Source organism: Oryctolagus cuniculus, chromosome 5 (assembly GCF_964237555.1).
Source record: "Oryctolagus cuniculus chromosome 5, mOryCun1.1, whole genome shotgun sequence".
In the NCBI taxonomy this organism is placed as follows: domain Eukaryota; kingdom Metazoa; phylum Chordata; class Mammalia; order Lagomorpha; family Leporidae; genus Oryctolagus; species Oryctolagus cuniculus.
The window spans coordinates 29,043,085-29,187,263 of NC_091436.1; the positions used below are offsets into that span (position 1 = coordinate 29,043,085).

The 144,179-nt window shown below is 39.6% G+C and overlaps 1 long non-coding RNA gene across 1 annotated transcript; it reads right to left on the reverse strand.

Annotated features, from left to right (window-relative positions):
* Nucleotides 1-10,867: 10,867 nt before the first annotated feature.
* LOC127492952 (uncharacterized) lies at nt 10,868-95,023 on the reverse strand. Its single transcript, XR_007922799.2, has 3 exons — nt 94,605-95,023; nt 32,403-32,464; nt 10,868-11,264 (listed from the first exon to the last, which is right to left on the reverse strand). It is a non-coding gene; the product is annotated as an uncharacterized lncRNA (long non-coding RNA).
* Between the last annotated feature and the right edge of the window lie 49,156 nt (nt 95,024-144,179).

The window sequence follows — 144,179 nt, forward strand, 5'->3', positions numbered from 1 at the left end:
ATATTTTGCTCATCTGAAGAAACAAAAAATAATTGAGTCTAATTGACTTCAACTCTTTACTCTTTTTGAACTGTTAGTACAGTAATAATATTGAGAAATTTGTCTTTTTGAATATCATCAAAGCACAAAAGCTTACTTTATTTGTTTGAATTCTATAGAGCTCTTATTCAAATGTATCTATTCTTCCACGTGTTAGAGTGGAAAAATTGCACTTTGTAATCAGAGAGATGTAGAATTGAATCCCAGCCCTAAGTGACTGACAAATGCTTCCCTGAGTCTCATTCCCCCTTTTATAACATGAAACTGATTCAGGGAGTTGCTGATGGAAACAGTGAGCCACAAAGGTTGCTGTACAGCGAATTTGTAGCACTGAGCACCTGCTTCATATTGGGGTTCAATTTATCTTTGCTCTCTACCTAGCTTGGTCCAAAAATTCATTTTTGGCCCACTTGAATCCATTTCAATAACTCACAATATGCTATGAAGCAATTTATAATCCAATTATACCATACTGTTAGAACTCTACGTTATTAAAATGTGTTTGCTAGCAAATAGGAGGAATCCAATACTAGTCGTGAAGTTGATAACCCATCACCAGGGCACCCTGTGTACTCAATAGAGTTTAAAGTCAGACTTATGGGGTGAAGGTAGACACCAACTTGCTTTCGTAGTTACCTCTTTTTAAATTGTATTTGTTTATTTGAGAGGCAGGGAGAGACAGTAAGAAGAGCTTCCATCCACTGGTTCACTCCCCTAAATGTACTCAATGGCTAAGCTGCACTAAGGCTGGGCAGGGGCTGCCTCCAGGAGCTTGGAATGATCTAGGTCTTCCATGTGGCTGGAAAGAATCTAAGTACTTGAGCTGTCACCTGCGCCTTCCCAGGATCTGCATTGGTAGGAAGCTAGAGTCAGGAGCTGGAGCCAGGAAGCAAACCCAGATCCTTCAGTGTGGGAAGCAGGCATCCTAACTGCATCCTAATGCAGTTAGCTAAGTAATACTCCTCACTGATACCTCTTTGAAATCACTCTCTTATATAGCTGATTGGGGCATGGTCTGCATAAATCCCTAGAAACAAAACTCCAAGTTAACAGCTGAGAATCAAGCATACATAGGCAAACTCACATTTCCTAGCACCTAAGTGGTGATAATGGGGCTCCTGAGACAAAAAATAAGTCTTTCAAAAGAAAGATGGCATAACAAATTCATTTCTGTGATTGGCTCTGAAGTTTTGCGGAAGAATGAAAATTACAAGGCTAGAGTGTCCCTTTAACCCATACCAACCCAGGCTAGTTTACCTACCCTAGTTCACCAAGAGGACACAAAAGCAAACTACACAATTTTCTCAAAAAGCAAAGATCAAAGCCACCTGGCTACTGGACAACACTCGGTGAATATAACACCAAGGGCTTTTACTGATGGCAAAGGATGGGAGAACAGTCACACCCAACTTATTTTATGATTTTTTTTCTGAGATAATGTATTTTAATTTACATTATAGTCAAAAGCTGAATGGCTTCACTAAATAAAGATTTCAACAAATGAAAAGTAAAACCACCATAGTTTGGCGGAAAAATAGGCAAGGACTATAAACAATCATCAAAGAAAAAGATGTTCATGTTCACTCATATGAGCTTTTAGAGGGTTTTGTTTCTCAGCTTTACCTCCTCAAGGTTCACCGTGGCTTCTAGGCTTCCCGGTTCTTCTCTCCTCTGACTCAGATGAAGAAAATCCCATGGAAAGCCTCTGATTGGCTGCTTCCAGTCACATTCTCACTTCCTGAACCAATCTTCAGACTATGAGATGCAGTTCTAAGATTGCCCCTGCAGAGATCACGAATCTACCCCTTTGCCAGTCACTTACTAACAGTGCAGCATGGATGGTGGAACTCCCATCTGGACTCACGCCTGGTGACATGGGGAGCCACTGAGGTTAAAAGACTGAAGTTCCTGGAAAAGGGGAAGGAAACACACAGATAGAGCCATCAGGGATCCCTGATTACAGCCTCTTCAGTCCTGTGCTGCACCAGGTCTGTGTCAAGGATAGTCAACGCCCCTGCTCATCACAGCAGAGTAATTTATAATCTGATAATGAGGAATACCAGCTTCATGGCTAATATCACGGTAAAGATGACAAGTGTAGAACGTCTACTGCCTAGAGTGGTAATCTCTGTGACTGTAATCTTGCTTGATCTCTGTAATGAAACCTGATCATACAGCCATTCAACACAAACATGCAAAGAGATGTCTACACTTACTCAGATAAACTTACATTACATAAAGGGGATTAAATAGAAAAATAACATTACAGTGATAGTTGCTGCTCATAATATTGATTCTCTGATGCTCATCTGTGTGTATTTAGTGGTCTATAAATTCTGTTCATGAGAACTGGGGACCTGCCTTCAATAAAAAACAGGTCAACATTAATGTGTGACGAAGGAGGAGGAGGAGGAAGAGGAAGAGGAAGAAGAAGAAGAAGATGATGATGAAGAAGAAGAAGGAGGAGGAGGAGAAATAATTAACAAGAAAAGAGTTTCTAAGCTCAGGCAGGGAAAGAGCAGGTGTCACTCGCTCCGCAGGCTCGCGGAGGGGCGGCAACGGATTTGCTGTTGTTTCTTTCCCCGGTCCTCCCTGGATTAGCTGCTGCCCCCCAACCTCCGCGGAGGGGCGGCACCCCCGCCGCTTCCCCCACTTCCGCGGAGGAGTGGCACACCGCCGGCTGGCTCTCTCAGGGGTTCCTCAGATGTTCTTCTTGCATGTTGTCTCTCTCCTCCTTTATAGTCCTCTTCCACCAATCCCAACTCTGCTGGCGCTCTCTCCCCACATGCTGAGCACGCTGCTCTCCTCCAATCAGGGGCAGGATCAGCTCCTGCAGCTTGTTAGTCGAATTGGTGAGGCAGCTGTGTGGAAGTTGTTTACTCCCTCTCAGTGCCATATGGTGGGAGATCAGATGCATAGAGTTAGTCTTAGCAGTTCCAGTAGTTTAGTCTAGTCTCGGTAATCTCAGTATTTGTCCTCAGTATTTATTTGTCCACAGTCTTAGTCCTTATTTGTCTCCCAGGCGATGGGCCCTGCCATGTTACGGGAGACAGGCCCTACTCCCCACAAGCAGGGGTGCCCCAAATCCTTCTTTGTGTGAAGGAATTGTGCTTTGTGACTGTTCAGGTTCAGCTTAGAAAAGGTTCTACGAAGTCTGAGCTTCAGCCAAGGTGTAACTCATCCCTATGTTCTCTTCTTCTCTCTACTCTTAGCTCAGAAAACTAATGCATAAACATTTTCAACAAGATTCATTTCTTAATGGCTCAAACGTCTTTCTTTCTTGTTTTCTTCTGATACTCTCTAAATTCTTCTTAGCATATTTTTCTCTAATCCTCTTTATTTTTAGTTTCAATGGCTTAATTTTCTCCTACTTAGTGATTAATTCCTACTAATCCTTACTTTTATCTATTTTTACATTTAAAATTTTTATCTTTCAGATTTAAGCACTTTATCTTATTCTTTAGTCATCTATAGTTTTATAATTCTAATGATTCAAGCTTTTATCATTTATTTTAAATCTCATTTGTTTAATCTTATTTTCAAACTCAACATTTTATTCTATTGGAATTTTAATTATCTCACATCCATGTTTGTGAACTTTTAATTTTCTTTTATAAAGCTCTATTGCCTTTACATTTTCTTCATCTTCCTTCCTTCTTTAGTTCTTTATAAAATATATTTTACAATGGTTAACAACATGAGAGTCAAAGTGGTGATAATGATGATGATAAAATTGATAATACAGAGGCAGGCACTGTGGTGTAGCAGGTAAAGCTGCCGTCTGCAGTGCCGACATCACATGTGGGTGCCAGTTCTAGTCCCAGGTGCTCTACTTCCAATCCAGCCCTGTGCTATGGCCTGGGAAAGCAGTAGAAGATAGCCCAAGCCCTTGGGCTCCTCTACCCACATGGTAGACCTGGAAGAAGCTCCTGGCTCTTGGCTTCAGATTGGTGCAGCTCCTGCCATTGCAGCCAGCTGGGGAGTGAACCGGCGGATGGAAGACCTCTCTTTCTTTCTCTGCCTCTCCTTCTCTCTCTGTGTAACTTTGACTTCCAAATAAAATAAATAAGATAAATCTTTAAAAAATGTATAATACAAGTTTAGTATACTTTATGGAAAATGCTTGAGACGAGAAGTGTTTCTGAGATCTGATTTTTTTTCAGATTTTGAATATCTGCCTGTACATAATGACATATTTTGGGTATGAGACCCAAGGTGTAGAGTCAATATTCATTTGCATCTCATATATACCTTATACACCCAACCCAAAGGTAATTTTATAAAATATTTTTAATGCAACAGTGATCTGCCATGTGAAATCAGGTATAGAATTTTCACTTGTGGCTTCATGGTGGCACTCAAAACATTTTGCGTTTCGGAGTCTTTCAGATTTTGTAATTTCAGATTAGGGTTGCTCAACCCATAACAACAGTAGCGGATAGAAGTTGAAATCGTTTATATTCTACATGACTTTTTAGGCCTCTGCTATCTCCTCCAGATAAATTCTTAAACCCCTTTCAAGGCTAGCTTTCCCTTCTTCCCTCCTCAGCACCCCACTCCCACTCCTGCCAAAATCTCACTTTAGAATATCTACAAAAATCCCAAACCACTATCCTCAAAATTCCTATTTTCTCTACACAGAAAGAACAGTTCATTTGACTTTTAAAAAGATTTACTTATTTATTTATTTGAAAGGCAGAGTGACAGAAAGGGAGAAACAGAGAGATCTTCCATCCACTGGTTCACTCCCCAAAAGTCTGTAATGGTTGGGAGCTAAGAGCCCAGAATTCCATCCAGGTCTACCAGGTGGGTGGCAAGGAACGAAGCACTTCTGCCACCTTCTGCTGCTTTCCTAGGCCCATTAGCAGGGAGCTGCAGCAGAAGTGGAACAGGTGAGACTTGAACTATCACTCTGATATGGTACGCCAGAGTCACAAATTGCTATTTAATCCACTGTGCCGCAATACAAGCCACAAGAACAAATCTGCGATCTTATAACATGTTGGTTTTCATAATGTCAGAATGCTGCCAGGAATTGGCAGACAGGAGGGAAGGGCTAGGGAAGAATCTTGCATGACATACATTCAGAATGCAATGACCCTGAGTGAGGTTCTTACCAACAGCTGTTCAGCACTGACCTTCAGATCGAAAGACACTCAGTGGATAATCCGCAGTGGTTTCTGCCTCTGCTTGACTCACAGCCTACCCTCAGAAATAGCAGTGCCTATCTCGTACTTTTATGAGGATGAAATGCGCTGATGTTTGTAAAATATTTAGGACTATGCCTGGCATATGGTAACTGCTATATCTCAATTAAATTTAAAATGTGTGCATTTCTCCTATTAAAAAATCATTTCTTTGAAAGGCAGAGTTACAGAGAGAGAGAGAGGAAGGAAAAGAAGGAGAGAGGGAGGGAGGGGAAGAGAGAAGGAGAATCTTCTATCTGCTGGTTCATGCCCCAAATCACCGAAACAGCCAGGGCTGGGCCAGGCTAAAGCCAGAAGCAAACAGCTTCATCCTGGTCTCCCACATGGGTGCAGAGGCCCAACCACTCTGGCCATCTTGTGCTGCTTTCCCAGGCACATTAGCAGGAAGCTGGATCAGATGTGAAGCAGCCAGGTCTTGACCTGGCACCCCTAGGGGATGCTGGCATCACATCACCAGCGGCTTTACCTGCTGCACCACAAAGCTAGTCCTTAAAATGTGTGCATTTCTTAGTTGATCGCTTATATTTATTGGTGTCATGGAAGATTCTTCTTATGGTTCAGTGAACCCAAGGCATTTTCCTCAAGGCAAGATTGTTCAAAAGAAGTTGTTTCTTTTGTCTTTTTTTTTTTTTTGCTAGGGTCTTTTGGCTTCTCTGTAACTTTCTAGAGCCCATATTCTTTAAACATGACAGTTCTGTGTCTTCATTCTTCTTTCTCTGGGAATAGGTAAATGCCTGAGAATGTTTCCATTAAGGGTCTTAAAGACCTTTCTATTTCCTTAAGGGACAGGTAATTGGGGAAAGTTGGTCAATATGAAGAAAGAGCTAATAACCACAAATCTACCTCATAGGAATGGTGACCGGTAAAACCGAGCTGTTTGCATTCCTACTTCATGACAGTTTCTCCTCCCAGAGCTTGGGATGGGAATTCTTGCACTGCCGTATTCCAAAGGAATTCTTCCTCCATAAATCGTTTTCCCCTTACTAAGAGATGCCTTTCTGGCCAACCTTCAGGAATTGATATCTCTGCCCTTATCTATATGAAAGACTAGACCCTCAGGTCTTCCTCAATCACTGCCCGACCCGCAGAGAAAACAAATCATCTTCTCTGGGCTGATTCACCAAAACTCCATCTCTGGATGAAAGTGTGGAGTTGGGGCTGACGCTGTGGTGTAGCAGGGAAAGCCATTGTCTGCAGTGCAGGCATCCCATATGGGCGCCAGTTCTAGTCCTGGCTGCTCTACTTCCGATCCAGCTCTCTGCTATGGCCTGGGAAAGCAGTAGAAGATGGCTCAAGTCCTTGGCCCCTGCACCCACGTGGGAGACCGGAAGAAGCTCCTGGCTCCTGGCTTTGGATCGGCACAGCTCCAGCCGTTGCAGCCATCTGGGAAGTGAACCAGCGGATGGAAGACCTCTTTCTCTCTCTGCCTCTCCTTCTCTCTGTGTAACTCTGACTTTCAAATAAATGAGTAAATCTTAAAAAAAAAAAAAAAAAAAGGAAAATGTGTAGAGTGCCCACTTCCAGAAGGCCCTTCTCTGCATATGTGGCATGTCAGGCCAAGGTAAACTGACTCCAATGAGGAAGGTGGTTTTAACTCGTGATAATAAACCTAGAAATATTCACAGCTATGTTTCGTTAGGTGCAGTAAGCTTGCCTGAAATTTTTCTCTCAAGCCAAAGGTTTTTGTTGGGATTTTTTATTTTTATTTTTATTTTTATTTTTATTTTTTTATCCTCCAAGTAGTCAACACCTGGGATCTCACAGACTGGTCTTTTGTGGTGAAACTGTTTCGTTGAAAGAAAATGGAATTTTAAAACATCCATCATATGCATCCATATGCACAGTTTATAGATTTTTTTTTCTGGTGGCTTTTTCTTAACAGTTGTAACCGTGTTGGTATAAAATTCCCTAATCAAGGTTCACTTTGTGTGGACACAGTGTGGCTGTTTAACATCATTTACTCAACATATCTATGGCAGAGTCATTCTTGGACGTAAACACCAAGATTTCTCATTCCTCATCTAAGGGTCATTGGATTGTTTCTCCACTGACCACCTTCTCAAGGCCAATGTATTTATGGAAATAGCTCAAAAATCACAAAAGTTATTTATGAGCAGCATATGAACGGTGCTGAGTGGTAATACCTGTAATAAAACTTGAGTGTTTGACCCGTGTTTACCACCTCAGTGAGGGCCTTGGATGTCAGTGAGATGAAGACATGGCTTGTTGCCTTCTCTTGGACACCTATTTTGAACATGTTAAAAGTGTGATAATATCCCCACTTTGTAACTTCCCAGAGCGGCTCCTGTGCAACGTGTTTGCCACTCTGGTTGACCTGGAGGAAATAAAGACACTGGAAAGTGAAAACTTTACAGACAAGCAATTGCTTTCCACACAATGTTTAAACTATACATTGATATCATACGTAATTCCTTCTTACCTAACAACTTCAAAATAACAGAAGTGAAAAAAAAAAAACTTTTTTCCCTACTGCCATAATGACTCATAACGAAGTGATTATCTTTGATTAAAAAAAAATTAACCTATCATTTATTTTAAAGATTGATTTATATATATTAATTGAAAGTCAGAGTTAGAGAGAGAGAATCTACTTTCTGCTGATTCACTTCCCAAATGGCCAACCCAAAGCCAGGAGCCAGGAGCTTCTCTGGGTCTCCCACATGGGTGCAGGGTCCCGAGGACTTGGGGCCATCTCCTACTGCTTTCCCAGGCACATTAAGGGGAGCTAGATTGGAAGTGGAAACAGAAAAACTCTTGGGATTACATAGCGGCTCGTTTCAAACATCTGCTACCATCCAATCTTCATGAGGGCAGGGGTCTTTACCAATCTCCAAGAAATGTTAACAGTGCCTGCCATAACGTAGACACTTAATGCATTTTTGGTGGTTTTTTTTTTTTTTTTTGCAAATAATGAATGAATAAGTAAGAGTTTTTCATGCTCAACTTGGTATAACCTATTTTTGGAGTGTGAATTCTTCCCAATCCACACACAAAAAAGTATTAGCCAAATTTCTTTCTTTCCTTTTTTTTTTTTTTTTTTTTTGACAGGCAGAGTGGACAGTGAGAGAGAGAGACAGAGAGAAAGGTCTTCCTTTGCCATTGGTTCACCCTCCAATGGCCACCGTGGCCGGCGCACCGTGCTGATCCGAAGCCAGGAGCCAGGTGCTTCTCCCGGTCTCCCATGCAGGTGCAGAGCCCAAGGACTTGGGCCATCCTCCACTGCCTTCCCGGGCCACAGCAGAGAGCTGGACAGGAAGAGGAGCAACCAGGACAGAATCCGGTGCCCCGACAGGATCCAGAACCAGGGGTGCTGGTGCCGCAGGCAGAGGATTAATCTGTTGAGCCGGGGCGCCGGCCCTAAATTTCTTATATCCACAAATTTCTTTATGAGTTGAGGAACTTCTGAGGCAATGGAGACTGAGCTCATGTTTAACAAAATGCCACAGAACATACAGCACGTGTGGGAGAGTAGGATGATCCCTTAACTGAACTCACCCACCCAGGGAGGTCAGAAACACTCAGCCTCAGGTAATGGGGAGAAAGGAAGGCCCAGTGCCTGTGCAAAGAAAGAGGCTACAGTGGACTTCCAGAACGGGGCTTCTAGCTCATCACTAGATCTTAAGAGACCTGGATTCCTATCCGATATCCAAGTTCCATCCATGGATGAGCCACCCCACCCCACGTGAAACTGTGCTTCCATGTTCTAGAACAAGATTCTAAAATTAAATGATGACAAGAAAACATTCACACACACACACACACACAGAGAGAGAGAGAGAGAGAGAGAGAGAGAGATAAAATTCTGATAAGGTTAGTGCGGAGCTAAGTGAAAGTTCTAGAAATTGAAAACACTGCCTTTAAGTGACACGGGTGCAATGAAAACACATTTTAACATTTTTAAGGTTTAGGAAAAAAGAAGGTGGGGGTTGAGGAGCTGAGGCCTGGAGTCGTGACCAAGTGGAGGAGCAGACGGTGACCACGGCACGTATGTTCTCGACTGTTGAGTCCTGGCTCTGGTTCCACGTTGCTCACCTGTGTTGATATTGCCACATATGTAGGCAGCACAACGCTGCTGACACTGTGTTTGTCTATGGGTTGCTGTTCACAGTGTTGCAAAATAACCCAAAGCCTACTAACTCCATCCAGCCCATAGGTCACTGACCTATTTATAATTCATCCATGACCTCCAACTCCCCTACTGGGAGTGGAGTGTTAAGTCCCTGCTGTCACTGCCCAGAGCTCTTAGTTTATCCCACTGTCTCTGACACTGACCTCTCCAGATGAAGGGGAAAAGTCACACTGTTATTATGGGTTGTCCTTCAGAAGAGATAGCACAAGACCAAAGAATCCACTGTGCCCCAAGTAGATGGTTCAAATTTATCATTCAGAAAACTGACTTGAAGTCTAGTTTTACAAAGCCTTAATGTTTTCTATAGATCCTTTTCTCCAAGAGCACAAATAATTTCCTTCTCAAGGGCCACAGGTAGGAGAAACTGAGGCTAGATATTTCTCTTAATATTCAATTTATTTGGAATTAGAGCATTTCCAAACATAGTTCACATAAAACACAAACTGTACTTCATCCCATCCCAAATTCATCTCATGTTTATATCTCCATTTGCCTTGTGTTTTTCCCCTAACAACTTATTTCCCATTTATGTGATCCGGCAGTACTAAATACATTTTCAAGTGTTCCTCAGTTACTTCTAGAACAAGGTGGTGGGGAATTAAACAAACACGTGCACACAGGAACAGTGCCACGGAAACACTAGGGAACTTCAGAGCACCAGCTGTGTTCCACTTTGACCACAGCTTCGTCCTCTGGTCTACACTAACTTGCTTCCCCCTTTGTTTTTGTTTCCTACGGCATCAAGGAGTAGCACAGCAGTTAACCCATCTCTGGGGTGCGTTCAGGTTTAATGAATGAATGAGTCTAATGCCTTCACAGGGCCTCACCCGAGCTGTGCTGTAACTGCACGTTATTAGTGCTGCTCTGACAGCACCACCTCGGGACCCTCGGCCCTTAAGCTGGCTTGAGATAGGAGGGCTCAGGAATAATAACAGCCCTTTTCCCGGTGTGCCTCTCCCCCCGGACCCTCAGAGAACGTAATGGCATTACCTTATTAATGCGAAACTCAGCACGGGATGGATGAGGATGGCTACTACTTCCTGCTTCCACGTGCTCACCTGTGATGTGAGCACAAACAATATGGGGCACCTCAGACATGGGCCCCTCTCCCTTCTGTCACCACAGAGGCATGGAACTAGGCAATGCAGCTGGGAAGAGTGGGTTCTAGTTTGGTATCACGTATATGTCTCCAGAGAGTAGTAAGAGAAGGAAGCCACACTAATGTATGAAGAAGCCTGATGGGGATGCTATTTTTTTTGTTTAGCCATCCTTTGGTCACACTCGTTAAATAAAGAAAGCATCCAATTTTTCTTTCTTAATTTGAGAATTTTGGTTTTTCTTTTCCTACACTGATCTCAACTAAATACATAAGAAGTATATAGGTTATTGGTTCATTTTAAATGGCTGACCCACTAGAGCCTAATGTATACCATTTCATGGACAAAATATTTCACATTATAAGAGACTTTTTTAAAGATTTATTTTATTTATATGAAAGAGTTACAGAGAGAGAGAGAGAGAGAGAGAGAGAGAGAGAGAGAATGAGTGTGTGTCTTCCATCTGCTGATTCACTCCCCAGATGGCCACAATGATCAGGCTTAGGCAAGGCCAAAGCCAGGGGGCCAGGAGCTTCTTCTAGGACTCCCATATGGGTGCAGGGACCCAAGAGCAGGAGCTTCTTCTAGGACTCCCATGTGGGTGCAGGGGCCCAAGAACTCAAGCCATCCACTGCTTCTTTCCTGGGCACATTAGCAGGGAGCTGTGTCAGGAGTGGAGCAGCTGAGATTCAGATGGGTGCCCATGTGGGATGCCAGCATCACAGACGGTGGCTGAACCCAGTACACCACAGTGCCGGCTCCTGTAAGAGACTTTTAACAAATAAGAAATTATTGGGCAAGAATCATTGTGTGATTGCTTAGAGCTCCGTTTGAAGGGTAAGGAATTTGTTGGCCAAAAAAATTATGACACGAGCCAGCTTAAAAATATTTCAGCTACACTTCTTGAAACTATTCCATAAACCAGACAGCCCTTTCCTAACACTGGTCTGGACTCAGAAGCAGTAATTCTAGGGTATTCAGCCTCAGTCGTCCGCTGTCGTGGGTGCACCCTGATGAGTGTGTAATCATGCTCTTGGGCCCTTCCATAACGCAGTCTCTTTGAATTGAGCTCCAAATGGACCTGGTTCTACCAGAGGCTTTAAGAGTATAATTCCTATTACGCGTGTTGCTTGCAATGTTGAATCTTTTCCACCGTAAAATTCCTCCAACATTTTTATAAGTGACTTTTAAGTAAACTCCATAATTCCACTGCAGAGACCTGGCATTAAGTGCTGAGATGATGGGGATCATACTGAGTTGTCTACTCACAAAAATATTAGAAATAGAACGAGCCCCTGGGCTCTCTGTAACTTGGTTAAACCTCAGGCGTTTAGCTGACATCATTCATTGGCATCCGTGTTTCTTGCCTCACTCTTTTACCAATGGGTAATGGAAATACAGTTGTCAGCGTCAAATTATCCAAATGTGAGCAAACTAACTCTTTTTAACATTCTGCCTTCCCGAACCCCACATGGCCCTACCCACTTCTCTTCTTTTCCTAATGGGAGAGGAGCCCAATCTCCATGTCAGACATTGCATTCGGTCTTGGGCCATTCACAGTGACCGATTCTTCAAGCAGCACATCAAGACAGTAATTGGCCTGGGCTGCTTCACAATGATGTATGTAATGGAAACATTCCTCCTGGACACCTGCAACAACTAGCTTGAGCTTTGAAGCATGAGATTTGCTTTCTCCCTTTTAGCATGCAGACTTACAAATATTGTTATTGATCATAAAATCATCCAGTCCTTTTAAAATACAGCTACACTGTTTGATGAAAGGACTTTCTACTGCCATAAATTTCACACTGACTCTCCTCAGCGCAGAATTTTCTTTCCACTTGTTTTTTTTTATGTGTCTGCCATTAATTTCTGTGAGAATTCGTTAGCCCCATGTCAGTGGATGACTTACAAAGGAGGAATTGGCAGGTTCATTTTACTCTCTGCTTAACAGGATGCTAAACTGTCTCCTCTAGGAAAACATTGCTCCCTAACTTTCAGGAGAAAAGTGTGTCCTCCTCTCTCCTGGGCCAGGAAGTCAGAATTAAGAGAAGAAAAGCAGGTTGTGATACAGATTTTGATCTCCTTACTCATTTGTGTGTTGACATTTCTCACCTCCTTCTGAGTTCTTAAAACTTCCTTCACCCAAGTCAAAGAATCAGTTGACCCAACCAGGCCACCAGTTGTCTGCACACACCAAAATCATGGCTTGCTGTAAGCCAACCAGGCTGGTGTATTGCAGAATTCAGGCTGCTGTATTGCAGAATGGACTTTGAATTTCCCGTTCGCCACTGAGCACAACAGAGCACTCCGGACTATTTTTAAGAACAGTTTTCTTTTTGAAACAGTTAGGACAATTGGCTAGCAATTCAAGTCCAGAGATATGACTTCCTTGGGAATATCTTGATGTTTTTAGCATCAATTATTGGGGTAAATCATAATTTGTTTTTCACTTTGCAAGTCTAGATTTGGCTTTAGGAAATCCTTTGGAAACTTGCCCTCAAAAAGCCTCACTTGGAGCACGCCAGCCACCAGCGGCTCAGGATACCCGAAAGACCAAGAGAGAACAACTTCTCTCCTTATGGGAGCCTGTGTCCTTGCTGACAGCAGTTGCCACTTACGTGAGATCTGGTAACAGTGTTTATCCCTCCCATGTGTTGAACACAGAAAAGTGGCCTTTGATTTGTGGCTACAGATCTCATCAGATGGACTGTGTATTGCTTTTGACGAAAAAAGGAGGAGTTAGTAAAAAATGATCATAATTTAAAACCCCAGTGTTTTTACTCTTCCTAGAGATCAATATCTCTCTAAGGGGCACTCCCTTCCATGATAGACAGGTTGACGAAACTCTGATCATCATCTTAGCTGTCTCCATTTCTCAGCACCAATGATTAAATAACTTCAGCGTGTATGAATTTGTTTGGGGTGTTTTAAAGTAGGCTAATTCTGTTCCAGTTGAATGTCCTTGATTATATGGTACTCAGACAGAAGGAGATTACAAAACACTAGAAACTATTCAAATGTCTTTGTGTTAATTAAATTGCCAGAAATTTTATCATCAGGCTATAATGATTGCAAAGCCCTGGCAGGATGTGCGTCCCCTCAAAGGAGCAGCAGGCTGGAAAGACAGCCTCCCTCTGCTGACTTAGCAGGCCTGCCGGGCCCCGCGAACTGGGCAAAGCAGCCTTGTGGTACTAAGTGGATGGCTGGAGGTTTTGCAAGATTTAAAGAAACGCGTGCACTCTATCAGATCTTGAATCTGCTCAGATCAGGACAAGCTTTTCTGCCTTTTTTATTTCAAAGCCCGAGCACTGCCATTAGAACTTGGGCATGTGAGTTTTCCCTGCAGCTTCACGGCCTGTTAGAACTCATTTCATGAACAATATTTTAGGGATTTTTTCCTCTCGATTCTTATCATTGTACTTCCTTTTCCATTCTTCGGAACCTGATAGGAAATGTCCCATGCATGCTTCTCTCTCATGTGAACTTTGAAAATCCCTCTGGGAGAATATTTTCTGCCTAGCTTGGCTTTGAATGTGGGAACCTCATAATACAATGTGATAATGAACAATGTGAGACTGTTAGTTCGGTGATAGCAGCCAGGTCTATTGAGAACTCCTGCGTGTTCGGAAAGACACTGGATGGTTGCTCTGCGATGTGTCCCCCTCGGGGCTTTATTCTCAGTCAATTGTCTCTTCCCATGCATTACTCAAAGTAAGAAATTTGGAATTTTGTCCATATCGCAAACAGCTTTCCTGCTTGGACTACTGAAACTGTTTGCACTCGAAACTGGAAGCCAGGTGAAATCTGCACGTTTCTTTAGGAATCTGACACTACCCAGTTTACCAAGAGATTTGCCACGATTTGATGAACCTTTCTATGAACCTCGGGAAATTTCATGCGAAGGCTGAAACCGGAAAGGAGGCCCATTTCAGCAGGTGTCAGATTTCCTTCAGACCAGCTCCCCGCCACGGCCTCTCCTCCAGGTTGTATTAATTATTTCCTGCCTTGAGATGAGGGAGGAAGATTAACTGGCCGCACACACTACCAACTAACGCATTTCCAAGGAAAAAGGAGCCCCAGCCTACATGGATCTGAAGAAGTCAGCCTCATGGAATCTTGTCCCTCCCATCTGGAGTCACAAGTTGACCAGTAGCTTTGTTGAAACACAGCTAGCGCTCTGGGAAAAAGGGAAACCCCAGTGAAGATGGAAATCATGTCTTGACTGTCTAATAATGAAAACAACAAGACCGACATTGAAAGCTGCAGAGGGAGGAGAAGGGGGGATTGAAGATGTTTAAGGAGATGTTTAAGGAGATATTTTTGGATGAACAATTTTCGCGTTGTGTTCATTGATTCAATAATGAGCTCTTGATGGCGAAGAGGGAATTTGAAGACAAACATGCAGTTTATAAAACATTGCAATCCTAGTACAAGGAAGCAAGTGATGTGGTATGATTCTCTATCCTTCTTTTCAAATGAGTGAGGCCCTTGCATGTGTAAACACATACTATTTCTTTTGTAAATGTTTGCCTGAACCAGGCATTCCTCACTTCAGCACTGTGCATATTTGGAGCGGGAGGTGTCTTTGTTGTTGAGGGCTCAAGCCCTGTGCATTCTTGTTTCTTTCACAGCAGTCCTGTCCTCTGTCCAGGAGACACCTCCTGCTCCGAGTCGCCACGATCAAAATACAACCTCTCAGCATTTCAAAATACACCTCTCGACATTGTCACATGTCTCCTTTGAGCAAAAATCACCCCTAGTAAAGAACCATTTGTTTACCTCCTGTGTGAACTATGTCTCCAAATTCTGCAATTTACATGTCAGTTTGTTTTTTTTTCCATGAGTTCTGAGAGCTTTATATATATATATATATATATATATATATATATATATTAAGACAACATTTGCTAAACAATTTGAAGGAACATCTAGAAACCATTGCAAAATCTATGAGTTGGAAAGAGTCTTTGAAAAATGACAGGATTCTAACAACAGCAACAGCCGCAGTAACACAAAATAAATTCTAAAATGCAATCCTATTAGTGGGGAAACAAAAGGTATCCCACAAAGAAAATACGACTATCAGTTTCTTTTAAATTTTTGAAAAGCCCACATGTGAAAATGATTACTGTCTTATTCTGAAAAAAATGCCAGAGTTACATTCTCCAACAGAGTAGACACTATCCATATGTGATTATTTAAGTTTAAATTTAAATTAAAGAAAATTAAATAACATTTAAAATTCAGTACCTTAAGTCACTAGTGTTTAAAGCCACCTGTAGCTATTGGCTACCATATTGGACAGTGCAGATGTAGAATATTTTCAACATGGAAAAAAGTTCTACTGGTTGGTACTGCTTAGAAAAGCAATAGGTAAAAGTTACAGTAGGATAATGTATAACTGAAAATGGAAAAAAACATAAAAATTTTAGGGCTTCTCTAATAAAATTTTAATAGATACCAAGAAAGAATTTTTCCTGGGTAAATGCTACCCTAGATGAACAAAATCCTCTAACCCAGACTCAAAATGGTCTGTAGAGATAAGCTTTTATAGCATTTTATGTAGTGGAGTTTTCATAATTTCTAAACAAAACCGTACAAAATTGGAAAAAAACATTCATATTTTAAAATCAGGGCATTTCAAATATTACATAACTTCCAGATCAAAAACAATATTTTCAAAATGAAGACTACTTATTTAGCCGGCGCCGTGGCTCAATAGGCTAATCCTCCACCTTGCGGCGCCGGCACACCGGGTTCTAGTCCCGGTCGGGGCGCCGGATTCTGTCCCGGTTGCCCCTCTTCCAGGCCAGCCCTCTGCTGTGGCCAGGGAGTGCAGTGGAGGATGGCCCAGGTGCTTGGGCCCTGCACCCCATGGGAGACCAGGAAAAGCACCTGGCTCCTGGCTCCTGCCAGGATCAGCGCGGTGCGCCGGCTGCAGCGGCGGCCATTGGAGGGTGAACCAGCGGCAAAGGAAGACCTTTCTCTCTCTGTCTCTCTCTCTCACTGTCCACTCTGCCTGTAAAAAAAAAAAAAAAAAAAAAAAAAAAAAAAAAAAAAAATGAAGACTACTTATTTAAAATTTTCCTCAGTGGTAAGGTCTGCATATAACTTATCCATCTTCAAAAAATGTTTATATTCTTATGTCGATATTCTCAAATGAATTTCAGCTACTTATGAAATATGAACCTTGGTCATATGCCATTTGAGTTCACATAATATCCACATTTGAGATTTAGTCTTGCATTGTTGGGAATGAAAAACAAGGGCCTACCATGCTTGGAACACGAGAAAGTAATCAGAGAGAAAACACCATAGCATCTTGACAGGAAAGATATTACTCTAATATGTGTAGCAAAACAACTTCTGGTTAAAGGAAAGGGCACTCTGGGAGGCACTTGGAATTCAGGTTATAGTTGAGGATAAACTATCCTCAAAACAAACAAAACAGAATATGCCAAACTGCTTATACTCCTTTCTTATCTGTGACCTCTTTTTCCCAAAGTCTGAAACTCTTTCATTAAGTGTACACACACACACACACACAACTTCACAAATCTAATCACTTAGTGTCAACTAGTATTTACTGAGAGTTCAGTTTTATTTATGATCTCTATTGTACTTTGTACTATGCATAAAACACAAACAGGCCTCGTCCCTGCCTTCTAGGAAGCTTGATGTAGGTGGATTACAGTGATACCCAAATATAGTGAGAGAATGATGGGGTATAATATTAACCACAAGGGCAATGAATGTGCACACAGCAAAAAGACTGCTGCAGCTCCAGCAGTCATCAGAGGCTTCCCGGCGGGCAGGACAAGTGTAGGGTTTAGATGAATGGATGAAGAAGTGAAAAGCAAACTGGTTGGAAAGTGCAAAGTGCAAAAGCAAAGCAATATTCTGATACAGACAAACAAGAGATCTGCAAATGTGGCTGGAAGTATGACAGGGAAATGAGGGCTGAATAATGTAGCAAGGTCCGACTGTGGGTGGCCCGAAATGCTAGGCATAGGATCAAAGGCCTGATGTGTTGGGAGACTAAACGTCTTCTACACATTCGTGTTCGGTGCAGTGGCTCAGTGAAATCATGCCTCTGGAAGATCACTGGGCGTAGACCATAGAATGAATTGGAGAGTGGACAGGAGGAGAGTAATTACGGAGGAGACCTAGTCAGAAGGCTGTTACAAGGATCTAGTCATGAAATGATGAGTTCTAGAAACTTTTGTGTTTGTTTAAGATTTATTTATTTTAGTTGAAAGGCAGAGTGACGGGGAGAGACGAAAAGACAGAAAGGGACAGAGAGAGATCTTCCATCTGCTGATTCATTCCACAAATGCCCACAACATCTGGGACTGGATCTAGCCAAAGTCAGCAGCCAAGAACTGAATCAGACCTCATGCGTGGGTGGCAGGCACCAAGAACCTAAGACATCAGCCAGCAGCCTCCCAGGTGTATTAGCGCAAGCTCGATCAGAAGCACAGAGTACCTGGGACTTGAACCAGGCACTCGATACGTGATGTGGGCATCCCAAGCAGTGCCTTACCCCCAATGTACCACGACACCTATCCCAGAGTTCTGAAATTTCTTTGTGAATTATGGGAAGGGGTGAGGAAGAATATTCTAGCAGTTTTTAGAATGTTAAACACCATTATGGATTCTTTTCAGGAAACTGAAATCTCTGTGGGATAATCTCACAGGCAGACTCCCCCAAAGAGAGGATAGGAAGCTGCTGGTTTCTCAGAGACTCTGTCAGCCCCATGCTGCTCTGATCTTCAGCAAAGGACAATCACCGAGAACTTGGGTCATTCCCTTTCCTGATTTCTATTCAGCTGGTCCTTGCTGAGTCGCTGGAGTGTTGGGGCAGATCACATACTTTCTCTGTGCCTCTGTTTTAGTATATATGAAATATAAGTTGGCTGTTACCCATATCACAGCAATTCTGCAGACTTTGTAAAATACTGGACTGAAGGAAAGAAAATATTCAGCATTTGGGAGAAAAAAAAAAGTTGTGATAAATAGTAGACAGAGACCATCTAGAATTAACTATAGACACCCACTTTTGAGAGCTGTCTATTTGTTGTCCTACAGGTACCCAAACTCCATAACGGGCAAATACATTCACGCATACTCATAAACTCAACATTATAGAATATTAAAGTCTACCATTCCAGATTTGTAATAGAGTTATAAAAGTAAATACTTTTAAAAACTCTGGTCAAGCTAAGTGACTTTTCTGTGAGATGAATGTTAAGACGCAATGAAGGATATTCCTGAGCTGTTAGGAGGTGAAAAGAAGTAAATCATTCTCTTGTAATCAACACCACTAGAAAGCCAATCACCACATCCTGCTCGTCAAGCACATGACTCCCAATCTAGCAGAAGACTACCGTGGTATAAAAAGCCACACAGGAAATATCTCATTTGTGGTTGTAATAAGCTAATTTTGAAATAGGAAAAATTCTCGGGAAACTACTAGTTCAACCCCCTCTCTTCGAGTGATGGAAGAATGCGATGCTCAGGATGACTAAGTGATGGTCTAAGGTCACAGGGTAACGAGTGCAGGAGACAGAACTGGAACCCTCATTCCAGGAACACTTGCTCCCATTCTGTGGGTCCGATTTTGTCTTGGTGCCTTGTGGAGTAATCACGGGTGTGCCAAGCCTGGGCGGCAGAGATACAATTGCTCTCTCGGAAGTCCCAACCTCGCCAGAAGACCAAAAGCCAAAGATGACAGCAAATGTATGGAACAACAGGAGTGAGAAACAGATGTGATGCATTCAGATCAAAGGTCCCCTGTGAGGAGGCCTGGTTTGTCTCCACTGCTCGTCCTCACCACGGAAACCTAAAGATCCAAAGGAAGGGAAAGATGGAGCTACTTTATAGCCTGGGTTAAAATCAAATATCTGTTAAAGATAAAAACACTGGAGGAGGCTGGCACCGTGGCTCACTAGGCTAATCCTCCACCTTGCGGCGCCGGCACACCAGGTTCTAGTCCCCGTCGGGGCGCCGGATTCTGTCCCGGTTGCTCCTCTTCCAGGCCAGCTCTGCTATGGCCAGGGAGTGCAGTGGAGGATGGCCCAAGTGCTTGGTCCCTGCACCCCATGGGAGACCAGGAGAAGCACCTGGCTCCTACCTTCGGATCAGCGCAGTGCGCCGGCCGCGGCGGCCATTGGAGGGTGAACCAACGGCAAAGGAAGACCTTTCTCTCCCTCTCTCTCTGTCCACTCTGCCTGTCAAAAAAACCAAAACCAAAAAAACAAACAAACAAACAAAAAACACCACTGGAGGAGAGAGTCTCCTTTTTTTGATGTATTAGGAACTGGGGGGGGGGGGGGTTTGCTACTGGGAAGACATCAAGACCAAAACAGTGAACTAAAAGGAGTGAACTTCGTGTTAAAACTTCGGAGAATAGAATAATGTAATAATGTGACAGAAAGAGCAGGACAAATGACATCATTGGATCAATGTATTGGGCATGAAGAACTTTCCAAATAAGATGAGTCAGGGCCTTCTTAAAAAAAAAAAGTTGCTGGCTTCCCAGAATACTACAAAGGTTTACACGTTAAGGATATCCCTGAAGTGACATGAAATGTGTCCATTGCCTAATAGTGATCGGTGACTCGGACAAGGAGTTCATAGTTGCTCGTGAGTTGACAGATCAATAATATGGAAGAACAAAATGTGCAGCATCTGAGGGCAAATTTGCTGACACAACAGTCCCCTCCTCATCTATCATTTCACTTTCCATGGGTTCAGCTACCTGTGGTGAGCTACAGTGTGAAAATGTTACATGGGATATTCCAGACATAAACGATCCCTAGGTTTTAAGTGCATGCCACTCGGAGTAGTGTGAGGAAATCTCATGCTGTCCCTCTCCATTCAGCCGGAGACACAGGTCATCCCTTTGCCCAGCGTATCCATGCAATATATTCTACATGCCTGTTAGGCGCTTAGGAGCCTTCTTGGTTATCAGATTAAATGTTGGAATGCTCTGTTTAAGCAATTATTTCGTTTTTTTTTTAAATTTATTTATTTGAAAGACAGAGTTAGAGAGAGATGAAGAGAGATCTTCCATATGCTGTTTCACTCCCTCAAAGGGCTACAATAGCCAGGGCTGGGCCATGCTGGGGCTGGGCTGGGATGAAGCCAGGAACCAAGAGCCTGGATATCCATCTGGGTCTCCCATGTGAGTGACAGGGACCCAGGTACTTGGGTGACTGTCTGCTGCTTTCCCAGGCACATTAGCAGGGAAGTGGGTCAGAAGTGGAGCAGTCAGGACTTGTTTGTTTGTTTGTAAAGATTTATTTTTTTTTTATTTGAAAGAGTTACATAGAAACAGGGAGAAAGAGAGATCCTCTGTCAACTGGTTCACTGCTTTGATGTCTGCAATGGTCAGGGCTGAGCAAGGCTGAAGCCAGGAGAGAAAGTATTTAGAGATGTTATTCATGTTAGAGTTATTCAACATAACTATCTTTTTTTAATTAACATAAACATAGACAAAGGACAGGGTGAGTGATATAATTATTTGTAAGTTCAATGACTTCATCGAATAATTTTTAAATTTCAATTTTAATGTGAAATAGGAAAAGATATAATTATACAGAAAAACTGATAAAGCTGGGAATAATCTAAAGCAGCAGATGACATATATGGAAAACATTTAAATGTTTTTAAATTTATTATTTGAGAGACAGAGAGTAGCCCAAATACCTGCCAGAGCTACAACTGGGCCAAGGTCAAAGCCACGAACCAGGAATTCATGTAGGAGTCCAACATGGGTGGCAGGAGCCCAGCTACTTGAGCCATTACCTGCTGCTTTCCGGGGTCTACACTGGCAATAAGCCAGAGTCAGGAGCGACAGCCCAACTCATCAGAGTCCCTGGTACTGGAATGTGCAGTGCAGTCGTCTTAACTGCTAGGACAAAAACTGACTCCTGTGAAAAGTATGAACCCAGGATAAAAGGAATGGCGCATGGAATAGCACTAGGGCAATATCAATAGCCTCAGACTATGATAGTCCATTATAGAGAAAAGCTACAGTAAAGCAAGCTTGAAATTTTTGTGAATGTGAGCACCTAAGCTTTGTGTGCTATTGAGAGTTTCAATAGAGCAATGGACACTGTGCTTACCAAAAGTCAATCTATTAGGAGTGTGAAGAGTATTACACAATAAAACAAGACATAAGCAGTTGCACAAAATTCCATCAACTACCAGGGTATGCTAGACAACAGGCCATTTAGGTGAAAATTTTGAGAGACAGACAACTTAACAGAATGGAAGGACACTTTTGATTTAAAACGACTGCTTGTCCTTGTTTGCCTTAATAATCTCATTTTGTGTCTGTTTTCCAAGGTATAATCACCACTAGAATATCTTCCACCTTCAAAAGTATCCTGGTGTGGCTGGTGCTGTGGTGTAGTGGGTAAAGCCACCGCCTGCAGTGCCGGCATCCCATATCAGCACCTGTTCAAGTCCCAGCTGCTCCACTTCCTTTTTTTTTTTTTTTTTTTAAGCAAGAACTCATTTATTGGGCACGTAGCAAAACCTTTTAAAGCACAAAACTGCAGAGTCATTGGGGCAGGACATAAGGACCAATCAAATACTTAAAAGGTCATTTTATGGCGCGATTTTTTACAGGACCAGCCACATGTCTGTACATTCCGTCATCAGTTGTCACCTCCCCTGGTGCTGTGTGGCCAATCAGCTTTGGTGGTAAATAACTTTGGATACCGCCCACCTTACTTCCTTTGGGCGCCATCTTTGAATTGCCTTGTGTGCCTAATTGCTGGCTCCAAGAGCTAGCCGCCTGGGGCATCTGGGGTCCTGCATGCCCTGGGGCGTGTGAGTGGCAGACCAAGCCCAGTGCAGCCAGGCCTGGTGTCTTCTGACTGCGGGCCTTTCCTAATTTCCCCATAGTTTAGCGCTATGACATGGCTGAGGAAAATAAGAATGCCACCTTAAGCCCAGTTAACAGAAGTCTAGGTCACTGCAAATAACAATTCTACCATACACTGTGCTAACCAGACCTTACCTGTGCCCACTTCAAGGCGCAGTTTTTTATAACATGAAGGGGGGGAAGATGCATAAGTCATAGTTACAGCTGAATTAATTTTCACATGTAACTGCAAGGGTGATTAACTGTTCCAGTTTCTTTCTTCTCCAGGGTGGTCCTGGTTTTAGCACTGAAAATATTGCATCCTGGAAAATCGCTCTGTTCTGGGCAAACAAGACAGTTGGTGACACTAGCCCACCAAGTTATTTCTTAATAGGAAACTACCAGGCCAGCGCTGTAGCATAGCAGTTTAGGCTGCTGCCTGCCGTGCCAGCATCCCACATGGGCGCCAGTTTGAGACCTGGCTGCTCCACCTCTGATCCAGCTCTCCGCTATGGCCCGGGAAAGCAGCGAAAGATGGCTCAAGTCCTTGGGCCCCCGCATCCATGTGGGAAGACCCGGAGGAAGCACCTGGCTCCGGGCTCCAGACCGGCCCAGCTCTGGGCATCGTGGCCATCTGGAAAGTGAACCAGCAGACGGAAGACCTCTCTGTCTCTCTCTCTCCCTCTCTCTCTGTAATTCTAACTTTCAAATAAATAAGTAAATCTTTTTTAAAAAAAATTCATGACATGAGATTCTGGCAGCTGCTCCACTTCCAATCCAGCTCTCAGCCATGGCCTGGGAAACACTGGAAGATGGCCCAAGTCCTTGGGACCCTGCACCTGTGTGGGAGACTCAGAAGAAGCTCCTGGCTCCTGGCTTTGGATTGGCACGGCTCCGGCCGTTGCAGTCATTCGGGGAGTGAACCAGCAGATGGAAGACCTCTCTCTCTCTCCTCTCTCTCTCTCTGCCTTTCTATAACTCTGCCTTTCAAATAAATAAATGAATCTTTTTTTTTTTTTTTAAAGTGTGCTGGTTCATAGTTGAAGGTAAATACAGACTAAATAGATTATATTTATAAATGCACAGTGTGCTGACTTTTAAAAATATTATGGTCAAACCTGTTTCCTACACATTGTTTTAAATGAAAAAGTGGAGTGACCTATATTAGTAAAGAGAATTCTATCATAAGAGAATCAATTTAAGAAGTTAAACAAGAAAAGACTGAAGTCTGGTATGATAATATCTTCATTCTCTTAATAGATGCTTTATGGAAGACTGATGATTCAGCTCATTTTCAACATTGTAGTAGGAAGAACTATGATTAATGGGTAGAATTTATGGGAAGGCAGATTTCATTGAATTGTAAGCGAGCTCTTTCTAATAGCTAAAGCTGTTTTTGAAAGGAATGAACTACTCTGACAAGGTCTGAGCATCCTGTCTTTTGTTGGGTTCAACTGGGTCCTGGATTTCTGCCAGTCTTGGATAACAGAGCAGGAAATACTGCTTTCCTGGGAGTCTGGACTCCAGTACTCTCAGGATTCTGTGTAGCCACAACCGAAGTCTTCAGCAAATGGATAATGTACTTCTCCTTTGATCTCTATCTCGGTGAAGGCAAATGGCCAGGATCCATCTAGAAATATAGAGTCATAAATAAATAATATTTATTGTCTATAAATTGATAAGCAAATAATATTTATTAAGTATGCACTTTATAACAGAGTCTTTCACATGTAGTAGCAGACTTAATCTTTCTAATAACCCCATGGGAAAACCGCTCTTCCTAATGGAAGGAAGACGGGCTTCCAAAGACTTTTCACGTATGCAGAATTACTCAGTTCAAAGCCTGGAGAATGGGGGCCGACCAACATTTAGTACAGTGGCTAAGACACCCATGGGACTCCTGCATCCCAAATCAGAGTACCTGGGTTTGATTTCCAGCTCTGGCTCCCAACTACACTTCCTTCTAATGTGCACCCTGAGGGGTAGTGGTGATGGCTTAAGTGGTTGGGTCCTTGCCACACACAGGGGAGACCCAAATTGAGTTCTAAGCTCCTGACTTCAGCCTGGCCCAGTCCCTACTGTTGCAAGCATTTGGGGAATGAATTGGTGGGAGGCCTCTGTCTCTATGTCTCTTTGTCTTTCAAATAAATAAAATTAATTAATTAATTAATTAAAAACAAACTGGGAGAACTGAGATGCTAATAAATATAATGAAACCAACTCACTGGAGCTGGTTTTATTTTGTATCTCTAGTGCTCCAGCAGTACCTACCCTCCTGGGAGGAGGGCTCAAATGCTGTGTTGTTTCACTTCTTTCTGCATTGCCCTTCAAATCAGTACAGCACGGCTCCTTGCTGCAGAAAATTAAACACCAGATGATACTGGGGGAATGTGCTCTAGAATGCCTTTCTCTCTCCCTCTGAGTGTGTGACCTCTTTTGGGTGATGTACCTCCCTTCTGGCTCTTAGAGATAAACTAACACCAGTGGAATATGTTTGCCTCAAAGTACATAGTCTCTTCATGTAACACAACTAGGTTTAGAGAGCAACTGATTAATAAGGGAACACAGATATAGTGTTCCCTTTCTGGTAGGCGACACATGGTACCAGCACGGGAAAGAAGAGGAAGAAGAGTTTAGAACATCAGGTGAGATGAGAGGGAAGTAAGGGGCAGATGGATGAGGCCAGGGAAGTGTCTGAAAGTGACATGCACGCGGACAGCAATCCAGAACCAGCAATGATGTGGCTATGAGATCATTTGCCCTAGAATCACATCAAATTCATAAATAACATCAAACTGCATGTGTGTGCAACATTTATGCTTTACAGAACAAGTTCCCTTGCATCATCTCATTGAGTTGTCACGACACTTGTGGAAGAGAGGTGCAATCGTTCCTCATTTTACCAAAGAGGGAACTGGGCTCCGAGACATGAGTCATCAACAGCCATACGATAGGACTAGTCCAGTAATACTGTTTTTCCACTACATTCCTTTTATTTCACAAAGACAGTATCTGCTTTGAAGACCATTGTGTCAGCTTGATAAAAAATTGCATGTAAAAATGAGTTCTGACTCATCGTAGAAATTCTAAGCCCAAAGATGTTTATAAAAAGACCTACGTGTCATCTCTATTTTTACACTCCATGCATTTTTTGAGTTGATGTTTCTTTTTTCCTATGTATGATTATTCTCAATAAATAATTCCATTTGATGATTTCAGACTAAAATCTTAAGGGTTTTACAATGAAAAAAATCTGACTGGAAGTGGAGGATTATCTTCTAGTCAGGCTCTTGAAGCCACTCATCCCAAGGTGATCTATCTCCAGGCTGTCAAATCAATCTTTACTGGTTTTGATTTTTGCTATTGAACCAGGTCATCTGAAGTATTCCACACCAGGGATCAATGCAAGTCACACTTCCCTTGTCAAGATCAGCTTTACAGAGCAGAAAGGCAGCTGGACTGCTTTTACAACCAACAAATAATTTCTCTGCCAGGTAGAATGATTCAATGACTTGAGCTGTATTTTTTCCAGAAATACTTTTTTTCAGGATTTTTTTTATCCTTGAAGCATCTTGTATTATCAACAATAACACTACATACATGCTAGAGCTGATAGAAATTTTAACTGTTCCTTTCAAAAGGAAGAAAAAATGGATTCATTGGTCTACATATTGACAAGGAGCATAAAGGACTTTGAGAGAGTTGTTTCCCTTCAAAGGAAATGAGTAGAGCCAAATTAGAAGCAGTTTTGGTGTATTTTCATTTTTCTGAGTTTATTGTGTCATGTGTAGCATCTTCTCATATTCTTCATACGGAATCATCCGAGAATCAACAGAGCTTACAAACTGACTTACGTTATTAGAATTGGAGCTCTGGAAGCATTAATTTGCTTTATGAGAGCTTCCAGAGGACACTGGGGATGGGGATGAGAGACGCAGCTTCAGCCTGGCATAATCCTGTAATGGCCTTTCCACGTGCACGAATGTCTTAGAAGCCCACACAAAAACGCTCCTCACATAATACTGATTTGGAGATCATGGAGGAAACTGCAAATGGCCCATGGAAATATATCTTCCCCTTCTTCCATAAAGCCACGGCTGCATTGCTGTGCTATGTTCCTCAGCCTCCCATGCAGTTGGCTATGGCCATGAGATATATTTCTTACCAATGGACTGGGAGGAGAAGTGATGTATGTCATTTCCAGGACTAAATTTTTAAAATTCAGTGTGACGTCTCTATCCTTTCTTTCTTCTATATGCTTCTGGAACTCAGGACCTGGTGCCACCTTGGATTCAACCATGAAGGCATTAAAATGCCCAGATGATGGCAGATCCATCTCTCCAGCCTAAACTTGTCACATTTTATTTGAAAGAAAAATGGATTTCTATCTTGTTCAGACCACTGAATTTCAGGCTAATCTGTTACAGCAATGTAATCTTTATTATAATAAAAATTGGCCGACTAAAAGTTCTCCGGTTGTTTATTAATATCTCCAATAGGGGAAAAGGTACAAGTTACATAAAGGTAAAGCTTTTGATCACCAGTACAGCTCCAGCTGTATTAGAATTCAAGCAGAGGGGGCCAGTGCTGTGGCTTAGTGGGGAAGGACACTGCCTGCAGTGCCAGCATCCACTATGGGCACCGATTCGAGTCCTGGCTGCTCCCTTCCAATCCAGCTCTCTGGTATAGCCTGGGGAAGTGGTAGAAGATGGCCCAAGTCCTTGGACCCCTGAACCCACATGGGAGACCCAGAAAAGTTCCTGGTTCCTGGCTTCAGATCGGCACAGCTCCGGCCATTGTGGCTATCTGGGGAGTGAATTAGCTGATGAAGGACCTCTCTCTCTCTCTCTCTCTCTCTCTCTCTCTCTCTCCCTCATTTTCTCTTTCTTTTTCCCTCTCTCTCTCTGCCTCTCTGTAACTCTGCCTTTCAAATAAATAAATCAATCAAAAAAGAATTCAAAGAGAACTCAGTCTTCAAGGTAGTAGACGAAGAGGGATCTTGACAGAATTCGTGTTCCTTTCCTTTCTGCCCACTAAAACTGCAGCCACCTTGAAACACAGAGCGTACGGTGTGCTTTACCCCTCCATTCCTGGGAAGGCAGCGGCCCTCTGGTTGTGATGGTGTGCTGTATTTTGTCAGGGACTAGAACAGTATCATGACCCAGTCTTCTGTGGAGACATTAACTAAATTGAAGGCAATGGCACAGAACATCATTTTCTAATGAAATTTCTTTAAATAAGTATGTGCCAGTTATTATTATTTATTATTATTATTATTTTAGCAAAAGCAGAAGAACATCCTGGAGTTAGAGAAGTGGCTCTATTACTGAAGTGTTACATCTGACAGATCACTCCTCGTGCTCTAAATTGCATCAGACAAGCTAATTCAACAGTTTTCAGTCATCTACTAAGTGTTGGGCTCACAGGGATATTGTGGATGAATAAAACACAGACCGCAACTTAAAGAATTTATGTACATTACAATTTATCCACAGCAGAACCATATGTCAATCACCATTCCCAACTGTAATATCAAAATCTGAGCCCTGTTGCCCTAGTCTACTTTTTCATTCTCCGTAGCACTTTTTGCTTTTTAACACATTGCAGGATGTAATTTACCTATTACATTCGTTGTGTTGTCTCTTCCCCACCATCATCGCTATAAATTAACCTCTAACAGGGCAGACTTTTTGTTCACTGAGATATTTCAAGAAGCTGAAAGAGTGTCTGACGCAGAGTAGGTCCTCAATAAGTATCTGTGGAATAAATGTCCCCCAGAAGGGGGACAGGTTCCAGCACGAGTGCCACACAGGACAGATTGAGTATTCATGGGGAGGAAAATTACAGAGCAGTACTGGAGTGCAGGCATCTGAACTCAGGGACCCTGCAGCTTTCTTGAGTCATGAATGCTCCTATGCCTCACAGCTAACACGGGAACAGAGAGGGGGCCCCACCCATAACACATCTGTGTAGCAATGGAAGCTCCCTTGCTGAAGGAGTAGCCATGCTAGATAAGGGTGTCTGCTGAGCCTGCGACTGGGATCCTGTTCTCCTGGTAAATCTAACTTAAGCTGTTGATTCAACTCTTGGCTACCCTAGCAAAAGAGGAGAAGAGATGATCCTACAGAGCCATCCCGCTCTTCCTCTCATTAATGAATATCAAATCAATTATAAATCACAGAATACATTTGGTCCCCATATTAAATATATCCGTTTCCTGACCCCATAGTGAAAAGCTGCTGCCATTTCTACCATCATGGACTAACTGGCTGTTTTTGTGGAAATTGGCTTAATTCACTGCCAGTGTACTACGCTCCCCATATTTAATGCTGTCTTGGGGAACCAGCAAAATGTAGATGTTGTTGTGATACTTTTTCTTATTCCATTCTAGGGACTTCCGTGATTTGCAAATATATCAAGAAAGGTAGCAGTGACTTTATTTGAAGGTGTTATGACATCTGATCAAAGAAAAATTATGACCTAGGGAGAAATAAGATCAAAAGGAATGAACTTCATTTTGATTTCCAGGAATCAAGGATTAAAATATACACTGAAGGGGCTGGCACTGTGGTGTAGCAGGTAAAGCTGCCACTTGTAGCACTGACATCCCATATGGGCGCCAGTTCGAGTCCCAGCTGCTCCACCAGCAATACATCCCCCTGCTAATGTACCTGGGAAAGCAGTGGAAGATGGCCCAAGTCCTTGGGACCAGAACCCATGTGGGAGACCTGGATGAAGCTCCTGGCTCCTGCCTTTGGCCTGGCCCAGCTTTGACCATTGCAGCCATTTAGAGAGTGAATCAACAGATGGAAGAACTCTCTCTCTCTTTCTCTCTCTCTCTCTGCTTCTGCTCTTCCTTCTCTACAACTCTGACTTTCAAATATACATATACATATATGTATAAATATATATATACACATACACACATATATATACACACACATATATACATATACATAAACATATATTGAAGCCCATTATGATTTTCATTGAGTTTAGAAGCAATGCTCAGCATACAGGTCAAAAATTATATCCATTTTTGTATTAATATCAAATCTTTATTTTATATTCTTCCCAATTTTATGGTTTCCCATTGAAATCTGCATCATTAAATTTTTCCATGTTGACCACACTATGAAGAGCAAAGTGGTTTATATTACAAAAACTCCTGGAGGATTAGGAGGGTATAATTTGTATTTTGTATGCAAAAGGAAGGTTTCTTGTCTTTTTTCAAAAATAATCCCATAAATCTACTTCGGTGCAAATACTGGACACCCAACCCGCACCCTCAATCCCCAAGACATGATCCAAAAGCAGATTGTAAAGCAATGAGATAGCCAAGTTGGGAAATCAAGTTCCTGTTGGCAGCTCAGGAGACAGAATAAGGGGCACAGCAACAATAAGAGACTCCGGAGTGATCAATACCAACAGCACAGTGGAGGTGGCAGCCGATGGAGAAATGTGACCAGTGTGAAAAATTCCCATGATGAGAGATGCTTGGTATATCTATATAACACTCACGTAAGACATCACATTTGAAATTAATTTGTTTCATTGATTAAATTACCCCACTGACCAAAAAACTCTAGTTAATAATATTCTTTATACCAAGAGACTTGTATTAGCATTAAATCATTTTCTTCTCTGTTCTATACTTATCTTCTACTATCTTCAAATTTGCAGAAAAGATTCTTTGATGCCCACATGTTAAGTTAGTGATATATAAAAGTAAGGAAAGAAGAGAAGGGGTGAATAGGGAAAGCCAATGCTGAGAGGGGTCAGCTAAGTGTGAAACAGACTACAAAAGGGTCTGACCAGAATAACATAGAAACTGAAGTTTTCCACAGAAATGTTATCCATCTTGTTGGATATGAAAGTAAAGGGTGGAGCCAGCTTTGTGGCATAGCAGGTAAAGCTGCTGCCTGCATCACCAGCATCTTATATGGGTGTCAGTTCATGTCCTGGTTGCTCCACTGCTTACCCAGGTCTCTGCTAATGGCCTGGTAAAAGCAGCCGAGGATGGCCCAAGTGCTTGGCCTCCCGGTACCTATGTGAGAGACTCTGGAAGAAGCTCCTGGCTCCTGGCTCAGCCCTAGTTGTTATGGCCATCTGGGGAGTGAACAAGAAACTAATGGAAGATTGTTCTCTCTCTCTCTCTCTCTCTCTCTCTCTCTCTTTCTCTCTAACTCTTTCAATAAATAAGTGAACCTTAAAAAAAAAAAAAGAAATAAAAAAGAACCTCCGAGGGTCAGAGGTTCTACAGGGATTCTGAGCTACATCTCCCCTGGAATGGTGAGAAGGTCTGGTGTATACTCATCAACATCCTTAACCCATCAACACCCAAGATCTGAACCAAAAGTGCATCCTCACCATGGTTACAGGTGGTAGCTGTGCCATGGCAAGCTGTCACACAGCAATCGGGATGACAGCAGCAGCCCCCTTGCCTGCCATTACTATAACCAGTATTAGGTTACAGTTCTAGGAGTTTTTCCTGGAAGTTTAGCATCCCAACTCCAGTCTTGCCAATGATTCTCTGAGCAAAGGTTCCTTTAAGACGATGCGGAGTGGATTCTGTTGTTTCTAGCCAGGAATCTTAACAAGTATAATGCCACAGCCTGGAACTTGTTACATGAGATAAATCTCCCTTTTGTTAAGGCCTGGTCATGAGGCAATGAGTATGAGCAGCAGCTCTGATCATTGCATTTCTACTATCACAGACACTGTGGGCTATCACCAAGATTCACATGAACAAATTTTAAAATTCTGTGCTAAAGAGAGAAGACTTCCTGACATGATATGGTTAGAGCAAGTCCTATACCGGCCTTATTTTCCTCCAACAAGTTTACCATATTTAGAGAGTCCATTTAAAAAACATTATAAAATATGAACTCTAAGCCATTTTAAATACATATTTTAATTCCCAGATATTCTCTCCTCTCTGCTTTTATTGGCTGTTCAGGATTAGTTCAATGTTTAAATAGATTCACTCCTCACCATGGCTCCATTTATCTTGACTTCTAAGTTCATATTTTGATTGGCTGAAGTCTGCCTCTCATAGTTTTTACAAGAATGTTTATGGTAACAATATTTTTTGATTTCTTCTATGTTTCAAAATATTTTTCCTTGGCTTTTATTATTGCACAGTGGTATATCTGGATGTAAAATAAGATGATATTCTTTTCTATTAAAACTTTGTAGACATTGCTACACGTTGCCAGCACTGGATTCTGGAGAAGTTTGAATCCAGATTTAGTGTTTTTCTTCCCAAGACATCAAGGATTTTTCCCTTTGCCTGGAGGCTCACAGGGGTGTTCTGATATGGCTGCATCCAGTAACTTTTCTAAGGAAAGACTTGTGGTTGATCAATCAGGATCAGTGTTTCCTGCAGCATTTTCTGCTTGCAATTGTTATAATAGCTTCCATTACTCCAGGAACTGTTTCTTTGAACATATTGGCTGAAATTTTGTCTTTTTACATGAGCTTTCCATCTTATGATGCTTTACAGTTTTTTATATTTTTTCTCTAACCCTTTGAAATGTTATTTTTTCTACTTAATTTTACCAAATTCCTATTGTCTTGATGGCATTTTTAGTGTCATCTGTACATCTGCTTTGAAAGTACACTTTGTTTACATGGTGATTATATTTTCTTCTATTTGTGTTTTAGTGGTGACTTTGATTTTTATATTTACTTTTGAATGGTTTATACATGAATAGTGTTCAAAACTTAAGCAGTAAAGGGCTTATACTCCTAAACTTCAATTTTGGTGTATCTCCATACATACAGTGAATGCTCTTTATATTTTCTCAGATGTATAAGCAAAGATAATATTGACTATGTGTATATATAGCATATATGCATATATACATACTATACATACATAGACTACATATGTGTATATATAGTCTCTATATACCATTCATTTTGTTTTGCACTTTAAATGTAACTTGAGGATACTTTCATACTAATATATAAAGGATTTCTTTTCCCCTCCCTCCTTCCTTCCTTCCTTGCTTTCTCGTAGTTCTTACCATTCACAGTTCTGTGGGCAGAGGATTTGAAGAGACATTTCTCCAAAAGAGATACAAATGGCCTGTAAGTACATTAAAAGAGGGAAAGCAAATCAAAACCACAATGGGGCACTGCTTTTGGAGAATGTAAAAATAGCTTATTTGCTTTGGGAGACAGTTTGGCAGTTCCTGAAAAATTTAAAACAGAGTTACCATAAGACTGCTAGATACATATACAACAGAATTTAAAATGTACTCATGCGAAAACACGTGCTTGGATGCTCATTTCAGCATTATTCACAATAACAAAACAGTCGAAACCACCCAAATGTCCACTGGCTGATGAACAGAATATTAAAATATGACATAACCATGGAAATTAATATTATTTTGTCATAACAAATGAAGATTACATATATGCTATAACATGGACGAACTCTGAAAACATGCTAAGTGAACTAATCCAGGATCCAAAGATCATATATTGTATAATTTAATGAATACAAAATGTCCAGAATAGGCAAATTCATAGAGATAGAAAATAGACTGATAGTCATTAGGAGTGGCTCCTAAGGGGTCTGAGTTTCTTTTCGGTGACAAAAATATAGTAAAATCAGAGAGTGGTGATGATAGCACAATTTTATGAATACATTAAAAACACTGAATTACATGCTTTAAAAAGGTCACTTGATAATAAATGAAATAAATTGAACCAGGAGGAGAACGGAAGGGCTGCTGCTTAGAGAACTGTGTATTGGGCCGTCTTTGCCCAGATCCTCAAAGGCTGCTGTGTTGTGACGCCACTTCCTGTGCTCTTCCTCTGGCCCACATCTTACTGCGCTTAGCTCTCCTTCTTCTGCTTTGCTTCATAACTTTAGGTGTTCCAAAATGTTGCTGAATATGTGAACTCCATTTTTGTTTCTCATTCTTCGTGTCACTTTTCAATTGATTTTTGAGGAAAAAGCATTCAGACCACCTTCTGCTGGTTTCCCAGGGGCATTAGCAGAGAGCTAGACTGGAAGTGGAGTAGCCAGGAGTTGAACCGGCATTCATATGGGATTTTGGTGTCATGCGTGGTGCCTTCATCTGCTGCATCACAACCCTGGCCCCTCAAAGAATTTTTTTATGTATTTTATATGCTATGGTCATTAACACTGGAAATGAAAACTGAGAATGTAGCAAAAAATCTTAACTTTTAAAAAAGCTATAAAAATAAATTAACTTTTAGGATGTTTTTATTTAAAAATAGTGAGAAACGTGTTGTTTTACATTTCTACAAATATCTGTATCTAAATGATCATATCTGCTTCTGCATTCAGTCTGCTGTGACATCAAACATCTTATCAGCACTGGAAAATTTCACCAACCACTTGTTAGAGAATTGATGAAAGGCGTTGATAATATTTTAGTGCTTGTATGAAAATAATTTTGACATCATAGACTCAAAAATGGTCCTGAGAACTTTCTAACCCATTTTTGTGCCACTTTAACAGATTGGCTAATTTCTTTTTTTTTTTTTCTTTTTTTTTTTTTTTTGACAGGCAGAGTGGACAGTGAGAGAGAGAGACAAAGAGAAAGGTCTTCCTTTTGCCGTTGGTTCACCCTCCAATGGCCACCGCGGCCAGCGCACTGCGGCCGGCGCACCACACGGATCCGATGGCAGGAGCCAGGTGCTTTTCCTGGTCTCCCATGGGGTGCAGGGCCCAAGTACTTGGGCCATCCTCCACTGCACTCCCTGGCCACAGCAGAGAGCTGGCCTGGAAGAGGGGCAACCGGGACAGAATCCGGCACCCCGACCGGGACTAGAACCTGGTGTGCCAGCGCCGCAAGGCGGAGGATTAGCCTGTTGAGCCACGGCGCCGGCCAGATTGGTTAATTTCTAATGAACAGAAACGTCTTGACTCACAGTTCTAAAAGACAGAAAATCCAGTGTTAATGTGTGGGCATCTGGTGAGGGCCTTCAGGCTGTATCATCCCTTGATGGAAGGCAAGAGGGTAGGTACAGGAGCAGAGAGGGAGAAAGAGAGATGGAAAGAAAAAAAAATGGGATGCCAAGCTTGCCTTTCTATAATAAACTCATTCGCACCACACCAAACCCACCTCCGTGTTAACACCATTAATCCCTTCACGAGAGCACAGCCTTCTCAGCTCAGTCACCTCTCAGAGGTCCCACTTCCAAACACTGTCACAATAGCCACCATCAAATTGCCAGAGTGACCTTAGAAAAGATCCCAGTAGTCTCCAGCCCACACTTTGAGAACTAATGATCCAGGCTGCATTTATTACACAAAAGACTCTTTCTAAATCCATACAGTTCTATCCTCAAAATTTAAGGAGTCTGCATTTCACTTTCTGACTCGCTGTGTTATGTCTTTGCCTATCTCCTTAACCAACATAAATGCAGAAGAGACACCTCTCCAGGGTGCAATTCTCATGGTGTAATCAATCCTGCTAGCAGAAGACATTTTGTCCCCTGTGCAAATCTTAAGTTAGAGATAATTTTGGCATAACAGGAACCTGAATTACCTTCAAGACCTCCCAGGAAGAAGCATCCTCTCACATTGGTTGGCTTTGCACCCTTGCCAGCTCCTGAGATAATATTCTAGAGTATACCATTTGGTATAACTCCAGGCATAGCCTCCACAAAACATTTGGAAACAGCAATGTAAAAGAAAAAGATATCAGCTGGCATTTAATATGGTTTTCTGCAATCTTTCCCCAAATATGCAGTAGCTTATACTTTTCCAGTCCTCTCCACCCCACCATGAATTCAACCACAGTCTGACCATCTCTGCTGGAAGAAGAGGAGAACCTCCCTGTTTGGGATCATAGTTCCTGGTTCATCCTACCCATGGCACCATATACTGCCCTTTGCCTTATACTTCACTCCCAGACCTTCTCTGCCTTTCGATCCTGCCTTGGTTTTTGATTAATCTCTCTCTTCTTACATAGCATGTAGTCCAAATCATCTTCCAGACCTACAACTTTTCTCAAACATATCCTATGCTGTAATGTTTTTGAGTCTACTCTATTACTATTTGCTGTTTCCCCCTCCTGGAGCCTCTTCTTCACCCAGAAATATTGGGAGGAAAAATAAACAGAACGCCTGCCTCAGAACATATTTCTTCTCTCCAAGTTCACTTTGCTCGTTGCTTCTCTTTCTAGGCAAAATAGATCTGATATAAAATACTCTGTATATCTTCTAGGCATCCTTTCAGAAAACTATAGTGAGGGAAGAGAAACCCGCATGTGCCTCAGCCCTACTGTTAGCACTGGCTGTGAGAATCCAAAGGCATAGCTAGTGCTGCTGTGTCTCAGCACCTAGGACAGCATTTTGTACATGACATTCCCTCACTGAGCGTTTGTTGACTGACTAAGTGAATGAATGGGAATTTCCCGGCATGAAAATCAGATCCAGGTCCCCAGTACAGGGTCATAGCTCTCTGGATTTTCTCTCTAGTTGCTCTACAACATCCCTATGAGTTATTCTTCCTTTCTAATTGTTAGTAAAAAACACAGCATGGATTTCTGTGGGGGAAAGGGGCTCCTTGAATGGAGTTTCATGGAGATAATACCTCTACTCCATGAAAACAAAGTTTCATGATGAGGACAGAAGTCACGTAAGTTGCAAAGGTAATTCTGGAAGGGAAAGTTATTTCTTGTGCCTCATAAATAACATACAGAAAAAAAAAACACCTAGTCCACCTCTGGTTAAAACTCTCACAGTCTAATCCTACGCCTGGGGAAATCTGACAGTTTCCTTTTCACATCTATTTTCCTCCCAACTCTTGTGGATTGCAGGTCAAAGGCTCTTCTGTGACATTTTTCTTTAAACACTATCTCTCCCCGTTTTAATTTTCCTATCAGGGCATCCTGGCCAGCCCAAGACTCAGGGGCTGATATTCCCTATGCCTGAGCTATTGTATATAAATACTTTGTTTTCATAACTCAGAGAATGTTTTACCTTGTCATAGAACATTTTAGGTGTTAAGTAGTTCAAAGTCTACCAGCACTGTCTTTTGGTCTTTTTATTTACAAAAGATAAACTAATAATGACAACTTCAATTTATAACTATCACACGTAGGTGCACCTGTGCTCGATTTTGATAATTATTATGTTTATATTCAGAAGTAATGAAATGTGGTAGAAACAGTACCAGGACCTTGAGTTAGAGACCTGAGTTTCATCTTGGGTCTATGTTAGCAGGTCTGCAAATTTAGGAATTGCAAATTTAGCACTCCTGATTCTCAACTTCCTCATTTATAAAATGAATATGATGATAATAATAACACTGTCTCACAGGAATAATGAAGGTTTGAAGGTGATTAAAAATGTGAATATGCCATATACGCTCTAATGTACCTTAGGGATACAAGATATTAATGTCTAACCTTTCTCTTAGCACTGTGGCTCCTGACCTGCTGCTGCTCCACTGGAAAAGGGTGACGTTGCTATACACAATACAATTCCACGTTCAGGTTTCCGTGTTGGGCAAAACTGCATGGGAACCTTTGCTCTGCCATTTACTTCAGTACTCTAGGCCTTCATCACACATCTAAACCATAGAGGAACTGATAATGCCTAATTCCTAAGTCTTTATGATAAATTAATAATGCTTACAAAAAGACAGTGATTTGCATATAATAATGACCAATAGAGATTTTGTTACTACATTAATTCCAAGCACACTATCTGTATATCCTCCCATTTTCTCCTACTAACAAAATACACACACACATATACACACACCCCAAAGAAGTGGGAAAAAGTTTTTCATATATCTTTAAATCCACACTGATTTATTTATTTCATCTTTTAATTATCAGTTTCAAATTTGGCACATTATTCGTTGATAAACATTACTTCCAATTCATCTTTTGATCAACTTCTACACACTAGAGGATCTGTGAGCAGTCCGTAGTCTTCAAGTTGTATGTCCCTGACTGATTAAAACGCTGTGGGTTTACAGAAATATGCTCTAAATTTTATCTGCACACTCAATAAATATAAATAAATATAAATAAATGGGATTTCACCATGATTTAACATTGAGCATGGTTTAACATTAAAATATAAACAGCAATGAGAAGCAATACCTTTCAGAAAATTTCCAAATGACTGAAACCATAACCAATTAATTTATGTTATCAAAACCCTAATACAGCTGTAGGCATGGGGAATTGATAATCAGTATTGCTTGATGACGGTTTGATGGAACAAGGTGAGATGAGAACATGGAAATTAGAGGTGATGAAATCTGACCTAGATGTCTTTCCAGGTAAGTTTTATACATCTCTAAAATTTTAAGTTCTTGATGGAAATGGCTTCCTCCTAAAGTGCTCCTGGTTAGAATTATAATTATGTGGTCAAGGTCCTGGTAAGGGATCAGTGGCCAGATGCTTAGCTGAATACATATTTTCATTATAGTACATTATGATACATACGAAACAGTCAAAAGGCAGTCTGGAGATGATAAGTAGATAATCAGATGAGTACTACATTTATGCAAACATGTTTGCTTACATGTAGTTAGAAAGGGGGATCAAGAAAAGTGTCCTGAGAGAATTTTTCCACATGCCTAATAATTGGTTAGACTAAATTTTGCTTTATTTCTTCTTTGTTCAAATCAATTGTCTATATATCAATTAGTAAGCTTCAGAACAATTTCTCTCTCTCTCTCTCTCTCTCTGTGTGTGTGTGTGTGTGTGTGTGTGTGTGTCTCTCTCTTCCTCCATCTCTTCCTCCTTCCAGACCTGGGTGTGTGTGAGAGAGTCCTATTGGGGACTTCAAACTTGCTGGAGCTTGTGGACCTGGACACATGACAGAGTCAGCCCAAGAGAAGTTGTAGGACAGTAAGTGGGAAACTAAAAGCAGAGGGGTGAGCTGAATGAAGAGCATATATGCTGTGCAAACCAGCTCCTATTCAACAGTTGAATTTCTGATGCTTAACCAGCTGTTGTTTTCTGGAGTCAAAAACATTGAATGTTGGCCAGAACTGTATCCGATTCTGAAGCAACAGAACCAAGCTCTCTCCATCTCTGTCAAAAATTTTTCATTTTGCCAAATAAGAACAGATTGAAAACGTCACCAAAACACAATATTTTCCTTTTGTCAGCCCACTTAACATAGAGATTATCTCATATAAGGCTCACGACAACATTGTGAAGTAGGGATTAATATTATCTCCATCTTACACATAAAGAAGCCAAAACCCAAAATGCCTGAATCAAATATTTCACAAGCTTCAGAACCAAGATTTGAACCTTGACAAGCCCGTTTTCACTTCATCATTGTCTGTACACCTTCCAAGAAGAAAGGGCTGAACAACAGGCACACGCACGCTTGTGTCTGGAACTCTAATTTGCATTACTTCTTATCAGGAGGAGGTGAAAGTTCCTTTTTTCTCCTCTTTTTCTCAATGTGATTGACTCACCTCCACAATAAATAAAGAGCCCTATGAAGAATCAGAGGGAAAAGCAATGCAGGTTAAGTGCAGAAGTGATGTTAACTCAAGGCTAGGAGCTGGGGGTCAGAGCTTGGCCCCCCACCTACTGTATATACTTTCAGATAACAGCGTGGATGAAGTTGGTTGGTTAAAATGACTGGCAAAATCTGGAAGATCACACCAAATCAATGGCTGATATTATAAACTGTAATACAATTTACTTATTGTAATATTCACTTGAGTAGCAAAGAAAAAAGTCAATCTGAGCCTTAGAGAAGGAGTCTTTCTATCATCAATGGAATATAAGCTGAAATTGACAGAAGTGGGTACAATTAAGAAAGGCAGAGAAAAATGAAGGTGAGAACTCAAAGCACTATCTCAGGAAAGCCTAGTGAGCATAATTAGCACCATACAAGTATGTTCACAGACAGTGAGAGGAAACCATGAACTGTACTAGAGTATTTGGGGAATTATGTTGTCTAGGAGTAGAACATTAAGTTATGAAATGTTGGTTAGAGTTGAATTAATATCAAATATACCAATTTAAAATTTTGGCTCTCTCTTTTGTAAGCCTATGTAGGCAATGAATGCTATTTAATGCAAAACAAATCGATGAGGGCAAAAACTAGAGTAGAAATCCAGTTGCAAAATACATAAAAAGACATGCGATAAGAAAGGGCTGGAATGCAGCATTGGCAATGGATAGTGGGAGAGTAAGGCAGGTGTGAATATATTTTTTTTTAAATTTGCAGAACCTTTTAGCATATCATACATGAACAGAGAAGAAATGTAAGGATTTAAAAATAACTAGAAAGCTGAAAGCCTGAATACTTGGTAAAATATAATAATGCCTTTAGCAGATCCTAGAAAAAAGGAAAAAGTGTTGGATTGGGACAAAGATGAGTAGTAGAAATGTCAATGTTGATTTTTAAAAAAAAAAAAAAGGAAAAAATTCATGTGGAATTGATGAGTCTAGTGTTGAAACTCTGGCTGCATGCCTGAGTGACAGGTTATAGATTGAGTTTCATCTTTGAGAGATAGCTTTATAAATGTAAATATTATATTTGTGTGGATTGATGAGTCCCTCAAAGACAGTCAAAAACTCTGTTTCTGACTATGATGGATTAACAGGTACCAGATTTACCATCCTATTCTACACAACTAAAAACATGAAGCAAGTATTTTTATTTATTTATTTCAAAATTTATTTACTTAATTTTGTTTTATTTAAAATACAGAGCAACAGAGAGAAGGATAGAGTTGCAGAAAGAGATCTTCCATCAGCTGGTTCTCTGCCCCTATGCCTGAAAATGCTAGGTCTGAGCCAAGTCCAAGCCAGGAGCCAAAATTCAATCCAGGTCTCCCATGTAGGTGGCAAAGACTCAAGTACATGGGCAATTCATCTGCTGCCTCCAGGATGCGCATTAGCAAGAATCTGGATTCGAAGCAGAGTAGCAGTGACTCAAGTCAGGAACTCTGATATGGGAAACAGGTACTACAAAAGACATTTCAACTACTGCACCCAACAGCTGCATCAAAACAAGAATTTTTACACAGTCAACAACACACATTTTAAAATTATGATTCCCACCCCAAAAAGGAAACATATAAAGTGAGTTCTAGAATTGCTTCCACATCACCACCTGAGGTTCAGATAGGCCAAAGTGGTTGAGGTTTCTTGGGCAGAATATCACAGAAGAGGAATGCAGAGAATATTCCAGACAACTGAAAAAGGATATTCAGCTAGGAAATCTTAAAGTTGAAGTACTGATCTGCACATGCATCACAGAAACTGTGCAGGACTGAAGAAAAAACTACTGGAAAACCCCCGGGTTAACACCACAGACAGCTCGCTAAAACTGCGACTCACTCAAGCTCACATTCCTCAAAGAGAGCGACACGGGACAGGGACCATGGGTAGAGTTCTTGGAAGGATGTCTTCTTGGGACTGGAACAATATTGTCCTTAAACTGGAGGCTGTCACATCCATCTCTCGGAAAATTTAAAAGGAAGCCCGAAAACTATCTAATTTATTCCAAGCAAATGTGCACCAGGGCAAATGTAAAACAAACTAAAAATCATGTAGCATTCATCAACATAAGATTCACAATGTTTTAGTCTCAAATCATAAATTATCAAACCTAAAAGAAAGGCTGGAAAAATATGACTCATAACTAGGAAAAAATAAAGTCAACAGAAATATATAAAAAGTAATATAGATAATAAAATTAACAGATTAGGATTTTTAAAACTTTTATTTGGATATTCCTATTTATTTGAAAGGTGGAGAAGAGATAGAGACAGAGACAGAGACAGGAGAAAGAAACAAAGATTTCCAAGTACTCATTCACTCTCCAAATGCTGGCAACAGCTGGGGCTGGGCCAGGCAGGAGCCAGGTGCCAAAACCCAAATCCAAATCCAAGTCTTCTGTGGGATGGCAAGAACCCAATGACTTTAGGCATCACCTGAAGCCTTCCAGGGTGTGCCTGTAGCAGGAAGCTAGACTCAGAAGCAGAGCCAGGACTCAACTCCAGGAAGCCCAAGGTGGGATACAGCCATCTCAAGCAGCTTCTTGACAACAGCACAAGGCACCCTCGACTAGAAATTTAAAAGAACTCACATACATGCTTCATATACTGAGGAAACTACAGAAAAGCAGGAAAGTGACAAGATGTGAAGTGGAAACGAGTTTTTTAAAAGTGAGCCAGAAGTGGCCAGTGTTGTGGTGAAGCCGGTTAAGCCACCATCTGCAGTGCTGGCATCGCATATAGAAACCAGTTCAAGTCCCAGCTGCTCCAGTTCCCAAACAGCTCCCTGCTAATGTGTCTGGGAAAGCAATAGAAGATGGCCCAGGTGTTTTGACCTCTGAACCCACGTGGGAGACCCAGAGGAGGATCCTGGCTCCTGGCTTTGACCTGGCCCAGTCCTGTCCATTGCATCCATTTGTGGAGTGAACCAGTGGATGAAAGATCTCTCTCTCCCCTCCCCTTTCTCCCCTCCCTCCTCTCTCTGTAACTCTGCCTTTAAAATAAATTAAAATATTTAAAAATAAAAAAGAGCCAAAAACTTCCTGAAAAAATACTTAAAGTCAAAGAATATGATTAAGAAGAGAATAAACACAGTAGGAAATAATTAGTAAGTTGAAGATGTGACAACAAGAACAATTTAAATGAACTGAAAAAGAATCATAAGAAACAGAACTTTAGCAATAATACGGACAAGTACATAAATGTACAGAAAATGGAGTGTCAAAAAAAGGAGATTTTGAAAAATATATTTTTTTAACTTTTATTTAATTAATATAAATTTCCAAAGCACAGTTTATGGATTACAATGGCTTCGCCCCCATAACGTCCCTCCCACCCACAACCCTCCCCTTTCCCACTCCCTCTCCCCTTCCATTCACGTCATGATTCATTTTCGATTCTCTTTATATACAGAAGATCAGTTTAGCATACATTAAGTAAAGATTTCAACAGTTTGCTCCCACACAGAAACATAAAGTGAAAAATACTGTTTGAGTACTAGTTATAGCATTAAATCTCAATGTACAGCACACTAAGGACAAAGATCCTACATGAGGAGTAAGTGCACAGTGACTCCTGTTGTTGACTTAACAAATTGACACTCTTGTTTATGGCATCAGTAATCACCCTCTAGGCTCTTGTCATGAGCTGCCAAGACTATGGAAGCCCCCTGAGTTCACTGACTCTGATCATTTTTAGACAAGGCCATGGTCAAAGTGGAAGTTCTCTCCTCCCTTCAGAGAAAGGTACCTCCTTCTTTGATGACTCGTTTTTTCCACTGGGATCTCACTCGCAGAGATCTTTCATTTAGGTTTTTTTTTTTTTTTCCCCCAGAGTGTCTTGGCTTTCCATGCCTGAAATACTCTCATGGGCATTTCAGCTGGATCCACATGCCTTAAGGGCTGATTCTGAGGCCAGAGTGCTGTTTAGGACATCTGCCATTCTATGGGTCTGCTGTGTATCTCACTTCCCATGTTGGATCATTCTCTCCCTTTTTGATTCTATCAGCTAGTATTTGCAGACACTAGTCTTGTTTATGTGATCCCTTTGGTTCTTAGTCCTATCATTATGATCAATTGTGAACAGAAATTGATCACTGGGACTAGTGAGATGGCATTGGTACATGCCACCTTGATGGGATTGAATTCGAATCCCCTGGTATGTTTCTAACTCTACCGTTTGAGGTAAGTCAGCTTGAGCATGTCCCGAATTGCACATCTCTTCCCTCTCTTATTCCCACTCTTATATTTAACAGTGATCACTTTTCAGTTAAGTTTCAGCACTTAAGAATAATTGTGTATTGATTACAGTATTCAACCAAAAGTATTAAGTAGAACAAACAAACAAACAAAATACTAAGAGGGATAACATATTAAGTTGGTCATCAACAGTCAGGGTGAGGGCTGATTAAGTCACCATTTCTCATAGTGAGAAACAGTGACTTGATCAGCTCTTGTCCTGACGGTTGATGTACAATGTAATACTTTATCCATTTTAGTATTTTTTTTGTTCTAGTATCATTGGTTGAACTCTGTAATTAACATACAATTATTCTTAGGTGTTTAAATTTTGACTGAAAAGTGATCCCAGTTAGGAATTTGGAAAACATTATGCTGAGTGAAATAAGCCAATCCCAAAGGGACAAATACCACTTGTTCTCCCTGATAGGTGACAACTAACTGAGCACCAAAAAGAAAACCTGTTAAAATGAAAAATATTTTAAGCACTAATAGCCAAAATTCTTTCAAATTTGATGAAAACTATAAACTACACAAATCTGCAAATTCAGGGTTAGTTAGAAGAAATTTTTAAGATTACCAAACCAAGTGCTATGGTTTGAATATTTGTTCTCCCAAATTCATGGAGGAGCCTTATGTTAATGGTATAAGCGATTAGAAATGCAATATAATGATTATGTTTAGAGACTGGGCTTTGAGGAAGAAATTTGTTTGCTTAGGACATTAGAGTAGAGCACTCCTGGTTGAATGCGTGTCAGTAAAGAGGAGGACAAGGTAGGTATATGCAGGCATGCACAGGCCACATCTGCTGCAGTATGATGCCAAGAACCTCATCACAGGAGGGTGAGCCAGTGGAGCGCATACAATTTTAGACTGTGAATGCCCAAAACTGTCAACCAAAGCAAACGTCTTTTCCTTATAAAGTTAGGTTTCTTCAGGTATTTTGTTATAGCCACAAAAATATGACAAAGCCTCAAGGAACTTTATAATAAAATTATTGAAAGCAGGGATAAAGAGATTATCTTTAGAGCAGCCGGAAAAGAAAAACATTATGTATAGAGAAATAAGCATGATGAAGACAGCAAACTCCTTGTCAAAAACAACACTAGCACAAAACAACGAGGTAGTAACATTGAAATAATTACAGAAAAAAAGTTGTCAATCTGGAATTCTATATCCAGCAAGCATTCAAAAGTAAAAATGAAATAAAGCTCTTTTCTGCAGGTAGAAAAAAACCGAAGATAATTTAATTTCCAGAACTATAATAAAGATATATTAAAGGAAGTTATACAGACAGAAATACAACTAATGAATTAAGTGTGGAGTTAAAATGATTCATAAAAATAATTCAAGGCCGGCTCGGTGGCTCAATAGGCTAATCCTCCACCTTGCGGCGCCGGCACCCCAGGTTCTAGTCCCAGTCGGGGCGCCGGATTCTGTCCCGGTTGCCCCTCTTCCAGGCCAGCCCTCTGCTGTGGCCAGGAAGTGCAGTGGAGGATGGCCCAAGTGCTTGGGCCCTGCACCCCATGGGAGACCAGGAGAAGCACCTGGCTCCTGGCTTTGGATCAGCGTGGTGCGCTGGCCGCAGCGCGCCAGCCACGGCGGCCATTGGAGGGTGAACCAACGGCAAAAGGAAGACCTTTCTCTCTGTCTCTCTCTCTCTCACTGTCCACTCTGCCTGTCAAAAAAAAAATTCAATAGAAAATGTAAAAACAGGCAAGAAAGAACAAATAACAAATAGAAACAAATAGCAAGATGGTTTAAATTGAAAATCATATTGATAAATAAATTTAAACAATCTAAATATTCCAATTAAATGGCAAATACATCAAAAAGGATTTAAAAAGCAAGACCCAACTATATGATGTGAATATTTTAAATATGAAGGCAAATGTAAGCTAAAATCAAAACACAGAAAATTATACACAACATAAACACTAACAAAAAGAAGATGGAATGCCTAAGACAAATATTCCAGAACAATCACCAGAAATTGAAAAATAAATATTTCATGATGATAAGAACTCAATAATCCTAAATTTGCAACAGAATTTCTAAACACACACACAAAAATGGACCAACTTTGACGAATTAGGCAAATCCACAAATTTAGTTGGAGATAACAACACTCTGTTCTCAGTACTCAACAAAATGAAGATGGGTGCAGAGAAAATGGAAGAAATGACTCCTAGAACCCTACAAGTATGGGTGCCTGCTCCCTCTGACTTAGTGACCCCTCGCTACTCCACCCTTTTTCCTACCCTGGCCACGCGGGGACATTGCTGGAACCTGTGCCCACGAGGGCTACAGGTCAGGGTTCCCCTGATTCCATATGGTCTACCCACCAGTGCTCAGAACTGCACACATGCTCAGGACTGTGCACATACTAGGAGTTTGCACAATTGCTACTCGGTCACACTTTATCCTATGCACACTCAGTCTGCTTCTAATGCAAGCACTGATTCTACTATGAAGGGCCCACGGAGACAGTGACTTGTCTTCAGCCCTGCCAAGGCACTGGCCCTTCCCACTCAAGGTCCAGACAGCGGACTAGGGGTTGTGGACCCTACATTTCACAGAGCCAGCATGACTCTGCTCCAGCACTCCCCTCAGGCAGTGACTGGGGAGCATGCCTTCCTGGTCCAGTGCCAACACTACTTTTGGGGATATAGGGTCAGGAAACAGATGGAGGTTCATGAATCCAGCTACTCTGAGGATCCAGCCCAGCCTTTCCACAATGCAAGTTCTACTCTAGCCAGTCTAGTTCCAAACATGGATAGTAACTGAGAGCCCGTGTGCCTAGCATTCCCAGAGCCAGAAGGGTCTATTTCTGGCCCCAGAACAGCTCTTGACTCTACACCCTTCCCCAGGACACAGATGAGAGACTGCACGATAGGAATCTAAGCAACTCCACTGGGCCTCAGCAGCATCATAGACTGCCCCCACACCCAACTACTGCTACCATTGACTGAAGCCAAAGAAAGTATACAGAGAATACACTTTGGTGTTCAATTGGAACTAAAGCCAAAATGACACACCAAACTGACACCCAAAGACACATCTTTAGGAAAACGACTTCAATTCTTAAAAAACAACCCTTTAAAGAGAGAAAGTTCCAACATGGGAAGCAGTCTACACAGCAGACTCATAGAACAACCAACAACCTAAACAGCACTCTGACCTCAGAACCAGCCCCCAAAGCCTGACTGAAAACACCATGGGAGCATTTCAGGCATGTAAAGCCAAGACATAGTGGCAAAAACAGTTCTGCACTAAGGATCTCTGTGAGTGAGACCCCAGTGAAAAGAAGGGGCCATCAAAGAAGGATGTACTTTCCTCTGAAGGGAGGAGAGAACTTCCACTTTGCATGTGGCCATCTAAAAACTGATGGAGTTTGTGAACTCATCAGGCTTCCATAGCATTGGCAGCTCATGACAAGAGCCTCGGGTGATCACTGACATCATAAATAAGAGTGTCAGTTGTTAAATAAACAACAGGAGTCACTGTGCACTTGCTCCCCATACTGGACTTCTGTCCTTAATGAGTTGTACTATGAGAATTAATGGTAAAACTTGTCTTCAAACTCTACTTTATATTTTGTGTGTCTGTGTGGGTGCAAATAGTTGAAATCTCTACTTTTAAGTATAGAGTTGGTCTTCTGTATATAAAATCAATTAAAAATGAATCTTAATGGAAAATGGGATGGGAGAGGGAGTGGGAGGTGGGGTAGGAGTGGGGATGGGAGGGCAGGAATGGGGGGAAGAAACACTATATCCCTAAAAGCTATACATATGAAAATTTGTATTCATTAAATAAAACCTTCAAAAAAAACCACAATCCTTTAAAAGGAAGAGAAACCACCTCCCACCCAGATGTACATAAACCAATGTTAGCATACAAGTATGAAAAATCAAGGCAATAGGGCACCCCAAAAGGAAAAATAATGCTTTAATATCAGACTACAAAAATAGAGATTGATGAAATATCTGATAAATAATTCAAATAAATAATTATAAGGATACTTAAATAAATACATAAGAATACACATAGTTAAATGAAATTAAGAAATCACTGCAACATATGAATAGAAATTGAGCAAAGAGAGTTCTTAAAAAAAGAACCAAACAGAAATATTAGAAAGCTGTACTTTGGAAATCTATATTGGCTAAATAAAAGTTAAAAAAAAGAAAAAAAAAGAAATTATGAATTAAATGAATAAAAAACACAGTTGATATCCTCAACAAACTAGATCAAGCAGAAGAAAGAATATCTGAACTTGAAGGTAGGTGTTTTGAAATATTTTAGACCAAAAATAGAGAAAGAACAACAACAACAAAAAAGGCTCTAAGAACTTTGGAACACCATTAAATGAGACAGTATTGAGTTCTGGGAATTTACAATGGAGAAGATAAGAGTAACGGCTTGGAAAACCTATTCAATAAAGTAACAACGGAAAATTTCCCAAACCTGGAGAATGATATCGATGTCCGAGTACAGGAACTGCCGTGAGATCCCAAAGAGATATAACCAGAAAAGAATGTAATCATTATAGTCAAACTCTCAAATATACAACACAAAGAAATCATCTAAAATTTGCAAGAGAAAAGTACCAGATCCCTTTGTGGGGGGCCTCACTAGATTTAAAGCAGATTTTTCAACAGAAACCTTACAGGTCAAGAGGGACTAGATTGATATAATCCAAGTTCTGAAAGAAAAACAATAACTGCCAACTCAGAATACTTTATCTTGTAAAGCTATCTTTCATAAGTGAAGTAAAGACAAATAATTTCCAAACAAGAGAAAAATTGAAGAAATTAAATAGCACCCAACAAAGCCTCACAAATGATATTTAACGGTGCTGTATATATACAAAGATAAATTCTATCATGAAAACACATGAACATATAAAATCCACTAGAAAAGGAAAAAAGAATATTCAAAACAAACAAAATTTTTAAAGAAAAATAAAAGGATCAAGCTATTACTTATAAATAAGAACTTTGAATATAAATGGAATAATTATATAATTATAAAATACAGATTAACCATATTGAACAAGAAGATATAACCATTGTAAATGTATATGCTCCTAATGCCAGAGCATTCAAATTTATAAAGCAAATATTACTATGCCTAAAGTGAGATATAAGTTCTAGTGTTATAACCTATATATTAGGGGTCTTTAACACTCCACTTTCATCAATGGATAGATCATTCAGACAAAAATCAACAAAGAAACACGAGAGTTAAATCACACTTTGGATCAAACGGACATTTACAGAATGTTCCACCCACAGTTGAACAATACACATCCTTTTCATTAGGACATAGAACATTCTTTAGGATAAAGCATATACTAGGCCACAAAACAAGTCACAAAAAATGCAATAAATAAATATCAATCAATAAAATTATATAACTTTTCTGATGAGAATAGAATAAAACTGGAAATCAACAACAAAAGACTCTAGAAATTAGACAAATACATGGAAATTAAACAACATGCTTCTGATGAAATCAAGAGAGATATTTAAAAATTCCTTGAAGCTAATGAAAACTGAAATGCAATATATCAAAACTTTTGGGATACAACAAAAGCATTTCTAAGAGGAAAATGTATGGTAGTAAGTACCTACATCACACTATCAGATTTCATGACATACTATAGAACTACTGTAACCAAAACATCTAGTGCTGACATAAAAATAGACACACAGAACAATGGAACAGACTAGAAATCCCAGAAATAAACCTGTGAATCTACAGCCAACTTGTCTTTGACAAAGTTGCTAGAAATATTTCCTGGAAAAGAGACAATATCCTTAATAACTGGTGCTGGGAAATCTATATATCCACATGTAGGAGTTTGAAATAAGACTCTTACATGGCTGGTGCCGTGGCTCAATAGGCTAATCCTCCGCCTGCGGCGCCAGCGTCCCGGGTTCTAGTCCCGGTCAGGGCGCCAGATTCTGTCCTGGTTGCCCCTCTTCCTGTCCAGCTCTCTGCTGTGGCCCAGGAGTGCAGTGGAGGATGGCCCAAGTCCTTGGGCCCTGCACCCACCCACATGGGAGACCAGGAAAAGCACCTGGCTCCTGGCTTCGGATCAGTGCGGTGCGCCAGCTGCCGCGGCCAATGGGGGATAAACCAACAGTAAAGGAAGACCTTTCTCTCTGTCTCTCTCTCTCTCACTGTCCACTCTGCCTGTCAAAAAAAAAAAAAAAAGAAAGAAAAAGAAAAAAAAAGCCCAAAAGCACAGAAAACCAAAACAAAAATGAATAAAGGAGATTATAGATAATTAGGAAGCTTCTGTGCAGCAAATGAAACAATCAACAGAGTGAAAAGACAATCAACAAAATGGGAAAAAATATTTTAAAACTATGTGTCTGAGAAGGGATTAATATACAGAGTGTATAAGGTCCTCAAAAATGGTCAACACCAAAAATAAAAAAACAAACAACTCAGTTAAGAAATGGACAAAGGATCTAAACAGACATTTTTGAAAAGAGAAAATATAAATGATCAACAAATATGTGAGAAAAATATGCAGTATCACCAACCATCAGGGAAATTTAAATCAAAACCACAATGAGGTAACACCTCACTCCAGCTGGCTATTATCAAATGACAAAAGACAAAAAATTACAAATATTGGAAAGGATGTGGAGAAAAGGAAACCCTAATATACAGTAGGTGGGAGTGCAAACTAGTACAGCTATCATGGAGCACAGGAGAGGCTTCCTCAAAAAATTGTAAACTGACCTCCCCTATGACCCAGCTATCCTATTTCCGAGTAAATACCTGAAGGAATTGAAATCAGCATATGAAAGAGTTCCTGCACTGCCATGTTTACTACAGCACTATTCACGACAGCCAAGATATGGAATTGACTGAAGGCCCAATCAATGGACGAAAGGATGAACAAAATGTAGTATATAACACAATGGTCTATTATTCAGCCATAAAAGAGAATAAAATCCTACCATTTGCAGCACAGTGATGGAACTAAAGATCATTATGTTTTTTATTTAATTTAGGTTTATTGATGCTTTGCTTCTTTGAAAGTATCAATAAAAACTAATAGAACTCTAACAAGGAGGATCAGAAAATAACGTAAGACACAAATTAGCATTGTCATAAAAGAAGGAAAAGACATCACTGAAGATCCAGCAAACATAGAAATAGTATTAAAAGAATATTATGAACCATTTCATGCCAATTAATTTGACATTTGGATGAGGACAAAATTTGTAAAAGATGCAAACTTCCAGAACTCAATCAAAGAGAAAAAAACATCAATAACTCACATATCACTCCATATATTTTTTTAAAAATTGAATTCCTGGTGCATAACTTCTTAAATTTAAAACACTGGACTCAAGTGTTTTAAGTATTTAATTTTACCAAATAATTAATAAAGAATTCATATGAATTCTGTACAAAATCTTCCAAGTTTCACTTCAAGATTTCATTTCATGTGGCCAGTAGTATTCTTATACCAATACCCTAAATTGTTAAAAAATGAAAACATTAGTCCAATCATTCTAATGAATGTGGTAAAAAATCTTTAATAAAATTTTAGCGAATTACATACAGAATCAATAAACTATGTAATTACCTCAACTGAGGCAGAAAAAGTATTTGACAAAATTCAACAACCATTCATGATTTTTTGGTTTGCTCCCCAAATGGCCTCAATGGTCAAGGCTCAGCCAGATGGAAACCAGGAGTCAGAAGCTTCTTCCAGGTCTCGCACATGGGTGCAGGGGCCCACAGACTTGGGCCATCTCCCGCTGCCTTCCCAGGCACACTAGCAGAGAGCCAGATCAGAAGTGGAGCATCTAGGACTGGAATCTGTACCCATGTTGGATGCTGGAGTCACGGGTGGCAGCTTTACCCACTATGCCACAATGCCAGCCCCAACCATTCATGATTTTAAAACCACCTGTAAACCATTACTCAACCTACTGAATGGCATCTATAAAAGAAGATTTGCAACAGGGGAAAGAAATGCTTTCTACAAATTACCAGGACAAAGGCAAAGCAGTTTGCTATTTTATCTCTTCAACATTAAGAATTAGAAGTCTCAACCAATGCAACTAAGTAAGAAAATGAAATGAAAGACCTACTGATTGGAAAGATACAAGGCTATTTATGTACACAAGGGGTATGATTGCCTTTACAGAAAATCTAACGAATATATTTTTTTCAAAAGTTCCTAGAACTAATAGTTTATTAAGGTTGTGCAATATAAAAATCAATATACAAAAACCAACTGCATTTCTATGTACCAACAACTTGCTATTTGAAATTGAAATTTTTAAAAGTACATCATGAATACTTTACAAAACTAGATGCAAGACCTGTGTGCTGAAACTTACAATCACTGGGAGAAAATGTAAAATGTCTAAATACATGCAGAGCTATAGTATGTTCATGGATTAAAAACAACCTGTTCTGTTGAATCAGTGCCGACTATTTTGTAGAAGCTGGCATGTCAATTCTCAAATTTATATGGAAGAGTAGAGTTGGAAGACTCACACTATCTGATTTCAAGTTTTACTACAACGCTACAAGAAACAAGAGGGTGTGGCATTAGCCTAATGATAGACACATAGATCAGTGAAACTGAATAGAATACAGAAATAGACCCATACTTACACGGTCAATTGATTTTTCACAAAAGTGCTAAGGTAATTCAATGTGGGAAGGAAGAATTTCTATAACAGATGGTGCTGTAACAGTTGGCTACTCATACACACTCACACTCACACGCACACACACACATACACACTTCATTCTTTAACCCACATCATATATAGAAATCAACACAAAAGAGATCATAAACTTAAATGTAAGTGTGGGAACTATAAAATGCTCCTAGAAAAAAAAACTATGGAAGAAAATATTTGTGACCTTGGGATGCATACAAATTCCATATATGACACAAAGAGCAAGAGGCATAGAAAGAAAACAAACTGATAAATAGAATTTCATCAATATAAAAATTGTTTACAGCCCTTGTCTCTACTGTTGAGGAATAGTTTTTTTTTTTTCTTATTATTATTTCTTGAACTCTTTAGTTAGTGTAGGGTTAATAATATAAAGTAAAGTGAAAGTAGATCATTGTAAAAATTAAGAGAGGGAATAAGGATGGGTGGGAGCATGGGGGTGGAGGAGAGTAAGGTGAGAAATATCACTATGTTCCTAAATCTGTGTATATGAATTACATGAAATTTGTTTACCTTAAATTTTAAAAATTGGAAAAAGTTACCTCCTTCAATGATACCACTAAGAAAAGACACAGAATAGGTGAAAATACTTCTAAAACATGAACATATATGCCTCCTAAATGACTAAAGTATAAATAAAAAACTCCTATAACTCAGAAGATGTTAATAATGTAATTACAGAATGGACAAAATTGGAACACATATTTCTCCAAAAATATTACACAAATTAAAACTAACTACATGAACAAATGCTTACCATTAGTAACCATTAGAAAAACACAAATTAAACTACGAGATACCACTACAAAAATACTAGAATGGTTAAAATATTTTAAAAAACCAATAATATCAAGAGTTGGTGATGATGCAGAGTAGCTAAAACATTGTCAAGGTGAGGGCAAAACAATATATCCACTTTGAAAAATATCTGTCATTTCTTATTGTTTTGAATATAAACTGTACTTATCAACAATACCTCTCTTAGGTAGTTAAGAGAAATGAAGATATATTTCTTAGCTCTTAGGAACAGCTTTATTCATGGCAAGCCGAACTGTAAATACAATAATGCTCTTCAACAAGTGAATGTGTAAACAAGCGCAGTAAACTATATAATGGAATACTCCTCATCAATAAATTACACCCCCCCAAACTAATTACTGCTACATTCACACAGATGAATATCTAAAACCTTGCGCTAAATTAAAGGTGTCAGGCTTGAAACACTAAATGCTCCATAGACCCTTTAATGAAACTCTGTAACAAGTGAAACTACCCCAGAAAGCTGATCAGTGTAAGAGGCTGGATTTGTAGGGAGGAGACTGATGTAAGGAGACACAGAGAACTTTCTGGAGTGCTGGGACAGAGTAATAGATGGCCAAAGACTGTGCCTGGGGAACCGTCCAGAGTAAAATGTGCCTAGGAAAAGGGGGACAGCAGCCTGCCTAGAGCAGATATGCAGGAATGCCGGGAGAAAAGCCACTTGAGCTAAAGATGCAATAACATAAAACGATGGTTTTTAATAGGTGCCATGCCACCCACGACTGGGGTTTTTCGAAATTTTTGGCTGACAGTGCTGGAGGATGTTTTTACATTGTGTTTGCTGGGAGTGGGAGGGGATGCCAGACGTCTTGCAACATGAGACAGTCCCACATGATGAAGAACTGTCTTGCATCAAGCAATCTGTTGAATGCTCATGGCCATTCACATGAGTAAACAAATCCATTTGAAGTCATTTTAGTCTATGACCTAGCTTATTTCATAAAAACACAGATTTTAGCAATGTTTAAAATACATTGAATTTTCCAGAAATGCCAGTACTCTCTAGTTTGTTTGATTTGAATCTTTACCAGACTTTACCAGACCTCTTTTTTTTATCAGTTCCAAAATCCACATTGTTGAAAGGCATGCTGCTTATGATATTTGGATCACATTTCTATCAATCTGCATTTGTATCAATTGTATTAATAGTGATTTTACATAGTGATTGATGCTTATTATAAATTATTTTAATTTCTCATATATAGGGAAGGAATTACGTTATTAAAATTATGTGAGCAGAAAAATTACTCTAATACATTTCATTTTAGCATGACAGGACAGAGTTACAAGCATTTGTTTTTAAAAAGTGTGGAGGTTTTGACAGATTAAGAATAATTATTCTGCAAGAAGCGACTTTTAGAAGAATTGAATTTTAAAAACACATTGAGAAGAATAAGGATTTGGTAAATTGCCACACGTTTTCTCCTTTAGAAGTTCATCAAACTTTTAAGGAATGAGCAGGCATTGAGAAATGGAGGCAAGTAGAATATGTATTTGAAATTGTGGGCAGGAAAAGAGAGCAGATAGAACTGTTAGAGTATACGCACCAGAATCACATGACAGATGATCACGTTGCAAGAACGTGTGCATCTCTGAAGCGAAGGCCAAGGAGAGGTATTCATGCAGAATGAGGAGGAAAGGCTGGGAAGAGCAGAGAAGGGGCCAGATCGTCCTCAGAACACAGGGTGTCCTGAGCTGAAACGAATGGGGGAGGCTCTTAAGTCAAAAGATTCAGTGGCTGCTAATCACCAGGGCAGGCTGAAGGTGCTACTCCAAAATATCTTAGTCATTTTCAAGAGTGCCTAAAATCCCACGATCATAAATCCATTTCTTTGCCTTGTGGACTCCTTCTCCTGTTATAACAAATAATAATTAAAAGTTCCTATACTGTGAATAAAGAGCAGCATATCATGCCTTTGTAAGATTTTTTACAACTTTCTGTTTATTAGGTTATTCTCTGAGTTCAGATTCTGAGACGAAATGGGGACAATCTTGAGGGCCAAGAAGGACACAGGCCCCAAAGCCAACCCTCCGTGATTTACCGTTTGGAGTAGGATAGGCAGGAAAGAGTTCTTCTGGTATTGGGCTGGGCACCACGGGAGTGCAGAGAAGGGAGTGGAAGTTATTATTGAGGTGAAAATGAGGTATCACATGTCAGATGATGTCAATGTTCTCATTAAGATAGAAGATGAGCTCATTTACCACTTGCATTGAGGGCTTGAAAAGAGCAAATGCCTGGAATGGCTCCTGGGAGGCTCCGAGAAGACTAGCACAGCCCAGGAGCAGATGGGACCCCTGGTTGTAACTGGAGTCCCTGACAGTGCAGATGGCCAGGCCTGCATAGTTCCCCTTCTTCCCCAAACTTGCCCCCAGTAAAGCAAAAGAGAAATGCAGCCAGTGCGGATGCGAGAGGTGTGGCGAACACAGAAGCTTGGGAGATTTGCAGAATCAATGGTGAAGATCAATGTGCAAGTGAGAAAGGCTGTGGAGACTCCTGGGAAGAACACCGGGCTGGGCCCCTAAAGACCAACTGTAGTCTCCCATCTAGAGCTACTAACCTGCTTGACCTTAGACAAGCTGCTGGTAAGATCTCTTCTAGAAATAAAGTTTTATTACAGATATGACCATGGAGTCTGCACAGGGAGGGACATCTACAGGGAAAACGGCAGCCAGTAAGGACCCAGACGATTCCGTGAGGGCAGATGGAGAACACAGGAAGAGAGAAGGGGAGAGATGCAGGTTGGCTGCTCCTTACAAGCCGCCCCCCCCACCCCACCCCAGCCCCAGGGCCATGCAGGTTGCACACTTGGATAAGAGAAATCCCTTGGCAATTTCAATGCCTGCTCTGCCTCTTATAAACTGCACAACTCTGGGCAAGTTAACTCCTCTCTTTGAGTTTCAGTTTCTTTGCCTATTAAACAAAGATGATAAAACTGCTACACTCTGTTATTCGATACAGCTCATTTAAGATTCCTAAAAGTGCTCAGTACTCCAAACACTGCCCATCCTGTTTTCAAAGAAAACTGTAGCTCAGAGTTCACTTTTTCTGATTCCTATAGCACTTACTTAGGCTTCCATCTTTAGTCATTCAACAAAATGCCTCATTGCCTTTGTTCCTGAGAGTGTGTGTGTAGGTCGGTCTGTCTGTCTCTCTCTCTTATCTCCTTAATGAATCTGCAGGCTTTTAGGGAGGGGGAGAGTATGTGTTAGATTCCTTGTTTATCCCTTTCAGCTTCTAGAATGTACTTACTATAGCACTCAGCAAGTACTCGTTAAATAAATGAGGTTGTAAGTCCTGGATACAAAACTTCCCTGTGTTCTGTATCAATTACACAGCTTAGGAAGCGGCAGGTGTAGAATAATTTAGCTAGGGTTCGGGTGTTTCTGTTTGTTTCCAGTTGGTCTGTGACTATACATAGATTCACTCATAATGGAGCTGACAAAGGAGAGATGACATTTTGGAAGCAGAAAAAGAATTTGGGATATTGCAGCCCAACATTTGTCACCTTCCTGGCTGATGGCAGCACCCGTTCGTTCCCTTTGGCTAAATTTGGATCAAATGCTGGCTGAGTGCACTAAGCAAGCCAGAACTGCATTGTACCTCTATTTTGTGACATATGAGCTCCCTGCTTTAATCTCCCCTCTACTGTATAAAAGAGGATCTGAGGCTGTTAGACTTCAATCCAGTGATTCATGCAGCTGGCACACAATAGATTCCACCTCTCTCCTCACTGCGGCACAATATCAAGCTAAACAAAATGTCTTAGAAAGCTTCAGTACATGCAGTTAGTCTGTCACAGATCCCTCCCCCACTCCCCACCCCACCCCCCACGCTCCTTTTTCTCTTGTACTGAGCACAAGAGTCCAAATGCTCAGCACCTGCCTTTTTACTGACATTTCCACAAAGGTAAAGGAATGAACCTTTTGTCAATTCCAACCCAACGATCTGTTTTGAAACAATGAGATGAAAAGCCTGGGCCCCTCTCCTTGCTACTGGATTACAGTGCAGAGGATTAAAATAAAGGACACTTGATTTTATTGATTTAATGAGGGATGGAGGCTTTTGCCGAAGCATCCCTCGTGGCAAAGGAACACGTCTTGCTGGCAGGTTCCTCCGCAGAGGCATTGCTTGGCCATTTGTTCGGTTTTTCAGGGGTGCCTTGCTAAGGGGTTTAGCTGTGACGAAGACCCACTGTGCTCCTTCCTGAGCTGCATGAGGCAGTCAAATGCCTGCAGTGGTTTCCCTGGGTCTCCAGACAGGCAGAAAGCCAGAGAGCGGCGGCTGGGAGGCTGCATAGTCCCCAGTACCGCAGGATAAAGAGCTGCAGGAAGAGGTGACAGGGGAACGCGCGCTTTGAAGGAAGGAGGAGAGTTGAATCAAGCAGACTGGAAAAGGACTCGCACTTCTACCTGTAAAAGAGATTGTCTGCAGAAGCGATTATTTCCCAGCAGCCTGTATGGCAGCGAGCTTGCTAACCTCCCTTGAGCTCTCCACACCGTGCTGTTCCCACCCCAGCCCTTCCCCCCCTGCTCGACCATTACCCAAGTTGGAAGGGTGAAGAAACTCACTAACGGGGTTCGGGCACCCTGGTCGCTGTGGACGTCCCTGGGCACAGCCAGAAAAATGGTTCTTGCTTTTGTCCTCTCCTTATTTGGGGCTTCTCATGATATTATTATTGACATTTTCATATGGTAATTTTCACATTTTAGGTTTCTTCTTTCATATGTGTCCTGTTTTTTTTTTTTTTTTCCCACGCAAGGGTGACTTCATTGTCTACTGAGCCGTGTGAGAGGATCATTGCCAGTCACCTGCTGACCAAACTGAAGCCGTGATCCACTTTTAATACTGAAATGGACTGCGCGTTTGTTAATAGATACGTGAACAGCCAGGACTCCTGGTAACATGAGCATATGTCTCTATACACCGTGTACATTTATTTAAATGTACTTATGCAGTCCACCGTAGATTACACACTCCCAATTCCCTCTGGTGTTACTGTCTCTCTGATTGCTAGCTTAAAGAGAAACAGTTCCTAAGAGCATATGGTTTCCAAAACACCGCCCTTCCCCCTCCCTTTCAGTTTACGCAAAATGAGCGGCCACCCCTCCCCCACGGCTTCTCAGCTCTCTGCCGCTACCAAGTCTGAAAACCAGGGAGCAAAATCATTAGTTCCCAATTACCTTAAGCCATGCAAGATAACCTCTCTCAAGGGCTGTTGGTGAAATATGCACACGGCTCCAATGTCTAGACAGTTATGAAATATAGGTGTAGGGCTGGGCCACTGCTGAACACCAGTGCATCTCAAATGAAGTGCTTTTATTAAAGAAATATAATCACTGGGATAACTAATTACGTCAATACCACATAGTTAATTAAACCCATTATAGTTACTATTCCCATGGAGAGGGGTCAAATAAAGCGACCATCTTCTTGATTCTGCTGTGCTAACAAAAGCCAGAGAAAGTGAGAAAAACACAACACAAACCTCTTCATTTTGTGTGACTCTCTAACATTTAATAACTACTTAGTATGTTAGTCAAGGAGGTCTTGGGAGGTAATCCACACCCAAAGATTGCTGGGTTAGTCCACAGACCACCTCCTCCCATACCTGTACCTCAGCGAAGAGATTACAAAATGTTCCCCTGACTGGTGCAAGCAAAGAGAAGTAATGTTAAAGAAGGAGCAGCCACTGTGTGTTTACTAGAATAGTGCAGAGAAACACTAGCCAAAGGGGAGTGCTTAGGTTTCAGTTCAATCTGGCTTCATGACTAGCAACAAGAAGGTAGACCCTTGTCCCACTCTGGACCCTGGCCAGGGACTGTGAGAGTGACCCACCAAAGTTAGGTATTAGTCCTCATGAACCAGCCAAAGGCACACAGCGTACTCATCCAGCAGGTTCAACAGCAACTGCACCCTCTTGCACTGACACCCAAATATAAAGGAGGATTTGGACATGAGCATGAAAAAAGAGAAAATGCAGGCACTCTAATGCAGAGTGACAGTGTCTTCCACAAGAGGAGTATGATCACGTGCATATGCACGCACGCCCACACGCGCGCGCGCGCACACACACACACATACCCCTCAACTACTAGTCTCGGCAAAATAAAGCCAAGATATTTTATCCTCCTTGTCTCAAAATTCTCCAGGTCATTATATCACTGTCACACCTTCTTCTCAAAGCAGTTCATTGTACATAGACAGGATTTGCATTTACTCCTCCTGATTAACAAAGAAAACTTTGTATTAAAGAGCTATGCACTGAGCCCCGGCGAATGTGGCCAGTCTGACCCCCTGCAGGAGAAGGCAGACAAGCAGTAGGGAGAAGAGGTAGATGAGGACGGAGAAAGAATGCTTTGATCCCAGTACAGCACACACAATGTAGCAGGCGGCACACTCTCAGCAAGCTCTGACCCTAAGCGGGCTGAAGTTTGGCATGGAGTCAGAGTGGGAAGCAATATAATGAATAAAGTTCCAAGCGGTGGTGAGCAGCAGCAGGCTGCAAACTCGGTCCTTGCTGAGTTCTCTGCTTGTTGAGATTGTTGCTGAAGTCATTACTATCAGTGTAGTGATTTTCCCAAATTAGAAATTCGAATATTACATCACCTACAAGATGGAGCTAATTACATCAACACAGACAGTATGCACATAGCCCATGTGCAAAACAAAAGGTCAAGTGTTAAATCCTGTGTTTGTCCAGAGTTTAAGCTGACCTCCGAAGCATTTCATTTAGACATAAAGCCGCCAACCTCTGCCCTCACAGTTAGCCCCAAGCTCCTCCCCATACCTCTTTGTTCTCTTGGAGCCACCTGGCTACAGTCAGCCAGACAGGGACTCTGAGTGGAGGTTTTTTGTTTTCGTTTTTTGGGTTTTTTTTGGACCTTTTTCCCCTTTGCCTTCATCAAACCAATTGCCACGTCCAAGATATCCCACCCCCTCAGCCACTTCCCTCCAAACCCCCTTACTGTGACTCATCTCAACATCTCTCCTTTCTCTGGACACTCCCCCCACCCCTTGTTTCTAGTCATTCCCTACTGCAAAACCCACCAGATTAATTTTTCTCTTTGCCTAAAAAAACATGCATTGCTCCCGCAAATGGCTCCATCAAATAATGTATGAAGCTCTCACTTCATCATTAAGGCTGTCTCCATTCCATCTTTACTTGAAGATCCACCTCTCGGGTACCCCTTCCCTGTGCACTGTGCTCCCCTCCCCTGAGCTGGTCACTCACTCCAGTGGCTGCAGGCCTTTGCTTCCTACAGGTGCATCACATTCGAGACCTGCACGTCCTTCACTGTTCATTTAAGGCCCCCACCAGGAAGCCGATTCTGATGAGCCTAAGCCATAGATGCCCTTATCACTCTGCTTTGCCAAAACAGGGTTTTTTTTTTTAACATGTATTTTATGACTTATATCATAATCTGCTCGTAATAGTCATAAATATTGATCATATTTCTTGAGTTTTCAAATGCTCTGTAAAAATTCAAAGACCATATGTTACTGATCTCTGTAGGAGCTTAATTAAATCTCTGTCTACTGGAACTGAACGAAAAGGTCATTTGGAAAGATGATGGAGTCTTCTCAAAGGGCAAGTATCCTCTTATTGAGTTGGAAAAGTTTTGTGCCATCATAGTTCAAGATAGTGAAAGCAAAGAACATTCTCAGGGCCGGCGCTGTGACATAGTGGGTAAAGTCTCTGCCTGCAGTGACAGCATGCTATATGGGCGCCAGTTCGAGTGCCTGCTGCTTCACTTCTAATCCAGCTCTCTGTAATGGCCTGGGAAAGCAGTAGAAGATGGCTTGAGTCCCTGGGCCCCTGCACCCAGTAGGAGAGCAGGAAGAAGCTCCTGGCTCCTGGCTTTGGATCAGCACAGCTCTGGTCTTTGGGGTCATCTGGGGAGTGAACCAGAAGATGGAGATTCATTCTCTCTCTCTCTCTCTTTCCCTCTTTCTCTCTCTCAGACTTTTCCTCTCTGTAACTCTGCCTTTCAAATAAATAAAAAATCTTTTTTTTAAAAGGAAGATTCTCAGGCTCCTACATCTCCATCAGCATAGAGAATGAAGAAATGAGCTTCATAGCTATCATTAATTCATGAAAAAAAGGAGTAGGCAGCCCAATTCCATAAGTTATCCAAAACATATTTTGACCCAATAAGACATTTTGTAATTTTGTTTGAAAATTTGTTTGATAAGTTATATTAATAAAAATTCCATGATTTAGATCTTGAGGCCCAAACAGGTACAAAATACTCTCCTTGTAACTGTAAAAATTTTTTTCTAAAAAATTTTTAGCAAATTTTATTTTTGCATCACTCAACTAGCTTATAAATTAACAGATGAGAGGTCAAAAATAATAACATATATAATACAGAATATATAGTTATCTTCAAGACATAGTGGAATAAAGAAAAGAAAATATCACATTGTTATATGATTAAGGATTTCAGAACTGTCTTTAATATTTTGCTTCATTTGTCAACATTATCCACCTTCCCTGGCTATGTCTTTGCAACTTTTATGATGGACTATAGATTTGACAACTTGAAATTATTTGACCTAATCTTCAGAGATCAAGGAAATTGATTGGATATATTAATTACATGCAGTGCACAATAGTGAAGAGGAAAGATCAGTGCATTAGGACTCATGATATCTGAGTTCTAGTTTTGATTTCTGTCTACACATGAGTTGGATGAACCACTTACTGAAAGATTTCTTTTTATGCCTGCATGCACATGTGTGCACACACACACATACACACAAAGGCACACTGGAGTTTCTAAATTTTAAGAGGAAAATAGAAGAACCGTCTAAACATTACGCAAGTATGCAATTGAAAATAAGCACATTTATTCACAATTTCAACTGTATAATATTATAATAGTTGGTCAGAGAATAAAATTTTCTACTGTTTTAATGTTGTATGTGATGTGATCAATTCAAAGAAAAGAGACAAAATAGAATTATAAATAGAAAACTATATAATATGAACTTGGAATAATACTAAAAAAAGAAAATAAATATTAAATGCAATACAAACTTAAAAAATACCAAGAAATCATTGCCATTATAATTTATAATTATAGAAGCACATGGAGTGATAACAAATAAACCAACAGCAATAATTTTGAGCAGATACAATATTATAGTAACGCAGACACAAGCAATTTTGAATCAATGTGAAAAAAATCATTGGTTTTTCAACATTTTAGTTTATATAGGATGTTTGATTTAGTGGTTGAGAAAAGCAATTTTGGAATTGAAAGTTATTTTATTGTTTGAAAATTGAATAAATTAGGTACAAGATACTGAAATACTGTAAGCTTTGAGTCAAGTAACTTAGAGCTTTGATTGTGTCTCAGCCTGGAATGAGCCTTAAATACTTCATGGTTTACCAGTGAACTCCTCTCAGTGAATATAAGGCATGAACTCCTAAAGCACCATCTTTACCCAAATAGATCGACCAAAAGGTTATAAAAGTAGAAGTAGAAGGAGGAGAAAAGGAAGAAGAAAGGGGAGAGAAAAAGAGAGGGACGAAGGAAGGTGGAGGGAGGAAGGAGAGAGAAGAGAGGAAACAACAGGTAAAGGAAAATTTCTGGAAGAAAAATGAGAGCCCTGATTTCTCTTAGAATCTTCACAAGGTTCACTTTTCTTCCCTGAGTTCTTGGCAGCTCCCACTTCTTAGAGCCTCACTAAGGAATGACAGTGCATGAATGGGGCATAACTGTAAGTCGAAAGAAAGGGGAACTCTAACAATCATTAAAATGTTTCCTGTAAATGTCCAACAAGCAAATACACCCAATCACTGCTGGAATACATCAATGATGTTTCACTATACTCACTGCACTAAAAATACTACATACACAAAAGCATTTCCCTGCCTAAGACCTCCTAGTGGCTTCCTCTTTTCTGCAAGCTAGATGCTTCATACAGTTCTCCAAAACTGAGCACAGCTTAACTCCACACCTTCCACAGCGCCCGAACTCACACAAGGGTCTGTAGGATACCAAGGGTCTTACCATGTTCTGGGTGTGCTCACTGGAGCAAAGGAGAGATGGGCATTTCAAGCACAGGTGCACTCAGGGTGCAGTGTTGACGCGCAGGGACCAGAGAGGATGACTGCGCTTTGAAAAGAAAGCCTTCCTGAATTGACGCTTCCCCCACTGTAAAACCTCTGACCTGCACTTTCTTCTCTCAGTGTACCCATCTTAGTCTCCTGCACTTATTGCTTGCACACGTTCTTCTCTACAAAACTGGAAGTTCTGAGAAACTCAGCATGTTCAATGGTTTCTTAAATAGGAAACCCTAACAATGTGTTTGATGCATATTAATCAAAGCAGTTAATCCATGCATCAAGGAGTCAGAATTCGGCTACTGAAAAAATCTGTATTGAATAAGAATTCATTCCATTTTGTATTTGCAAAAATATTTCATTGTTTAAAATGTGCTTTCACAAATATTATCATACTTTATCATTAGGTACATGAAGGCAGTTTTGTATGTAACTTGAAGTTGAGAAAATGTTAACAGATCAACTAGTCAGATGAACTAACCAAGTTAATTAGTCATATAACTTTAGAAAAATTAATTAACTTCTCTAGGCCCATGTTTCTCCTGGTAAAATTAAGATAGTTGATGTGAGTCTCTTTTAAAATCCTTTTTCTTATCTACAAGAGGCCAAATGGAAAAGTATAAGGGTCCACACTTGCACTGTTGCATCAATAAAATGAAGAGAAGACAAACTCATACAAAGGATAACTGTCATAATCTGTAGGAGTTTTTGGCTCTGGCTGCAAATTCTACAAACGCCAAAGATGAAAATAAAAGACTTTGAGATTTCAGCAAGGAGAGAGGAACCGTGAATAAGTACCAAGGGTTGTAAAGAATATAAAAAATGAAAAAAATGATTTGAGAATGAGTAACTTTTATTATACAAATCAAGAAATCTATTAAAAATAGTCTTGAAGTGATTGTTTTGAGAGGGGGAGAGAGCCAGCTGTCATTTGCTGATTGTCACTCTTTATTTTTTTTGCCAGGCAGAGTTAGACAGTGAGAGAGAGACAGAGAGAGACAGAGAGAGAGGTCTTCTGCCAATCTGAAGCCAGGAGCTGGGTACTTCCTCCTGGTCTCCCATGCAGGTGCAGGGACCCAAGCACTTGGGCTGTCCTCCACTGCCTTCCTGGGCCACAGCAGAGAGCTGGACTGGAAGAGGAGCAACTGGGACTAGTACTCGGCGCCCTGACCAGGACTAGAACCTGGGGTGCCAGTGCTGCAGGCGGAGGATTAGCCAAGTGAGCCACGGCGCCAGCCTGCTGATTCACTCTTTCAATGCCTGCAACGGCCTGGACTCTGCTGAGGCCGAAGCCAGGAAGCAGGAATTCAACCTAGGTCTCCAATGGCCATCACTGCTTCCTCCCAAGGTCTGCACAGGCAGGAAGCTGGAGTCCGGAGCCAGAACCAGGAGTCAGACCCAGGCACTTCCATTGGGATGCAGTTGTCTTAACTAGCTGAATGCTGCCTTAGAAATCTCTCTACCAAAAAATCCCAGAGGACACTTCTTTTCAAGCATACCAGGACTACGCAAAATATCCATCCTGGACTAGGCCACAAAATAGCTACCATGGACTAGTCTCACTAGTCTCAAAGAATAAGTATGATGAACACTTTTTGTTTTGATCATAATATAATGAAATGAGAAATCAATAAATGATACCTTTAAAAATTCCATGTTCTTGAAAACTATAAAACATTACTAAATTTTTTTCCTCAAAGAGAAGATATAAAGAAAACTGAAGTTAAGTAACAACGAAAGGTTACAGGCCAAATTCTGGAACCAAAGTAGTACTAAGAGGAAATTTTTAATTTTAAATACATTTACCAGACACCAAGAAAGACTCAAATAAATGAGTTACGCGATTACCCAAAGCACCAGTAAAATAGTCACTGAGCAAACCAAAGAAACAAGAAGGAAATAATAAAAGATAACAGCAGGGATTGCCAGAGAAAAATAGGAGATTGATGTGTGCCTTTTAATCTACCCCCTCCAGGACCCCTATAAAACAATGGTGAAAGGATCTCTTAAAGCATACACCTAGGAGACAAAGAGAACAGAGGAGGGGAGAAGGGCAATAAAGAGATGAAAAGCAGCTCAATGATTGAGTAAGCCAAGGAATCAAACCCTATGCAGGCAGCATGGTTAACATGAGAGACTATTGCATTGGTTTGACAAAACTTTCTTGAAGTTTGGATACTCTGAGCACCATTTACCTTGGAAAGTGGGGATAAAGTGAAACTAAAGCCAAACAGGACAGCTCAGGTTCACAACGCTCTGTTTATGTGAAGCCCATCGCCATAGACCCCTCCTCCACCCAACAGGAGACCTGGAAGCTTACCCTGCAGAGATAGGAAAATAGACTCCCTGCTTGGGAGTTACCACATCTAATACAAGAAACAGCGCACTGAAGAGAGGGCGATTAAGTGAAAGTTTCCATACTGAATACAGACATCCCATGCCTCTTTCTCACTCCGTTGCCAGCATGCTAACAGCCAGACTTAGGGTATCAAGGCGGGAGATTAGAAGATTATTTTCTGGGAACACTGATAAACCTAGGAGGGAAGAACTAAAGATAATGGCATCGCAGGTTTCCACGCAGGCAGCCTAGCCAGCTCAGGCTGCAGTGACATGCACAGTTCACAAGTTCCAATGACAGCACAGAGTGTCCAGCCACATTTTCTAACTCTCAATGGGACCAGGTATAGGGGATGGCAGGGATGAGAAGTGGCTTGAAGGCAACAGAGATTTTGCATGGAAAAGAAAACTAAACAAAGGGAGACAGGAGGAGCCAATACATCCAAGAAGCAATTAGATTTATTAGATATTAGATTTATAACGCTGAACATAAAAATGCACTAGAAGAGCTGACATGTATTGTAGAGAAAATCTAATGGACAGGAAACTGACTGAGGGATACAGAATAGCAGAGAAATTACTCTCACATTAGAGGATTAGTTACTAAATATTAGCCACAATCTATCTTAAAAACTTTAAAGACCCAAGAGTCTCTAAAACACTATTGGTGGAGGAGAGTGAAACCACTGTATCTTGTGACAGCTATGGAGCCGTGCACACCAGCAGAGAAGGTGGAGCCCAGGCAGAGTCCCATGTTTCTGTGGACTCGGTGTCTGACGCTGGTGGCAGCACTCATCTGCTCAGGAAAGGAAACACACATGTGATTGTTCTTCAGAATACTCATGCAAAATGCAAATTATGAAAATATGATGCATGGATTTCAAAAATTTTTGTACCAAAATAAACATTTTAATTCCATTTTCCATAAATTTTTTGGAATAGCCTGGTATACAAAAAACACTGTTATTATTTTTAGCGGTTTTATTTTTTAGCTATAATTGAGGACAAATGAGGATTGGAAAGACATGTAAGTCTGAATCGCATGAATTCGCTGATATTTGACTGTTTTGACCTACAAAAATGTCAGTTTTATAAAGTTCAACCTAGTACACTAAATGATTAATATTTGTTCAAGAAAAGAGATAGTAGACGAAAAACTGATTAAGGAATATAATGAAACAGAACTGGGAAGTAGAAATACCCAGGTCTGTGCAACCAAAGGGCATGATACTAGAAGGTTTGCAGTCAAACTTACAAAATAGTGACAGATGGAAAAATTACTATGATGGGGTCCAAAGTTGTTAAGAAAATCAGCAAAAATCTGAAAGAAAGAAGCCAGATGAGGTAAGAAACAAGAAAGCTTTTTTGGAATAGAAAGAAACATTTAAAATGTGGATCATTACAGCTATGAGAGAGGATCAAATTAGCTAAAAATGATTTCAGAGGAAAAATTCAAAATTTAAGACTTTGATGATGCATTGGAATTTTTTAAATACTTATAATAATACTTCAGGGTACTTCCTGAACAGAAGAAAAAGATAGATTGTTGTGCTTCCTCCATGAAATAATGTAACTAACGGTGAAAGTGAGGCAAATGTCCAACAATGTTGACATCTCCTTCCACCATGGTCATTATACTCACTATTGTGTCAGACACACACGTTCACTAAATGTGCTTACTGGAATCTCATGGGAGATGATTTAACTTTTCCTCTTGAGAGGGATTTTCCTTCGGATTGCACAATTTCTTGGACTCCAGATTTAGAAAAAGACACAGGCTACACATATTTTTTCTGGAAAAGGGCCATTATTCTTGCCCTCTTCAACAGACACTTATGACAGTGAGAATTAAGCCTGTAAATTATATATATTAGACTTGACCGTGACATGATACATCTTCTACTTATAATTTAGGTGATCTTATATAATGTGCTAGACAGTAATGTTATCATTATTTACAGAACCTTGGATGCAGCAGTAATCATCAATCTAAATGTCCATGCATTATTTTTAACGAGAAAGCACAGTGATCTCTTCCAGATTAGTACATGTTGAGTGGGATGGAGGGATTAAATCAGGAGACAGAAATAGAGATTTCTTTGTACTTACATTAACCATCTCCAGAGCACTCTCCTACCCACCCCCTTCCTCTACTTTGGTGATCCATTAAGCTAACTTCCCCAAATAGCCATTGACAGTTAACCCTTTGCATTCTTGTGAATGAAGTAAAAGGTGTAGTAATTTACTGAGAACATCAATTATGCAAGCAACATAAAATATTTGCACATCCTAATCAATAATCTCACAAAGACAAATAGTTGTGCTTGTATTTATCTGTACCAAAACATGTCTTCTTTTTCCATCTTAATAGGTTTTAACATTTAACTTGCTCAAATTAGTGCATTGTTTATATAAATAGGATGTTTGTTTATTCCAGACTAGCAATAACTGGAAGAGGAAGCCAACATAGTCAATTATGTTCTATAGAGGAATCTCTGAATCATAACATAATAATTGAGGCAAGTGTCTTCCATCAATTTTAGAGTCACTGTCCATTTGCAGCACGAGACTAAAATGAAAAGGCAAAGCAGCTTTTTCTCCAGTAGCTCTCTGACTCATCTTAGCATATAAACTGGTTATTTTGATTGAACTCACAGAGACTCTGACCTCCTGGAATGTCAACATGTGTTCAAAACCATTCTCCAGCCATGAAAGAAAATGTCAGTGCTCCAAAAATACCTGTTGACTCAATAAAATGAATCTACCACCTTAAATTATTTACGCCATTTTTGCACTTCTTAACCACAGAGCCCCTCACATACCCTTCGTTATCTTTAAAATGAATAATAATGCCTGCAAACACTGAGATTGTCTAAAAATCCTCTAAAAGCATATTAACTAAAATATAAACAAATGTATGGCTTATCACTTAGTATTTTCCTGCACCATTTCTTTTTTTTATATATACATAATCTTTTCTGGGAACAACTATAATAATTAAATTCTAGGTCTACATCTTTGCAAATTACAAAATGGTTTTCTAACTACTTTCAGAGCCAGAGACAAAAGGTAGGGAGACAGTGGTCCAATAATGTTCAATATATTTTTAAAGTCCTTCAATTAAGCTCCCAATAATCAAGGTGCGTTTAAGACGGGATCTATTTAGAGCTATATGTTTACACTGCTTGTTCATAAATAAGCACAGGCTATACTAATTGCTAGCTGTACAAGCCTGTTTGCCAGTGTACTTAATCTCTCTGAACCTTAGTCTCTGGCCTATAAGATAAAGATGATAATTACTTAATGAGGTTGTGGTGAAGTTCAAAGGAATGGATATAAAAGTAAGTTGTTCATTTTAATATTCCACATAAATGAAATTAGTGTTTGTATTCACCACCTATTACAGGCCCAAGACATCTGTGAGTTTGGATAAACTGTAACAGGAATACAAGATATGTACTCTTTCCACAAAAAAAATAAAATAAAATCCACTTGGGGGAACAGAAAATAACTAGAAAATGAGATGAGACCATGGGGCAGGTTATGCGTGCAGTTAACAATTCTAAGAAGAAAGAGTTTAAAATGGTCTGGGAATCATGACCGTTTTCTTTCCAAATGGAACTTTGCTTGGCCTGAACAAAGAAGTAGATATCTAACAGCTGCTTACCACTCTGTTGCTTAAAATATCGAAGGAGTATGAGGTTTAGGCAGCTCTGAGTCATCTTCCTCCTAACTTGGTATTTATTCGGGACACAGCTCTACCCCTGATGACAACAGCATTCCTGACCTCTGAGCTGCTCAAAATGCTAAGACAGTCCTGAAGGTGAAGTACACAGCCCGTCTAGGTTCTGGTGTGGTCAGCTACCATTCTCCCACTTACGTGTCTGCTGCCTCTTTGTTTTGTCGCAATGTTTTTTTTTCGAAGCGAGAGAGGTCTGGACAACTGAAGAAGAGGAACTGAAACCAAGTGAGACATATCCTACATTTTCTACAACACGACACTGCTCAACTGAAAGGGTTCAAGCTGTAGCCTATATTATATGGCCTTTGTAGCATACGTATGAATTCAGTTCAATGGTCTGCTTCCAAGCAGGCCAACATTGAACAAAAGTGTTGACTACTCAAAATTCAACAAGGGTAGATAAGTGCCAGATATGTAATATGAGAGATCATCTCACGTACGTGCTGTGTGTTTTCATTTCATCCAGCAGTAACTGCTAAGTAATCTGTGTCATCCTATGTTTGAGGAGAAGTCCTCAACAACGCTCCATAACCTGCCAGAGTCACGTAATTCAAAGGCTGCTAGGAGAAAGTTCAAATGCTCAAAATACTCGTTGTAAAATCCCCCTTGCTCTTCACACACACACTGTGTTCACTTACACTGATCACATACACAAGTAATTTAAGTTTCTTCTTTAAGTGTGTGGAGGTGCTGTGTGTGTTTGTGACACTGAATTGTGAAGGAGTAGCCCAAGAAAGTTTGTGGCCTCACTCTGGAGAACTTTGTTGAGGGTTCTCACGTTGTACTCAGTCATATAAACACTGGGCAGCCAACAGTGGCTGACCAAGAATAGGGGTGCTAGTAGTGGGTAAACACATTAACAGGGAACCCTGTATATAGAGAATCTTAAAGCTAAGATGAAACCCACACATCTTGATCCTAATCATCATCTTCTGGCCATGATTATAAATAATAAAATGATGAATGAGCATTTTATAATTTTTTTTTATTTTATCCTTTACTAAATATTGTTTGCTCCATGGAAGTTAATTCAGTGAACTCCCAGCCATAGAACTGACCCTCAATATACCAACATTCAACTAAAGACTTTCAAGGGTAAATGGGAGAGGCCAGAGCTGTGGTGCTGCGGGTAAAGCTGCCGTAAGCAGTGCCAGCATGCCATATGGGCACTGGTTCAAGTCTCCGCTGCCCCCCCCCCCCCGAGGCCTGAGAAAGCGGTGGAAGATGGGCCAGTGTACCCTCATGGAAGACCTGGAAGAAGCTCCTGGCTCCTTGCTTCAGATCAGCCCAGCTCTGGCCATTGCAGTCAGTTATACAATGAACCAGTGGATGGAAGATCTTTCTCTCTCTGTCTCTTTGTTACTCTGCCTTTCAAATAAATAAATAAATCTTAAAGAGAGAGAGAGAGTAAATGGGGAATCCTGTGCTTGCTTTGGGCAGACATAACTGAGATTGTACATCAAAAACAAAATTTGAGTTACTAAATGATCACTTGAAGGTTTTATTTTTGTTTAAGCAAAATGCAAGTGTAAAAGTTTTGATGAGCAAATTTTAAAGTGTTAAATTGAAATTTGATTTCATAAGAGAAATTTTTAAATTTTATAAGTCTACATGTGGAATAATTTATGAGTAAACTTTAAAATCAAAATGATCCCCTTATTTATTGTTTAAAAACTGAATTAAACATATGTTTATCACCAATTACTACAAGTGACTAATTCAATTACACCGAGGGTCTAGGTGTTATGAAAATGATCCATTCAATGTGTCAAAAATGCTAGGAATGCCACTGGGAGTCACTGAGTGCTTTTGATGGGAGGAGTCACAAAAGAATGGTTGGCGACTCATAATGGTTGTCATCACTACACCAGTATATGGTTGTGTGTATGTCAGGATGCCAATTGTTCTAATTAGAGAATGAAAAAAGTTAAGATGTCCGTTGTCAAAAGCAGTAAACAGTTAAGCTATGGAGAGCATTCTAGCAGGGTCCTTGACAAGTTACTACATTTTCTTTTTCTTTTTTTAAAGATTTATTTATTTATTTGAAAGTCAGAGTTACACAGAGAAAGAAGGAGAGGCAGAGAGAGAGAGAGAGAGGTCTTCCATCTGTTGGTTCACTCCCCAAGTGGCCTCAATGGCCAGAGTTGTGCCAATCCAAAGCCAGGAGCCAGGTCTTTCAGGTGGGTGCAGGGACCCAAGGATTTGGGCCATCTTCCGCTGCTTTCCCAGACCATACCAGGGAGCTGGATGGAAAGCAGAGCAGCCAAGTCTCAAACCAGTGACCATACGGGATGCCGGCACTGCAGGTGGCAGCTTTACCCACTACACCACAGAAAGAGCCCCAAGTTACTACATTTTCATGAGAAAGTATCAATCCCTCCCCCAACAGGCCCATCCATGAAAGCAGACAGTCTCATTTTCAACCTCCACCAGAACTTCAGAGAATCAGGAGGGAATAATATATTTGGAGAGTTCTGTCACCCAGTATCCATATCAGCGAAGAAAATTACTCTTTAAGACTTTTTGTTAAAGGTACACAGTTGTCATAACCTTAACTTTTTTTTTGACCAAAGGATATATTTTACATTTTATATTTAATAATTTTAATATTTTGCCATATTTGCTTTATATGTAAACATTATACATACACACAACTACATACTATTTTTGAAAGCTAGGAGGGACATAATGCTATCACATAAGGTGGAATTCATGACCAAGACCATAGAATAAGGAAATAAGGGTATATTATTATGTTAGGGGTATAACTTAGTGAATATATTTATAAATATCTTTGTACCAAATATATGGCATCACACATAAACTTCCACACATGAGAGAAAACATGTGGTATTTGTCTTGCCATGTCTGGTTTATGCCTTTTAGCATGATTACATTTTCTCCAATTCTATTCATTTTGTTGCAACTGTCAGCATTTCAATATTTTTATGGCTGAGTAATATTCTATCATGTAGATATACCATATATTATTTTCCATTCGTACTTTTTTGGACATCTAGGTTGATTCTATACCATTTATTTATTTATTTGAAAGTCAGAGTTACACAGAAAGAGAAGGAGAGAGAGAGAGAAAAAAAAAAAAAAGAGGTCTTCTATTCGTTGGTTCACTCCCCAACTGGCCACAATGGCCAGAACTGTGCTGATCCGAAGCCAGGAGCCAGGAGCGTCTTTGGGGTCTCCCATGTTGGCCCAGGGGCCCAAGGACTTGGGCCGTCTTCTACTGCTTCTAGCTGGATCAGAAATGGAGCAGCTGGGACTGGAACCGGCATCCATATGGTATGCCAGCACTGAAGGCAGTGGTTTTACCTACTACGCCACAGTGCCAGCCCCTCCATACCTTTTTTATTTTTAATTTTCTAAAAAATTAATTTATATAATTTATATAAAATTTCATGTATTTCACATATACTTTTTTAAGAGCATAGTGATACTTCCCACACTACCCTCTCTTCCTCCCTTATCCTCACTCCCCCTCCTTCCATTCTTATTTTTCTTTTAGTTTTTACAATGTCATATTTCCAATTTACTTTTTTTTCCAATTTACAAGCTTACCCTTCATAAATAAAGAATTCAACAAGTAGTAAATAGAAAAACTGCTGTTCTTCAGCAGTAAAGAAAAGAGTTATAAATAACAATCAAATCTCAAAATGTCAATTCCACTCATATACATTACATTTTTTTTCTCCACATATTAACACAAATCAGGGAAACTCACATTGGATCTGGGATTTAAACCTAAGACCTGAAGCCATCAAATTACTAGATGAAAACATAAGAGAAACATGGCAAGACATCGGCATAGGCAAAGTCTTCTTGAACAAGACTCCAGAAGTACAGCAAAAATAGACAAATGGAATTGCATCAAGCTAAGAAGCTTCTGTACACCAAAGGAAACACTCAACAATGTGAAAGGGCAACAACATGGGAGAAAATATTTGCATAGTATGTATCTGATAAAGGATTAATACTCAGTATATATAAGGAGCTCAAGAAACTCAACAACAAAACAAACAATCCAGTTAAGAAACGGGCTAAGGACATGAACAGGCGTTTTTTGAAGGATGAAATACAAATAGTCAACAGACACATGAAAAAATGCTCAGGCTCACTACCCATCAGAGGATCGCAAATCAAAAACCACAATGAGGTTTCACCTCAATCCAGTTAGAATGGCTATCATCCAAAGACAGTATGGAGATTCCTCAGAAATCTGAAAATAGATATATTACGTGATCCAGCCATTCTGCTCTTGGGAATTTACCCAAAGGAAATGAAATCAGAATATAAAAGAGTCATTTGTACCCTCATGTTTACAGCATCTCAACTCACAATAGCTAAGATATAGAATCAACTGATGACTTGATAAATAAATTGTGGTATATATACATGATGGAATACAACTCAGCCATAAAAAAGAGTAAAATCCTGCAATTCACAAGAAAATGAATGCAGTTGGAGACAATCATGCTTAGTGAAGTAAGCCAGAACCTGTATTGTTGTTCATGATATTCAGTGCACTCCTCCCAGGGAGGATTGCACATCCCCAATCTCCAGAAGACTGGCCTGACCTGATGATTGATTTGTTTCAGCTGGTGAAGCTAGCCTAACTTCACTGACCAACCAGTCCTTGCACTTGGGCAGATACTCTCAAATCTATTCTCAAACGTAGCTGGAATTTTGGAAATAACATTGTGGAATTCATTGCAGAGATTTCTATGGAGTGGCTGATGTGAAAATTGTCACAGCAATCTATGGGAATATGATCCATCCTGAAAGGCATTATAAACCGACCTCATGATACTCATGCCGGTCCCCATGTCAGGATGTTGTCCTGAAGGAGAGGCAGATGCTATGATGTCATAACTTGATGTGTGTCCTCAAGAGAAGTTTCTGTATGGGCTTAATGCTAAGAAATATTATGTTTCTGCTGAGAAAAGGAAACTATTTCTGTCACTTCAACACTATATATTATGTAACTGATCAAGTACTTGACCTATGTCATGTCAGTTAATAGGAAGCTTAGACCTAAAGTTTCAGCAAGTGTGCAAAGTCTTTGCAGGATCATTCTTTATTTTGTCTTGATTTTGGCTGTATTTTACTAACCTAATCTTAAATTATTTTTTTTCACAAAACAGCTTTTAATTGATGCATTTTATTTAACCTTGTTAAGCCTGTCAAGTCCTTTGAAGGACACGGTGTAGATATGAAATAAATATTATTAAACACTACCATTGCCATGGTATGGAGTTTCTAATCATGTAACTACATGAATCTATGCATGTCACCAACATTGCTTCTAATGAATGTTAAAATTTTAGTCCCACTGAATCAATAATGAACTCAATAGAAAAGACCCCCTTGAATCTGAGCCCTGCATAGTTCATGGCCAAGTCAAATGAAAGAAGTTCTCCCTTGATTGGAGCTGAATTTTCTTGACTAGTTGTGTGTGTGTGTGTGTGTGTGTGTGTCCTGGAAGCTTTTGGAGTTCAAGATGGACAATATGATTCTTTAAATTAATTAGTCTAATACTTCTACTCAGTTGAATACTCCTCCGATATGAGTAACATGCTAAGTACTCTTAAATCACATAAAGGAATGGAAGGCATGTTCCCAGACTCCTGCAAGTTTTCATAGTCTAGCTGAGGAGTTCAGTTGGAAGACTAAAGAAGCGAGCATAAACAGCTCCAGATAGATAAAATCACACTGGGCCAGCTGCGAACCTACCTATGAACTGGGGAACTCAGAAAAAAGACATGGCTAGGGTACGAATAGGATTAATTGGAGGAGCTTTTCTGGAGGAGGTACTGGTTGAGCCAGGTCTATTCATCACTATGCCTTCAAAGCGTCCCTTATCACTCTTTCCTCCTCCTCCTCCCTTGAACATTAAAAAAAAAAAAAAAAAAAAAAAAACGCTGGGCAATTAAAATGCTTCACTGAAGGAGACTAAGAACTCAGGCTTGGCCCCTACAGAGGGGCTATCTAAAGTTGGGCCTCAGGACCCCTAAGGCTTCATTCTGGCTTAGGTGCAGATCTGCCATTTGTCGACATCCCTTTCCCAGCACCAAGTATGTTGGGGTCACTGGGAAAGAGGAACTTATGAATAAATTTGAAAGAGGGTCTGAAAATTTAGATGAATGCCAAAGGAGTCCTTTGTGAATAAAATTAAGCAGTCATTGCCATGGAGGACAAACGTTTTTAACTGACTCTGGTCTCCCAAGGTTTCCTCCAGGGGGCAGAGGCATGGGTCTGTGCTAAATGGCTTAATTTTCTTAATCAACTATTTCATTGTGAGTTTTTAATTTCATTCCCATGCCTATTTTTTTTCCATTTTGCCATAATACAGCTCTAAGTACCGTGGCAAACATTTGACAGTTTGCTCAGCAGGTGCTGGGCTCTGTGGAGCTTGCGTAGCTCTACCTTTTATTAATTGGGTTTCAAAATGTGTTCTTGTGTGAACAGAAGCTAAGATGGGACTATTGTACCTGTCAACATGAAGCTGGGTGAAATAAAATATTTGGAATGTGTTTTAAAATAACTCATTGTAAGCTGGATCGGTAGGGAATTTAAAAGCAGAAATATTCTTTCATGTTGAAATAAATAATCATGCAATCAAAACAGCAATAACATTACAGAAATGGGGGGGGGCTTGTTCTAGGTTCTTTGGTATCTGGTAACAAATAAGGACATTTTCTTTGTGCCAGTAGGCTACCCATTGGTGAGACAATTCTGAAAAGGTATTTTAATAAAAAATCTAGAGGCCTGAGGAGGTAATAACAACTGTGAAAACCAACAAATAAGTTTCCCTAAAAACCTCTGGATGTTTCCAATTTTTGTCTCAATTCAAAAGTTTTTTTTTTTTTTTAATCTTTATCATGAAAGGCTTTAGGGCTGAAATTTCAAATTCTAGCTTAAAACAGCTCTGCCCATCTTTGAGCCCCTGAGGAAACTCTCTCTCTCTCTCTCTCTTTTGGTCTAACAGAAATACCTTTGTGGCTCTTTTCCCTTTTTTCGTATGTGGGCTCCAAGTTAAATGAACTTCAATGGCATGCATTCTAAAACTCCCACTTAGGGCAAGAGATCAAAGGGAGGTGAAGAGAGAGCAGTAAGAGCTGAGGAAAAGCTCAGAGATACGTCAGGCTCACTCTCTCATCCTTATCACTGTCATTGCCATCAATAAGTCCGCTCCTTGATGTAGTGAAGGTGGCCTCGCTCCCTGCTCCTCTCCCCTCTCTCCTGGGGGACTCTCTGCACAGTTCAAGAAGCTTTGTGTCTAGGAGTCTGAGCATGGAGCAAAGTGGGAATGGAGCCATAATAATGCTAAGCTCAAAGCCTAAGCAGCAAAAATAAAATCTTGATGTTTGTTTCCAATCAGAGAAATAATAACATTGTAAAAATCTTGAAGTGTTGTGAAAATAGACAAAGTACAAAAACACAAAGTCCCCCCCAAATTCTACTGTTAGATGACCACTGCTCTAGATGCATTTTATACACACAGAAACAGCCGTATATACTTTTTGAAAAACAAAGACAGAACCATATCAAATAGCATGTGTCAGCTCTCTTTTGTACACTTGTCAGTATGTCAAGGACAATATTTTCCTTTGATGGAAAGAACTGCCACATCCTTTTAATGTTTGCCCACTATTTCTCTGAAGAGATGTAAAATAATTTTGTGAGCCCAATTCCTATCAACAAATTTTTACAATTGCAGTATCAATATTACAACCACTTGGGTGATATCTAGAGGACAATTTCTAACATAAAGACCATGAAGTTAAACATTTAAAATGTTGCTACTGGGACCGGCGCTGTGGCATAGCTGGTTAAGCCGCTGCCTGCAGCTCCAGCATCCCACATGGGCACCACGTTGGGTTCCGGCTGCCCACTTCTGATCCAGCTCCCTGAGAGTGCACCTGGGAAAGCAGCAGAAATGGCCCAAGTGTATGGGACGCTGCACCCATGTGGGAGACTTGGATAAAGCTACTGGCTCCTTGCCTTGGACTGGCCCAGACATGGCTGTTGTGGTCAACTGGGGAGTGAACCAGCAGATGGAAGACTTCTCTCTTTCTGCCTCTGCCTCTCCTTCTCTCTAACTCTGCCTTTCAAATAAATAATCTTTAGAAAATAAAAAAAGTTGCTACCTATTTCCAAGTTACCACTGAAAAGCTGTCTCAATTTATACTACCATCAGCAGTCTATGAGAAAATATATGCTGTTTCACATTCTTTTAAGCTTTGCAAATATGAAACATAAAATTTATCTTGTTATTTAATTTTTCATTTTTTGCTATGTTGAGGTTATTTACACGTTTACTTGGAATTTTTACAATATTAAGTCATCTCACTGACTATAGCACAGTGTTGTATTTATTAAGTCCTCCTTTATGTCTTTCAGTAGTTATATTATTTTCCTACGTGATGCCCTACAAATTTCTTATTAAATTTCTATTTATTATATACCTTTATTGCTGATATACTGGGATTTTTTATTATATTTTAAGTGTACTAATATAAATAAAATCTATTGATTTTTAAAATTTTTTTATATCTAGCTACTTTCCTAAATTCTATTAGTTTTAGTAAAATTCCACTAGCTTTCTTTACAGGTAGACTATCATAATGTTGCAAATAATAAATTTTACTTTTTGTTTTCCTGTTGATATGCTTTAGAGACACTGACTACCTCAATCTAATTTCAGTGTTCAGTGCAAAAGTCTTCAGTGGTTCACTGTTGATGATAGTGCTTATCATCTGTTTTGGACTTTAGACACTTGAGAATCTAATTATAGACACACTCTCTCCTCCCACCAACTACATGGGCTACACAAACAAGCAAATTTTTCATATATTTTCAGTTGATTCATACACACCTTAGGCCTGATGAATACACACACAAACACACCACAGGTCAGGCTCAACTGACCTAACTAAAGCAGTGTCAACAAGACTGGCCAAAGGGAACATTCCCAAGTAGGTGAAGGGTGTCAGCTTAATGCAACAAGCATTTCTCTCTCTCTCTTTCTCTCTCTTTCTCTCTCTCTCTCTCTCTCTCTCTCTCTCTTTAGGGGTTCTAGTTACCCAACACAAGGGTTAGCTTTCCAGTGCAATTAAAAGCAGACACTCTGCAAGGCACTAGCAATAAACTCACCTTGAATTACTCTCAGTCTATTAAAACAGTAAACAGAGCAATACGAAAGTGATCTGCAAGATGCGTGCATTCTGGAGGAGAACATACCTGGACACTTTGACCCTCAGCAAGTTTTGCAGGGATTGTGCCTTCTGGAGTGAGATTTAAAAGAAGGGGCAAAGACATTCCAAGAAAAGAAACAGAGCAAAGGTAGTTTGGCCTGACACTTGTAGAGTGATGGGAAGTCCCCTGTGCTTGGAACACAGAGAAAGTGCAAAGATTTTCATTGCCCTGTCTGAAATGACTTTGTTTTTATGGTAGCTTCAGCCAAAATAACAAAGTGTTATAAATCTTGCAAAATAAAGATTCCTCAGAAACCTCACACAAATTGCATAACTCTTTAGCTATTTTGTTTCAGGGTAGAAAACTGATAGATATTTTTAGTCTTACCCCTTGGTTTACCGATTTAGTTCTTTTGTTCCTTTCTTACTTAATTGATCCAGAATATTGTGGCCTGCTGAGAATGCCTGAGGGCTTTCTTTGTCTGGTACCAATTTCAGGGACTTCTGACTGAATGCATAGTGGAAGCTGTTAGCAGTTGCTGGAAATTTAGTGTGAAAAAGTCAGCTTTGGGGAGATTAACCCCGAAATAATTATCTAATTGACAATCATATACAAGAAAATTTTTCTCTTATAGGAATATCCCCTTACCTTCTACTTATCTCAGTTAAATTCCTTGAGTATTTTTGTTCATGAATGGCATGCCTCTTTCCCCCTTGTTTCTTTCATTGCATTCTTTTTCTTGTCTTTGTCTCTTCTATATTATATTTTTCTCCATGGTTTTACCCTTCTTCGTGATTTCCAAGCAATCTTCAGCACTAGTCATCAGCTTAAATTGCAAACTGAAAATTTACTCTTTGATATTTTGTCTTCCACTCTCTCTTGAGGGCTGGGGCATTTCAGAGAGGGCCTGTGGCAGATATCAGTATTTTTTAAAAGCTCCTTAAATGATTCTCATGAGCACCCAAGGAAACGAAAACCACCGGAACCACAGTATCCCTCATGAAACCCTCTTCATAACTTCCCATGCTCATCTCCCTACCTCTGCCAGCCACCCCCAAATAGGCTTTGATGAAGTGGCTCTCACTTCTAGAAAACAAAGGATAGATACATTCTGCTATGGAAACAACCACTATTGCATCACGTTTTCTTGTCCTGGAAATGTGATTTTTCACACTTGAAATGTGAAAAGCATACATGAAAAGAAAAATACCTTCAATAAAATACAGAACTTCCTGTGTCTTTTTTTCTTACCTGTATCTCTCCAGTGTAAAATTACTGAATTGTCTTCATGCTTTTCCCACTTAGTCATTTGTCTGGTTCCTCTAATTTGCGAACTCATGTGACTAACAACATATTTATGTAGTCTGATCAAAATGCACCAATACAAGGAATTCAGTGTCAAAGCATATTTAAAAAAAAAAAAAAAAACAACAAGAAAAAAGTAACAGGAATGCTGAGAAACATCTAAAAGAATTTCTCAGGCCTGTAGAAAACACGTAAGTGTAAAATATTGCCTAAAGTATTCTGTCATGTAAATTCCAAGACATTCTACTGTGGTTACAAATAACTCCTGCTTGGATTTCCTTTTTTCCTCTTATTTCCTTAGCTTCATCTATACCTTTTACATAAGTGCTACTTTAATAAACTCTTTGTATTTGTCAAATTACTATTGGATTCAAATACCCTCTTTAGTAATTGTTCTAGTCATATCCTCAAAGTGTATTTGTAATACATTCTTCACAGATCCTAAAGCAAGCTGTTATTAAGCACATAATTATAGCATAGACAGTAGAAAATTTAGTTTCAGTAAACGCCAAATAGCTTGTGAGGCCCTTAGAGAATTCTGAAAGATATGATGAAAAAGCCATCATAAATTTGCTTTATTTTTTCCTTCAAGACTTTTTCCTCTTGGTTCCACTCCCCTAATTCCTCCTGCACCACGAATCACATGGTATATAGGACAACAGAATCTGATACACATGATGGCATCAAACACCTATGTGCTGACTTCAACAGGCCATCCTTCTCCTATGCATCACTCATTTCACTGAACGAGTTCCAACGCAGTGACAGTGCTTTCAGGGAAGTATGCTTCCCAAACCCAAGTGCCATATTTGTGCTTTAAAGTCATTCAAAATAATCAAAAATCACAGAGGGTCAAAAGTAATTTTCCTAATCTCAATTGATATAGCGCTTACAAATAACCATAAATGCATTTCCAGGTGAAAGCTCTTTCAATCCTGTACTAAGAACTAAAAGACATGAATTCTATTTTTGGTTTAGTACTGATTTCCTGCTATAAGTCTTTCAGTTTCCACATGTATGAAAACCAGCGAGCTAGAGAAAAATAAACTGTTGTGTCCTTGGGGCCTATGGATCTCAGGAATTAATGAGTTAATAATTTACACACAGCATGTATTCCTCAGGGGGATATGGTCTAAATAACACAGCACAAGTATAAAGTTAAAATAACTAATGATGACACAGGGAGAGAACTCCATTTATTTTGTGATGTGTATGGCATTCAGGTTCCACAAATTCTTCCCTAACATGTGGTTGCATTTAGCCAATACTCCTAATAATATTTATAAGTAGACTGAGAATTAGCTCACAAATACAATTCAGGAAGTTTATTCTGATGATTTGTTTTTCATGTCCTGTGAAATGAATTGCATTAAAGGTCACAGAAAGTGCCTTAAAGGGGCACTTCTTTAATATTTAAAGTGAAGTTGATCCAGATGAACATTATAATAAGATACACACACAACTGGCATCTCTCTAGGGAGTCAAACTAGCTCTCTGCTTGGTTAGCCAAACTGTTGCATAACACAGAAACATGGCAAAAGGCAGAGCAAATGGTCTCTGTGTTTTTCTGTCTCTCACTTAAAGCCATGAAAAAGAGGTAAACAAACTACCTTATGTGAAGAGAAAGCAGGGATTGGGGCCTAACTCCATAGCTGACTAAATCGTCTGTTCTCACAGTTCATTGCAACATGAATGCAGTTCCTACTGAGTATATTTAATTTGATCCTGCAAACCTTTAACCATTTTAGCGATTTAAAAAGGAAAAGAAGAAAACAAGAAAGAAAAATAACTGTTGTCAGCTAAGCTGAAAGCAGTCTGCTCTTAAGGTTGACATCAACTCCCCAAACACAACAACAAATACACACCTCCAAATCTCAATTTTCTCTTCCAAAACCCACAGCTCATTTTTCAACTATTTCAATGAACACAGACATACACACACACACACACACACACACACGGACAGATGGAATCATACAACTATTTCAACAGCATCAGTACAAGTTAACAACTTAGAAAAAAATTAAGAATTAAGTAACAATTTTGCAAAGCTTCTTTCTGAAAGGGGAAACAATGTACTTCATATTGCAGGTTTTTCAGCTTTTAATATTAAGCAACTTTAGTAAGCATTTGAACATGTTCTTAACTTCAAAATGTAAATTCATTTGTGACCTAATAAAGAAGTGTCCTGGATCAGAAATAACAGAATTGAAATGCTTGCTCAGAAGACTATAATATGCCTTAGACATCAGAGCATCCTAGGATTTAAAATGGAAATCTCTCTTCTAAAGATAAGACTACCTTAAGTGTAAATAAATCAGAAACACACATTAAATATTCCATTTGCTCCTCACGGAAGGAAAGCTTTTAATTCAAGTGACTATACATTTTTAAAAAAAAATCACTAAAGATTTGGTGGAATCCCACACTCAGAAAGATTCTGGGATTGGGAGTGGAGAGGGCAGGCATCCGGCACTGCTGTGGATTCCCACATCCCACATCAGAGCGCCCGCTGTGCTGTGCTTCCAATCCAACTTCCTGCCGCAGCACACCTTGAGAGGTAACTGAAGATGTCTCAAGTACCTGGGAGCCGGCTGCCTAAATGGGAGACCCAGATGGAGTTCAGGTCTCCTGGCTTCAGCCTGGCCCAGCCATGGTTTTGTGTGTATTTGGGGATTTAATCAGTAGATTGATGATCTCTTCCTCCCCGCCCCCACCATCTTCCTCTCTGTCACTCTGCTTTTCAAATAAAAATTTTTAATTAAAAAGAGTAAAGATATTGACATTTTTGCCTTCCTCTATATGGCAATAAGTCATCCATGTGTAATTTTCAGCTAGCTTAATTTTTTCTCTGCCAATGAAATTCTGTTGAACTTGCCTTTTTTTGAATGTGTAAAGAGACACATAAGCAGATGATTATTATTGGATCTACTCTAATAAAAAATAGATGTTAATATTAAAATAAAACATACACCAGAATACTTAAAGTATACTTAATATACTTTTCATATGTAAAGCACTTCAAGCATTCATTTTCCTGATATCTACACATTTCACATGCTCAACATATCCTGTTTTACTAAGAGGATATTCACTGTACTCTCCCTAGGGTATCAGAGCACCAGCAATATTAGTGGCAGATTATGAAGAAATCAAATAGTCCCATAGAAAGAATAGGGTGTCATCTGAAAGCAAATAATATTTGGCCTCTCCATTTCATAAGCAATTAAGACTTCTGGGTAACAAATATTTTTCTTCTATCCAGACAGTAAAGCCCATTCAGCTTATAGGGCATTTTTTTCTCCTGTCTTCCCCAAACTGTAAGAATGTTAGCTATGTACCGCCTAGACCATAGCAGATTTGAAGCTGTGAGAGGTTGAGGGATATGACTGAGTTAACAGAGCAGGCACCCCAAGAATGACAAGGATTAATAGCTCACAGAAAAACTACTACAGCAGACAAATAAAATGTCGTAATTTTGAGATAATACAGAGATTTATTGAAGGGGAAAACTTCTCCATACATTTAATGGGCCATAAGTGCATTGGTACATTTATATTTATAGTTATACCTGAGTCATAAAAAGTTATGTTTAATATGCTCTTTAAGATGTTTAAGAAAGCAGAGAAGTTTCAAATATAATTATAAATGTTTCCAATAAAAAAATCCCATTTTTAAAAGGTTTAGAATTTAAAAAATATAACTTTCAGATATTTAGGAAATTTAATTTTGCAGAACACCCCCTTTTCTGGCAGCCACAGAATTAACTAAGGTATTTGGCATTAATGCAGTTTTAAAGTTCAACTGAACATTTTGTAGAGGTAAAAAGTTATCAAGAGTTCAGGCGAAAGTTTAGGAGAAGTTTTATCTAGAATAGAGTAAGCCAGTTGAGATTTTCACATTGGAAATGTTTTGCTGGTCACCAGATGAATGCAATGAGTAAAGAAGGATTTTGTTGACTTTTGGTTTTATTGTATTTTACCCAATTAGTGATGCTTACACAGAGAGAGGATAAGGGTTGAGTGAACCCCAAAGGTATCGGTCTTAAGTCAGAGGAGGATGGGTGCCTTGCTACTGACTACATCCTGGGTTTTTCTGGTCCCAGGATACACTTTATTACAAAAAAATAAATAGTGATAAAACTATAACTTTTTTATTATTCACTCACACATAAGCACACATACATTGAAATGGAAGGGTAAATAATTTCTGGTTACATATTTTTAAAATATATTTTCTAAAATTTAATTTATTTGAGAGGGAGAGAGAGAGAAACAGATAAACAGAGATGCCCCCATCTGCCAGCTTACTCCCCAAATGCCTGTAATGGCTCCCAGCTGAGGCTGAATCCAGAAACTGGGAACTCAGTCAAGGTCTCCCACATAGGTAGCAAGGATCCAACCACCTGAGCCATCACTCAGGATGTCTCTCAGGGTGCACATTAGCAGGAAGCTGGAATTGGGAGCCCAGCTGGACCAGAACCCAAACAATCCAATTCAGGATACATGCATCCCAAGCAGTATTTCAGCTGCTAAGCCAAATGCCAGCCTTTTGATCTCATATTTTTGCAAGCAGGAAAAGACAAGATTGGGTAGGGTGGTAGTGTCTAGGTTAAGTATTGTAGGAAGCATGCAAAACTTATTAAATATGAATTGTCTTGACCACAGCAATCCATCATGGTTAGCTGATGAACCCAATCCATGGTAAGCATTCACCCACTCACTGTTTGGTTTGACTGTATTTCTCTCAGATGAGACATCAGGCTGCACACCAGCATTATCCCATTATTCCCCTATCCCACACCATATATGTTTGATCCCATCATGCTTTGTGGCTGAGTGGCAAACTGATACCACAAAGTACCATAAACACAAGAACACTTAAGTCTGTGTCTCCAATAGGGGGAAGACTCAATGCTGGTTGGATCCCACTGGCCAACTGGATGACCTACATCTGATCCAGATGCCTGAGGTCATTTATAGCCAATTCTCTAGTCTAGCCAATTAGTGTTAACATTGAAGCAATTGACTTACCTGCTGACAGTCTGCATCAACAGATAATTTATGACTTGAACTTCTGTAATTATTTTAATAGCCTTTTCATACCCTTCCCATTCAACTTTCACAAGAGCATTTAAAGTGAGAACCCTTCACTAAAGGCAAGGGGTGTGAAGTTCTTAAAGAAACACTTCATTAAAGCAAGCTGCCCTTTGAAGAAGATCTGTATCGAATAACTCCCATACTCCTCCTTTTAGCTTATTAATTTGGAAATATATTGGATTCTTTCACACCATCTTGAATTATTATTATCTCTTAAATTGCACCTTTGTTTACTGCCTATATTTAGAAGGCCTTCAAATATCTTAAAGATCAACTTGCTCCTCATTTCCTAGTTATTAATAACAATGGAGACTGGAAAAAAAAAGAAATTATTCCTATAAGTTTGATTTCCCCTCACTAATCAGGCCAATGATTCTTGACATTAAAAAGGCAGTTTGCAGCCAAAATGATGCAAACTGTGCTCACCCTGGTCCCCCACAGGAAGATATCCCCAATGTCATCAACATGGATGACAGACAAATGTCAGAACCACGCAACAGTCGCTAAAGGGAAATCCCAGAACAAAGCCAGTGTCTATGAAGAAAAAGGGAACAAATAAATTGTTTTAGTCCAGCTAGCTAACTAAAGAAATTATAGCACAATATTAAACTGCTATACTTCATGGCATACCACAGAGAATACCAAAGAAAATACTGCCTGGGGAGATACATGTTCAAACCTTCCCATCTGCAGCTGCTATCAATTATTCTGCCCTAATGTGACCAGAAATCTCAGTTTTCAATAGAGAAATATGAGTTGTAACAGACTCCTTATTGGCCACCCTTACATTCCCCACCCTGCCCCCACCTCCTGATTCTGTTTTGCTTTTCCAACATTTGAATGTCCACATACTTTGTATCTTAGCCCACTGGGAAGTTAGAAAAGCAAACTGAGCTCATTTCGGGGCATAGGAGACATTTTGTGGCTTTCAGAGAATCTCCATTGGATTACAAAAGCTCATAAAAGAGTACCTTCACCCTTAATGTTATATAAACAAAGTTCTGTCTCTGTGTGTGATTTACACCCTTATTGAAGATCTTGAATTTTCCTTCTCTCCATGCTGCAAGATAAGTGAAGGACAAAAGGACTATTTAGAAGAGTTAACCTGATCATTTTTTAAAGGATGTGTGCAAATCATTGAGGCTGGAATCCCGTTTGTCAACCAAATTGTCAGGAAATAATTTATTACTGACAAGAACAAAGTGTGCAGCTGGATATCCCAAACAACTGTATGCTAAATGAGCCAGAGACTTGTTATAAATATCTTCCCAGGGCTGCATTTCCTATAGTCTAAAATTGTTCTAAAAGCAGCATGGTATAATGGAAGAAAGAAATGTACTGGGCATCAGTATGTCAGAGTTTCCTGTGGCTGTTCTAGTAACTAGCTTTGCTATCAAGTTATCCCACCTCTCGAGTTTTGGAAGACAAAATAAAATAAAATAACAAGAGTGCATACCAGATGACCTCTGAATTTCTTTCCAGTTGTAAACCTCTATACTGACAACATTGCTATCCTACACAGGGAACATTGCCACTTGAATGCAGACAAATTAATCTAGGCTCATTCAAAAGATAAGAAACAGAATGCTGAAAACGGAAAAGAAGGGCTGTTATAAAATAGCCTTTTGAATTCTGTGTAAATTATATAATCAAGAAATCATTCTACCAGTATAGTTAGCACAATAAATCCAAGTGGTAAAAAGAAATTAATCACAAATGAAAAGGAAGCAAAGTACTTAGGAATTAGGACTTCACTTTAGAAACCAAATTCTTGAAAATAAATGATCATAAACTCTTCTTTGGAACTTGCAGTCTTATTTCAGCTCTATTCCACCTTGTTTTACATGTCCCTGTGTGTGTATCTTCTCTTCTGGGCTACAAGCTCCTCTACAGCAGGGGCCATATTTTATTCATGTTTATATTCTTCACAGTGCTTTGCCCAGAAAGGCACTCAATAAATATGTATTGAATTGAATCCTGTTTTCAATATATTGGATGAGTGTGGTAAATACTTAGCTGGAGCAATCAATCAAACTCCATTTAGCTTTTTGTAAATCTGAATTTTAGATGAATCCCTAAACTCCTTTCCCTTACAAATGACTTACTATGACTTCATGTAGAACCTGTGAAAAATTTAACCAAATTTTCTTTCTCAAAAAAAGGAAAGTATCAAATCAGAAGTATGCCATTTTATCCTTATCAATTAGAATTTCCTTATGCTTATGCTTATTCATTTATTTATCCATTTATCATATATTAAATGGGTATCTGAGACTCCAAACCTCTGTTTATAATAACTAGGGATAAGATAAGGTCCCTGCTTTCAACAGCAGAGTATTTGTAGTCTGCAAAGAAGGTCAATGACAACACAGTGACATAATTATGGAGCTACTGATACAAGCATGTAAGAGAGACACCTGAATGGGTGTTGAGGCTCATTTGAGGATTCTCAGAACAGAACAAGTAAAGACTAAAATGAGCAGTTTAAGGCAATTCTCAGTTGGTCAGGCTAAGTCTTGTAGCTAAAGGCAGTAGCATTTTACAATTATTTAAGAAACTTTATGTAGTATTTACTATATGCCAGGCATTCTTCTAAACACTTTAAAAATAATAATTCCTTTAATGCAACAACAGTAAGAGGGAAATATCATCCTACCCATTTTACAGATCAGGAAACCAAGGCACACAAAAGATAAATAGCTTTGTAGGTCAAATAGCTAGTAGATGGCAGAGCTAAGATTTGAACCCAGACTCTCAGGGGTCTGAGTTCCTGCTTTTAATCCTCCTGGTTACATGTTTTCTGATAGGTTGCAGAGAAGGGAGGCTGTGCTGAGAAAGGAGAGCTGGTGGAGGCCCTGGAACCAAGATGATGTGAACACGGGACAAGGGCCTGGGGAAGCATGCATGGGAAGCCACACAGAGCTCAGCCTACAACCTTCAGGGGGAGGAGGGCATGGCACATTCATGCCTTGGTAGAAGCTAAAACCTCTGCTTGCTGTGTAAGGATGAAGGGACGAGGAAGGGCTCGCCTAAGCAAGGAAGTGAAGCTGAGAGATGCTTGCTGGTCTAACGGTGGGCTGGGAAGGATGGTTGTCTAAGAGCCTGCTCTACCCCTGCTGAGTTCACAGACAGGGTGAAGCTGGATCTTTAGAAAAGTGTCAGGTAAGTGAGGACTCTGCCGCCACCTCTTCTTCTCCACCTACCCCCAGCTCTGGTTTTGGAGGGATTCAGAAACCCCCAGGTTCGCCAAGGGAGGGAAGAGAAGTAGAAATCACACGAAGAAAGTGTCAAGGAGCCTACCTTGGTCTCCTTCCCTAACAGCAGGGAAGGAATTTTAGATGGGGCAGCTCTCCGATTCAAAGTGAAGGTCAAGGTAGTCCTCTTTATTACCAAAATGTGCCCAGAGAGCTTCATGGGGGCTGTCAATCACTGTAAAGGAAAGAGGGCCCATACTGAATAGATTTAAAGGGACAAAATCTAGATAGTCTGCAACTACATCATAATCATGATGAGCATGGGGCAGAAACTGGAGATACATCCAAACTATGAGCCTACTTTAAAAAATTCATGGAAAATGGAACTGAAAATAAATATTTTGGTGCAAAATGTTGAAATGACTAATCCAAGGTATCTTCAGAAAGTCCTTAGAAAATTCATATTATTAAAAAGCTGCATCGCTTTCAAAAGTATTTATTTAAAAGGCAGAGAAACAGAGAGAAAGAGAAAGATGGACAGGGGAGAGAGAGAGATTTCTAATCCTCCAAGTGCCCACAACAGCTAGAGCCCAGAACTCAATCCAGATCTCCCATATGGGTGACAAGAACCCAGTTACCTGAATTACTTCTGCTCTCTCCCAGGGTTTGGCATTAACAGGAAACTGGAATTGGAAGTGAAGCCAAGACTTGAACCCAGGCTCTCCAATATGGGTGGCAGGCATCTCGTAGCATCTTAACCACGGCAGCAAACACCCACCCCTCAAAATATTTTTGCACCAAAATAAACTTTGTAATTCCATTTTTCCATGCAAATTGTAATGTACCCTTGTATGTCCTAAGCTAGTCAAGAGCTCTGGAGACTCCTAGTACCACTCTGCATGACCCACGTTCAACTCTGTGAGTTTTCTGTGGCAAAGTTGCCCATGCAGCTGTAGTCTTGAAGCCTCAGTATTCTTTCCAAGCCCACACTCCAAACCATGGCAAAGCAGACATGACCAGGAGGTTACTGCTTTCTGGGGGCTAAGGAAACGCATTCTGCTATATGGCTCACACACAAGGAACAGGAGTTAAGCCACATTGTTGGACGCATAGGCCACACTCACTTGCATTCCTGGCATCATCTCCTGCCACCTTCTTCCAGCTTTGCCCCCACAATATTGCTATGAGCACTATTCACAGTTCCTTCAATACAGGAGGGTCAGCTCTTTTGCACTTAACAGCTCTTCACCCTCAAGTCTTTAAGTTGATGCTCCTACATCCAGAACTCTTTCTACTCCAACTGGCCCTTCATCTGGAAGCTGAGAGTGTAATTACAAACATGACCTTGGAGCAAAATACTCGGGTTCCAAACTTGACTGTCTCCATTTAGTCTCTTTGTAACCTTGGATAAGCTAGTTAGTCTTTCTAACCTTAACTTCCTCACCAGTAAAATGAGGACAACACCATTTACCTCATACACTGATGTTGTGGTGAGGATTAAATGACATATGAACAAAAAATATTTAGCCTATGGCTTGGTTTAAGTATTCAATAAACATTGAACATTGCATAAACACTTGTTGAGCAAATTAAATAAGTAGGCAAGTGGGCCCTGGAATATCCAGTATATCTGGTTTCCACATATTGGAGAGCCATTCTCTCCAAAATCTGCCTGGCCAACTTCTATTTTTTTTTATTTTTTTTTATTTTTTGACAGGCAGAGTGGACAGTGAGAGAGAGAGACAGAGAGAAAGGTCTTCCTTTGCCGTTGGTTCACCCTGCAAGTTCACCCTCCAATGGCCGGTGCGGCCGGCGCGCTTTGTGGCCGGCGCACCGCGCTGATCCGATGGCAGGAGCCAGGAGCCAGATGCTTTTCCTGGTCTCCCATGGGGTGCAGGGCCCAAGCACTTGGGCCATCCTCCACTGCTCTCCCTGGCCACAGCAGAGAGCTGGCCTGGAAGAGGGGCAACCGGGACAGAATCCGGCACCCCAACCGGGACTAGAACCCGGTGTGTCGGCGCCGCTAGGCGGAGGATTAGCCTAGTGAGCTGCGGCACCGGCCCCCTGGCCAACTTCTATGGACTGCAAAACCTGGAGCAAGTGACCTGGTTTGTTACAGAGTGAGCAAACTCATGTGTTGATGTCTTCATTTCCAGAGTTTACGGGTAAGTGAGAAGACAGTACATACAGGCACCATTGGTAAAAGAAAATTATCATGCTGGTTTTTGCGCAGAAAGGAGGAATACATTTAAGAAGTATGAGTATATATTTCTGCTAAGTGGAAATGCTGAAAGAATAAATCAGAAATTGCTAGTGGTGCTTGAATTCAGCTCCTCTAAAGAGCACGGTCCTCCTTGATCATACACACAGATGATATAGATGTTTATACACTGCAATCACTTGTTGTTTAAGATCATAATTCCAGGTGAAACAAACCACTAACTGACTCATATTCATTTTATTTTTTTCCAGATTCATTTTAAAAAGCAGTTTTACAAAAGGAAGAGAGGAGAAAGAGAAGGAACATAGGCTTTGCTTTGTGCCAAAGACCAAGGTAAGCAATGTATTTACACAAGCTCCTGTGAGGCAGGTACTATTTTGCAAATGAGAAAACTAGGGTCAAGTGTTAAGCAGCTGTAGAGTGTGGAGCTGGAGTTCAAGCTCACCTCTAAGTCCCAAGCCTTGGATCCTTTCCGTCACTGCGTGGCCTTCTGTATTTTGCCCTTTTTGTACTGACACGGTAAGGATGACCATGACTTCTACTCTACCATTAAACTTACTGCTATGACCTTCAACAGTACCCCCAGGACAGAACTTTGCTGCACACCAGCTGAGAACCTCTCCCTGGTTATAATTTCGATTATGGCAGTTCCATGATACAAGTCTTCAGCCATGAAAGTTCTATCCTCTGACTTGATTTTCACATATTTCTCCATGTATAACCTAATACTCCAAGAAATTCTGCACTTAAGTCTGAAGACTATAAAGATGCACAGGTTTATTTTGGTATGAATTGTTTTAATAAGTCAACCTTGATTTCAAACTACTACTACTTTCCATGCACAATACTTACAAGTCATGAAGACAAGCTGATAAGGTTAATATAATTTTATAGCAGGTTTTTAAGAAATTTTATTAAGGTCATTAGTTTCTCATTTTATCTTGGAGTTTGATACAAAAACCAAAAAATAAAACACTAGGACAATATGAGCTTACATGTCTTTGTAGAGTGAGGGGGAGATGTTTTCCATATTAGATTTTGCAAAGAAGTATAAAGGTACTTCAAAAAGTTCATGGAAAAACTAAATCAAAAGACACATTTATTTTAATGCAAACATTTTTTTTTATTTTACGCTTCATTTTTTTCATAATACACATTTTCCATGAACTTTTGGAAAATCTTTTATATGCAAACATTTAATGCTCTACGAATGAAAGTTTCTCAGGTTAGGTACTTGGCATGTATAAAAAAGGCAACACTTTCCTTTCCACACATCCCTTTACCAATCTTGGGCTTCAGTTCCATCCTGCAGGTGAGGTTGTCTACTTCTTTCCAATATGATGAAGGTATGCACAGGAGAAGGTGTAAGGAGGGCCAGAGTCACCGTCACATCTTGCTTGTTACATATTTTAGGGTTACACCGTCTGTTTTTGAAGCAGGTCTCCATTCCTCTTCTTTCTCTGAATATTGCTTTAAAGGTCATTTTTGTGTTAGTTAGCATTTGGTATAAGCTTCAGCTCATTGCCAGCCGAGACTGGGTCACAGCTTCAAGCTCCTTTCGCTGGTGCTGCAGTTGGTCAGTGAGAACGTGTCCCTCCTTGAATCTTATTTACATGCCCTTTTGAACCCTGGCACTAAGGATGAGTGCAACCATACAAGTGAAAATATTTCTGTAAGCCACTGTTGTTACAGTCTTAAATTTAAGTGACATGGTCTGATTGGTAGAACTTTAGGGTTTGAAAATATTACCCAAACATCATAGCATTAGCACATACTTCTCTGCCTTCCTTCCTCCTGTTTTTCATTCCCTGCTAATTCATGAATGATGAGAATGAGCACTGACCTTCCAAACAGAGCCTATCAGCACAAACACTACAGTGGGAAGAGTGTATCTCTGTTTCCATAACCTAGACACTCATCACACACATGCAGACAAGGAGACTTGCGTGACTGTCAGATGGAAAGTTGGGATTCTTTTTCAGGAGTCGACTTCTTCGTTTTGGAAATCCAATTTTGGGAGAGTTGAACTATAGAGCAGAAGCAAATCATTTGGAGGATAGGAGAAATTATTTGCTCCCCTGGGAACACAGTCATTTGCCCATCCTGCATCTCCCAGTGTTGTATGGGACTCATTTGATCTTTCCTCCCTTGTATAGAATCTATGTCAAACTTTCAATGTAAAGGGAGGTCAGTAAAAAATCAGGAGCTTTGAACACAAAAAGCCATTGATATGCTCGTCTAATCTTTTACAGGTCATTTTGCTTTTTGAAAGGTAAGATAATAATAAAAATATTTCAAGTAGATTTCTTAAATCACATCCAAAAAAAACCTCTATTTTTATTTTTAGTAAGAGATCATTTTCTTGGTAACACTGTCCATGCAGACATAATTTCTTTCTCAGCTGAGACATCTTCAGCTCTGCTTTGGCTTGCCTTACAACCAAGCAAGTATTTGCAAAAGGATTAAGAGTGCTCAAAACATTACAAGCAACATGGGCGGCGAGTGTGCACTCAGTTCCTTGCATTGCCCTATTACACGTGCTGCCTTTTTCATCAACCCTTTCCCACACCCATGCACAGGGAGTGAGGAAAGTAGGGTCTGATGTCACTTACTGTCCCTCCTCCCTGTGAAGCCTTTCCTTCTATCCTTTATTTTCAGCTTTACATAGAATTTTCCTAAGAATTAAAAAGCTTATTAGAAGAAAAATATCTACTCCTAAGACAGATTGTTTATTTTACAAGAGAAGAAATCAACAGTAGTTAATGTCTAATGGTAGAAATTGCTCTTTGGACTATGCTATGTCAAGGCCACTGTAGGAATGAGTCATAAATTGAACTCCTATTTTTTTATGTATGTACATATCTTTACAACTTGTTGTCTCTTCCTGACTAAGCAGATTGCTTCACACCAACAATGTGAAGGAATGAAAAAAGAAAGATATTAAGGGCACCAAGAACCTCACGAGTTTGTATTACCAGTATCCAATGTAGAACAGTGAAATTAATTCCTTTTTTTTTTTTTTGATTTATTTGTTTCTATAGACAAAAAATGTGGGGGCATTGACAAGGCCTCTAAAATTAAGACACTAAGGAAAAAAAGATTATCTTCTGTTATGGAAACTCAAAAATAAGCAAAATAGGTCAAAACAAAAAGAATGGAATCCCCTGTGGCACACCTCCTTGCAGATCTAGTCCTTGCTCTCTCACAAATTATAGAACTTCAAAGATCCCACATAACCTCTTTGAGATGTTTTTTCCCTATGTATAAAACTACAAAGTTCATCTAAAATATCTTTAAACTCCTCCAGAATTCAAACATACGATGTATCCAAAGCAGCTCCCAATATCATGGACTCAACGATCTTTTCTACTATTCTGACTTTCTACTATTTTGATTATGTGCCTTCCCTTTGTTGGCATTTGGTTCTTTTTATGACTCAATCGAAGAGTTGAAAATGGTGAAGTGACCTACCCAAAGTCACACAAAATACTCCAGATGAGGTCTAGAATTTTGCTTTATTTTCTTTTCCAAGTTCCTCTTTGTTTTTATATGTGGCCTTATTTAATGGTGTCATATTTATCACCCTGACAAGACTTTCTGGGTTCCTGCTGGGTGCACAGCAAGTTCCCAGACCCCATGGGAATTTATGTGGCTCACAAAAGGCATGACTCCCACACAAGCACTTTCAATCTAAAATGATCCCATCTGTTTGACCTTTTCAGTATAGTACACAAATATCTCTTTGTCCTTTGCTAAGTAAATAAAACAACTATAGTTCAATTTAAATGATGTTTATAGATAAAGAAATAAGAGATTCAAAAGAAGTTTGTCCAAGATCGTATGTCTAGAAATAGAATTCAGACTCTAATTTCTTCTTGTTCAACTTATTATTACCACTATTTTGAGAGGCAGAGTGACAGAAATGGAGGGATGGAGGGAGGGAGGGAGGGAAAGAGAGACAGAGACAGAGACAGAGACAGAGAGAGAGAGAGAGAGAGATCTTCTATCTGCTTTGTATCCACTGGTTCACTCTCTAAATGGTAATAGCCAAGGTTGGGCCATGCTGAAGCCAGGAGCTCCATCTGGGTCTCCCAGATGCCCAGATGCATGGGAGTGAGCTATCACTGGATGCCTTCCCAAGCACATTAGCAGGGAGCTGAATTGGAAGCAGAGTAGCCAGGACTCAAACCAACACTCTGACACGGGATGCCAGCATCAGAACTGGTAGCTTAAACTGTGGCTCTGCAACACTTGCCTCCCAAACCAATTCTTGATAAAAGAGTGTTACATAGTATTCCATGTATCTGTGTGTGAGCATCTGTGAATTTATCCCTGCTTTCACTCTTGATTCTGTTATTTATCTTGCTAATCTTGTCAAGGACAGCAATATAGTGGCAGCATTGTCCAGAGAGCATTAACATATTATAAATAAGAAAGACATTCTTGGATATTGAGCCCACACTTCCACCTTCCTTCAAATGGAATCATGTACCTAATGTCCCACACATGAGTGTTGCCTCTATTTACATATTTACCTTGGAAGGAATGCATTATTCCCTGAGCTATTTCACTTGAGAGGCTAGCTCTTATCATTAAAAAACACTATGCATCAAGATTCTAAACTTTGGATCTGAATCTGGCATCTGGCATCTGTAGCATTCAGATATGTCTATCAAGCCAGTGAAGGCAGGGTCAGGTTAAGCAAGGGAAGAAAAATTCAAGAAATGGAGTTGACAGAAAAGTAGTAAGACAGTGTCAGAGAGTCAGGTCATTTTGAACATACCACAGGGACAGTCTTCCAAATTTCACTATACCACCTGTATCTTCTGAGGCAGTAAATACACTGAAAAGAAGAAGCAGTGAATCAGATTTTTACACAAGACAGTAGCATCACAAGGTAATCCAATTGGGTATCGATGATGGGATCACAATGTAATTGTAATTGATTGAATCCAGTTTACACTAGGACTAAGATACAAGTTGACCACAATCAGCATGTCAGTGCTGAAATTCATTCTTGAGGGGCCTGAGCTGTGGCGCAGCAGGTTAACACCCGGGCCTGAAGCACCAGCATCCCATATGGACGCCGGTTTGAGACCCGGCTGCTCCACTTCCTATCCAGCTCTCTGCTATGGCCTGGGAAAGCAGTAAAGAATGGCCCAAGTCCTTGGGCCCCTGCACCCACGTGGGAGACCCGGAAGAAGCTCGTGGCTCCTGGCTTCGGATCAGCACAGTTCTGGCCGTTGCAATCAACTGGAGAGTGAACCATCAGATGGAAGACTCTCTCTCTCTCTCGCTCTCGCTCGCTCTCTCTCTGCCTCTCTTCTCTCTGTGTAACTCTGACTTTCAAATAAATAAATAAATCTTTAAAAAAGTAAAGAAATTCTGTCTTGAGCAGAGAGCAGGACTAGCCTACAACCAGATTGCGAAAGAACGGATGGTCATTGAGTTGCTCTAGGTTTCTCAGTACCCTCAACTACAAATACTGCCAGAGTGAATCAGAACGAGACAGGAGATACATGCCATGCAATGAATAATGGACTCCAGATGGGAGCTGAGATGCCTCTTCCACACATGAGTCGTCTGCCTGAGGACTCTCGGAGCTGTCTCAGAGGAATCTGAGAAGATCAGACATTCTCAACAGCAAGAAGGAACGAACACCACTGAGGTCCTGCTTCCCTCCCTCCCTCCCTTCCTTCCTTCCTTCCTTCCTTCGACAGGCAGAGTGGACAGTGAGAGAGAGAGACAGAGAGAAAGGTCTTCCTTTGCCGTTGGTTCACCCTCCAGTGGCCGCCGTGGCCAGCGCACTGCGCTTATCCGAAGGCAGGAGCCAGGTGCTTCTCCTGGTCTCCCATGGGGTGCAGGGCCCAAGCACTTGGGCCATCCTCCATTGCACTCCCAGGCCACAGCAGAGAGCTGGCCTGGAAGAGGGGCAACCAGGACAGAATCCGGCGCCTCGACCGGGACTAGAACCCAGTGTGCTAGCGCCGCAAGGTGGAGGATTAGCCTAGTGAGCCGCGGTGCCGGCCGGTCCTGCTTTTCTATGTGGCCACATACGCATGGCAACCACAGCCATGCAATAGCAGTATGTGTGGGTACTATCCCGTCACTTTATGTGCTCTCACCCTTCACGTTGACCAAAGCACTGTGAAGTTGGAACTAGTGTCGTCTCCTTAAGGTTGAGGGCCTAATAAGGGTTCCCAACTCCATGGCCACTAAGATGTGAAACAAGGATTTGAAAATAGGTCTCTTTTCACCACGTCATGCTGTCTCCTGGAGTAACACAGAAAAAAACGTGGGATACATAAATATTAAATTGAAATACGCCTCCCTAATGTGTTCACCCACTGATCTGGGTTCTGTCTTCTGGAACAAGATGACCTGGGCTCCTCCTTCTTCCACATAGCAGGTCCTCGGGGATTACGGAAACGCCCCTCACGGACTCCCCTGGTTTTTCCTGCTGACTTCAGCTGGGGCCCTGTCCAATTGCCTCAGCATGCTGGTCCTCAGCCCCTGGAATGTGAAATTTGCCGACGTCTCCAGCACTGTAGATGTTCTCTATCTTCTGCTACAAATAATTCCCATAGCACCACGGTGCTCTCCTGAGCCTTGAGGACTCCTCCATGCTAGAAAGCTCCCCATTTTCCCAAAGTTTGACAAGACACATCAACTCAGCATCACCCTCCAGACCCCCCTAGGAAGTGGACAAGGTCTCCGAAAGCCCATCGGGCCTGGCAGCTGAATTCTCTGGAGCCAGTTCACTGCCCCCCTAATGTAAATGTTATGATAAAATATTAAACTGTATGTATAATTGATGCTTACTTTATAGTAATTCAGGGTCTTGCTTGTTTGAATAAAATTCATTATTTACAATTTTTTACTAGAAGTGGTTTCTCTTTGTTGATGTCTCTCCTAATTGTTTGAACAAAATGACATATTTTCCTAGGCAACATCAAAATAATTATTATATTCCTCTTAGTTAGAAGTTAATATCTAAGCTTCTGATAGACATTGTTATAAATATCCATTTTTTGCTCAAGAAGAATACCTACATCTATGCTATGCAGAGATATTTATAGACAGATGTATTAGCCCAAGTGCTATTCTACCCATCATAGTGAGGAACCCAACTACTAGTTCCCATGTATCTGAACTCCACTACATTTGCCTAGGGCTCTAAAACCTGAGGTCAATGTTTATACATTAAGGGGCATGGGGAGGTATAGTACATTTACCTATTAAATTAAATATTTTTAACCATAATTTAAAACTTCAATATTAACTTACATTGAAAAGTAATATAAAGTTTCAAAAGTATACCCCTTGCATTCCTGTCTGTGTGATGTGGGAAGAAAGACGGCACACTGACATAGTCTGGAAAACTGCCAAGCCATCCACTCAATGAAGAGAAAAGCTCACGGGAAGATCCCCTGAGTCCCTCGAGGAGTAATATTGTAGAGTAGCTGAGAAAGGGAAAACCACTGCTACCCCTTCAGGAGTACATGCAATTTCCAACTATAAAAAAAGAGACTCATAATCTAAGTTAAGTTCTTTTCTACCATTCATATGCCATGAGGAGATATCTTTTTAGAACTGTTATTAACTTGTGGTGTAGATCACTCAATGATTAATAAAGACTAACAGCCATACAATCTCACCTAAAAGAGACATGTATTTTAGGCAAGACATGAAATTTCCTGACCCTTGTTCAACTAGAAGTGGCCTGGGAGACTAGTATAATAAAAAGCACAAAGCTTTCTTAAAAATTCCTTATACTCATGTATATAGAGGATACAATTGTTGACTAGTTTGTTATTTTGCTGGTTAAAACATATAAACAAAAGTCAACTAATTTAATCATATTTAAAACATTTGAGCCATTTAGCGACTTTTTCCCCAGTACTTTATTTCCAGTGAAAATAGCTATCCCTAAAGCATTAATCACGTTACCCTTTATTTAACAAGCACATTGAACCATGTGACATCTATTGCTATCTTTTTTTAGTTTTTAAATATGCACTGTTAATTAGGTTTTTGCATTATAATTATTCACAAGCCCTTTAAGGGCAAATACCATTTCTTATATCACTTTCTGTCTTTTCAGGACACCTAAAATATCGCCTTTGATATTTATTCATTCACTAGTCATTCAACAGTTTATATGTTTATCACGTGCCAGGGCTTGGGCATAAAGTCATTTCATCAGAACGCTCACACAAATCTTCTCTGAAACAGACAGAAGGGGCCCCAGACAATGTTGTCTGGAACAGAGGAGTGGAGAGACAGACGAAAGTCAAGGAAGTCTCCACAAAGGAGGTGACGCTTGGCTCTGTTCTGAAAGGACAAATGAGTAGAGATGTGCCAGGGGGAGCCAGGTGGGAAATTGATGCACAGGGGGCTTTACACATAGTAGGCACTCGATAAATAATTGTCTACTTGTTCTGGAATAAGTGGTATTGACTTGAAATCAGTGACCTTTCAACTCTGGGAGTCTGTGGGTCTCTGGGTTTTTTAAGCCATTAGAGGCCTATTTATTAAGTCAATGCTTCAGGCTTTCTTTGCACCAAAGAGTGTTTCTCTCCACTAACAGCACAGAAAACAGGACTACTTTAAAAAAAAAAAAAAAAAAGCATTAAAAAAAACCCTCAGGCTTGATGTCCATATGTCTATTCTAAAAGTAATATACACTGATTTTGGCATATTTGAAAAAGGCAGAAAATAAGAAAAAATACATTCTATCACAGCCATTGTTAATAAAGTGATGCATTTATTTCCAGTCTTCTTTCATTTTGTAAAGTTTTCGGTTTATTATTTTTATATGATTGTAATGGTATTCATTAACAGCACATATGTTAAACTAAAACCAACACTACAAGATATCACATGGTGCAATGTACAGAACTGGTAATTAAACAATTGAATGGTATTAATGCTTTAATAGTCACTTCTTTCATTGGAAATCAAGAGTAAGTATCATTTTAAGTATTAGTTTCGTTGGCTCCATACCATGGGAGTTCATAAGGAACACAGAACCTAATGAATCTTTCTGTTGTTGCACATTTACATTACTTCCAGGATTTCAGTGTTCTAAAGAATTCTGCAACGACAGGTTCAGGCACAGCGGCTGTACCCTCTGTATTTTTGATTCATTTTAGGATAAAGTCCTAGAATTAGAATGAACAGATCAAAACATATGATAGTTTTAAGACTTACAATCCGTATTGCTAAATTGTGTTTTAGAAAGATCATACCAAATCCCATTACTAACAGCTGTAAGAGTGGAGTGGTTTTTTTTTAAACTATTACAAGTATTGACTACTATCATGTAAGTATTTATAACTTTAATCATTTTAAAAAGTTGCTTAAATTTACATTTATTTGATTATTAATGAAGTTGAATACTTCCCCTTTTATCAGTTGGTTGTATTCATTTTGGATGTCTAAGGTGCAATTGACATTAAGTCAAAATCAATAGCTCAGGTCATCTACATAAAAAACTAAAATAAAAAAGCTTCTAGGTTTCTGCTAATTGCTACATCCTCCCGCTATAGGGAAACCAAAACAATCTCTCTAACCACGTATTTACAAAAAGAATACTTTTTAGAGTGTACAACATGTTTCAAAAGAACTCTGGGCCAAGTGCCCAAGGCCTTAGTCCATTTTCAATAGAATCTATCGTAATTTTGGGGCTTCCACGTCTATAAAAGTCATCTCTGTGCTTATTTTTTAACAGGTGTATTTCCTGCTTGACTCCAGGCTCCATAATGCCCAGCACTTGGCAGTCATGGTCAACATTGTTTCTCCATGGCCTGGGGGACAGCACCTCCCACCTCTGTCCATCCTACTTGGTATGATGTAGAAGAAGAAGTCTGGAATACAACTGAGGGGCACTTCATGGACTCAAAGGTCCTGAATTCTGTCTCCACACAGCCAGACCCTACAATAGCTTTTAATAAGCTGCCACTACTTGAGAGCACTGTGGTCCTTTCTTGAAGAAGTATTTAGGCACACTGAAAGCGCATCTCTACTTAGCATAAATGTGATTTGACCCTCCTAATCATTAGGCACAAAGCAATCATGTCTGTGCTATTGCTAAAGACATGGGATAATTAGCAGAGAGAAATTCCTCCAGCCAGTGTGGCTACAAATAGAAAACTTCTGTTCAACTTCTGAATTTTCTCCATTTGTGATACGTCTTAGTTTATACCCGAACATCATGAAAATTCATATACAATACATGATTTTGACCTCAGATTTATGTAGATTATACTACTTGGGGAAAATGCATTGACTGCAGCAAAAAAAAATCTATTTCTAGTTTCAGTGAATACTGCCTCACTCCGCTTTTCTGGTGGGCTGCTCATGAAATTACTTCTTGGAAAAATCTAGTCTAGCAAAAACACTCATGTGTCTCAGTAACTCAACTAACGTTTACTCAGCTTTTTTGCAGGCTTTTTCACTGTGATAGTTGCTTTCACATGCTATTCTGTTCACTTTTTCAAGAACCACATAAGGTAAATGTGATTTTCCCCATTTATTTTAGGTGTGGTTTAATGACTTACCCAACCTCAGCCAGCTAGACAACAACCAAGTCAGAATTTAAAGCAATGTCTTCTAATCGTCAGCCCAATCTTTTTCCTCTGTAAGTAGGCAGGACTAGTCCCTAGGTATCTTTGTAGAGTGATACCCTTCCACTGTTGTCATGGCCTGCTTTGCATGCTCTGGGACATACATCATAGCACTCAAATACTGGAATTGATAAATGGCTTGTCTGTCTTCTCCTGTAAGCTATGAGTCCCTGGATGGTGGAATTCATGTTCTATTTGATATCGCATCCTTAGAGACCAGTATACTGCCGAGAGTTAGTGGGTGTTCAGTAATCTTTTTAATTAACACATAATTAAATCAATAAGCCACTCCAACAAACTGACCGAGATGGTGATGTCTGGGTTGTCTGCTGCTGTGTTTCACACTTAAGAAAGTCTAAAGACAATTTATAGTTGACTTTTCTTCAACAATATAAAATGTATTTTAAATTGAGTGTGCATTGATAGAAGCCTCTCTGTCTCCAACATCTGTTTTCCTCCCTGGCCTGTGTTAATTCCACTCTCCAACAAGTTGCAGAAAATTGCTGAGTTCCCCACTGTCTTAGTCTGTTTCTGCTGCTATAATAAATACTGCAGACTGGGAAATGTATGAAGGAAAATTGTATTTCTTATCGTACTGCAGATTGGGAAGTCCAGGACCAAGGGGTTGCCTCTAGGACAGACTCTTGCTGTGTTGTAACATACCAGAAGGCATCATACGGCAACAGAGAGGGAGCATGTCAGCTCAGATCTCTCTTCCTCTTCTTAGAAAGCTATTTTTTTTTTGACAGGCAGAGTGGACAGTGAGAGAGAGAGACAGAGAGAAAGGTCTTCCTTTGCCGTTGGTTCACCTTCCAATGGCCACTGTGGCCAGCGCACCGCGCTGATCCGAAGGCAGGAGCCAGGTGCTTCTCCTGGTCTCCTATGGGGTGCAGGGCCCAAGGACTTGGGCCATCCTCCACTGCATTCCCTGGCCACAGCAGAGAGCTGGCCTGGAAGAGGGCAACCGGGACAGAATCCGGCGCCCCGACCGGAACTAGAACCCGGAGTGCTGGCGCCACAGGCAGAGGATTAGCCTAGTGAGCTATGGCGGCGCCAGCCAGAAAGCTATTAAGTCCATCAGGGGCCCCTGCCCTCATGACTTTGTCTAACTCTAATACTCTCTACAGGCCCTACTTTCCAACACCATCAACACATGAATTCGGTGATCAAGTTCTCAACACTGGGGGACACATTCAAACCCAAGCACCAATTTTAGTTTTACTTCCTACAAAGATTACTTTCTGAGGTGGGTATTGTGGCCCAGTGGATTAAGCCATACTTTGGGATGCTATAATCTCAAGCCAGAGCTCCTGGAAGTGAGTTCCACTTCTGCTTCTAATCTAGCCTCCTGCTAACACATCTGGGAGGCAGTGATGGCTCAAGTGCTTTGACCCCTGACATCCACTTGGAGACTTGGACAGAGTTTCAATCTTCTGGCTTTGGACTGGCCCAGCCCTGGCCATTGCAGGCATTTAGGGAGTGAACTAACAGATGGAGGATCTTTCTCTCTCTCTCTCTCTCTCTGGTTCTGCTGCTCTCTCTTTCAAGTAGTTGTAAAACAAAAGAACATTTAAAAATGGTTTTACTAAATGATAGTTCACATTTTTAACACTACACACACACAATGAAATCATGAAAAAAATATGCTCTGTGTACTATTTCATGAAATGAGGAAAAATATAAAATACTGGTAGGGTAAAAAATCAAACACAGAACAGAATAATAATGTCTGCATAACAGAGAATAATCTGTTTTCTTTTTTAAAATATATGCATGCATAGGGAAAGAGTCTGGAGAAATATAGAAAAATGTTGATAGTCATTTCTGAGGAGTAGGCAGGATGTTTTCGTTCTACTTGACTCTTTTCACAGACTTTCTAAAAGAAAAATTTGTTATTTCTATAATCAGAGAAAAAGTAAGTTTAGTGTAGTTTCTTTTTTGAAATGAAATTTTTCTTATTTTTTAATTACTTTGGTATCTTTGTAGTTGCGAATACAAATGAAAAAAAAAAAAAATCCTCCTACTCATGAAATTTTTTCAAACCCCTCTCCGTTCTCATGGCTTCTCTCCCCGACTGAACAGCCGAGGTTCCTCCAGCTCTTTCCCTCCTACAATATGTTGTCTGTGTACTCAGCAGCTAGAGTGATCTTCCGTGACAGACCAATCACTGGCCTGCTCCAAGCCTTCCTAAGGCTTCCCACCACACAGAGAACACAAGCAATGCCATGTGAGGGCCCCCAAGGCTATCTCTCTGGTTCTACCTCCTCCACTGTCGATTTAGGCTTCAGAGGTCTCCTGTTCCCTGTTCCCACCCTAGTACCTTTTCCCTAGCCGTCCCTTCCACCTGCAGTACCCCTTGCTCACACAGTCCATGGCTTGTCCCCTCCCCCATTCAAGTCTCCACTCAAGTCACCTTCTCATAACAGTCTCCCCTGAACACTCTTCCAAAACCAGCACCCCCGTGATTCTTAACCCCCTTGTTTCTCTTCTTCGCACTTACCTGTAATCACATGCACTACTACGTGATAATTTCTTGCTCATTTGGCTAGTTGCCTGTGGTCTGTCACCCCAACCAGAATGTGAGTTCCATAAAAGTCAGGTCTTAGGGCAGGCATTTGGCACAGCAGTTAAGATGCTGCTTGGTGGGGGAGGGGCTGGTACTGTGGCATAGAGGGTTAAGCCACCTCCTGCAGCACCAGCATCCATATGGGCACTGGTTGGAAAACCGGCTGCTCCATTACCAATCTAGCTCCCTGTTAATCTGTCTGGGAAAGCAGCAGAAGATGGCCCAGGTGCTTGAGCCCCTGCACTCACATGGGAGACCTGGCAGAAGTTCCTGGCTCCTGACTTAAGATCAGCCCTGCTGTGACCATTGCAGCCACTTAGGAAGTGAACCAGCAGATGGAAAATCCCTTTCTCCCACCCTCGCCTTTGTGCCTCTCTCTCTCTTTTTTTTTTTAGAGAGAGAGGAAAGGTGGGGGGCGGGGGGGGGGGAAGTGGTTTACTCCCTAGATGGCCACAATGGCCAGAACTACACCGATCTGAAGCCAGGAGCCAGGAGCTTCTTCCGGGTCTCCCACATGGGTGCAGGGGCCCAAGGACTTGGGCCATCTTCTACTGCTTTCCCAGGCCATAGCAGAGAGCTGGATCGGAAGTGGAGCAGCCAGGTCTCAAACTGGTGCCCATATGGGATGCCGGCACCGCTATGCCACAGCGTTGGTCCCACCTCCCTCTTTCTCTGTAACTTTCAAATAAAACAAATCGATTAAAAAAAAAAAAGGTGCTGCATGGAAAGCCTACATTCCACACCAGAGCCATGGGTTCTAGTTCTAGTTCTGCTTCTGAATTCCAGTTTCCTGCTGGCGGGCACCCTGGGAGGCAGCAAGTGATGGTTCAAGTACTTGAGTCCCAGTTATATACCAGACCCAGCCTGAGTTCTGGGCATCAGGCTCCAGCCCTCATTTTTATTAGCATTTCAGAAGTGAGCAGCAAAATGGAAAGTTTCTCTCTTCCCTTCTCTCTGCCCCCCCACCTCTGTCTTTCAAGTAAATGCCAATAAATAAATAATATTTTAAGATCAGAGACTATTGAGGTTTCTGTTTCACTCTTAGAATCCCCACTGCCTAGGAAGGAGCCAGATTAGAAATAAAACAAATATGTTGAAATTCATGAAGGAGGTGGTTTTCAGTTAGCTCCCATCTTGAGATCAAGGTCATGTCCAGGAGAGACCAGCATAGCCAGGAATGGTCTGGCCCTGAGGAGCAGTGTGCCTCTTCCACCTTCCTCATTCCTCATGCAACTCTCTAATATGCTTCTAAATTCACACGCCATCCCTAGCAGCCATATCGCATTTCTCACTCACACCGAGCATCTAATGAGCACACTGCTGCGAAGCAGGTATGAACCGCAGCTCCCAATTAATATTTATTCGCTCTAGTGACAAATGAAGGGAGCTGAAAGCACATTGATTATTTTGCAGGAGAATTTACACACAGAGTTTTCCTTTTTAGAAAATTATATGAAAGAGGTTGTCTCTGAGGTCAAAAACACTTAAAACAAAGAGGGACAAAGAGAGAGCAGAATTGAATAATACCTGAAGCTTCTGGAAGCTTCAAGTTCTGGCCCCGCTGACTGATTAAACAATGAACAACTTGTTTGTGCACCGTCTTGGCAAAAACACACAGCTGGGGAAGACATGACTCAGAGAACAAGGAACAGGACATGCAACAGTTATTCAGGCAGATCCACCCATGCAGGCAGATGAGCACTCAAGTCCCAAGTATTTTGTCAATAACGTGGAACAAACATGTAGATGGAGATGAGGCCGTGATATAAAACAGCATATTCACTAATTATATGACAAGTGAAAATAAGCTGGAGAGAGCTGTCATAGCAGGGAAACACACCGAGCGAAGGGAACTGTGACTCTTTTGTAAGATCTGAAAACATCTCCATTTCAGAAAAGTGAATCAGACAGCAAAATAATGTAAACATGAAAATGTATTCATTTTACAATAATCAGGGAGATTACAGCGTGAAAACCTGAGCTGTTAACCACTATTACTAATAGGGTTCTTTGTTAAGAGTTTTGATTTTCATCAGAATCTGGCTGCCTTTCTTGTAGAAGCTATAACCTCATTCAAGGTCACAGCACAGACAGACCAATGTCTACTGTAAAAGACCATCCTGGCTTGGGAGAAAAGCAGGGTTGGAACATGGATAAAGGAGATGCTTCCATTTTTATTCCATTAATTTATTTTTTTAAATTGTGGTAAAATACACATAAAATTTACCATCATAACCACTTTTAAGTGTGCAATTCAGTAGTATTAAGCCATTCACACTGTTGTGCAACCCATCTCCAAAACTCTTTCATCTTGCAAAGCTGAAACTCTCTACCCATTAAATAATAACTGCTCCATTAGCTCAAATGTGGCTAGAAGTTCTAACAATTAAAATATATTGTTATAATAAAAATATAAAAGGAAAATCTTACATTCACATAGTGATGGAAAATAACATTTCATTCACATGGGCAAGGTCAACATCTTGGGAGAAAAAGAAACAAACAATATTATTAAAAAGTTAGCTCCATAAATGTATTTACTAACTGGAAGTTATCTGGATGGCTAAAAAATATTGAAACTGCAAATTCATAGGCAGAATAAATACTAACCAACTGTTTCATTCTTCAAAATAAAATGCCACATCCATCTCTATGTCACCTACTAGCCATTTTCATTGACTACAATTACTTACAGATACTTAATTAAAAGCCTGTTACTAGCAGTAACAGCTTTCAAGTCAAGTACAATAGAATAACTCTCCTCTCAGCCATGCACACACATCCTCTAAAAGGATCTGTACATATCAGAGGACATAGTTGACTCATCCTTCCAAGGAATTTCATTTGAGAGCCTAAGAACTAGCAATAGGTTTGGATTCAAATTCCTGTCTATGTGCTGGAATTCCCCAAACACTCAGCAGACATTTTCTTACTGTGTCACTTTTGCCACACTCCCTGTCTTCACAGACATTACTTTGTTGGGGGGGAAGAGGAAGTAGAGTGTCTAAATACAAGTATAGCCCTAGAATTGAGGAATTCTCTTCCTTTTCTTGTGTCATTTTGGTGCTTAAATCCATGGTTAGTTTCATGTTATTGCTAAAAATTCATTTTCAACTTCTCCCTCTCCTGTCACTGGAAAAGAGTGCTCAGGTGATATATTTCTGCATTTACTCTGTGACTAACTGGGAGAAGGGGACTGCAGACCAGGGACAATCACATTCCATTAACAACTGCCTAAGCTTTTACACCTAAGAGATAACCATACCCAACATCCCAGTCTAATCACAAAGTCTCTTTACCAAAATTAAGTGATAACATTTTTCCTAAACTTCATGAGAACTTCCCACTCAGTTATTCCCAGGAAATTTTGGTTTAATTTGCAATTAGCAAAAAATAAAAATAGCACCCCCATATTTATACAAGGCTTTAGATTTTTCTCAGAGCTTTCACAAACATTCTCTCATTTTGATCATCAGAACTATTCAGAATGATGGCTGGCATAATTCATGTCTTACAAATGAAGACATTAAGACACAGATTATTTGAGTAAAATTTTCTCCAGATTATACAGCAACCCTGTGTGGAGCCAGGATTTAAGACCAGGTCTTGTCCATAACAATTTCTAGCTCTTATTGCAATGTAATTCATCATAGGTCCAACCCCTAAATGTTTATTTTCTGGAAAGTTCTACAACCTTTTTTAACCAGTAATAAAAGAAATTATAGACTTTCCCCCCACTGGCTAAATCACTCTGTTCATATGTAGACATCATGCTTATGAAATGATTGGTATAAATAAACCTATTATCCTGTTAATGGTTCTTTTTCTACTTTCACTACAATAGGTAGTCCACCTAGCTGATTTATGTAGATGTTATGATTTCATAATCTCTATACATTTGAAATCAATTTGAAATGTCCAAGAGTTTTGATATTTTAGATTTTACACTTCATGTATTTCTCCTGGTGTCTTATGGTTTCTGCCAAGCACCAAATTTAGCAGGCTCTCTGAGCTTTTTCTAACCTGCCCCAAACAAGAAGCACTAGAAATTACTGAAGACAAGTTGGCCTTGTGAGATTTCCAAACTAGTTTCTAAACCAAAGAAATTGAGTGAGATAAATTTAGAACACTTGGGAGCTTTGAAAGTCTATTTGGATACATTTCAGTGACTGCCAACGTGAAAGCCTGCCCCAGAAAAGGAAAGGGTGATCAAAGTCTCACCTCTGAACAGCATTCAGCCCCCAGAAAACGCACAAGGGCAAGCTTTGCTTTGTGGGGAAATGATAACACATCCTGTATTCAGAAACCGAAACACTGTTAGATTGGCTGGCAACAAGAATTTGCTTTTGTTGTCTTCATTACTGGTTTTATTATATTCATATGGTTTTTTTTTTAACAACATATATTCCTAAGGATTTATCTAGACACAGACTTAGATAAATTTTCTAAAATTGTTATTATTATGGTGAGTAACTGCTTTGTGGATTGCAGGTTAAAAAAGAACTTACTGCACTGAATCATTTATGGTAGCGAATTCATTACAAGGTGATCAATAAAGCACTCTATCTGTGGCCCATCAATCTAAGGTAGGAAATCTTTTCAATGAAGTAAACTGTTTACAGAATACCAGAAATGCCATGGGTATTTCTGGAAAGCAAAATGTCAATATGCTAAGAATTCATGCTTTTTGATCCAATAATGAATTCTAGGAATCTCTTGTAATACATTGGCCCTAAATACAAGGGCCCGTAGAGGTAATGACACATACTTCAAAGATATTCATACTGGCATTATGAATAAGAATGGCAAGTTGTAAACAAACTGCCCAATACTAGAGTGGTATTTAAATAAACTACCATATAATCACACAATGAAATACTATCATATAGCAATTAAATCTCATTATAAAGGTTTTAAAGGTCATAAGAATATACTTTGGAGTCAGATAGACTTGACTTTGAATTCTGTTTCTAGCATATTTTAGCTTTATAAAAATAATCTCAACATTTTAATTTGAAACAGTACATATGAAAGTATATAACAAGGGCCAATACTGTGGTGTAGTAGGCTCAGCTTCCACCTGTGGCACTGGAATCCCAAATGGGCACCGGTTCAAGTCCTTGCTGCTCTTCTTCTGATCCAGCTCTCTGCTTTTGGCTTGGGAAAGCAGTGTAAGATGGCTCAAGTCTGTGTGCCCCTGCACCAGCAGTGGGAGACCCAGAGAAAGCTCCTGGCTCCTGGCTTCAGATCAGCCCAGCTCCCAGTGTTGCAGCCATTTGGGGAGTGAATCAGCAGATGGAAGATTTTCTCTCTGTCTCCCTCCCTCTCTCTCTGTAACTCTGCCTCTCAAATAAATAAATAAAATCTTTTTTAAAAACTATATAACAAGTAGTACAAAGTCTACTTTGTATACCACAGACACTCTGTCAACTTCGTTATAGAATATATAACTATATATATATTACATATATATATGGTATAATATATTATACTGAAAAAAGAGAATGCAAATCAATTAACATATTGCAATCTACCTATGGAAAAATGCATAAATGTAGGAGAAAGACTGGAAGGAAACATTAAAATTTCAAAAGAACAATAGAGATTATCTCCAGAGAGAAAACCTAGAAATTATATGCATGGATGTGCATACTTTTGTGTATTTTTTTCATATTTTCCTAAGTAGTGTTAATTTCTTTTATAATAAACAAATACTATAGTCACTTAAAGAAATATGCAGATTCAACTATTATTTAGACCTTAAATATTTTTCTGTTTCTAACTTCAGATAATCTACCTTCCTACTCTAACCATATTTTGCTTAACATATTTATTGAATCCCCTATCCTTTCCTTCCATTCACTTCACAGCAAACTTCTGCTCGTCCTTTAAGACTGATCACAATGTCATCTTTATGAACATCTTTTCCACTTCTCTAAGTAGTATTAGTCCCTTTGGGCTCTGTGCCAGAGTATTCTATTTGGCATACTGCTAATTCAGAATGTGATCATCACCATTGTAACAGCACATTAAACATTTAAGAAGGTTTCACTCTCCCAATATATACCATGTTATTAAATGTTCATAGAATCCCTATGAATCCCATACTGTTATTATCCCCATAAAAGATGCCAAACTGGTACTCAAAGAGAGTTTGAATATTGTGATCCCAAATCCCATGCTTTGAAGCATAAAATTATGGGATCTTAATTCTTCTTATGCTCTTAAACTTGATATTTCAACACCTAGAAGAGTTTGGTAGCACCTACAAAATCAAACGTACATGATTTCAGGTAATTATTGCTTGTTTACTACAATAGAATTTGACCTGTATACATTTAAAAATTTTTATTTCTACATGGTTTCTTTAAATACTTATTTTTGATCTTCATTTTCTGTGCTAGGTACTGTAGACACAATAAAAAGAAACAGTTGTCAAGATGCAAGTCCTCATAGCGATAGCAGTTTTCTCATGAGACAGACATCAATTACAGGGTCACACAAATTCAGAACCACCGATGTGATGAGTAGAATGAAAAACGGGGATGTGGTACTAGGTGAGCATCTTATGGAGAAACTTCTTTGTGAGGAACTGAAGATAAAATGAAGGTCTAGGGAGAGGAGAGTGAGCCAATCAGGTGTTGATTTTTGCATATGTAAAGACGAGATTATTATGTTTCATTGAGAAGGCAAATGGACTAAATCTATTGTCCAGTAAAATTGATCTGGACTAGAGATTGCGGAATGATCAGCATTTGACAGAACATAAAACATTTCACTGGATGAGGTCTCCACCGATGTGAACACAGGTAAGGAAGAGAAGAGAGTCAGTGACTGAATCCTCCAGCAGTTCAGCATTCAGATATCAGGGAGATGAGGTAAACCAGAAAAAGAGACTAAGCAGAGATCAGTGCCACTGCATGAGGGCACGAGAGTGAAGTCTACCAGTAACTGTGTGAGGCCAGAAATTCGAGAAGCATGAATGATCAAGTGGTCAAATACTGCTGATAGGTCCAATGAGCTGGGAACAGAAAATTGACCATTTCATTTAGCAACATGACAATCATTGATGACTTTCACCATTTCAATAGAACGGTAGGGTCAAAGGCCTGACTGAATTGAGTTCAAGAGTGAATGAGAAGAGATGAATCAGTAGTGTGAATACAGAAAATACTTTTGAGTAATTTAGATGTAAAGAGAAGAAGAGAAATGAGGTAATGGCTTACAGGAAGGAACTGGAGGAGAGAAAGGAGCTTCCCCCCACTCCATGGATGGGAGAAATAATAACATGCTTATACACCGATAGGATAATCCAGTAGAGAGGTTAACACTGGCAATGTGAGGCAGAGAAGAGAGAAATGCTGAAGCAATATCTTTGGGTGGGCAGGAAAGAATAGATTCAAACTAGTACTGAAGGAAAAGCACAGGTGGTTCATTCCTAGCAAAAGAAAGAAATGAAGAAGAAATACGCACAAACACGTCAGGTCAGTAAACAGAATGGCAGAGTTGGTGCAAGGTTTCTTCTGATTGCTACTATTTTCTCAGTAAAATAGGAAGCAGAATCATCCTTGGAAGTGAAGATAATGGGGAAAGTTTTGCAGGCTTGAGAAAAGAGAGTGCATTAAACAGTTATCTAAGAGAGAGCAGGTGGATGAATAAGGGAAAAGTACCTTGATTGCCTGGCAGAGTGGAGGGGTCACTTGACATTATTAGTTTGCATTTAAAATGAAATGATTTGGTGGTTTTCTCAAGTGTGTAGTACAACCTGTGTGCAGAGCTAAGAAGAAAGTTGGAGGGTCATGGCGTGGGTTTTAGCATAAGAGTGTAAGAGACAGCAAAGTAAGGAAATTGACAGTGGAATGTAAGAAGTGAGAATACAAAGCAATATGAACCATGAAAAGGGATGCTGAAGGAAGAAAGTTAGAGAAATGTTGAAGGAAGAATGTGAGAGAAAATGAGAAAGAATATGGGAGGTATTAGCTGGAAAATAAGATACTGAAATGGTGATTCCAGAATGGTTAAAAGTATTAATATGACAAGGTCTAGAGTGACCTAGAGAGTCAGTTACTGAAGTTGGAAGGTGGACAAGGAACTAATAGACGAGATTTAAAGAATTATCTAGGATGGGCAGGAAATAATAGATTCAATCTAGTACTGAAGGAAGAGCACAGGAATTTACAAGGAATTACAAGGAATTTCAATGGGAGCAATGCTATACAACATATAGGAGTGAGCTAATTCTTCCACGAAAATGTATACGTGCACAGGGATTCTACAGGTGACTGAAACAGGCAAAGGCAGTGAATAATCTGTTGAATCAACTTGAGCTTCAAAAATATTGTTTCAGGAAGAGAAGGAATAATGACTTGGATCTTGAAGTAAGAGGAAAAGAGAATCTCTCTTCCACTTCACATTCCAGTAGTGCAGGGATAAAGAAAACAGCCACCCTACAGAAGGTGGCAGAAAAATCATGGTCCTTGTGTTCAAGTCCAAACTAAACTCAACATCCAAAGTTAAATTGGAGACTGATAATCAAATAAGCTAAAAAGGCATCGTTGTGTCTGTTTTTAAAAAGGGAAAAAAATTGCAACACAATGGACATCAAAAAGTACTCTACTACTGTGAATGACCGCCATGGTATGCTGATAAGCCACAATAAAATCACAGATGAGAAGTGTAAGGACAAACCAAAGAATGTTAGCAATCATTTATTAAGCAAGTCAGAGGCTACAGGAAAACTCTTTTTAGGAAAGAACCTAGGGGAGAAAACACAAATATTTCCATTATGAACAAAATATTAACAGTGGAAATCAGATTAATAGTACAAGAATCCTAGGCTGCCAAGAAGTCAGACAATACACTGGATGAAGACAGTGCTTTGAGTGTACTATTTCTTTTGTTCTTCTCCAATTCCAATCATTCCATTCTGTGCCAAGGAGGATAACTCAAAAGCAGGATAATGCAAGAGAACTTTGTGTGATGGAAAATATTTCATATCTATTTTATCCAACATGATGTCATCCACTAGCAAGATGTGGACACTGAGGCCATGAAATGTGGCTAATGTGACCAAGAAATTGAATTTTCAATTTGACTTAAATTTAATTAAGTGTAAATAGCCACAGATTGGCAACTATATTGGACAGTGCAGTTCTAGAACTTTGTAGCAAGACTTGAGAGAAAGCACGTTGAGGGTGAAGGAAGTTAGAACAATCCAGGGAGACAATGGTGCCTGCTCTCCAGCTGCATTTCCGAATTCAGCTGCATGGGATGGCTCTTCTAGTTCCACAGCTCCAGGTCTCTGGTTTGATGCCCACTCACCCTTCCATAAGAGGCCCATCAAGTATTTCTTTAATAAATAGTTAATTTACTTTTAAAGATTTATTTTATATATTTGAAAAGCAGAGTTGCAGAAAAAGGGAGAGACAAATAGATCTTCCATCTGCTTGTTCACTCTCACAAATGGCCACAATGACCTGCCAAAGCCAGGAGCCCAGGACTCCACCTGAGTCTCTAATGTAGGTGGCAGGGGACCTGAGAACTTAAGACATTTTTTGGCTGTTTTTCCAGGTGCATTAGCAGGGAACTGGATTGGAAGTAGAACAGGAGAGACTAGAACCAGAGCTCCAGTTTGGGATGCTGGCATTGCAAGTGATGGCTTAATCTGCTGAGCCAAATTGCCAGCCCCAAACATACTTTTTAAATTGCAGTTTAGTTAACTAAAAAAGTTATTGTTTTACCTTAGTTTAAACTAAGCTACTCTAAAACTAAAAGAAGCCCAAAATGAGTGGAGAATACAAACAGTTAAATAATTTCATAGAAAGAGTATTTTTTTCTAAACTAATAGATCACTCTTTTGAGTTATTAGAAAAATACTATAATTTGACCAGTAGTGGTGGAAAGTCATTTTAAATGATGGAAATTGAAAAAAATACAGATTTTTAAATGAGAGTTTATTTGATTTTCCTTTTACATAAATGGATTTTGTGTACTGAAAAAGTAGCTAATTTTGATAGATACGCCTGGAATTGGCTTTACAACTGATGGCTATTGGAGCCAGCTTTTTCATTCTAATTTCTTTTCTGCAACTTCCAATTGAAGATGACATCAATATTTATGTGAACTGGGGAAAAGAAATGAGGCACAAGGTACATAAAACTGATTAATGTAAGTGGAGAGGAAAACCCTAAAACCAAATCTAATGATCCATTAAAGACCAAGTCACTCTTTTTCTTAACAATGTGAAGGCTGCCAATTTAAAGTAACAACTTAAATCATATAAGATATCGGAGGATAGCAAATAGGTGGCTCTTAAGAAATAAAGTATAAACGCTTATTAAAATCAAAGCACAAGAGAAAGACAGTGAACTCTTAGAACAAAACTGGCATCATTCTCCAATTAAATGAATACCTTAGAGAGGATTATCTGCCAGTATGTCATATTTAAATTAGCTTTACTTGTAAAATTGCTATATGCCACAATTCAAAATGCAGCTGAGAAATCACCCTTTTGCAGTACAGATGATAACCCAATTTCAACTATTTTTATCTACTCTGTAATTCAAGTGATGCACACACTATATATTATTTCTCGAAGAGTCAAAATTATATTTAGAATTAAAATTGGTTTTATGTAGTTCAAGTTATTGCACCCAAAAGCAATGAGTCATGCACCAGACATACACAGATTTGGGAGGCAAATACAGAACCATTAACTACTCAGCAAGAGCTGCTCAGTCCCTTAGCTCAAAGAATAAGCTTTTAAAATCCCATACAGTTCATGTGGATTGGGACAAGAAGGTCATTTCTGTTCCTTTTCCAAGGTACTGCAGGCTTGGTTTTTATCTTAAGACCATGGGACAGAATGAGAGCTGAAGAGGGTTTTAGGCATCTTGTTACTGTGTTCTGTATTCCACTTTGTATGTGAAAGCAGAGCTGCTGACCCACCTTCCAAATGGTCTTTTTTCCTTGTAGTAAAGGTGGGTTTTCAATGGTTCCTATATACATTCTCACAGTATACTCTCAAAACCATGACAAAGACACCATTGAGAGACTGCTAGAGACAGAGAGAAAGGAGCTATCTGGTTCATGCAACTTTTCTCCCATGATCCTGAACTCATTATCACTATTTTCTGATAAACCGGACCAACCATCCAGTTGTAGTCTGCAACAGTACTATACCTTATGCAAAGTTCACTTTCTACTGTCACACTCAGGCTCACAGAATGGAAGACCTGAGGGAGAATTCCTGAGCATCAGGCCCGTCTACTCTGTCATACATGGTGTTCATTTCTGCTCATCAGTCATCACAAAAGGAAAAACAGAAGTCTTATCAACTAAGAAGGTTTTCCAAGGTCACATAAATGTTAAGAAGAAGAGCCACAGTTTGAACATAGGCTAGTTTTTTCAGAAGTCTGCTGCTCTATCACCCACAGTTCACTTTACAGATAGATATCATGTATGTATGTATGTATGTGTATATATATGTATATATATATGTGTGTATATATATATATATATATATATATATATATATATATCACATCACTTCCTACAGCACTTTTCCCACATTATTTGATAGGAGGAAAAAAAGGTGCTATTAACAATGAGATCTCTGGAGTCCTCTTTTGGACAGAAATTCCTAAGAAAAATGTATTAAAGTTTTTGAAAACCAAAAGGGTTCATAAAACCACATGTAATTGAGAGGTTTCAAAAAGCCAAATTTCTCACCTTCATTCCAAAACCCTTTCCATTCAGATTTGCCACAACCCTAGATAAGATGTCGCAATGCTTGATCATTAAAATCAAATAATAACAAAATGTTTAATTATTGCCAATCAATGAGAACTAAAGGAAAGAAAAATAGAAAAGCACACTCAGGCAAGTAACATTTAAGATTATGAAGAAGTCTGAGAAATTGCAGTTCTGTGACATGCCTTTTTAGACCCATTCTCCTGTCCAGAGAGATTGCTCTATACCAAAAAAGTGGGGGAGGGGCAGATAAAATTATAAACAAAAATATTTGAGGACATCAAATTCATTAAGACCTTATGACGCAAGAGGCCAATACCCCAGAGGAAAGGAAATGCAGAAATAGCCTTGATCTCTCCATCACTCTTCCTAAAACACTTGCCTGTTAGTGGGTAGCATGAGGTACAGAGCAAAAAATGGCATCCTAGAGTTTCAGTACATTCACAAAGCCATCAAGACAAAAGTAGAGGATGGGGCTACCAAGCTGGTCAATACAAGGGGCTAAGATTCTGGAAGAAAGAAAATCAAAGGGAAGAGAGTCTAACATTTCAACATTGTGCACACTGCATTCTCCTAGTATTTAAAAATACTAAGCTGCCTGGGTCTGGCGGCGGGGCACAGTAGGTTAATCCTCTGCCTGCAGCACTGGCATCCCATATGGGCACCGGTTCTAGTCCCGGCTGCACCTCTTCCAATCCAGCTCTCTGTTGTAGCCTGGGAAAGCAGCAGAAGATGGCCCAGGTCCTTGGGCCCCTGCACCCGCATGGGAGACCAGGAAAGAAGCACTGGGCTCCTGGCTTCAGATTGGCACAGCTCCGGCCATCACAGCCATCTGGGGAGTGAACCAACGGAAGGAAGACCTTTCTCTCTATCAAATAAATAAAATAAAATAAAATAAAATAAAATAAAATAAAATACTAAACTGTCTAAGGGAAGAATCAGGGAGGTCAAGAAGAAATCCATAACTAAGAGGCTAAGGGTGCAGGTGGAGATTTCCGCAATATTATCATATTACAGAGTCAAGAATTAAAGAATAAAGCCTATCAAAGAGAAGAAGGCTGGGAAGTTGCCCAGCGTTCCAGTCGAGTAGACAAAAAGCAAGAGCAAAGCAAAAATAAATTGGGACAGAAGAACTCAAATGTGCCCAGGAATCGTTTCAATCAATAGTTGGATCAGGATGATCTTCCATGCTGCTAACTACCCAGCAGAGGAAGTTTCCAGAAAGTGATATGGACACATAATATCTAATATTCAATCTGAAATCACCAGTCATACCATAAGATAGGCCCAAATCTAAAACCTAAAGCAGAAACACAGCAACAGAGACTATTAAATGGCTATAACAATAAGATTGGAGTTAATCGAACACAAATTTTAAAGTAACTATGGTTATTATATTTAAGAAAATAGATAAGAAGATGGAGAACTAATCAAGAACTGGAAATCATAAAAATGAATCAGCAGCAAGTTTTTAACCTACTGGTTCCGATGAGCACATCCCCTGTCAGAGTGACTGGGTTCTTTCCTGGCTCTAGCTTCTGGTTCCAGCTTCCAGTGAATTCAGACACTGGTAACTGGGCTACTACCATCCATGTGGGAGACCTAGACTGAGTTCCTAGCTCCTGGCTCTGGTCTGGCCCAGTCTCACCCATTGTATTGAGAGGATGAACTAGTCACTAGGACCTCTTTCTGTTTCTCGCTCTCTCTCTTTTTCTCTTTTCCTCTCTCCTACCTTTCCCTCAAATTTTTTTTAAAAATCTGTAAAAAGATATAAGTAAATCAAATTGAAATTTCGAAGTGAAAAATAAAATTATTAGTGAATTACATAGCTCTCATTACAAATTAAATACACCAGAAGTGAGGCATAGTAAATTGGAAAATAGATTGGTAAAATATATGCAGCAAGGAAAAAGATTGGAACAAAAACCAAATAAAGACATAAGAGACACAGTGAAAAGGTCTAACATGTCTGTAATTAGAATTCCAAGAGAGATCAACAGAACTGGGCAGAGGCAATTTGTGAATAAATATTTGCCAAAATTGCATAATACATCACCAAGTCACAGATTCATGAAGTCCCAACTGGGACATAGGCAAAGAAAATCCAGTTAGGCACAGTGATATTCAAACTACTAAACACTAAGGAATAAGAATATCTTAAAAACAGCCAGAGAAAATGATGCATCACTTGATAAAAGCAATAATAAATACAGTTGACTTTTCATCAGAAACTAAGTGAATCAGAGAAGAAAAGAATTGACAACTTTTAAGTCTTGAAAGAAAATTGCCTACTTGGAATTCTATACCAGCAAAAATGAAAGTCACATTCTCAGCTTAAAAAAGAAAAAATAAGAAAATTATAACTAGACCCCTATTGAAAGAATGTTTTCTTAACGAAAAAAAAGATAATAATCTCAATCACCAGTAGGAAAATGCAGTCAAAAAATTAATAAATTATTATGTATAAATGAATATTGACTGTATACAGCAATATTATTGTTTTTTGAAATTTCTAATTTGTAGAGTTAAATACATGAAAAACATTACAAAAATAGAAGGAAGTTAGTGACATGAAAATGATTTAAGGAACTCATATATTCTGTGAAATGGCAAGTACTAATTTATAGTGGATTACAGTAAATGAAGGAAGCCTGTTGTACTCTCCAAAGTAACCACAAAAAATATTGCTTAAAAAGCATCAGTAAAATATGTATTTCTATTAAAAATGTAAGTGTACTCAGAAATATTTTTATTAATACAAAGAGAGACAAGAAAACTGGAGAAAAAAGAACAAACATAAATAGAACAAAAGAATAAAAATAAAAAAAAATGAGTGTCAACTCAAACATCAAATTACATAAACTGTATGTAGACTAAGTCCATTAAAATAAAAGATTACCAGATAAGATTTTCTTTAAGAAACTCAACTGCATACTATTTACAAGAGAAATACTTTAAATATAAGGAATAAAAATATGAACTAATACCTACTATGAACACATTGACCAAAGAAAGACATAGCTTCACTATTATCAACAAACCTCTGATTTAAGGAAAAAAAAAAAACTGGTATAAGGAAAGAGTTAATGGTATTAAAATAAAGTGTTAAATCTACCAAAAAGATAATTCTACATAGGCATGTAGATTTAATAAAACAAAGTGAATATTCACAGTATTGAAAGGAAAAATTATAAACTGACAAAATATTTGAACAATTCAGTATATCTCTTTCAATATGTGATAGAATAAGAAACACACAGAAAGTGAGAGAGGGAGGGAAGGGGGGGAGAGAAAAAGAGGGGGTAAGAGAGAGAGAGGAAACACCATTGGCCTAATTAACCAAATTAGAATACCATAGCCAATAATTTAAGAATTTGCTATTTTTCCCAATCTACATGAAACATTTACCAATGCAGACTATTTTCAGAGAAGTAAAAATGTTCCCCAAATATTTCAAAGGATATAAAGAGTATGTTTATTGCACAGAGTAAAATTAAAACAACCTCAAAATTCACAAATACATTTCTGAAATACAGAAAACATTTGAAAGAAAAAGAAAATAAGATATATTTTAAATTGAATAGTGATCAAAAAACAACAAATCAAAACTTATGAAATCCAATGAAAGCATTCGTGGGAAACTCACAGCAATAAATGCACATCTTAGAAAAGCAGAAAGGCAAAGAATCAATGATCCAAGTTCCCATTTGATTTTAGTATATGTGTTCCTGAAACGAGCACCCAAGTTCCCATTTGAACAAATAGAAAAAGAATAACTAAATATAATCTATTAAAAACTAAAAGTCTAAAAATAAATCAATACAGTATGAGTAAAGAAATTTATAAAGAGCATAACTAATGAACTAGAAAATAAATATCTAGTAGAGAAACAAGAAAGTTCCGAGTTATTTTGTTGAAAAGATAAACTTGTACACAACTAAATAAGAAAAGGAAAGATAAAACAAATTGGCAAATCACAGGAATCACAAGTAAAACATCATTATGTATCCTAATGATATTAAAAATGATAAGAATATTATGAAAAATTTAATTTCAATAATTAAGTGAGCTCAAAAAACACAAGTTACCAAAGGGAAGAGAACAATGTGATAGAGGTAAAGATAGTCTGTTGCTTTAAATCATCTTACAGAGAGAATTCAAACTGTAAATTGCTTCACTATTGAATTATTTCCAACATTGAAGGGATGATGAGAGCAAAAAACAATACCAGTCTTACACAAACACATGAAGAGAACCGGGGGAAAAAAAGGGAGAACATTTCTCAACTTGTCTTATTAGGCCTACATGACCTTGACATCAACACCTGGCAAAGACATTAAAGAAAGGAAAAATTATAGGCCAATTTTGCTCATAAAAATTGGTGGAAAAGTCTTAAAAAAATGGCAAAACAAATCCAGCGCGCGCGCTCTCTCTCTCTCTCTCTCTATATATATATATCTCCAAAATTACAGAAAACTCCAACATATTCCAGAATGCAGTAATATTCAAAAATTAATCAATGTTGTCCACACATTAATAGAAAAAGGAGAAAGAAATATGACGATCTCAACTGACAAATCAGATGATTAAATTATTTGACATGTGAATGACAGAAATGTGTGGCAAACTGGGAATAAAGAAAACTCTTTTAACCTGATAAAATATATCTCTAAAATCTCCACTGCAAAAATCATACTTAGCTAAATATTGACAGCTTTATTCTTTTTATTCAGCTACATGGATCAGGATTCCTGCTACCTAAGATTGAATTATGAAACTGTGATTCCTAATCAATATAATAAAGTGAGAAAAAAATGAGTATTATATACAAAGATAGAAAAGGAAAAAAAATTTACAATTCATGATGATTATCTATAAAACCTGAACGAATCTACAATAAACTACTAAAGTTACTACACTTTAGCAAGATTGCTGGATATTATGTGCAATACATATTTACATATTCAAGTAAAAAATTGCAAAATGATATTTTAAGTTGATACTATTTACAAGGATATTAAAAATGTCTAATACTTCAAAATTAGTCTACCAGAGGTAGGTGTTGTGATATAGCAGTTAAGCAGCTGCTTGGAATGCGTCCATCAAATTTCTGAGTGACTGGTTCAAGTCCTAGCTCCTCCATTTCTAATCAGGCACACTTGGAGGCATCAGATGATGGCTCAAGGACGTGGTCCACACTATCCAAAGAAGACCCTGATTAAATTCCAGGCTCCCGGCTTTGACCTGGACCCATTATAAAAACAAGTATCTCCACAAATGCTGAGTAATAAATGCAGCAATCCAAGAAACAAGAATAAAGAAGACAACATTACACCCCAAAAGAATACAACACTTCAATACTGGAATCTGAAGATAAAGAGATTGAAGAAATGCCAGAAATGGAATTCAAAACAATTAATCATAGGATTACTTCAAGATAATTAGAAGCAAATGCATGAATTAATGAAATCTATTCATGGCACAAAAGAAAATTTCTCCCACAAAATTGAGACCTTAAAGATAAATTGAAATGAGGCCGGCGCCACGGCTCAATAGGCTAATCTTCCACCTTGCGGCGCTGGCACACCGGGTTCTAGTCCCAGTCGGGACGCCGGATTCTGTCCCGGTTGCCCCTCTTCCAGGCCAGCTCTCTGCTGTGGCCAGGGAGTGCAGTGGAGGATGGCCCAAGTACTTGGGCCCTGCACCCCATGGGAGACCAGGAGAAGTACGTGGCTCCTGCCATCGGATCAGCGCGGTGCGCCGGCTGCAGTGGCCATTGGAGGGTGAACCAACGGCAAAAGGAAGACCTTTCTCTCTGTCTCTCTCTCTCACTGTCCACTCTGCCTGTCAAAAAAAAAAGATAAATTGAAATGAAGAATCCAATAGAACAAATAAAAAATGCAGTGGAAATCCTCAACAACAAAATCGGTGGACCAAAAGAAAGAATATCCCACTTAGAAGACAAATCACAGGAAATTATACAGTCAGAACAAAAATCTAAGGGTCAAGTCATTACTTAGCAATAGTCACCTTGAATGTAAATGGACTCAACTCTCCAGTTAAAAGACACAGACTGGCTGATTGGATTAAAAAATCTATTTGTTGCCTCTAAGAAACAAATCTCACCAACAAAGATGCACACAGACTGAAAGTTAAAGGATGGGAAAGGATTTCCTATACTAACAGAAGTGAAAAAAGAGCTGGTGTAGCTATCCTAATATCAAACAAAATAGGCTTTAACACAAAAACTCTCAAAAGAGGCAAAGAAGGGCACTATGAAATGTTTAAGGGATCAATTTGACAGGAAGATGTAACTATTCTAAATATATAGGCACCTCATTACAGGGCATCAGTATATTTAAAAGAAATGTTAGGGGATCTAAAGTGAGATGTAGACTCAAATATAATAATATTGGGGGATTTCAGTACCCCACTTTCAGCAATGGACAGATCAACCAGACAGAAAATCAGCAAGGAAACAGCAGAGTTAATCAACACTATAGACCAAATGGATCTAACAAATACTTACAGAACTTACACATTCTTCTCAGCAGTGCTTGGATCTTTTGCTAGGATCGACCACAGCCTAGGCCATAAAGCAAGTGTCAGCAAATTCAAAAAAACTAAAATCATACCATGCATCTTCTCTGATGACAATGGAATGAAACTAGACATCAGCAACTCAGAGAATTTAGTTCTGCAAACACAAGGAGACTGAACAACATGCTCCTGAATGAACAATGGGTCACTGAAGAAATCAAAAGAGAAACCAAAAGATTTCTGGAAACAAATGAAGATGACAATACAATACAGAAACCTTACGGGATACAACAAAAGCAGTGTTAAGAGGAAAGTTTATAACAATTGGTGCCTACATCAAGAAATTGGAAAGACACCAAATAAATGAGCTATCAACGTATCTCAAAGACCTAAAAAAAAACAACAGCTAAACAAACACAAAATTAGTAGGAGAAATAAAATAATTAACAATAGAGAAGAAATAAACAAAATTGAAGCCAAGAAAATAATACAAAGGATGAGTGAAACAAAGAGCTGATTATTTGAAAAAACAAACAAAATTGACACACCATTGGCCCAAACCAAAAAAAAGAAAAGAAGACCCAAATTAATACAATTAGAGATGAAAAAAAGAAATGTAACATCAACACCACAGAAATAAAAACAATCATCAGAAATTACCACAAAGAGCTGTATGCCAACAAACCTGGAAACCACTTCTTAATGGATAGATTCCTGGACACTTACAGTACCTATATTGAACCATGAACACATGGAAAACCTAAATAGACCCATAACCAAGACAGAATTTGAATCAGTAAAAAAAGACCCTCCCAACAAAGAAACACTTGGGACCTGATGGCTTCACTTCTGAATTCTACCAGACATTTAAAGAACTAACTGCAGTTCTTCTTAAGCTATTCAAAACAATTGAAAGGGCAGGAATGTCCCAAATTATTTCTATGAAACCAGCATCACCTTAATTCCTAAACCTGAAAATGATACAACAGAGAAAGAGAACTACAAACCAAGTTATCTGATGATCACAGATGCAAAAAAAATCCTCAACAAAATTAAAGCCAATAGAATCCAACGACACATCAGAAAGATCATCCACACAGACCAAGTGGGATTTATCTCTGGTATGCAGGGATGGTTCAACATTCACAAATCAAGCAATGGGATACATCACATTAACAAATTGAAGAACAAAAACCACATGATTATCTCAATAGATGCAGAGAAAGCATTTGATAAAATACCACATACTTTCATGATGAAAACTCTAAGCAAACTGGGTTTAGAAGGAACATTCAACACAATCAAGGCAATTTATGACAAACCCATGGCCAGCATCCTATTGAATGAGGAAAAGTTGGAAGCAATCCCACTGAGTTCCATAACTAGACAAATATTCCCACTCCCACCACTGCTATTCAATATAGTCCTGGAAGTTCAGGCCAGAGCCACTAGGAAAGAAAAAGAAATCAAAGTGATACAAATTAGGAAGGAGAAAATATCCAAGTTTGCAGATGACATGATTCTAAATATAGGGGATCCAAAATACTCCATTAAAAGACTATCAGAACTCATGCAAGAGTTTGGTAAAGTAGTATGATATAAAATCAACACACAAAAATCAATACCCTTTGTACACACAGATAATGCCACAGCTAAGAAAGAACTTCTAAGATGAATCCCATTCACAATAGCTACAAAAAAAACTCTTGGCATAAATTTAACCAAGAATGTCAAAGATCTCTATGATGAGAGTCACAAAGCATTAAAGAAAGAAAAAGAAGAAGATACAATAAAATGGAAAAATCTCCCATGTTCATGGATTGGGAGAATCAATATCATCAAAATGTCGATACTACTGAAAGTAATCTACAGTTTCAATGTGATACCAATGAAAATACCAAGGACATTCTTCTCTGATATAGCAAGAATGATGCTGAAATCCAAATGGAAACACAGGAGACCACAAATAGCTTAAGCAATCTTATACAACAAAAACAGAGCTAGAGGCATCCCAATACCAGGTTTCAAGATATACTACAGGGCAGTTATAATCAAATCATCCTGGTACTGGTACAAAAACAGATGGATAGACCAATAGAACAGAGTAGAAATACCAGAAATTAATCCAATGATCTACAACCAACTTATATTTTACAAAGGAACTAAAACCAATCCCTGGAGCAAGGACAATCTTTTCAATAAATGTTGCTGGGAAAACTGGATTTCTACATGTAGAAGATGAAGCAAGACCCTTATCTACACCTTACACAAAAAGGAACTCAAATTGGATTAAAGACCTGAATCTATGACCCGATAGCATGAAATTATTACAGAACATTGGGGAAACCCTACAAGACATTGGCACAGGGAAAGAGTTCTTGGAAAAGACTCAGCAGGCATAGGCAATCAAAGCCAAATTAACAAATAAGATTATATTAAATTGAGAGGCTTCTGTACTACAAAAGAAACACTCAGGAAAGTGAAGAGGCAACTGACAAAATGGGAGAAATTATTTGCAAACTATACAACTGATAAAGAATTAATAACCAGAGTATGTAAAGGGATCAAGAAACTCTACAACAACAAAACAAACAACCCAGTAAAGAAATGGGCAAAGGACTTAAACAGACATTTTTCAAAAGAGGAAATCAAAATGGGCAACAAACACATGAAAAAATGTTCAAGATCACTAGCCATCAGGGAAATGCAAATCAAAGCCACAATGAGGTTTCACCTCACCCCTGTTAGAATGGCTTTCAAACAGAAATAAACAAATAACAAATGCTGGAGAGGATGTGGGGAGAATGGTACCCTAATCCACTGTGGATGGGAATATAAACTGGTATAGCCACTATGGAAGACAGTATGGAGATACTCAGAAATCTTAATATAGACCTACAGCAGGACTCAGCCATCCCACTCCTGAGAATTTATCCAAGGAAAATGAAATCAGCATATGAAAGAGTTATCTGTACCCCATGTTTATTGCAACTCAATTCACAATCGCTAAGACATGAAATCAAGCAAAAGGCCTGTCAACTGAATACTGGATAAAGAAATTATAGGAAATGGCTGGTGCCGCGGCTCACTAGGTTAATCCTCCACCTGCAGTGCTGGCACCCTGGGTTCTAATCCTGGTCGGGGCACCGGATTCTGTCCTGGTTGCTCCTCTTCTAGGCCAGCTCTCTGCTATGGCCCGAGAGTGCAGTAGAGGATGGCCCAAGTGCTTGGGCCCTGTACCCACATGGGAGACCAGGGGGAAGCACCTGGCTCCTGGCTTCAGATCAGCGCAGTGCACCGGCCACAGCGCACTGGCCGCAGCGCCATTATGGGGTGAACCAACGGAAAAGGAAGACCCTTCTCTCTGTATCTCTCTCTCACTGTCCACTCTACCTATCAATAAATAAATAAAATAAATTTTAAAAATTATGGGATATGTACATCAGTAATACTATACATCAGTTTTAAAAAATGAAAGCTGGTTATTTGCTACAAAATGGATGGATCTGGAAAAAAAACTTAGTGAAATAATCTAGTTCCAGGCTGGCGCCATGGCTCATTAGGCTAATCCTCCGCCTTGCGGCGCTGGCACACCGGGTTCTAGTCCCGGTTGGGGCGCCAGATTCTGTCCTGGTTGCCCCTCTTCCAGGCCAGCTCTCTGCTGTGGTCCGGGAGTGCAGTGGAGGATGGCCCAAGTACTTGGGCCCTGCACCCCATGGGAGACCAGGATAACTACCTGGCTCCTGCCATCGAATCAGCACGGTGTGCCGGCCGCAGCGCGCCAGCCGCGGCAGCCATTGGAGGGTGAACCAACGGCAAAGGAAGACCTTTCTCTCTGTCTCTCTCTCACTGTCCACTCTGCCTGTCAAAAAAAAAAAAAAAAAAAAAAAAAAAAAAAGCTAGTTCCAAGGGACAAATACCATATGTTTCCCTGACCTGTGATAAATAATAGAACACCTAAAAGGCAATCTGTAGAAGTAAAATTGATACTTTGAGAAGCAATGACTTTGAACAGCACTTACCTTGACTGTTGAGGAACAGTTTTTTTTTTTCCTTCGTCATATTATTTTTGAACTCTTTACTGAACATAGAGTTAATCATATGTGTATAAAGTTAATTGAAAATAGATCTTAGTAAAAAAATAAGAATGGGAATAAAAGAGGGAGGAGGAAGAAGGGTATGAGTGTGGGTGGGAGGGTGGTCAAGGTGGGAAGAATCATCATCTTCCTAAAGTTATAATTATTAAGCGTATGAAGTTTGTAACTATAAAACTCTATAGTTCTACATACATTCCTATGGACTTACTTCTATGGGCACAGCTTAAAAACTTGCTAAGGGACCCCCAATCATCTTAAGCTGGATGGTAAAAATAGCATTTTAAGTATCAAAGTGATCATATGCATAGGATTATTAGTGAGTGGTTATAATAATAGAATTAAAAATGAATGAATGTTCTAACATGTAAAGCAGTCCATACAGCAGATTTAAGTAGCATTCTGACCTCAGAATTAGCCCTTAAGGCATTCTGGTCTGGCTGAAAAGTCCACAAGAGCTTTTCAGACGTGGAAAGCCAAGACACTGTGCAAAAAATGTCCTACATGAAGGACCTCTGTTAGTCAGACCCTAGTGGAAAGAAGTGGTCATATCAAATAAGGAGGTACTTTTGTCTGAAGGGAAGAGAGGACTTTCACTTCTCATATGGCATTGTCTAAATATTGATGGAGTCTGTGGATTCAAAATGCTTCCATAGCCTAGGCAGCTCATGTCAAGAGTCTCGAGTGATCACTGACATCATACATAAGAGTGCTAATTGTTAAATTAACAATAGAATACACTGTGCACTAACTTCCCATGCAGGACATCTGTCCTTAAAGAGTTATGAGAGTTAACAGTAAAACTTGTTCTCAAAGATTTATTTCACTTCAGTGTATTAAGTGGAGGATATTCCTATGTCTCATAAATTTCAGTTATGCCTAATTGTCCAACTCCATTGCTTGCTTTATTAGGTGCTTCCTTATTTAATGATAAAACTAGTTCTCAAATACCTTCTTTTAATGTATTAAATGGAGTATATTCTTATGGCTCATAGTTATGTCTAAGTGATTGGAAAAGGTGTATCATTCTTGGGTGCTTATTTAGTTAATTAAGTTTCTCAAAAAAAAAAAAAAGCGAAATTAACTTTGAGATACAATGACTTTGAATAGCCCTTGTCTTGACTGTTGAGAAACAGTTTTTGTTTGTTTGTTTTTGGTGTGTGTGTGTGCAAATTGTTGAACTCTTTACTTACTATAGAGTTGGCCTTCTGTATATAAAGTTAATTGATAATGAATGTTAGTGGAGAATGTGACTGGGAATGGTAGAAATAGGAGGAAGAGGAGGTATGGAATTATGGGTGGGAGGGAAGGTATGGTGGGAGGAAGGTATGGTGGGAAGAATCACTATATTCCTAAAGTTGCACTTATGAAATGCATGAAGTTTGCATCCCTTAAATAAAAGATTTCTTTGTGGAAAAACAAGATATCTGTACCCTCATGTTTACTGAAGTTCAATTTACAAATGCTAAGATATGGAACCAACCCAAATGTCCATTAACTGATGACTGGATAAAGAAATTGTGGTATATATACACTATGGAACACTACTCAGCCATAAAAAGATGAAATTCTGTCTTTTGCATCAAAACACAGGCAACTGGAAACCATACGCCAGTTCCAAATAGACAAATATCACAATTTTCCATGACTTGTGGTAACTGATATACATATCACAAAAAAATACAACGTATCTGAGCAAAATTGTCATTTTGAGATTTGATTATTTTTTACAACTCCTGTAAACAGTTTGGTATTGGAACAAGAACAGATACAAGACCCATGAAGAGAATGGAGAATTTGAAACCAGATTTGGTTTACAGCAATGATGTCCAATGTGGAAAAAGGATAATTTTTTTTTACAGAAGATCAGTTTAGCATATATTAAGCAAAGATTTCAACAGTTTGCACCCACAAACACAAAGTGAAAAATACTGTTTGAGTACTAGTTATAGCATTAAATCTCAATGTACAGCACACTAATGACAAAGATCCTACATGAGGAGTAAGTGCACAGTGACTCCTGTTGTTGACTTAACAAATTGACACTCTTGTTTATGTTCACCAACTCTGATCATATTTAGACAAGGTCGTAGTCAAAGTGGAAGTTCTCTCCTCCCTTCAGAGAAAGGTACTTCCTTCTTTGATGACCCGTTCTTTCCACTGGGATCTCACTCACGGAGATCTTTCATTTAGTTCTTTTTTTTTTTTTTTTTTTTTTTTTTTTTTTTTTTTTTTTTTTTTTGCCAGAGTGTCTTGGCTTTCCATGCCTGAAATACTCTCATGGGCTTTTCAGCTGGATCCACATGACTTAAGGGCTGATTCTGAGGCCAGAGTGCTATTTAAGACATCCGCCATTCTATGGGTGTGCTGTGTATCTCGCTTCCCGTGTTGGGAAAAAGGATAATTTTTTGAATTTTGTTGTTAGATTGTATACCTACATGAAACAAAATTAACAACCTCTATAGTATTCTATGGACAGAAATACATTCTATTTGATAATCAACCTAAATTTCACTTTTTGAAGCAAAAAATAAGATATTTCCATAATCTTAGGCTGGAAAGAGATTTCTTTTTTTAAAAGATGTATTTATTTACTTGAAAGTCTGAGTTACAAAGAGAGAAAAGGAGAGGCAGACAGAGAGAGAGGTCTTCCATTTGCTGATTCACTCCCCAGTTGGCCGCAACGGCCAGAGCTGTGCCAATCTGAATACAGGAGCCAGGAGCTTCTTCCGGGTCTCACACACAGGTACAGAGGCTCCAAGGACTTGGGCGATCTTCTATTGCTTTCCCAGGCCACAGCAGAGAGCTGGATTGGAAGTGGAGCAGCCAAGTCTCGAACCAGTGCCCATATGGGATGCCAGCACTGTAGGCGGCAGCTTTACCCACTATGCCACAGCAGCAGCCCCCAGCGATTTCTTAAACATGATCTACATAGAACTAACTATAAAGGAAAAGATTAATAAATTGGACATCATTAAAATTAGTAACTTCTGTCCATCGTTACTATTACATTAATGAAAAGTAAAGCCATGCAATGAGGAAGATATTTGTCACACATGTATTTAACAAGATTCTTGCCCAGACACATACATAAATACAGAGGAGTATAAACTCAGATGTGTCTACATACGTCTATTTTTTTCTTCTTACATATTTTATAATAGATGAATACATATATGCACCAAAAGATAAATTAAAAAAAAGAGTTCACAGCTGCATTATACATAGTTTCCCAAAATTACAAACCCAAATGTCAATCAGTGGGGTAATGTGTATATATAATAGAACACTACATAACAATTAAAATAAATGGGATAATCATTTATGGAACAAGAATCTGACCAGTATAATATTGAATCAAAAAATACAGGCATAAGGGAGTAAATACTATAGGCATCCATGGATATGAAATCCAAAAATAGGCAAAAAGAACTTTGGTAGTGGAATTTAGAAGAGTAGATAACCTTCATAACTCAATGGCTGGTAGATTGACAAGGAAGTTTCTGGGATGCAGGAGTTTCTATTTTTTTGATCTATTGGCATTTGAACAGGTGAGCTCAGTTTGAAGTTTCATCAGCCGCTGCTCACTTTAGGATTTGTATAATTTGGTGAATATATTATATGCTTCACTAGAGAGCATACTTTAATAAAACCACTTACACACCAACATATATAGATATACCTTCATATACAAATAAAGATTGTGGGGCAACATTATAATAATTATTACAATAATAAATGTTCATTGGGTGAGTCATCAAGTAATTGTGATCATCAATCAGTATTTTTAAGAATGGTAATTTCTGGGGCCAGCACTGTGGCACAGCAGGTTAATGCCCTGGCCTGAAGTGCCAGCATCTCATATGGGTGTCAGTTTGAGACTCAGCTGCTCCATTTCCAATCCAGCTCTCTGATGTGGCCTGGGAAAGCAGTAGAAGATGGCCCAAGTCTTTGGGCCCCAGCACCTGCGTGGGAGACCTGGAAGAAGCTCCTGGCTCCTGGCTTCAGATTGGCTCAGCTCCAGCTGTTGTGGCTAATTGGGGAGTGAACCAGCAGATGCAAGACCTCTCTATCTCTCTCTCTTTCTCTCTCTGTGTGTACCTCTGACTTGCAATAAATAAATATTTTTTAAAAAAATGGTAATTTCTTTATAATTAGAGGATTTTCTGGTCAACCCCATTACCTTTCCTTGTTGTCAAAAGCTTTATTTGGGGGCCAGCACTGTGGCATAGCTGGTAAAGCTACCACCTGAGATGCTGGCATCCCATATGAGTGCTGGTTCATGTCCTGGCTGCTCTGCTTCCAATCTAGCTACCAATTAATGGCCTGGGAAAAGCAGCAGAGTATGGCCCATGTGCTAATGCCCCTAACACCCACAAAGGAGACAGGTGAAGCTCCTGGATCCTGGCTTTGGCCTGGCTCAGCTCTGGCCATTTTAGTCACTTGGGGAGTGAACTAACAAATGGAAGATCTCTCTCTCTCTCTCTGACTCCAACTTTCAAATATATAAATATTTTAAAAATATTTTTAAAAATACTTTATTTTATTTGATGCTATACTAAATATTTGAAGCACCACTGTTTTTTTCCACATCAGAGCTGAGTAGAGGTAAACAGAAGCATGGTGAATTTAAGGAATTTGTCCAAGATCAATCATAAAATAGTGTAACTAGGATTCAAGTAACAATGAAAAATCAGTCTACTTTTCTAAGGTGAGTCCTTTGTTTTGTGCAAAGAACTCCTTGCTGAGGAAGTCTTTCTAGATCAATACTCCATAATACCCAGTAATTGAAGAGTTATGGTTGTTGACCTTCAGATAAGTTAAAAGCAACAAGTCTTTACTGGGTTTATTTCAAGTACTTAGGCTTACACCAGCTCCAGAGGGCTCAAAACTAAATAAAATACCATCTCTCACAGATCAAGTAGAGAAACACACAAAGGGGCAAAGGGGGAAGGAGAAGAAGAAGAGGAAGGGAGGGAGGGAGGGAGGGAGGGAGGGAAAGGAGAGGGAGAGGGAGAGGGAGAGGGAGAGAGAGAGAGAGAGAGAGAGAGGAAGAGGGAGAGGGAGGGAGAGGTATCAAAGTTCAATATCAGTATGGCAGTTTTAAAACATTGCCTCTATTTTTTTTTGACACTTCTTCCATGGAGATGTGGGCTCTATGCCCTACACCTTGAATCTGAGCCGGCTTGTGACTACCTCACCTATTCAAATATAAAGAAGCTGAAACTAGATTGTAAAGGCCATGTGGCTTCTGCCTAGTTCTCTGGAATGTACTTGCCCTCATGGAATGCTCCCTCTCAGAACCCAGCTGCCACGCTGTGAGGCGTGAGCTTATTGACAGCCTCAGCTGAACCCAGTCTTCCTGGCTCCGCAGCCCAGAAGCCAGACATGCGAGGTAGAAAACCACTACACAAGTGTTACAGTCCATCTACTCCATCCCTCAGCCTTGGAGTCACCCTCAGGTATCTAAGTCTTCCTCTCTGGAACCCCAGATATCAGAAAGCAGAGGACACCGTTCTGCTAGGACTGGTAGGGACGAATGACCTGCAGTGTTCCTAGGCACTAGAAAGTGTTGATCTTTGTGCCTTGTGATTTGTTTATGCCCCCACAGGTGGCTGGTTATGTATCAAGAGATACTGGAAGAATTTTCTCAATGCTTGCTCCTCTTAAACCTGCATTACAATTGCCAGAGTGCTGGTAGAAATTGAAGATTTCTGGATTTCTCATTAATTGTGAACAGGATTTGGGGGAATGGGTACAAGAAATTTACATGTTAACCAACACAAGAACAATTCTTAAGTCTGAGCTCACTGCCCTAAACCAAGCATGCAATCAGCCACATCAAGAGCAGCTCAGACATTATTGATCTCCTGGAATCTGTCACTGATTCTCAAACATCAGCGTGCCTAAAAAGAAAAAAAATAACACTTGCGGGGCCAGTGTTGTGGCATAGAGGGTAAAGCTGCTGCCCGTGGCACCAGCATCCAACAGGGATGCTGGTTTGAGTCCAGGCTGCTCCACTTCCAATCCAGCTCACTTCTAATGGCTTGGGAAAGCAGCAGAAGATGGCTCAAGCGCTTGGGCCCCCTGGACTCATGAGGGAGACTCAGACGAAACTCCTGGCTCCTGGATTTGGATCTTCCCAGCTCCTGCCATCACGACCATTTAGGGAGTGAACTAGCTGATAGAAGATCTCTCTCTCTCTCTCTCTCTTCTTTGTCTCTCTCTTCCCCACCCCACCCCCAATGGTGCCTTTCAAATAAATAAATCTTAAAAAAAAAAAAAAAGAAAACCTTGCTCCACAGAGTAAATATCAGAGTTCTGGTTGTAGAAAGTTTCAGGGTGCATGAAGGAGGTGTGCCCAGGAAGTGAAAGAGAGTGGTTATGTTTACTCACCAGGCCAGGAAAGTCCTCAGAAGGCATGCAACACAATATTGAGTCCTAAAAGATGTGTATTTGCTCTTCAAAACAGCATAGCCCAGAAACTTCTAAGCAGAAGCAGCGGATTGCATAAAGCGATTGTGAAACAATCTGATGTGACTGAGTGCATGTACCTCTAGACAGAGAGGAAACTAGAAAAGTGAGGTCAGCAAAGGAATTTGCACCTTTGCTTGAGGCCAATTAAGAAGCCTGTGAAGGGTTTTAAATTAGGGGAACTGTGATGAAATTTGCATTTTTCAAAACCTTTGAGGTGACTGTGTGAAGGAAAGAATTAAGCAAAACATACGAATTCCATTGTAATAGCTCAGGTAGGAAAAAATGAGCCTAGAAGTGGAGGTAAAGACCATGAAATGACACACGTTCACAAGACTTGGTCTCTGAAGGAGGAAGGTCAGGCTAAAGTTTGTGATTATTTCTAGGATTCTGTCCTAACATTTAAAAAAAATAAGAAACCCAATAAATGTCCCTTTTCCAGAGAGCACGAGCCATAACTTAAGGAATTCAATAAGCTTATTCCTTTTCCAAAAATATTAAAAATTGAGAAAATTTTATTAATATTGAGTGATGTTATTATTCTACAGCTTAGCTTACTTTTTTGAAGGATTTTCAACGTAACTGAAAACCAGGAGTAGTCTTTTTGGAGACTATTTGCCACTAAATCTAATGGAACTCATTTTCTCTGCAGAAAGAATTTGGAGTGAAAAAAAAAAAAAAGAAGTAAGTGTTCTAACTTTGGATGGCTCCATTTAACTATTCATCCAGCTGATGCATTCTTGTGCAAAGTGGGATGATACTAGAGCTATTATTAAAATTGCATAACAAGAAAGATATGATGGAATACATATCGTCCTTGATTGTGCTGTCCGCTCAGATAGCTAAAGACAGGGGATGTGTGATAATAAAATCTTAAATCTGTGAAAGTAATTATTTCTGACATCTCCAACTAGGCAGCAGGCTGCCCAAACAGTGCTGTTCAGTCACAAATTCTAAGCCTAATGAAGTGAGAAGAACACAGTGTAGATACAAATTAAAATCTACTTACCAAGAACACTCAGTATTTTTTTTTCTTTTTTGTATACTTCCTTGTTTTGTGTGAAGAGGAAAATATCTATTGGGAATAATCACCCTTTTATGTTTTAAGTCAACATCATAGACCTGTTGTTAACCACAAGAAATAGTCATCCTGTAATTCTAATATGTTATTGAAACCTTTGTCTCCTCCAGAACTATTTTTAGATGCTTTTCGTGATTATCATCAAGCAGGTAGAATGCAATTGTGAGAGGAAAGAAATCTGCTTCAAATAATATGTAACCATTTATCTTACTGAGTTTTCCCAGCATTTTCCAATGTGGAAGGTCCAATTTTCCTGTCAATACAACCACTTGTCATAAACAAGACAACTGATATTATATATTTGAGAAGAACTGACACTTTAGAAAGCGGATTTCATTTAATTGAGTTGCAATGAAGTATGATTATAAATAGCCAAAAACCGTAGACAGTTCCATGAATTCCTTTTCTAGTCACTGTGTGTTGTTTTTTCTGATATGAATTGTTTGTAACTTTACTAACTTAAAAGAATAGACAGAAAGCCTCCAATAACAGAAGACTCAACCCAAAACCTGACTCGCATTCTTTTATATCCCCTCTGAGTAAAATAAAGTTGAAATGCATCTTCTGTGACATACAACCTTCAATAAGAAAACATGGAATTATTAAACATATTGCAGCAATAAGTCATCTGTCATTCAATGACCAATCATACTGTGGCAGCTCTAATTTAGGCTTCTGCAGCTCAAATAAGTCTCTCCGGCTTTGAGAAATCACTTGAAAAGTCATAGAAGCCATTCAAGTTGTGTAAGAGCAAGTAAGGGAGTTCATCTGCAACTGTTTCCCAAAATATGGATGCAACACTGTGTGTGCAGTATTTTTCCAATATAAATTCGGTTATTGTATTGCAAACAAGTAGAATCATACGAGAATTTTAAAAAGTGGGATCAAAGTCAGATGATCTCAGGTTAAGTCACTGTTTCACTACTTCCTTAGTTATTCCAAGAAAGTCAATCATCATCTTGAGATCAGCTGTCTCATAGTGAAGATAAGAGAGCAATGCCTATCTAAATACTAAGTACGAAAAGTAAATGAAATCATCTGGAAAGTAGTAAAGTAGTAAAAAAAGTAGGAAAGTAGTAAAGCTGATCATAATGGACCAATATTGGCTTATTGATTTTTATCAAATGTATCATATTAATGTATCTTATAAATAATAAGGGAAACTGGGTGCATGGCTAATTGGAACCCTGTATAGTCTTTCCATCTTTTCTCTCAAAATCTGTTCTAAAATTTTTTTTAACTTTTATTTAGTAAATATAATTTCCAAAGTACAGTTTATGGATTACAATGGCTTTTCCCCCCATAACTTCCCTCCCACCCGCAACCCTCCCATCTCCAGCTCCCTCTCCCATTCCAAACACATCAAGATTCATTTTCAATTATCTTTATATACAGAAGATTGATCTAGTATGTATTAAGTAAAGATTTCATCAGTTTGCACCCACACAGAACACAAAGTATAAAATACTGTTTGAGTACTAGTTATAGCATTAATTCACATTGGACAACACATTAAGGACAGAGATCCTACATGAGGAGTAAGTACACAGTGACTCCTGTTGTTGACTTAACAATTTGACATTCTTGTTTATGGTGTCAGAAATCTCCCTAGGCTCTTGTCATGAGTTGCCAAGGCTATGGAAGCCTCTTGAGTTCGCTGACTTCAATCTTATTTAGACAAGGTCATAGTCAAAGCAGAAGTTCTCTCCTGCCTTCAGAGAAGGGTACCTCCTTCTTTGATGGCCTGTTCTTTCTACTTGGATCTCACTCACAGAGATTTTTCATTTAGGTCCTGTTTGTTTTTTTGTTTGTTTGTTTGTTTGTTTTTTACCAGAGTGTCTTGGTTTTCCATGCCTGAAATACTCTCATGGGCCCTTCAGCCAGATCTGAATGCTTTAAGGGCTGATTCTGAGGCTAGAGTGCTATTTAGGACATCTGCCATTCTATGAGTCTGCTGTATATCCCACTTCCCATGTTGGATCGTTCTCTCCCTTTTTGATTCTATCAGTTAGTATTCGTAGACACTAGTCTTGTTTGTGTGATCCCTTTGACTCTTAGACCTAACAGTATGATCAATTGTGAACTGAAATTGATCACTTGGACTAGTGAGATGGTATTGGTACATGCCACCTTGTTGGGATTGTATTGGAATCCCCTGGCACATTTCTAACTCCACCATTTGGGGCAAGTCCTATTGAGCATGTCCCAAATTGTACATCTCTTCCCTCTCTTATTCCCACTCTTAGATTTAACAGGGATCACTTTTCAGTTAAATTTAAACACCTAAGAATAATTGTGTGTTAATTACAGAGTTCAACCAATAGTATTAACTAGAACAAAAAAAATACTAAAAGGGATAAAGTATTAAATTGTACATCAACAGTCAGGACAAGGGCTGATCAAGTCACTGTTTCTCATAGTGTAAAATTTTAAAAATTAACACTGGCATCCATCCCTTTTTAATGTTCATCAATTAAAAGCTTGATTTTCTTCAAAATTAATAGCAGTGTTAACTATGAGGAGTCTTCAAAAGGTTTATGACAAATGGGTATTCCTTTAATTCCATTCTTCCACGAATTTTCTGACGTATTCTTGTATGTTCACTGAGTTCAGTTTTACAAAGAAAATGTCACGTATTGCCCCCTCTCTGTGAAGACTGAAAGGTTTCGGTCATTTCTCTTAATATGCAAGAAACTTAGGCAAACTGAAACAAAAACACACAATAAACATCCATTTAATTAAGAAGGCTTCTTGTGTCCCTCCAAATAGACTGAAATTGGTTTTGAAATCCCATACAGTCTTTCTTATCTAGTTACAGTGATGACAAAAAGAAACATCTGTGTTGCAGCAACCACAGAGCTGCTGCAGATCATTTGCCCCGAAGGTCACCCTCTACAAATCCCTTCCTTGTTTCCACTCCACACCATGGGCACTGCTGCCCAAATATTGACTGTGTAGATGCATGGCTCAATTTCAATCAGGACTTAGTGAAAATTATGAAGATGCAAAGACAGAGGTAACCGAGAAGTGCATGCTGTCCCTCAGGCAAATTATTAAGATATGTGAAGTGCACATATTAAGTAGGAAGACACAAACAAAAAACATCAGATAGGAAACTCTATGCCTACAGCACACTTGAGTACTCTTCTTTTTCTTCACTACTATCAGAAGTTCTTATGACACGTAGAACCAAACGTTTAGGGAAACCTACCACAGAGAAAAACTTAGAATAAAAAACATCTGGTATTATATTATGTTCTAGGACTGTCCACAAAACATCAAGAAAAATAAAATTTCTGGAGTGACCTTAAGGAAAGAGTAAGCTACCAGTGTAACTGGGCTAAGAGTGGGATAATTCCCCCTACCCACCTGCCCCCCCCCAAAAAAAAGGGCAGGGATTCACACAAATATTTACTATCTGCTCTATCCTTGGCATTTTTCTTGGCATGAGGAATGAAAAACATGAAGAGTTATGATTTCTGCTTTCAATAAATTTGTATTCCATTTGTACAGACAGATACAGTGTGGAAAAGACCATGGGAGAGTCACTAGTGCTTCCTAGTTCTTACTGTACAAAGGACACGGCAGGCATTGTCTCTTTCGACACAGGATGCAGAGTCTGGAAGGGTGAACATTATTCTACTTGCTTTTCATCTTTGGAAACGGAAGCTCAGAGAGGTGAGGATGATGTCTCCAGATCCACACAGCTAGGAAGTGGCAAGTCTGGATTCAAAGCCAGGACGCTGGTGGCAGAGCTAACGCACTCCGGTACCTCTTTCCTAAAGTTAAATTCAAGCACTTCTCCAACTTTTAGTACATTCCCTGAAATCGAAATTAGCAATACAGGTATTTTCCGTGGCGATTAACAGTGCTAATGAGGGAATACACTCCAAGAGGAAGAGAGGACCCAACCACAGCCTTGTTAGCTAACCCCCTGACATTCCCTTGAAAATGATCTAGTCATGATCACCAGTTCAGCAGCCTATGTAGTATATTAGCCTTCTAACTCCCAACCAGTGAGCTGGGAACAAGAGCCCAGCGGACTTGAAACTGCTGTGGCATTCAAGTTCCTCAACCATTCTGCACATTCCTGAAGCGTTTCCATGATAAAGTGTTCACTGATGCACAGATAACAGCAGAGCTGGCAAGGGAGAAACATGACTTTTAGAACAACATTTCAAGGTCAAATGTTACTCAACTGTGCAGGACCAGGTTCAACTCTTGAATTATAGAAGTGCAGACCCAGTTTCTCAAGGTCTCAAGGTTGTTTAAGAGAGGGCTCTTATCAATTTTATGAGCAGCTTTCTCCAGGATTTAGCCAACTTGCTTGATAATATTAGGCTAAAGGAATTTTCCAGCACTAGACCAAATAGTGCCCAGTGAAGAGTTGTACTCTGTCCTGATGTGGATTTAACATTTATCCCACGAAGCTCTTCTCTGAGTATACAGTCGCCTCTCTGATTCATTCCAAACCCATTGAAAAATCCCCGAAATACCTCAGCTAACCTTATCCTCTATAAGTTTGGGTTTGTTTCTGGTTTTTTTTTTTTTCTCTTTTTCATTTGAAGGGGAAAGACAGAGAGACAGAGAGATAGAGATCTCCCATCTGCTGGTTCACTCTTCAAATGCCCACAACAGCTGGGGCTGGGCCAGACCAAAGTCAGGAACCTGAATCTCAACCCTGATCTTCCAAATAGGTGGCAGTGACACAAATACTTGAGTCATTACTTGCTGCCTCCCCGGGTATGTTTTAGCAGGAAGCTAGAACGGTGAGAAACCCAGGACTGGAATCCACACACTCCGAGATGGGATGCAGGTACGCCTAGTGGCATCTCAACCTCTGTGCCAGACACGGGTCCCACTCTCTAGCACTTAACACATAGTAAAGAGGGCACAGGTTGGTACCCCCCAAGGGACTTTGTCCACTGTAACAAACAGATGTAGTACTTGTAAAGAACTTATAGATATTCTCTAACAGCTGAACTTCCAACAGAATGCAGCCAATCTGCATGAGGCTACTGACCTGTTACTCATTCTGGCATCTCCTTGCCAGAAGTTTTTATCCTCGCAGTATGATGGGTTAATATGTTGATGTATGAATTTAGGTCATGTTTATCCTTGCATTTGTTTTGCTCCCTGCCTCACATTCCAAAAAGGCTGCCAGGGCCCCTGTGTTGCTGATCTCTGAGCAGATTTTTATTTCAAAAGTTGCTGCCTGGAAGCATCCTGGTCCCCTTCTGGACTTTTTTGCACTTAGAAATCCTACGTTGCGGCCGGCGCCGCGGCTCAATAGGCTAATCCTCCTCCTGTAGCACCAGCACCCCGGGTTCTAGTCCCGGTCGGGGCGCCGGATTCTGTCCCAGTTGCCCCTCTTCCAGGCCAGCTCTCTGCTGTGGGCCGGGAGTGCAGTGGAGGATGGCCCAAGTCTTTGGGCCCTGCACCCGCATGGGAGACCAGGAGAAGCACCTGGCTCCTGCCTTCGGATCAGTGTGGTGTGCTGGCCACAGCGCGCCAGCCGCGGCGGCCATTGGAGGGTGAACCAATGGCAAAGGAAGACCTTTCTCTCTGTTTCTCTCTCACTGTCCACTCTGCCTGTCAAAAAAAAGAAAAGAAAAGAAAAGAAAAGAAAAGAAAAGAAAAGAAAAGAAAAGAAAAGAAAAGAAAAGAAAAGAAAAGAAAGAAAAGAAAAGAAATCCTACATTGCTTGCAGAGATTAAGCTAGGTCTTATGGAGGGGCAAGGAAAGCAGTGTTTCCAATGGCAAAACTAGGAAGCCTCAGCAGGCAGGTAGACATTGCCTGGGGAAAGGAATAGGATGACCTGTTTCATTCTTGATGAGGGCGTGTTCCATATTTTTTGGCAGAGAGGTCACTCCCTCCGGAGTGACATATTTGTGTTCCATATCTGGAAACTCAACCAACTACAATTGAAAATAGTCTTTAAATGTTTTAAATGCATCTGTACTGAAGATGCACACACTTTTCCCCCCAACATGATTCCCTAAACATAGAACTATTTACATATCATTTACATTGTATTAGGTCTTAGAAGTAATCTAGAGAGGATCTGATGTATTCCAGAGGGTGTGTATAGACTGCATTACAGTATATTATATAAAGGACCTGAACATTCATGGATTTTGGTATTTTGGGGGTTCTGGAACCAGGCTCCCACAGGTACCAAGGTAAAATAACTTGCACAAAAAGGTTGCCAGGTGGATCCAGAAGGCTAGATCCTACGAAGTAGAAATCCCAGTTCAAGCAAACACAAATACAGCCTACTTGGCATCCATATATCAAGGCCATCCAGGTTGAAGGACCTTTCCTGATTTTCCAGGAATGTTTTTAACCTTTTGATGACTCAAGAGTCCCACAATGGCTGAGAAAGAATCTCCTGCCAGATTGGAAGGAGATTGAATTTGATTTAGAGACACGATCATTCTCTCACACCCAAGTTCCTTCTGTCTCTCACAATAAATTGAGCTTCAGTGTTCTGATTCTATGCCATCCCTCTTCCCCACATTTGCTTCTGCCTTCCTGACTCCACTCCAACTCCTCTGCCTCCCATTGCACATAGTCACACATAGAGATGCATCCATACCATTTTCATTTGTGCTTGATCCAGCAATTTTTGACTCCCAATAAAAAGGAATAGTCACTCATAACTTCAATATAAAAACCATAAAGATTTATCTTCATTTAAATATGCAACTAGAAATGCCATATAATTTGCCAATTCATTACCTTTTGAAGAATATTCTGGAAAATTTGAGCTGAAATTAAGTGAAACTTTTGCCAAAAGGAACATTTGAATTTTGCTTTATTGAGCTATTAAACTAATATATTCTCTAAAGTTTCTGCTGTGGTATGTTTGATTCAAAGCAATCTTCCAATTGTTTTACCATTATCTTGAAGCAAAGGAAAATGAAAAGCATGACAAGGCATAAGATTGGTCTTAGTAATATCTAAGCTTGGTTCAGCCATGACCATTATCCCCAGTGCTCTTACAGTCTGAACAAAACAGCCATAAAATGAGGTTATTGTTTTTAATTTTACAACCCATAATTAATTTTGTTTAGCTTCAGTGACAGTCTGCAATCCTAGTAAGTGTCTTCAGTTAGGAAATGCAAACAGAAAATCAAGACCCAGAAGTCATTAGTTGTAGCACGGACTCATCTCATTTATCTTCCTGTATAACTACCAGAGTGTGATCCATGCGATGCCTATTACATAAACTAACAGTGGCAATTTTGAAATAATAGCTCCTAGAATGAAACAGGTCACGTGTGGCTCACTTAAACTTCCCCAGCACTCTGATTCTAGAGTCTGGTCAGCAAGAACCTGCGCTCTATGTTTTAAATTCAAGGCCTTCCCAAGGAAAATTTTCAAATAAGGAAATAACACAGATCACTGGTTAGGAGTACAAACTTTATAATCAAGAATACCTATCCTCTCACAGTTGCATGACCTTGAATCATTTTATGAGCTCCAACTTCTTCATCCAAGAAATGAGAATAATAATATTATATGCATTATCATGCTGTTATGAAGAATAAATGAGATAATGCATGCAAATTATTTAGCAAAGTGCCTGATACGACAAGCCTTCAGTAAGTCTTCTTCTTTGTTATTATTGATTTTCGTATGAGATGATGATTATGATCATGAATGAGTGAACCACCAACCCTTTGGTAATGTCAAATTAACCAATCCTTTAATAGAGAGAACATTCCCTTTCCATATTGCAGTGCTGGTTTTTCTTGGCAACATATAAAATTATGAGCTCACATTTTCTAGCATAAACTCTAAATTTGTTTTAAGAGAATGAAGAACTTTATAGATATAACTTATTCATTGTTATTTCCTATATTACTTGTCTATCAATATAGATTTATTCAAAAAGTTCATGGAAAATGTGTATTCTGAAAACAACTGGGCAGGCATTTCAAAACTTTCTGTAGCAAAATAGACTGATCTTTTAATTCTGTTTTCCATGAACTTTTCAAAGTACCATCATGTAAGAAATCACTATGAATCTTAGAGATTAACACAATGCTATCTAGTCATCGTTCATGGTTCCCATGGGTCAGGAGTTTGAGGGTGGCTCAGCTGGGCAGCTATGAATGAAGCTACCTCATGACGTAAGAGTCAGAGGTCAGTTGGGGCAGCTGTCATTCAAAGGAAATGGAGCAATCATTTTCAGTGTGGCTCACGCGGTTGGCAAGTTGGTATGGAAATGCTGAATCCTCTCCTCTCCATGTTAAGATTCTCCACAAGGCTGCTTAGGTGCCCTTACATGATACCATCTGGCTTCCCACAGGGCTTCAATGACTTTTATGACCTAGTCTCTGCACATACACACCATCATTTCTGCCATCATTTATTGACATGCAAGCCAATATTGATTCAGGATAGGAGAGGACTGGATACTAGCAAATAAGGAGCATGTGAGGCTCCCTTGCAGTCTCCCGACCACAGCCTCCTCTCTGACTCCCAGGAATAAACATATATAAACACTCACCCTGCCTAAGGCCACCAACATTTTCACGAATTGCAGCGTCAGCTCAGGCTTACAGTCCAGGATCTCAATTATCTAGATGAAGTTCAGACAAAGTTGTGGAGCATCAGGTCGAGTTCTTCAAATACTCTCCTCAAGTTGGGTTCTTGTTAATCTGCAGAATGATGAACTAAAGAGAGACACTATCTGCCCCAAACATAGCATACAGAAAATGCTGGGACAGTCAGGGGATAGCCAGTAAAGACATTCACTCAAAGTGGGTGAAACAGAATACACACACAAGTCATTGATTCCCTGCACTTCTGAAATGTGCCTGAGCACATGTTGCCCACTCCTTGATGAGCACTCAGCCCTATTTCTGCCTGGGAATGATTTTTCATGGTTGTTGGTTCCTCCCTCTGGTAATCTCAGCTACTGTGACAGTATCACCCTACTTCAAGGTACCCAGTACTGTATCAGCTATCAATTGCTGCCTAACACATCATCCCCAAGCTTAGTGGCTTAAAAAATATTTATTATCTGTCATGGTGTCGGTAGGTCATGAATTCCAGAGCAGCTTGACTAGAAGGTTTTAACCCAGGGACACCAATAAGCTTACAGTTGGATTCTTACTGGGGTTATAGGAACTTAACAGCTTGAGCAGGGCTGGATGAACTATTTCCAAGGCAGCTCAATTACTTGGTTGATAAGTGAGTTCTTCATGTGGGCCTCTACACATGATTGCCTGAGTGTCTATAATGTGGTGGGGTGTTGGCTTTTTCCAGACTGAATGATTCAACAGAGCAAGGTGAAGGCTGCCGTACATTTTATGAGTTCGTCCTGAAAGTCACACATGATCATTTCTACCATGATTTTATTTGTCACACTGCTCTGCCCTCATTCACTTGAAAGGGATCACAGAAGGGTATGAATGATAATGATTACAGAAAGCTAGATACCTCAATCCTTTCCTCCAAAGAGATAATTTTGTAAGCCCTTTTCTCCAACTTGAATTATTATTTATATCTTATAAATAGACCTATTAACAAATAAAATTTCTACATATAACCACTGGAAGCCTTATACTAAGAAACTAATTTTCACTAACTCTATGAAAGAAGTTTGAAGAAGGGTAGTTTACACGGTCTATTCCCAGGGGAGGCTCACTACTCAGCCAGGAATCTTAGGGTTGACATCAACTTAGGAATTCATTAGAGTTTGGGGCCCGACCATTAAACTGTAAGGTATAGAAATTAAATTTGCCAACCTGTTCAGAAATACTTAACCTGTCAGGTGTGCATTTACAACAACTAAGGTCCTGGAGACTAATGTGTAGAAAACAGTGTCAATTTGTTATTTAAAATGAGGTACCAAACTGTAATAGACTGGTTATCCTTGACTACTGATTATCTTTCACCCCATATATATGGACACATGGGAAGTAAATGTCATTGTGTTTGAGCATGCAAATCCACACAGCAAGGGAGTTTAGCTGGACTGCCATCAAGCAGAGAGCTGGACTGGAAGAGGAGCAACCGGGACAGAACTGGCGCCCCAACCGGGACTAGAACCCGGGGTGCCGGTGACGCAGGCGGAGGATTAGCCTAGTGAGCCGCGGCGCTGGCCCCAAATTAGATTTTAAAGTAAATTTGCATACTTCTAACATTGTTACTTCAATGTGTTTACAGTTTAACTCTTACTTTCAAGTTTTAATAAGATCTATATTATTTTGGCCTCCAAATCCTGCTTATCTACCTCAATTTGTGACTTGAGTTTGCAAATAGGACAGCACCTACTTTCTTCCATCGGACTGGATTATGTGATGGTTGGGTGCCAGCTTTCGCGGCAGAAATCAGCTAATTGGTCCTGTCTCAGAAGCTTCTGCTTGTCCATTCTACTGCTACAGAACCACTTACCTCCAGGGGTCTTTTGTGAGCCTGTTACTCTCCTCAGTATCTCACCTACTTTGTGAGCTCAGGAACTACTTCCTTTTGTTGTTTCCTCCCCTGCTGGAAGCAAACCAGCCACAATCCTCTCTCCAGCTTCTAGCCAGAGTTTAAAGTCATCTAATGCTTCTGATTTTCTGGAGTTTGTACTCATCACACTTGGCATCTCTTTTTGCTTTCCAAGTGAATGTCAAGCCAAAGCTTTCGCTGGCCTTATTCATCTATGAGAGTTCTGATAACTCTCAAACATTCCATTTAATTGGTGTTAAAATTGTGAAATTGCTGCAAATTTGACTTAACACTTCTCTCTCTCTTTTAAAAAGGTTTTAAATGTGTCATCTTTAAAATAAACGTACGTATATATTACTCTGTCACTAGTGGACCTCCTTATCCTTCTAATTACTCTCAATTTTTCCTCTGAAATAATACTTTTCTATTTGAATAACAATAATGATATCAGTTTAAAATTATGTAGAAACAAAAGCCATCAAAATTTTCTGTCTTATCAGTTGATCTAGCAACCAATAGGAAACTCAGAATTTTAGACTACTAGGTATTTTTTCATTAGGAAATTCTCATCATTGTTCCTTATTTATGCATTTATTTTCATTCTTCCTAGATTTTAGATGCATGTAAAACAAACAAACAACAAAAACAAAAAAAAAAACATTATGTTCTCTTGTGACCAGTACAGAGTTAGGTACATAACTCAAGGAACTACTCAAGAGATGTGTCCGCCTGTTGCCAAGAGCATAAGTAGATCACTCCCAGAGGAGTTCAGAG